At 43.9% G+C, this 144,179-nt stretch overlaps 1 pseudogene; it reads right to left on the bottom strand.

The window, feature by feature from the left end:
- Nucleotides 1–42,851: 42,851 nt before the first annotated feature.
- LOC142813968 (uncharacterized) lies at nucleotides 42,852–126,277 on the bottom strand (annotated as a pseudogene).
- Nucleotides 126,278–144,179: the final 17,902 nt, after the last annotated feature.

Here is a 144,179-nt window from a genome sequence, read left to right as displayed (position 1 = left end):
TATAATGCTATACCACATTTTCTTTTCGGGGTCCAATGCAACAATATTGCGATCGTAAATCAGTGCCTATCTTACGTTGGGTCAGCACAACAGAACGTGTCTCACTTGAGTTCCGTTCATTTCAGAATGATTGTGTGGAAGTCGTGCTACGACCAGTCATCAAGGCCAGAGATTTCAGCGTGGATTAGTCTTTTCTAAATATATCATTTTATTTTTTAGCATTAAAACGATAGATTAAGTTTTCTAACGTGATGAGAAGATGCGAACGTCACAGCCTAATACAATATACTATTAGTTTGTGTGGCACTGGAACATTCCGCAAACATATACTAACGACGAAAAAAGAGAAAGTGAAATCATTTTGAGTAATTTTAAGGACATGCCGTTCAGGAAATTTAATAACGCAATAGTTCTGCCGAACTATCCCGTTGGCAGTCAGGCGAGATCTTCTAATCGAAAAGATAGGGATGCCGTGTGTGTCCATGAGTTTTCAGAAGACACCACAGTTTTGGCCCCCTCCCAGCTTCCGTTCTCCAACCTTTCGTTTAATGCCTCGGTATCATTCGAGCTGACGACGAGAAAGTTGAGAAGTAACGAAGAATATCAAGCAATGGAAGCGTTTTATCGCTTCCGGAACTACCACCTTCAATAAGTTTCAGCAGTTCTGCACATGGTTTGGAGGCTAATGTTTTGAATGATTTGCTTAGATCTCGAGACAATTAGATCTATGTCTACGTAGGTAGGTTTTGATGCACATTACATATTTCGAGAAGGTTTTCAAGGTCCTTCACTATGGCATCTCTTATAATCATGTCGTAGTCCAGAGACGTTATATCTAGCAATTAGCAAGAATATATGCGTGAGCTTTCTGCTAATGAGCAACCTTTTAATGTTATATCTAATCCAAAATAATTATCACTCAGGCCTCACAACTGAAGAACAAGGTAGGTCACAAGTGGATCTAGGCTTGCGTACACATCCGTGCATCCATACAGTGTTGGTAAATCTAAATACGCAACCACTTTCACGTTTCACCTTCCATCAACATGTATTCGCTTCACTGCCTGCATTTAAGTCGTTCTCAATACTGCGTGACTCCAGCGTTTGGGTTCGTCTCCCAATGCGCTCTTATCTACGGCAGTGCTAAGACCATGTTCACCAAACATAATGTCCTCTCCCATTCCCCCTCACATCTCTCCTCCTCTTTACCACATCCATTTATCAGTTTGAAAGTTGGCCTTTTGTATTTTATCAGTTTCAACTGTGATATCCTTGACCCCCGTTTGCTTTCTGATTCACTCTGATATATTCCTGTCTATTAAAGCTACACCTACCAAATCATTTCCAGTACTCGTTGCGTCATTCCGAACTTAACTTGAACCCTCTTTGTGAGCGTCTATGTTTCTGGTCGATAGGTAAGCGTGGGTAAGATGCAGCTGTCATAAAGCTTCCCTGCGAGGATTAGAGGTAAACTACCACTCATGGTTTGTGAATGCTTGCCGATTGTGCTCCACGTGGCCCATCCTCATTTAAGAACTGGAAAGGAACATGGACCGCACCCTTAGTGCGTAGGCAGGATAACCGCTGGCCATTTCGCTTAACTGTCTGGATTCCCAGAGAAGGCAAGCAGGTGAGAGAGAGAGACAGAATGTCAGGAGAGCCGATGAGATTAGAAAGTTTGTGGATTCAACATGGTAGCAGAAAGCACGGGACCAGGTTTTTTGACAGAACAAACTCTTTAATTCTGCTGCATAAGATCGTTTACACCCCATCCGGTATTCAGGTACCTTTCTTTTTGTACCCCTTAATACACACGTCACTAGAAAAACCCCGAGACTGAACATTATTCCTTTCAGGACACATATTGACTGTTTTAAATTTTCGTTTTCTCCGTTCACTATTGAAACCAGGAACAACTTGGATGGTTCGCTTCGCGCATTGTCTCATGATGAGTTCATTGAGAAACTACGAATACCCATATTGATTTAATCTGTTTGCATTTTCTTAGCGGTTGTCTTTTTCTGTATTTCCATCAACATCTGTACTTGTAAGATTTTGTGGAACAGCTATGTAAGCACATCATATTTTCATCTGTTTGTATAATTTTAGGGTTTATTTCTTTTGTTGTTTGTACTAAAATATGTACCAACTCCTGCTATGTCTCGAAATCAAGACAGCAATATGTATAAATAAATAAATAATAATGAATAATTAAAGTAGGCCTCAGGCCGTCACTTTCAGACTTTTACAGACAGATACGTATCCTAATCTGAGCTGCCTACACGCCATTTATCCCGAGGTGTTTCCCAATGACGCTTAGCCTGCATGCGGGGATGTGTCCACGCTTCCACACATGCTCTAGGAATGTAAGGCGATGCACACGAAAACCCGATGCTACTTCAGCTAGGTGGGAGGCGGCCCTCCACAGCTCTTTCCTTTCCGACCAACTATGGGCCATCCAACAGGACCATGGAGTAGCTGTCTGGTATGACCTGGCAATTCCGATTTGGGAGTCACCGACTGCGCACTAAGGTGTGTCTTGCTGGACAACAATAAAGTTTTACACATACCAATCCACCCACTCTATGTTTATGCGCACTTGCATGGTGAAGTTGCTGGCTTCTGCTATGAGTATGGGATCAATCAACTTGCGATATAGCATTCACTGGTCTCTATTTTAGGAGCGAAGCTTCTTAGGGCGTTGATCTGTACATCCCATGGTGTTTGTTGTTCGTGACGTACGTAGCCACCAATGGCGGTACTTTTATATGAAACTAGATGGCGGTGCTTGTAGTTGATGATGCTTGTATGTGATAAAATTTATACATAGTACAAGAACGCACCGTTCATACTCAATTGATTGATTGATATTTGGTGTTTTAACGTCCCAAAACCACCATATGATTATGAGAGACGCCGTAGTGGAGGGCTCCGTAAATTTCGACCACCTGGGGTTCTTTAACGTGCACCCAAATCTGAGTACACGGGCCTTTAACACTTCCGCCTCCATCGAAAATGCAGCCGCCACAGCCGGGATTTGAACCCGCGACCTGCGGGTCAGCAGCCGAGTACCTTAGCCACTAGACCACCGTGGCGGGGCCACTGTTCATATTCGTTGGTGATTTCAACGTTGATATAGCAGACACGACCAATTATTCGCTCATCCAACACGTGGCTTCCATATATGCACTCAAATGTATATCATATGACCATATGAAACCAACCACGATCCGAGGAACGTGCATTGACCTAGTATATGCAAATTTTCTGCTGCACCATATACAGGAACCACTCACCCTTCACTTCGCGCACTATAAAGCCGTCATAATGAAGGGACATCGCAAGCCATCTATCGTCTCTAAGGACAAATAAAAGTTGAATTCTATATGTACACATATAGTGTTTTTCACGATGTTTGAGATCATGTATTACTGGGCTAATTACACACGGAAGATTCATGGTTTTACCGATGATTCTCTCCGGAGCTTTGCCCACTCGTCATCATTCACCCCGTGGATATGCTGTGATTTTTTTGTGCGTGTGCGTGCGTGTTCGCGAGTAATTGCATGTGTATATGTGCAGACGCAGAGGATAGAGGGAAATGAGAGAGATACCTAAGGTACATTGCTAACGTGTTCTACAAACAAACACGTGACTGAATATACTTGTGACATGAAAGCCGTCCTGTGCAAAGTAACTGGACGGTATATTAGTCCACTGTAATTAACTACACATACCGACGAATACCCATGATGCTAAATACATTTCTTAAAATCAATATCAGGTGTATTTATAGTGAAAATGCAGTTTCTACCTTGTTGTTTTATTAGAACATATTTCGCTCACCCACAGCTTAGGCAGCAGAAAACAAGTTGTAAGTATAATAATGAAGGGAAGGGAAAATTAAAAGCATGGTTTGCTGGTCGCCGATCTGAGTTATAGGGAACGAGGGGCATCACTGAGGGCTTTTGTTTTTATTTTTTTCTAGTTATTTTCAATCAATTGCATTCATAAGTGTACAAGTGTACTGAAAACGTGGCCCTTTAAGAATCACGTCACGTGAATCAGGTCGAACATGCTGCTCATTCGATGCAGCACTTTCTAAATTTTAAAATAAAGGAGTTTACAGAGAATGATTTTACTACGAATCCTCGCTGTTATGATAAACCTGAATTTCCGTATAATATTAGCCCACAGTGAGATGTATTGAATAAACGAAATTATTGTAATAGCATATTGCACGTCATAAATTTATTTTATGTGTCCTGCGTCATATGTCAACACTCGAATTTATCCGCACTGTATACATACAGGACTCATTCACCAATTGTGTGGTCATGCTTGTCAAACCTACCAGTGAAAAGTTCACCGCCACCGTCATAAGCTGTATAACGGTGAAGTGTTATAAGGTCTAATTTGTGCTATGTGATATCAATACTGTGGATGCCTAAGAACTTGGCTCAAATGAGAAGAGGAAGTTGGTGACCGATTTCGCACCGTACTACAATGCGTCCAGCAAGTTTGAGCTGGAGTTTATGTCGTTGACGCAGTGTTATCGCGCGTTCTGGGGCTAAAATAGCAGAGCTTTACATTATTTTAATAGCAAACGATCTGAGGACATTGTTCAGTACAAGAACATGAAAAACCGGTTTACGTTCAGTCGGAAACAATGCCACAAAGTTAAGACTCGTTTCACTCTCACTTTCAATCAGTCAACATTTATTTCGCATTGATCGATAGGGCGTAACGAAAAAAGTCGCAGTACTTCGGCTTCACAAAGCTCTGGCCCCCTACAAAGTCTTGCATCGAAAATTACTCTAGTATAAGCAATGATTGCACTAGAACACATTGCGTCTCTCATAATCATATAGTGGTTTTGGGACGTTAAACCCCACATATCAATCAATCAGAAATAGAACACATTTGAATGTACTATTACATGAAGTGGAAAAAAAGACAACAAAGGATCTTTGTTCATAGGTATCATTATACATAGTGATACACATTGACACGACTAATAAAAAAAGAGAGAGGAAGAAGTAAAGGTGCGTCGTAATTTAAAGTAGTGCAACGTACACAACATATGTTGATAATTAAGCCACCAAATAACTACGAATGCAAAAGAAACGGAGCAGACCAAAAACATGCTGTAATTGTAGGTGAGTTATATGAATGTGACATTCTTTTCATTGATATCTAAATATAGAAGAAGGGAACTGTACAAGTAGTGAACAGTTTTCTTAAAATGCGAATTTAGAAGCCTTGGTTTGTGTGAACCAGGATAAGAAGCGCTATAGGGGAGAAAGTTATTTTGAACGCATAACACAAGCATTCATATGAAACACAACCAGGCAATATTTGGTGAAATATTGAGCAAACCTAATGCAGACTTCGAAAAAAAAGGAGCAAAAATGAAAAAAAGCCATGTTTAAACCAATTAAGCATCTGCAAGCTTCTGCAACTGTTGATCAGAACTACGTATACTAGAGTGAAAGGAATTTTCAGCCCTTAATAATGAGCGAAAGGGGCATGTTCAAGCCGTCTAAGTGGGTATGCTATATTTGGTGTATTTATTTAAGAGTGCTGCTAGTTGAAACGATAACAATTTTTTAGTCCTGTTTCGCAATATTTACAATCCTTTGTCGAGATGTATTGAATTTGAAAAACGCTGTATTCGGCACCGAGAAAACAGGCGCCAACCCCCCTTAAAGAAAGAACGGCCAGTGCAGCGTCAGCGACTTGGCGGCGACAGCTCGAAGGCGAGCTGTGTGCCCATGTTATGATCTAACGCGCTGAAAAAGAAAAACTTACAGACCTGTTTTCAGTGCCGCCGAAATGGTGCTTCCAGCTGGCGCGTCAGCCCAGCCCGAGAAACTTCGTTGAATATCCTGGACCTGCTTCCTTCCTGCACCAAAAACAGATCACGTGATCAGCACTAATTTTTATTTCTTTAGATTGTGGCTCTTTTTCGTGCTAGCAACACATTTATACGCTCATATTAAACTGTGTCACATTGAAAACTATTACAAACGTTTGATATGGCCTTGCCAACAAATTTCTTTTCGTTCTTTCGAATCAACGAGTACAATTATTAAAAATGTCCCTGGAGAAGACAGCATTCAAGTTTCTTTGTTTGTTGCGGCGTCATAGTGGCGTCAGAAGATAATTCTTCCCATTCGCAATTCAGTGACGCAATCATCTCTTTCCAACTTCTTGCTAGACAAAGCAATTTCAATACTTTACAGGAGCTTCTTCCCTATAAAGCGTGAATTTCTTTTTAAACGATGGCTTCCATGTTCTTGGTTTTTCTTATAAATTTACTACGCATTACCTTATATTACCCGAAGCACGCACGAATGAATTTCCACTCGTTTTTTGTTTACGTTCGTGATGTGTTAAACGATGTGTTTCTTAATCTGCAATGTAGGGACGTATTATGTACTTGTGCTTCAAGTGTGCAATAACCAATTATTATTTTAATTTGTCAGAGTGCAGCTTTTGTATCAGTTTACCATTGAATAATGGCCGACTATGATTAACTACAGCTGCTAGGTCATGATGAGAGTTCTTCGCACGAAGTTTCCAACTTTAGATCTTGTGAAGAAGAACAAATATTAGTAAGGACCAGACAGTATCTGCTACAAAGTAACACCTTGTCTTGCTCATTTTTTGTCTCTTTAGTGCATTCCAGTGCAGTAAACATATGGTAAGTAATTGCTGAATATATAATCATGAAGAATCCTCTAGAAAAAAAAAACACAGGTCCATAGGAGTTCGGAGAAGCCATTCGCAGAAACACAAAAGTGAAATTTAGTTCAAGCACGTCAAAGTCTGTGTAACTCGCTAAACCTTTCCTCGGACTCGACTCAGCATCGTCAACCTTCTTGGTTCACTTGTATGCTCTCTGTCAATCAGGGCTTGTAAGCGTGAGCGCGCGCGCGCGCGAGAGGGAGAGAGAGAGAGAGCGAGAGAGAGAAATAATATAAGAAAGGCAGAACGGTTAACAAGACCTGGTCCAGTTTGCGGCCCAACAGGTGGGGAGAGGTAAATAAGGGAGTAAAAGAAAGAGTTGAAAATGGGCATTGCACAGAACTCAAACACCGGTGTCCTAACATCCGGGTCCTGCAAAGCATTTAAGGTCAAGTTGTTCGCACATGTTTGTCGTTACCTCGGTCGCAACAATTGCCGCTGCCAAAGACCACCAAATATGACGTACATAATTGCCGACACACTCCGGACGCATATTGGCCATAAATTCAGACTGTCTGACGACAACCTCGCTAGTCTGCCAATAGAGAGAGAGAGAAACATAAAGCGGGAATGCGGGGATGGCAGCAAGAAAATAAGCATCCTGTTTTCTTTTCTCCACTGCGGAAGGGGTAAGCCGACACAAAAAAGAAGATAGAGAGGGTGTTAAGTAGAAGTACACACAAACACACACCGAGGTGTCATGATTGTACAACAAGGCTAGTACAAACTTCAGCAGCGTGTTGGTCGTTTTCTGGCGTGAAGCTCAATTAGGCCGGCCTTCCGAAATGTATAGCTGAGAACGTGGTTGGTGGTCGAGGCCTGGAACTCTTTTGAGAGCGTTTAAAAAAAGCAGCAATTTATTTGGAACGTAATCGATGTTTCTTAAAAGCTAAACGGCATGATTAGATGAAAATAAAAACAAAACGAGCATTATAGAATAAGTTGCTTTGTTCGGAAGCTATAGCAGGGGAATCTCTTCGAGGGCTGTGGATTTTTTTATTATTGTGGCCTAAATTTCGAGGATAATCAGACAAAATATCCGACGAAAACCAATCAAATGCATTGAGATATCGGAGTCACAGGAGAACGGCAGGAAACGATTGCCGTAAATTGGGAGCCCCTTGTGGGTTTTCTGGACGTATTGTAATGGGTACGAGAGAAGAAACACCAAAAAAACTAGTTTATTATGGGCAAGCTTGTTCTCTGAAAATCATGTGCGAAAAATGGAAAAGTCCGCTAGAGCGTTCCAAAACAAAAACTGTTCATCCGCCAACAACCCTTCTTCTTCGCAGCTCCAACCCACACTTACTGGTGCCCGTGAGCAAGAGGCATGAGTCATGCGGCCACAAGCAGGAGTGCGCACAAGACTGAGGACGCTGATTCTTCATAATATCGAATAGTGTAATTAGTCTCTCTGGCAGTATTGCGTTGCGTTCAAGAGAGATAGAAGAGGAAGGCCGGGAGGACGTTGCGTTCAGCCATAACAAACTTGTTATCGCCCCACACGAGCAATCTAGTTCCACACATTACGACAGTTGTACAGCGACATCATCTCGAGGCGTGATAAACATTCTTTTCTTATACACATGCTAAGATTGATCACAACATGAATGAAACAGTCCAGTACAATATTTTCGCCAATGCATTGTCAGTTCACATTGTTCCACATGTAAGCTACGGGTTCCTAAATCTGCCAAGGCTTTATGTTTAATGCCATACAACGTTGGCGGGACCAGGTCCAACACCTCTCACAATCTTAACAACCTCATTCAAGTTTAGTGTGGCGACCAAAGATACATAGGCAGTTTTGCTACAGCTGAAACATATATTTATGGACGATGAAACTTTTCGACACTGACGCCCGTAGTGTGACGCCATCACTCGCCACACGGAGCCCAAGAAAATCGAGCTGTTAAAGTTGGGGTAAAGAAACACAATACAATGTAATTGTTGGGATTTAACCTCCGAAAACCACGATATGATTAATAAAGACGCTATAGTGGAGGGCTCCGGAAATTTCAACCACCTGGGGTTCTTTAACATTACCTAAACTTAGGCACACAGGCCTCAGGCCTTTTTGCCTCCATTTAAAATGCAGCAGCTGTGGCCGGGATCCGATCCACCGACCTGCGGGTAACCACCCGAGTGGCTTAGCTACTAGATCAGTTTGGCGGGTAATAAAACAGAAGAGTACACGGGCATGAGCTAGAATAAGTATCCAAGTAATTATGCTAAGCTTGCTTCAATTGTTTAATTGAGTTTTTCTTCTCGTTGCTTATTGTTCTATAGCCCCTCCACTTGTTATTCGTGCATTGCAGAAAGGCAGTTTTTTTGTCAGGCAGATGTAGCTGGAGTACGAAGGCGGGTACAATTGTGCTTTCTGACAGCACCACTTTGGTTGCGTTGGTTGCGACACTTTCAAAGAAGTTCATAGCAGTAGGTTTCAAATGGTGACGCAAACAGTCTTGTAAGGATAAGAAAATTAAGCATGGCGCCATTACAAGAATTCTTGAAGATCGGCAGGAAATGTTTCAAGTAAAGGGAAATTGTAGCTCAACAAATTGAAACCGTACATGGTGTGTTTAGAAAAAGTTAGCAATTTAGAGTACCTGCTACTCTACTATGGGAAAGCATAGAGCCGTCCCGTGTGCCTCACACTCGATAAGACCGTGTCGCCAAAAATTACGCCATGACCTGGAGCACGGTGAATGGCACCAAGGAGAAGGTCGACCAATTGACCATAGCGAAAAGAATTACCACGGCTGTCAATTGTGTCTTTAGAAAAGGTGTCTAACAATTTAGATTACTTGTTATTCTACTATTGGAGAGCAGAAAGCCATGCCGCCTGTTTAAATACTTCGTTGCCCACAGACAAATGATTTACTTTCGTTTGTGTTTAGAAAAAGTGTTTAACGCTTGAGAGCATTCGCACTCTACTGGAAGTGGTTAACTATTGAATTTAGCAGAATGGCGGGGATATCATGCTATGATACTGAATTAAGGGTAGGTACTAGTAAACCACTCATACGTGACCAAAAATTGAATCATGTATCGACTATTATTATTATTCCTACCAGCATGCCATCTCATATATACATATGGAAAAGATAAACTTTCTAAAAGGTCGAAATGTGGTCAAGACATGGTCATCACTTTCTTTTACTTTTGCTATGAATTAACAATGAATGTAGGCTCGAATTACAGTTTATTAAGTTCTCCATATTAAACACGAACATTTATGTTCTCTTTCTCTATTACAATGCTTCGAAATTCGCGAGAGCTTAAGAATATGCACAAATTGTTCTAAGGCAAATGGACAAACTGGCAACAAAAGACGCTTACTTAACGTACCAAACAGATATCCTTGGAGATTTAAGCTCTGTGTGGCTGTAACAGCCACAAAATACCCATCGCTGATATATTTAAAAAATAACTCTGCTGTGACATCTAATAAATTAGAAGTGGTTTCTATTCGACCTTATATTCTGCTTACTTTAACAGCTGTGAAATCTGCAAAAAATTGAAAACACCTGAAATCGCTTTCGCACAGCCGGTGACGGAAGTAAAATAAAATTTCGCTACTTATAGTGGTATAAGGTATATGATGATTCATTTCGTTTTGTCTTTGTTTTTATTAATTGATGAAAACGCTAACTTTAAATGTAACTGGTAGATATGAGGAGCACAGAATAAACACACACACACACGAAAGCAGGAAGTGATCGGTAAATTCCGAAATTTCTAAAACTGGGACATAATTCAGTGCTTGCAAGGCATTTGCGACGCTTTCTGTGAACGCCTTGTTTCGTGTTTACACGAGATCTACAGCAAGCGGAAACAGGAGTATCCATCTCCATCCAAGCGACATGTGGAGGTCACAAGCGCTAATGCAGCGTGTCGTTTTGCGACAACTTTTGCAACACACGGAGCTTCCGAGAGGACTGTATATCACACCTCTGTCTTCGAACCTTTGTTGTTACGTCATAAGAGGACGTTCTTGCTATTTAGATTATTCTACTTCTCATCCGCTTTGAAAACAGACATCATTTCCTGTGAACAGCGTCTGCTTGTATAGTAGACCAAACCGAATCTCGATTCGCTTGGCCGAGCATAATGCTGTATCTGTGGGCGTAAGACAGATATAATGTTTGGAACAGATCTCTCACTCACATGCTCTCTGTGTCGTGCCCATACCACCTAAATACAGACATGCTACGGTGAAAATCAAACGAACACCTCCATAGCAGCGCCCTCAAACACATGAAGCAGCAAAGATGAGGCGACAAAAAACGAAGTGCATCGCACGGAGTGGTGACAGTACGGCTGACAGATAATAAATCCCGCTGCCAGTTCATGCTGGAGCAGGATGTCGTTATTATACTTTAGTTACGTTTTTATGCTGCACACGGAGGGTAGGCGAGCAGTGAGCCTCGAACGCAAGGAAGTGGACATTTCTTTTGGGAGGATGAAGTGAGGCGATGAAGGAAGAGAGTTCATGGAGCTCAGAACGAAATCAGCCAGCAAGAGTGGGATTATAAGAATGACAGATGTATATAGAGAGACATAGAGAAAGTGCGATCGAGCATCTTGGCGATTCTGATTAGATTTACGGTCGTTGTCATCTTCGGGCGGCATCACACGTACGCCACATTCTCAACGTTTCTTGGGTTGCTTTTTTCTGGTGTTTTTTTATGTCTAGTTTTCTTTTTTAGCCTCCGAGTCTTGAATCTAGGACTGCCTTTTTTGTTGACGCTTGACATCTTTGTGCAGCACGCGTCGTGTATTCTATTCCTGCCCCCCCCCCCCTACCTTTTTAGGTACGAGCGTACAACGCTTGCCCGATTCTGCTGTACGATGAGATTACTTAATATCCTCATCAATACCTGCAAGATGTCCACCTTTTGCTACTTGAGCGGCGTTGTGCGAACGCCTTCAAATCGAAGCAAGGCGAAACCTACCAGTGTAAAATTGATTATATGTCACCACCGCAAGCAGTAGCTCGCCACCGACGACAGCTTCGTTCTCAGGTGTATAGACAGAAAGGAGAGTGACTCTTGCGCAAGATAGCAGAGAATTGCTAATACACGTTGCGGAAATTTTAGAGATAAGAGAGTTCCTTTGACGTTCAGCTCTCGGCAGTGCTTTTTAACGAAAACTTGGTGACAGCGTGAAGAGAAAAGCTGTAAGGCTGGAAATAAAAAGACTCTGTTTGTGATGGTCTCTATACTGTTGAGAGTACGTCCTATCAGTGCTATTGAGGCCTTTATGTGGTAAATACATGTGTCTCGCACCTCTCCAGCTGTTACGTCTATGGATCTGTTCGTTTATAATACCAGTGACAGACGCCGCATAAGGTTCACGGTCCCCGTGGCTGGGAATCGAACCCACATCATCGAGCTTATAATAACGGCATAACACGTAGTGTTCTCAGAAACCAATTGCGGGATATGTAGCCCTTGACGGAGTGACAAAAAGCTACATCGCTCTGTCACGGAGGTTGTCGGGGGTATTGACTGTGGCCTCCACAATAAAAGCCGACAACCGTACGCCATCTAGACGCGCCGTTTGCGGTGTTGAGGACGATAGCCTCTACACCCACCGCGTCACAGTAGATGACGCAGCTATGTAGTTTTTCGTCACTCCGCCACACGCTGCAGTCCCCGCACACTGTTGCGGCTGACAGCACAACACTGATTATTTAAGCCCTAAAAGAACAAGGTAGGTTGCTCACCTATTTTTTTAGGCTAGAGTGTCGGCAAAAACGGCCCTGTATTCGATGATGAGTTCTTTTAGTTGCATGCTCTGATCCGATTGGCTTACGTTAGTGTGTGACACGTTGCACAGCTAGTGTAAGCCGTACATTTCAAAGCAGTCCAACCAAGGAGTCTCGAGCCACTGGTGTCCTCGTAAATATGGCACGTTGGAGTTCAGGACTTAGCATGGAGAGACTCTGACTTAGTCTTGCAATACGCACGCAGGGACGATGCCGCAGGTCTACAAAACTACGTTTCAGTCACGGCAGTTCAAATATTTCCAGCTTGAAATGATGTGTACACTTCCTGAAGTGTTTCCTTAAGATCGAAGACACCTTGCCATTTTTGTCAAATTCCATACGCAAAGGTGCACCATGAATTTAGACTTCGACGATGATGAGTGTCTGGGTTTTTCGGACAGAACGTGGGTGTTCCTCATGTCGCTGTGAAGAGGGCGTGTCGACTTGCTGAAACTGGCTCACTTTTGCTTGGCACCACGACAAGCAGGCTGAATTCAGTCCGTCACGCCGCACTTGAAACACTTACCAGCGATATCTGAACAGCCATGAAAAATTCTTTTCACAGCTACAAAGATAACACTTCAAAGCGCTTCCTTTACGTCTAGCATTCGGAGATATATCTTTGAGAAGGATATCCTCGGATTATTTCACGTTCGCTTAGCGGCTCTTTCAGCTTCTTAAGAGCACATGTGTACTCAACTGTTTTTTTAAATTTCAGCTTTTATCTTTTCACAAGCTTTTATCTTACTCTTCAATGTCGGTACGAAGGAAGTTGCACACAAATCTGTCTCGAAGTGCTTCGTCCAGAAAGGTGTCGAATAAAAATTCTGGTTGTTTTTGCACTCCACCTAGTCGTTGTAGTATAATCTAAAATTAACTCCTAGTTCAGCGATCAAATAGAGCAGAAAGATTATCTCTGTTCTTAGGAACATGATTTAGCGTTTGCTAAGTGCCCCAACGTACTATAACTAAAAAATTCGTTAGTAGAACCAACGAAACTATATACAAAAGCTTGCTGGCGTTATCGCGTATTTGAAAGGAGCTCCGAAATACATTGAGTGTTCGTCCTCTTTCAGCTCAGTACAGTGCTTTGCAAGAAGAAAGTACTCAAAAGAACAGGCACCAAAATCGCTCATCTGAACAGTACCGTTTGAACAACTGCTTTTCATTATCGAAAAAGAAACGTAATTATCATAAAAGTACATAACACGAAATAATATTTTTATGTTTACGCAAAGCAGCAAGAGACGCAATTACAAAGCTCCATGGCAGCGTTTTAAAAGACATGAGTGATTAAACAATGTCCCTCAATATATGCTACCTTGGGCTGATGGCCCCATTTGATCTCTTGGTGGCAACCCTATGATGTACCATAATGCTACAAAGTAACGCAACAGCTGGTATTCACAACTCGTTCTATAATATTGTTGCGCATGCCTGGGAAGAAAACGAAGATAGGTGAACGAGCTGGCTGCCCCAAGCTGGAGGAAGAAGAAAGACGACGACACTGCAATCATCAACCTGTTGGCCGCTCTGGCGCTTCTGAATATTGAATTGAATATTTTTCAGATGAGTTATGACATGAATACACTCCCACAATCTTTTTGCAAAAGTCACACTGTGTTATTACCGAAAACAACTGACAAGGATAAACTTCGCTTCGTCGAGGGCTACAGACCAATATCGCTGTCAAACGTGGACTACAAAAGTTTCACAAAAGTATTAGCAAATAGGTTGTAATTTGCTATGTCGATCCTCATTGGGTCTTATCAGATATGTGGGATCAGAGGTCGATCCATACAAACCAATATACATGTCGCTCGAACAGTGCTTCAATACTGTCATGGTTCTCGAAAACATCTTGCAATGCTACATGTAGACCTTGCTAAAGCTTTTGATCGTGTTCGTCATTCCTTCCTTTTTTCTCTTCTCGAACAAGCTAATGTTGGCAAAGTTGTTCTTAAAGGCGTTAATTTATGCTATAATGAATGCTCAACTCGTCTGATAGTTAATGGTCAACTCTCCAAGCCAGTTTCTATTCGCTCTTCTGTAAAACAGGGATGCCCGATGTCACCTCTTTTATTTGCACTTTATCTAGAACCACTGTGCTTAAGCATAATACAGTCGAGTTGCATTCGTGGCTTCAGAATATTAGGCAGTGAGGTTAAAGTATTGGCTTATGCAGACGATGTCGCATTCTTTTGCACAGATAAACCAAGTGTCGAAAATGTGGTATATACTACTGAAAAGTTTGGCGTAGTATCAGGAGCTCGTTTAAATGCCTCTAAAAGTTTAGGACTGTGGTTTGGCTTGTGGTGTAGCACACCGAACTACTTTGCAGGGATTAATTGGACAAGAACTCTTCCAACATACCTCGGTGTACCATTGCATGCATATAGATTCAGTGCGAATTACTGGAAGGAACACGTCCCTAAGCTTGAACGACAGGCCCAGACATTTGTTCCCTATCGACTTTCGATATTTGGGAGAGCTGAAGCTTGCAATACTTTCTTAGCGACAAAGCTTTACTATGTATTGCAATTTGTTCATTGCGCAAGATTCTATATACAACGCTTTCATCGGATTTTCGCTACTTTCATATGATCTTCGCCTTTTGAGCCCATGCGTCGTGATAATATATTCAAGCCAGTTAGTGAGGGTGGGTTAGGACTAAAACACCTTTATCTATGGCAAATAGTGTCCCGATTCTTCTTTTTTCGAGACAATTCCCATCCTGTATTCCGTTCCTTCTTGCAGGTTACACTTGTTGATTCCTTACCAGATTTAATTGTTTCATCCAACTTCTCCGAACGCCCATGCTTGTGGGGATTCATGCAGGAAGTTTACCTCGCAGTTCAGTTCCTTAAAGCTCGCTTTTCTGTAGAATACCTGTACACAGTATCGCGCAAGGTGCTGTATAAGGACCTACTGAGTACACTCTTCCCACCTCCGTTGTGCCGTTCACTGTACTCCAATCTTCCAGGTCACAATGTGTTGAAGCGAGTGCGCAAAATGTACATTCCACCGAATTCAAAAACATTCTTCTATAAACTCCACTCTGAAACACTGGCGGTAAACACATGGTTAGAAAGAAAAGGTATTTTCATTCCGTCTGTTAACTGCCGTCTATGTGATGTGCCGGAAACGATTGAACATTGCTTTGTTAGCTGCAAAGATGCCATACTATTTTGGGATGTCCTTCAGCGAGCACTGAAAAAACGTTTCGTCATTAATTCTCACACAATACGTTATCTTCTACCAGCAACGCTTGATGAAGTACCATATGATATGTTTTTCCTCATGGGTTTGCACAGCTTGTGGAAGACACGAATGCAAGACCGCAATGCAGAGCCCACCACCTCTTCAAGCACACACTTCATTCAAATGGCTATCCACCTAAAAAACATTTACGACGAGCTAGACTTTTAGATCGGACTGGTACTCCGTCTTAGATAAATGTTTGACCTCACCCCTTTTTTGTTTGTATAACACGATGGGAAGAACTCTCCATGTGAGAAACTCGCGCGGTGTTAGCCATTTAGTGTTTATGAGTAACGCTTGAACGCTTACTTTCGCGATTTGATTGTACTTTTGTTCGCTTGATTTTGTCTTAATTGCCCAAGTACTTTAATAAATACTATGAAAAAAAAGCACTGGCATGGCTCAGTGGTAGAATAGTGGGCTGGCACTCAACGGACTCGAGTTCGAATCCCATTGTGTCTTTGGTGTTCTCAAATCACAGTTTTCTTTCTTGCAATACTGGTTACGGACACCGGCAGCGGGGGCGGTGGCGCCGGACAACTAAGTCGCCCCACGTGACTCGTGCTCTGATCTCACAGCTTTCGCTGTACAGCACCTATCCCCCCAAGGATTCTAGATCGCTGAAGGTTCTAGATAAAGATGGGCGCCGTCGATGTCCGGTTGCAGTTATGGTGGTCGCCCTTGCGGATTCTTGCCTTTTGCCTCTTGTTCTATGATTCATGGTTCATCCTGAACCACCGCCTCTATTACTCGCTCTCTCCCTTGATTTTTGTTTTTGTTTCGTAGCGTGGTGTCTTCCGGGAACTCCCTTTTCACTCACTCCTTGCATGCAGCTGACATGTGGGCGGCTTCCTACACTATACGTCTTCTAGAGAGGGATGGAATGAAAGGTCTGAACAGACAGAAGAATAATCGTTCTCGTTTGGAATCTTTCACGAGGGGATATATACCACTGTCAGCTCCATGATACGCCCTCGGCGGGTCGTGTTTGGTGGGCGTTGTTGCGCCCTTCTGTTAGGACGCTGACACTGTCAGTCTGCCTGACAGGGCGTGGTTACAAGTGTCAAGTGTTGGATCAGTAATGTTTCTCTCATGGTAAGTATTAGCTTTTGAGATGCTTCTTGCTCAGCGAACCTATTAATAGAATGGATGTAACCGGGTAATATTCGAATGTCTGAGAGTGTACTGGTCAACGACACGTACGTCGACTTTTCCACCTCTAGATGACGTACAGAACTTCATTAAGGGAGTTCAGAGACAGTTTAATAGTTGTCATATAGGAGATCGGGGCGAAGGCTTTAAAGAATATCATGTAATTTCTCGTAGTATTTGCATATTCTGTGCCAGTACTCTGGTCCATCTGAAATGTTGAGGAATCGGATTGGGAGTAATAAAACCATCCACCAACATTATCACTCCATATTTCTCAAAATATACAAAAAGACTCTGGAGTCGTGTCAGGCCTATGAGCAGAACGCCTACGCACAGTCGCGAAGCATAACCCTGCTAAATATCTACCCTCGTCTCACGTGAGTAATGAATACTGAATACACAGATGTAGATAGATTTAGAAAATTACGTGCTGTAAGAGTAGTTCAACGGATGCGCCACGGAAAGCTCAAGATATCAACCTCAGCGGAAGGAGAATCAATCGCACTAGTAATTACAAAGGAAAACCAAACACGTCTGATCACTATTGTACAACTAATTAAATGAATGTACAATGTATCTGTAAGCCAGACTATTACAGGTCGCTCTAATTACCTGCATCGACACAATAAGAGGCAGATGTGAAATGTCATATTCGCTTGAACGTAGAAAGGAAGGAAGGAAGGAAGAACAACAAGAGAGAACGCAAGGAGGTTAACAAGGTACATGATAGATTTGCTACTCTACGCTCGGGGCATGGGAAAAGGAGAGTTTAAAGATGTAGTGGGCCGGTACTACAAAGGACAGATTTGGTGGGAACAGAGAGAAGACGAGGAAGAAGAATAAGGAGATTGTGCTTTAGGTCTACGTCCGCTCGTCGTGGATTAATACATTGTCGCAGTCTGGCAGGATAGAAGCCTCTATTATGCGGATAACGCTTAGCGTATCAAGAAACACAAGCCACCAGTCATATTTTTCAGTGTGTGAAGTGGATGAAGACACTAAGTATTTTCTGCCTGCAAACATCACGACTCCCAAGCTTCACGAGTTCATCGCTCAGAAGGCAGGAAAGACGCTGCAGGAGATTGATGTTGAAGCGTCAGTAAAGATAAGTTTCAAGCATTCCGAATTTCAAGAGCATATCATGGCGTCGCTGGGGCAGCTGGAGTCAAGAACTTCATCGAGCCTAACCAGTTCTTCCTTGGACTCGGGCCTTCTATAAATGCTTTTCTTGCCACCGCAACACGCCGAGAGACAATAGCAACTCATGGAAATGATTCTAACCAGTTACTCAAGCCCATCCGCGACAAAACAAGCAGATGGTAAAGCCCGACATCTTCGACGGAGAGTTCTCAAGCACAGAGATTCGGATACAGTTCTATGAACTAACGTGTAAGGAAAACTTCTGGCATGATCCTTACGAGCGCATCAGAAACATGCGTCAGTTTCTCAACGGAATTGCCCGGAAGTGGTACGACATCCACTACGCTGGACATGCGAAAGATATTTGGAGTCAGTAGAGAGCGAGCTTTTTGGTGACCTTTGAGGAAATTCCGGCTGAAAGTTGGGACCAAGCTATTTTTTGTAAATATCTTTCAGGAAAGCCCCTAGAATACATTTACAAAAAAAGGCGACTTCTTCGCATGGCAAACGCTGAAATACCGGAATCTGCTGTATTTCCATTGATTATCTATGGTTTACCTAAAGAACTGCAGAGGCAGGTGCAAGTAATGTCCACAAAACCAGTGAGGAGCTATCGGGATGTTTCAGAAGCATCTGTACCAATTCTACACCACGAAATGTGTGTCGAAAATACGAGAGTTTCCTAAGACCACCATGGAGGTCTCCTGAGCACGAAAATCATCATGACTCGAATCGAGTAGACAATGTAATCTCCGATACCGGCATTTACGCGGAACGTGCCATTTCGCATCTAGAAGTGACACACACACACACAAAGAAAACGACTAAAAGAGGGTGTCCAGTCCCACCTGACGACGAAAATTGACTGTTTTTGTAACCGCCCAAACTCGTTTATATCAATCTCAATATCAATGGTAATTACGCTGATGCATTGGTTGATAGCGGTGCCTCTGTATCATTGATAAATCAGGCGCTTGTTAAAGATGAGGAAATAATCATAGGGAGACCAGTGCAGGTAAATAGTTTTGAAGGGACAAGACAAGTACACAATGAATGGGTGAAAGTAACCGTTTTTTACCAAGGCCATACAGCTAATATCGACGCCCTTGTCGTTGTGGGATGTGACTATAAATTCTTACTTTCAAGACTCGACATGAAGACACTGAATTTAAATCTTTATTGAAACGATAAAGTAACTGTGACACAAAAGGCATGCGCGTCGTTTCACAATGCGGACCACCTTGTTAGGTGTGGAAGAGACGTACGTGAAAAATTTCCTGAACTTATCTGTCTTGGCAACTATCCACCGGCCATAACGAAATTTACTGTTCCTTTTAAGCTGAGAGATATTACGCCAGTCGGAAGCATGTCCTGCGAAAAGAAACTTTGGTTGAAAGCTGAAATCCAAAATATGTTAGATGCTGGAATAATGCGGCCGTTGGTGTCTACGTTCGCCTCACCTATTACTTTGGCTCCAAAATAAGACGGATATTAGTGACTGTGCACTGATTACCGAATCTTAAATAATCAAACAGACAAATTTCCGTTTCTGATGCCCAGAATTGATGAAATATTTGAGGAAACCGTTGGTTGCAAAGTATTTTCTCGTATAGACCTCTGCAAAGGATTTGGGCAGATTCCGCTGGAAGAGAAGTACAAAATGTACACGGCTTTTGTCACACCATTTGACGTGTGCGGATATAACCGTTTACCATTCGGGTGGAAAAACAGTGCAGCATTTTTAATAAGCTGATGAATAGTATTCTAAAGTGATTCTTTCAATTATTCTGCATTGTATATGTCGACAATATTATAGTCTCTTCCAAGGATGAAACATCATCCGCAGAACACTTCACATCTGTTTTGATGACAGTAAGGGATGCCAAACAGAAAGTGAACCATAACAAAAGTGAATTTTTTTGACAGAAGATTACCGTTCTCGGACGCATTTTGGACAATTTGCAAAGAGTACGAAAGAAGAGTCCGTGCAACGTGTACGATCGATGAAGAAGCCAGACAATGTACACCCAGTCAGAGTGCGTTTTAGCCTCGAAGGTCATTTTAGATGCTACATAAAAGATTTCGCAGCACGAGCGAAGTCATTGAACAGCTTGCTTCGTAAAGACACAGATTTTCTCTGGATGCAAGAATGTGAGAGGGCGTACGAAGATTAGGTATTAGCTATATCTTCAGACACAGTATTCACACTACTGGACTTCACTGTTTCATTTGAACTCACAACGGACGCATCAAACTACGGCGCAGGTGCTGTGCTGTACCAACGAAGATACACAAGTGGAAGCGAAAGAGGAAGACGACAAGTAATAGGATGTTGCTCCTACACTTTTACAAAGCTGGAACGAAAACAGTACTACTGAAAAAGGGGCATTGGCGGATGAACTAGTGATTAGGTATTTTAGATCGTGCCTAGAAAGCACGAAATTCAAGCTGTCCACTAACCATCAGGCCCTTACCCATTGGCTAAATGGTTCTCATCCAAAAATCCGAGTCATATGGATAAGCGAAATTCAACAGTTTGATTATGAGGTTGCACACAGAAGCCGACAAGATTTGGCAGATGCTGACGCCCTTTCTAGGCCTCCTATTGATTATAACTGTATGGGAGACGAGAAGGTGAAGTCACTTCAAATATGGGAAGGCACCTAACAGCTGATGTGTATAGACGGAAAGTATCACGCACCGAATACTTTGAGAAAAATGACTTGACCTTTATCACGACAGTCCAGAGGCAGGAGGGCATGACGGCTTCTGGCGGGCATACTATAAAGTGAGGAAGAGATTTGTGTGGCCCGGAATGAAGAAATATATTGGTGATTACATTAACTCATGTAAGAATTGTCAACTGAACAAAGCAAAATATAAGCGAAAGACAGACAGCATGATTTTCCACTACTCAAAGTGTCCCGTTTGAAACCATTCATGTTGACTTTGCTGAACTGAAGAAGAAAAGCGAAGGAGGGAAGAAAACGCAATCCTTTTTAGTGTGCATTGATGAATGCTCACGGATGCTAGCTGCCAAGCCAGAAACAGAAAATGCCGCTACTATCATATCGCTCTTGAACAAAGACATGTTTAAAGCAGTGAAGTGTGTTGCGTCCGACAATGAATCCGCGTTCAAGAGCCAGACATTCTCAAAATGGCCAAAAGAAAGAAACATTACCCTGAAGTTTACAGCACCTTACCACTCATCAGCTAATGGACTTTCGGAGCGTGTCATCCGAGATGTCAAACAATATATAAGTGTGTACCCAGGATTTCCAGGAGGGTGGAAATGATGCCTCCAAGCGACTGTGTCACATCACAACAGGTCACATAAACGACTCTTGCGTGCAGGCCTCACTACGCCACCTTCGGGAAACCTGCTTATTTACCTGCGGATGACACGCATGGCCTAGGAGAGAAGGTTTGCTTGAAAGAAACGAAGAAAACTTTTGAACAGCAAAAGAAGCACAGAGAAGCTATGAAGAGAGCATTCGACAAAAGTCATAGCACAAACATTCCCGCGATAGCACTAAGTGATATAGCTCTGGTGCGGAAAAGTTAAGGTGGTACTAACACAAAACTTGTGGGTCCCTTTAGAGCGATGAAACTGGCCACGAAAGAAGGAGTTCTGAAGACCATCGGCTACATGACGATGTCATGTAGCCGAAGGTCTTCAGAACTCCTTCAGAAAACTCCTTCAGAACTCCTTCAGAAAAACGGTGCGATAGAAATATCAGCCATTTCCAACATCATTCCTTATTTGGAGTGGAAGCATTAAATAAAGGCCGGGAGAGTGCAGTGGGCCGGTACTACGAAGGACAGATTTGGCGGAAACAGGGAGAAGACGAGAAAGAAGAATAAAGAGTTTCGCTTTGGGTCTATGCCTGCTTGTCGCGGAATGTTACAAGGGAGAGGGGACAGAGAGGGAGAGAGATAAAGATGCAAGGAAAGGCAGGGAGGTTACCCAGACGCACATCCAGTTTGCTACCCTGCACTGGGGAAGGGATAGAAGGGAGAAAAGAGGTTGCAGAGAGATGAGAAGGTACACACAATCACGAGCACACTCGGGGAGCACATACAGTCTACAGGCGGTCGCTCAGGTTTGTTGACTTTAGGTAAAGTAGCAGTGCTTTAGTTGCTTTCTGCGCAACTGAGGCAGATGTCCAAGGTCCTAGTATCTTCTGCACACAAAATGGTCCGGGGTCAAGTTAGAGAGGGGACAGAGCGGAGACAATTGTCAGCACATGGGCTGACGCGTATGCAATGGTGATCCGAGGGCAAGAGGGCTTTGACCGCCTGGTGCTGAATAGAGAGCAAATTATTGCCGTTTTCGCATACTGACGTGCTAGCAGTATGCTATACTTTTTAGTTACTTAAACTATCGCGGTGTGTTCTTGCCCTGAGTATTGCCATTTGCTCTCAGAGAAGCACTTAAGAACCTATCTAGAGAAGGCACCGGTGCGACCCGTGCCCACTTGGTGATGTGTGAATCACAAGCTACGCAAAGAACCAGGCGTTTTTGTATTATTTCTGTTACCAAAAAAAAGAAAAGCTGTGCACTTTTATCCAGCCACTTTTTACCGCAGGCACGTTGTGCGTGAAAGCCTTTAAAGGAAATGCATTTAGCAACTACTATATTGAACTTCAATTGGCCATGAATTGGTGCATACCACCTTGTATCACGAGAGATTTTGTGGCAATCGCCGGTTTGTTTTTGATTAAATACATCCTGTAACAATGCACCGCAAAAAGTATCTTTTTGATACCATTAGACTTTCCCTTCTGCCGCAGCGTCTCATGGAAGCTCTTGCAGTTTCACGCAAAGGGCATCAAGCGTTCACACTTTCTTTTCGTTTTCAAGAGCCGTCATAAATTTGCAAACAGAAACACCGACAGGCTTGATGAATGACGAAGAAAACATGGAGGGTCGAACGATGTACAGGACATGACACCGGATGCAAAGAGTGCTAGTCTGCAGAGGTGGTTGCTGCCGCCTCATGATTTCTAGCTTGGCCAGAGGCAAACTGCTTGCGTTGAGGTTATTGAGAATACAAAAAAAAGTTTTCCTAAGAACAAACGAAAAAAAACAATCAGGGAAAAGACAAGTCAAGTTAAGTGGAACGTAAAAGGCACAAAGCGCTGCAAGTGAGAACAGCTCATGGTGAATGGACGGCCGTAGTTCATTGATTCGTGCCGGTCGGGGAAAAACAGTTAGAGGGCCAGGGGCGGTCGCTTTCTGAAGTTCAAAATGAACCTGAGTGAGGGTGACCAGGTTGTGGCTTGTCATTGCTCGGAGATCGTCTCTACCTGTCAGCCCACTTGAGTGCTTTCAACAGGCTTGAGCCTCCCCCCCCCCTTCCCACCGAAGGGGACGATGGCGGCTGGCCACAGTCTTGCCACGTGCTTGAGCCGTCCAGAGAGACTCCCCTTTGTGATGTCGCTTCTGCACTGACAACAACAGCTGAATGGCAGAGGCAATGTTCGCTATAAACAGCGGCCGGTATAAATTCTGTCGTTAGAGGCTCACAAGTTATGTACATCTAGCCAAAGGAGTAATGAACCGGTTTTACTTGACGAAAAGGAAGAGGACAGGTGTTTCTTTTACGTGAACTGAATACGAAAGCTCGGCTTCTTTTGAAGAGGCAACAGGGGCGCACGCGCATTGAGATTTTCGGCTAAAGCAAGGCTTGAGAAGATACGTGGCACTCTCTTATCACTGCTTCACCGTGCCAATAGCTTTTATTCTTAGTTACGTACTCCATTGCGCAGCGCTGTAGAAAAAAAAGGAAAAGAAAAATCTAGCGATACTGCAACGAGAAAGATAGCCTAAGTGGCTCTTCTGAACCTTTAACTAGGCGCACCCACATCGGCCACCCGCACTTCATCAATTCGTATTGCTCTTTATTTTTTCTTTGTGATTCTTTCGCGCAAACAAAAATGGCTTGCTCATGTTGATTTAGGAACTTCTTTGTATTAATTGCACTGGTCAGTTTCGAGGAAAAGAAAAGCCACGGTGCACCTTGGCAGTCACTGGCTTCGAAAGAAGATTGTGCTTTGCATCCAATACGGTAGACAAACGTTCATCGTCTGTCTTTTTAAATTCGCATGACGTGAACTACTTTGAGTTTAGAAAAAAAAGCAGCTTTGGCAAGAGGTGAGCGTAGTTGATTCGGCTTCTGTGCTTTTGCTTGCAGATGTTGCTGCACATGGTTGAGTTTGTTCATTAGATGACAGACATTTAAGATAAAGTGAAAATGCTGCTTGAGTGTAGCGATACAGGCTCGAAGGTACTCAAAGAAGCAAGTGCGGAGAATAAATTAGGTAGGTGTATTTCAACAAACAAAGCCAGAATAACAAAAAAGGGGGAACCTGTTAGCAGGTTCCACCTTCTTAAAGATCTAGTGTCGTGTTAAAAACACTTCTTCGTTTTCTTTAGCTCTTGAAACACAAAAAAGGAGGGTATTTGCAGGCCACGCAATGTGAAGATTATGTTCCTAAGAAGGAAAAAGTTCTTAGTTCGCACAGCGCGATTTACTACCTACGAAGCAAAAGGTTTGTGGTTAGTAAATTATGCTGTGCGAAACATCATACAATCAATGAAACAGAGAAAGTGGATGCTTGGGTGTGCAAGAAAACTCTTTTGCTTGATTATACATTTCTCCCAAGAGGTCAAGAGGGACATGCAAACGTTACGGTAAGGTGGGCGAACGCTATGAAATATCAGAAACGCAACACACAAGCCTACCAGAGGTCAGGTTTGCAGGAGCGCACAAGCGAACAAGCCAGCTACGAGAATTCTACGCCTTGTTTTCCCACAAAATCATCATGAGTGAGACAAAAAAAAACACAAGTGTGTTTTTCTCTACGAGAACTTTTATTCCCTTTAGTTTGTCACGAAGGTGTTTTCTGTCTGAAGAAATATCTTCCCTTCTACAAACATTGAAAGTGCGCCAAGGAAACAAGATAGGTTTCGAAATGTTAGAAAGTGTAGGAATTTCAGCCTGTTTGCTTTTTCGTCGACAATGTGCATGACGCAATCATGAGTGACATTACACACAACTTCTTCTTTTGGCTATTGAAGGTAGCGGTATGTGCTACCAGCTCAAGCATTTGCTTTATATTGTGTCACCTTCTCACTCTGTCGTGAGAAATGGTCGACCAGCTGTCAAAAGTTCCATTTGTAGTTCTCTAGGAATGATAATAATGCTTCATTGCAGTTTTGCGACAGTATGCCACTCGAATACCTGGCAGAGAGTTCGTACGTTTAAAGAAAAAAGTGCGATATTGAGGGGCGCGCTTGATGTATTTGACAGTTCCTTGAGCCAGTTCAACTGCTGACCAAGGCCAACCCAAATATTGTTTTCTTACCTGTTTGTGTAGTTATTGCCGTTGTCCTGTCACAATATTGCCTTTGAGCTCTAACAGACGCGATTCGAAACACACTTACGGGCAATAAATGTGCTTTCTCCCCTTGTCGTGAAGTTGAGTGCATGGAGTGTGCCGAAAAGGCACGCTCCATGCAAAAAGTGATTGTACCCTAGTGATGACCACCTCAAAGCTATGCGAGAATATAGACATGCGATCCTCACAAACATCCTTCGCAACCCAATTTATACCAACTGATGTGAGCTGTTATCCTGGTGAGTTCCAGCAACCACGGTAGAATATGAGAAATATACGGGATTGTGGGCTTAAGAGCCGCATCTTTAAGAACAAGTGGACAACTGTTTCTGCAAGGCAGGCAAGCTGAGTGTGATACAAGTTGAGTAATACAAATGTGCGCGACAGCAACTAGTCCTGTCAAGCCGTCATGTAGGATAATGTGAGCAATTACGAATTCAAGAGACACTACAATATCGTGTAGCGGATTCTTGCCTGTAGCTACTAGCATGCGCATCATCAAGTAGCCGAAATCGAATGAGTAGAATTACAGAGAGTGACAGCTAGAGTAGTCGTCGCCATCAATAACAAGAATGTTGCTGAAACGATTCCCGGAAACGGTATTCCTTTTGTCGCATTAGCACAATCGCGAAGTACTTATCTCTTCCTCTTATGCTAGTATGCCTGCTTGCTTCAGCCAGGTTTGCAAGGTTAGTGCGGAGACCCTTGAGACAAGTGGCCGGGAGGAAAGAGACGACAATGCTGTTTCGACACTCGCCAGCTCTCCAGAAAGTCCCCGCAAAGAGTGATGTCATTTCATCATCCGGGTACGATTGTTTTCCCGAATTAGTGGTCATTTGAAAAAAGGTGTTTTTGAGAGGGAAGCTGCATCTCTGGTAAGTGTTTCCCAGTAGCCTTTCGTAGAGCACTACCCCTGAATGTTTGCATCATCTGTGTTGTTTAGGGCATAGAAAGGCATGAAAGTGCACCGATAGCTTTTCAATGCCAAGTATGATTGGTCCAAGGGCCTGGTCTATGAGAATATATTGCGTAAGATTGGTAACTAACGTAGTCAACAAGATTCGTATTTCGAGGAGAAGCGTGTCAACTTTTATGCAAAGAATGTCAACAGATTCGTCCTGTTCTTGTACGCATAAAACTCTACGCTTTAACGCCCGAGAAATTATTGAAGGCACCACCATTTGAACAACAGGGAGCCGCTTACCGCACTCTACTGCAGAGGATGACACTGAACCAAAACATGCTTAAAGTAGATTTTTATCAATGTTAATGCTGTTCTTCCGCATAATGTTGTAGGCAATGGCAATGTATGTCTTTCGCTCTACTTTATAATATATGGTTTTCACATATTTTTAACTAACTTGGTGTTTCAATGAAACTTATTATTTTCAAGTTTACTTGTAGTCACGCAATAATCACTTATGCTATGAAACAATAGAGTTGCGCGTGGAATTGAAATTAAGGTTGCCCTTTTTTTTAAACATAGTTTGTTTTACTTCACATCAACAAACAAGAAATGCAACTTGCACCAACAACCATAAAGCCTTACGTGTGTGAACGAAAGCATGTGTCATTTCCGATGGAGGCAGAAATGTTGTAGGCCCGTGTGCTCAGATTTGGGTGCACGTTAAAGAACCCCAGGTGGTCTAAATTTCAGGAGCCTTCCACTACGGCGTCTCTCATAATCATATGATGGTTTTGAAACGTTAAACCCTACAAATCAATTAATCAACAAAAGCACGTGTCTTGTGACGACTGGATCATTTTAAATAGTAGTGCTTCATCCTGTGACATGAAGCGAGATGAAAGATTTATAAAATCCTTCAACTAGCAACGGTGCACACTGATAGATTGATGATTGCTAGGAGCGTTTCTTTCATTTCGAGGTGTTAAAAACTGGCATGATGCCTTAACTGTCTAAATGGATTAAGTCTATCTCGGTATAGGAAAAAAAAACACATATTCAGAGCTTAGTTCTCTGTTCTTGTTGGCAGAATGTCCTTATTCTTCTCACTATTTCTTTTCGTCCATTCTCTCTAGTTTTCTCCCACCAATTTTCTCATTGCCTCCTATTTCTAATGTGGACGTCTCTAGTTTTACATCGAGGTCCCTACCACTCTGTGCGTCATGTAGGCGCCATGCGCAAACGTACTCCTTGATGTATATCTCCACATGCTACCGAAACATGCTCCGACGTTCCTTCATTTCCCCCACAGACTGTGAATTGTTCTTCTTCTGCACTAAGTTTCGCTTTTTAACTAAGCACTCTAAGGGAAATTGGTCACGCTAGAAAAGGTCAAGTGCTTCTCCTTGAATTATCGTAAAGTTTCTCCCATCTAATATTGGTTTCGTTGCATCGGTAGTTACTCAGAGCTGATTTTTTCTCTGTCTCTGCCATCTGGTAAGTTCTCTCCGCCTCTCTGATTTTCGGCTTAACGCTCTTACACAAAGAAAAAAAATTGTGAGCTCCTTTTTCTGCTTAGAGCGATTCATATATTTCAACCTCAGTTTCTCTTCACTTGTCCGATATCGCACTGTATTTCTCATGTGGATTCTCCTCACATGTGTACTATCCCACAGTCTTTCTTTTTGCCAAAGTAACTATGCCCACTAAACTCCTTAATAAATGCCAGATTCTCGCTTACCTAGCCATCTTTCTTTAGGTCATGTGTAAAACATATATGGCGTTGGAAAGGTTATTCACAAATCTTCACATTCGTCACAGAATATCTACATATACATAGTAATCTCATCACCAAGTGTTACTGTTTAACCTAACAATTTATTTTATTGAACACTGTTGGTTTGTACTTATTGCTGGAACTAAGCAGTAGCCATTTTTAAACCATTTCGAAGCTCTCAGAGACGCCAATTTAAACAACCAGCGTTAGTCAAGTTTGCGGTATTGCGCACACAATACAGTTAACATGAATACGAAAAATATGAGTGAGGAACGCGCTGTATTTAAAGTAAGCTTGTGAAAGCTGTCTTAAATGACGTTCAATAAAAAGCCTGTGCTCCTATAAGCTTTACCGGCTGTTAACTTTCGTCTTATGTTAAGCAAGAAGAATGGAATGCGGCAGCCACATAGGTAACCGAAATTTTTGTTATAAGGTAGGATTTGTATCGTGAGGACTGCGACCTTCATGAGTAAAGGTTTGCGCTGGTCTTCATTTTTCTGTGTCAGTTGTCTAAAATATTTGCGCTGAGCAGTTTAATAATGGAACACTAACTTGCTTGGTCCCACACTTTTTCTTTGTTAGCCCCGCCGCGGTGGTCTAGTGGCTAATGTACTCGGCTGCTGACCCGCAGGTCGCGGGTTCAAATCCTGGCTGCGGCGGCTGCATTTCCGATGGAGGCGGAAATGTTGTAGGCCTGTGTGCTCAGATTTGGGTGCACGTTAAGGAACCCCAGGTGGTCAAAATTTCCGGAGCCCTCCACTACGGCGCCTCTCATAATCATATGGTGGTTTTGGGACGTTAAACCTCACATGTCAATCAATCAATCAATCAATCAACTTTTTCTTTGTTAAGCAATTTTTTTATACAGCCGTGTTGCTTAGTCTCTGATTCTCGTTTCTGAGAGCTCCTGTGTGCCAACAAGCCCAGACACTTACAATGCTTGCACAGGCGGTTTTGGAGCAGCTCAGAACAGGCTGCTGGCACTGGACGGATGCAGCTCAAAGCGGAAACTATCAAAATTCCACCACAGCGTACGCCGGTCATCAGAAGACTTTTCACGCTGGCATCCACAAATTTCGGGCGAGCGAAGCATTGTCGATTTATAAAGTAGCAGTGGAGAGAACAAGAGTTTATAATTTTTTTAATGGCTCGACCCAACAAACTGAAGAATTCGGAGCCGAAGGTGTTCTATTAGGCCTGCATAACGACCCCCAAAAAATGTCGTGATCTTACGTAAGCGTAAGCACAGGCTTGTAGTTGTTCTTTTACAACGACTGGAAACAAAACCCATCTCATTGTGCTGACAGCAATATGGCGGTTGTGTTATTTCTATCCTACCACTGAATTCGCACTCATATGAGCTCATCTTTGGGATATGTTTGTCGTGAATGTCATTACCCAAAGGCTAAATGATCCTGTGAATTTTCCGTGAATTCTCAGCTATAATTCAACCCTAATAGTTCATAAGGGGCCACTCTCTGAGCTGTCAAGTAAAAAACGGCTAGCAGCTCGATCTGTGTACGCACTTACCAAGCCAGCACGAGGTATGTTGCGTTAGAACTCAACGACACGCACAAGGTAATGTTTGAGGCTAGTTACGAGATTAAAAACTGATCGAAACAAGCGAGGCGCCAGAGGCTGCACGCGGTACCGAAAAGGCTGTGCGACAAAATTTAGGTTTCGCTTGATGGTGCGCGGGGCGCGGAGTTAAGCAGACGACAGTTTTTATCTACCGGAAGTCTTTCATATATATATATATATATATATATATATATATATATATATATATATATATATATATATATATATATATATATATATATATATATATATATATATATATATATATATATATATATATATATGAAAGACTGCCGGTAGACCAAGCGTATCTGATCCAAACTAAGCTCTTTATTTATGTAGACTCTTTGCAATGACCTTGTGCAACGTAGTATGACAGAAACAGATGACAAACGCCGACAAACCATTGAGAGTGAGATACGCCTCTGTCTGGAAAGACGGCGCCGGAAAGAACAGCAGCTTCACGCTCTGCTTGTAGCCTCTATGTGGCGCACATGACTGAAATATGGCAAAGTAGTTCATAGCCGTGCCCGCTTCCCCCCGGATGTGTTGTTTCAACAGGCCTAAAAGGCTCTTCATGATCCCTTTAATTTTTTGTTGTCCAGTGTGGACACAAGGATGGATGTTAAGGCTGGCAATGAAAATTGAAAATGGACGGACGGATGGATGGACGTACGGACGGACGGACGGACGGACGGACAGACGGACGGACGGATGGCTGGATGGATGGATGGATGGATGGATGGGTGGATGGATGGACGGATGGATGGATGGACGAACGGATGGACGGATGGACGGAAGGACGGATGGACGGACGGATGGATGGATGGATGGATGGATGGATGGATGGATGGATGGATGGATGGACGGACGGACGGACATATGAACGGATGGACGGCAGGACGGACAGATGAACGGATGGATGAATGGATGGGTGGATTGATTGATTGATTCATTGATTGATGGATGGATCGATTGATGAATAAATGGACAGACAGCGGGACAAACAGAGAGACTGAGAGAAAAAGGGATGGCTGGATACTTCATGAAGAGCCCTGAGAGATGCGAATGTCGCGAAATTGGCTTCTCGCCATGAGATGGGCAGGGTAATCGTAGCGCCGCATCGTTGGCTCTGTAGACTTCCCAAACCTGATCCCTTTTCAGAAGCTCGAAAAGGGATTAAGAAATAAATAACAAATAATCGGGCAGGCATACACTGCGCATATAAATATGATACGGCAGCTTGCAGGGGCTTAGATGAGTGTATTCGTGACTGCTTGGAAAGTATCACTGAGTTGAAAGTCCGAACACCAGTGATCATAAGAACAGCCACACGGACCTTACTCGAAGCCTAACACTGAAATTTCACTTATGAAGCCGGAAAAAGATGCAAGGGAGGGATGGAAGGAAGGATGATATAGATATAGTGAGTGGCTATCAGGCATAGAGGAACCCAGCTCGTCACTTGATAAACACGCCGACCTTTCCATCAAAAATATTTACAAAGTCTTTGTAAAACCACCGATCACGGTCGTGTTTTCATAGTCGCAAACAAGGCATGAATTCCATCATTTGTGTTTCTATACAAGCATAACGGTTATTCTTGTTTTAAGACCTAGCAAAATAAAAAAAAAAGTTGAAGTGAACATTACCCGCCAGGTTGCGAAATTAAGGCACCCATAAGCTACCGAAAATATTAAAACTTAGAAGGGAACCTGCGCTATCTTACGAGGAAGCAATGATGCCCGTAAAGATTCTGGTGGGATTTCATTATTGGGCTTTTTTTTAACCTTTCACTTGAAATTGTAGACATGCATGGTCAATATTTGAACTGCTTTACTTTCGCGCTTCAGCGGTCCCTTTCTAATGCCGTCTACGCCAAAAGAAATTGGATGTCGTATAGCTGTGTCGGTAGTAGAGGTGCTGCTCAAACTTAATTAAAACTGGTACTTTCAGTTTTTCCCCTCTGTATGCGTTTGTCTAATCACGCACTTAGGGACACTCAGAAATAATCTAGCAAGTATAAAAAAATGTCAGCAGTAGAGATAGTAAAAATAAATGTAGGTCGAGTGGTCCTTTTATTGAATGAGCACTCCCTTTGCCGATAATTCTGAGCAACGTGGTGGGGCTTTCTGACCTGCTGGGCCACGGCAAGATGGAACACTATCTAGAGCGTAGAACTGCATTTCTTAGCGTCTCCAAGCCAGTAAAAATGGGAAGCATTGTTAGATTTATTATAATATATAGTCTCCCATTAACCTCATCTATTGAACATTTTATTTACTCATTTGATTAGACGTAAGTACGCAGTGTTATCTACTTCTTGAAACATTACAGCTGAAACCGTCTATTGATGTTTTGTTAGAGTCAATGCGTATAGAACTGTGATTATTCAGTGTTTCTAAAAAAATGTGGCCTTATGATTTCAATTCCGGTTTTCATTTCCTGTTACCAACTTTCTTCTAGTCTGCCCTTCACTTCCTGCCTATGTTATCATTACGTTTGCGATATCAGGAGGCATCCTCAGCAATTTCGCCAATGCAAGTCATGTCATAGGCATCTAAGCAATGAATGAAAAATGAAGATATGAAGGAGCTTCAGTCTGGCGAGTCGGATCTGCTGGAAATTTTTTCTCAATGCGTTTCTGTCAGCCTAATGAGTCATATCGATCGTTTTGAACTCTAGTTCATGTACAAGTGTTTTCGTTATATTGGTCTCCAGCGCAAACAAGAGCTAAGACACTCATAGTTTAAGACTAACCCATGGTGTACCTTCAGCAGCTGTGCACGCTTGTAGCGAGTCGAGCGCTGCTGGCTAATATTTTGGATATGGGTGCAGGGTACGTTTGTCCAAGTGGGGTGCAGCCGCTCCTTTGCCTGTCAGGTGTCTTCGAGCCTTCGTTTCATGTGCGGAGCAGGGTGGGTGGCTGTTATCAAACGTGATTGATATTAATTACGTGGTTCGGCAACTTAAATAGCCTCATCCGTCTGTTCAGACTGGAGTGGGAGTTATGCGGGCTTTTATCTGCTTGAGAATGTCGCCAAAAAAGGAAACTTTTAGCTTCTTCAAGTGTGCAGTTATAGTCACCTTTCTTCGCACGTTTTCCCCACCTAGAAGTTCTTTTTTTTACGCATCCTGATTCAGTTTTAGTTGTTGTACTTTACCTCTTCGATTTCCATAATTTGTTGTTATTGTTAAATATTGTTGTTGTTGCCGCTCAAGTTGCTTGATTCATCTCATTCCCTCTACTTTAATTGTTGGGGTTTAGCTTTATAAAACCCCGATAATATTTGTTATGAAAGTTGCCATAGGCCAGCAATCTGGAAATTTTCAACGCCTGGGTTTCTTTAGGTGCAAATAAATTCGAGTACACAGACATCACCTTTTCTCACCTACATTGGAAGTAACTAGATGTATTGATGAAGCATGATGGTTTAATAAATCACAAAACGATATCAAACATTTTTAAGAGATTATGACAGCAATCTTATCATAAGCGCTTGCTTGTTACGACAGCGAAACAGAGTGCAGCTGCTTCGATGCCTGCTAAACAGGTGACCCGACTGTCTATTAAGCGATGTCACACATTATCCGCCTATTCAAAAGACGTTGCTAAATATCCTTAATCAAATGTTAGCTAAATAAATACTACTTGCGTTTAAAAGTGTGAACTTTTTATGTGAAAGCACGGTAATGCGAGAACAAAATTAAATATGCGATCGGAAGTTCAGACAACCTTATTTTAACAAAAAAAAAGGTGCTCAAAAGAACACGACGTTTAAAAAAAGCTATAAAAACGACATAAACGATAAATGTAAATCAACAGTCGCCTCAAAACAAAGAGAAAAATTATGTAAGAATAATTATAAGTGTTATAAAGCCGCCTTGTGAGAAATTTAGCTTAACTAAAAACAGAGCCGTAGAAGGCGCGGCAGGAAAGTAGAGTGCAGCCATGGAGAAAGCAGTTTCAACGATGCTTCACCACGTGAAAATGACCCCCTAGTAACGGCAGGCTTTGTGGGGAAAAAAGCATAAATTTCTCAGGCTTCTTTTCTCATCATAACAAATAATATAAGAAATAAATGACTATTTTACTATTTTTCTGTAGTCAGTGCCTGCAATGAATATTGCTGTTTCTCGATGAAAAGCAGAAAACCAGTTGCTTACTTTCCTATGTCAGTCGTTGGTCGAATCACATCAAATCACTCAGGACATTTTCCCGCTTTGTTTTCTTGTTATCACCATGCACAGTGATTCTCTTCTACCTGTTTCACAAGCAAGCCGCAATGCTATCCATGTTTCTCTTACGCCAACCTGATTCCACCACTGTTTACAACCTCAAGAAGAAACATTCCGAGTAAAACAATAATAAATGAAGTTTATTTCAAAGTTACGAAAGTGAGAGTAAAGTGAGGGCAGGGAAAGCCATGTTAACAGCATGAAATGTATGTGCAGCGATCGTCAGGTGTAACGGAGCCCATCTCAAAGGCAGGAGTAGCTGACCATAATTCCTAGAGTCACCGAACACCCACCGGTTTTCTAATTAAAAGCGAGGTAACCCCGACCAGACGCTCGGTGTTTTGGGTCCTCAAAGTCAGAACGTGGTCCTTCTCTCAACTTCCCTTCTATTGCACGCCTCTCCATCTCTCCGCCTACGTCTCCCCAACGTTCCGACATAATTTCCCATGGCCTTGGGTAACGGACTCCAATCGTAATTTTAACCAACTACTAATCATATTTGCATGAGGCATACAATACAAAACACATTCTCTAGCTGACGTCCTATAAACTCAAGTACTTCGTCACATCTGCTTGGCAAAGGTGTGCTTTGAATACCTCGCCACGACAATGAGCATTGATAACTCGCCTTTTAAAAATCTAGTCAGCACACACAGGCATAAAAATAGCCAGAGATGCGGACGAGAAGGATGACTACTACTGCGAGCGCTGTGCAGGGAATGAGGGATCGACTCGCATTCGTAGCAAGTTATTCGTTAATCTACCTGTGTTTCACTACCCCCCCCCCAACTCAGTAATACTGCAACTACAATAATGCCAAATTTACTTTCTTTTATGTTTTCAGCCTTTTAGGCCTTAGTTCTTCCCTCTCGTATTATTGTACCTATTGAGTATAATCGAGATCCTTGTATACTACTACAGTTCTCAATCATTGCTGCTTTACTGAACTTCTACTTAGCAAAAAGTCGACTACAATCCTGGACGAAGTGGCTCCTTCCTAACATGATTTAGTCTTGTGCTAGTTTAAGTGTATAGACTATTTTTTCTAAGGTACATGCATCACGATAGAGTGAAGTATTAAACAAAGGACACCTACAGACAGAAAAAGCACGTGTCCTGTTTGTGTCTGTACGCTGTTGATTATTTCTTATCCTGATGCATAAGCACTCAAATCACCAACTAGGTCGCATTTATTCGCTAGTTTTTCAAGCAAATCTTCAAATAGATAAAGTTGCCACAAACAAAGCAATGAGTTCTTGCCCCTCTTCAGTTTTCCTTTGTATAAATTGACGCTGATGAGTTGCCTCGTCAGTTTATACCTTTTTATTCATTTCACCAGCGCCAACGTTCTTTCAGTAGAAGAAATCAGACTAAAACACGTAGATAGTATTACCACAATCAATTATACCTCGTGCCAGAAACGCCTTGAGAATAAGGAAGTTTTCCATTGACTAGAAGGGATTGATTACAAGATAGAAGGAACCATACGGTAAATTTACGTCCAATCGCATCACCCTGAGCCTGTCTTTCATTTGTGCAGACGGTACAGTGTCACCTAGGAAGCTTCATTGTAATTGTTTCCTTTATTGAATTAAAAAATGAAGGTATTCTATCTTTTTGTTTGTGTATTTGTTTCATTGTTACAAATACATTGTGTGCTAGAATGACTTATCGAATAAGCAACGATTTGCATCCTAATTTATATGCTCACAAATCGAAGCGAACATCACTTTGTGCAGACAATAACATAGATAAAGCTCGTTAAAGGGCATAGAGTTACCTATAGAAAGCGAACCCTAATGTACGGCACACATGAAACGCTTATCTCCCTCCTCTATGTAGGCAGCACGGCAGCAAAAAAGAACTAACAGAAAAACTAGTCTCATCTACCACCTCATTAAGAATTGACGCAGCCACTGAGCATGATCAGTAGCCCCAAGGTTAACGAAAAGTCGAGCAGCAGAGGGTGAGTACGTCATGGCCATGGGCGGTTGAGCTTGAAAAATCTTTAATCTTCGTCCTCCTGAAGTCGTTTCAAGTTTGTTAGTTTTACAAAATGCACCTATGTAAAGCATCTTCATTCATTCATTCATTCATTCATTCATTCATTCATTATAAGTACAGAAGCAAATGCCGAAGTTACAAAGGTACCAGCGGAGGTAGATATGAGTAACTACCAACATAATACTTAACACTTAATTACATGCAACATTGCAGGGACGTCAATGGCACAAAAGGGAAATATATCAAATAGTCGGAACAAAAATGAATTGAATTATATTGTTACGAGAGTAATAATAATATTTCGAACATATACACTAAGCTACAAAAATTAAAATTTCTACATAACAAAAACGTAAACGACAATAAAAGAGTCACACAGAATAAAAAGTGGCACCTGTCTTCATTCTGAGCGAAAGCTTTCCTCTTGCTGTCCGTGGATGTTTTCCAATGTAGACATCGAAAAACCACGTCCATAATCTAGAAGTAAAAAGTATTTGGTAGTGGAGAAGTGTTATTTAAAAGGAGTACTGATTCTGGTGGAGCGCTGCTGAGAACAAAGTTTTGGTTTAGATGAACGCCGTTTAAATGATAGCGTAGGCAATTTCAAAAGTATAAAAACATGGCATAGAAAGTTTGTAATAAATTTTCGCAAGCAACCTGCCGCGCTGCGAAATTGTTTCTGATGTCGCTATTCCGTATGTTCTAATGGCACAAATATTCACATATTGTCCGTTCAGATCCCTGTGCCACGAGTCCACTATAGCCGTCAGAACGTGTTTTTTTCTTCCAGTCATTCGCTCCTGCACACTAGGTCATCTGACCATGATGTTGTTGGCATTAAAGATTTCACTTCATTACATACGCGTGCATATTGCGAAGGTGCACATCTGCTAAACGCTCCACCACTTTCTTTCTCTCATCTTAATTTCCGAATGTTCCCTTGATTATTCGTGCACGTACCGAGACACACACACACAAAAATAACATGGCATATTGATTTTCCAAACATGTGCTGCTGCTGTATTTGTCAACTCGATGGCGGTATCATGGGACTTAGTAATGAAACTTATGGTACAAACACGCGCGATATGTCAGATTTTCTTCTTGCTGATCTCTTTTCTACTTCTCTATACCTTTAATTTATTCTTCTATATGGTCGTTTTGTTTTTATAAGAGCTAGTTCAAGGATATTACATTCATAGCTGCCACTACTTTTACACAGAAAAAAAAGTAAAAAGCTGCACGAAATTTCGTTTTTCTTTGCGAGCAGATTTACGTCCGAAAGATAGCCCATGCCAATACCTGGCTTGTATTGAGGTAATTTCATTTTTACTCATTCTTTCGCATTTCTTTTCTTCAGATTCATCAAAATGCTGGAACATGACCAGCAGGAAATGCTTCAGGGATCGATTTCATTGCTGAGCTTATTGTTGCGATTTTTGGCTTAGGTTTCGCGATTCCTGTAACTTTCTTTTCGAACTCTTAACAAAAAAAAATGCGTGCAAGATTGGCCGTCGGTGGAAGTCGCCGTCGCACCGAATTGAACAGAATTACTGATGACTTCTTTTTCTACTCGATCCACGTTTCTCACTCGTTCCTTCGTCTTCATGCTTACTTATATGAGGAGGCTGCTGTAATTATGGAAATGCTATACAGACACTTATTCTGCAAGGATAAACAACGGTGAACTTCAGCGACCAAATCAGGCTGAACCTCACTACTGTGGATGGGTTTCTATAAGCTCAAAACTTCTAAAGCCATGCCGCTGAAGGCGAACATTTGGGCAATGAGGTGGTCTTAAAAACAAAGGGAAATACAAATCACTCAAAGATGCAGCGAAGAGAAGGAAATGAAGACGAACAAAGGCTGCATGATCATTATACAGTATGGTGAAGTATCGTGCTTTAAACGGGGATGTATGCTAGAAAAGAACACAGAAAGAGAACGGGAAAGCATTCGCTGCACTCTGAGTCGGCACGATTAAGTGTATGCTCAGTGCTTACCTTGCAATACACATGCATTCATAAGGGTACGTGGCAGGGAAGGCTTCTTGCAGAAGATTTACAAAGGAAAGAATTGAAGGAAAAGGGCAGCGACCTATTATAAATATAGAGTGGGAAACGACGAAGCTAGCATTTCATCCTCTTTGTGCCGGTGTTAATTATTCCCTAAAGGATCAAACGCTAAGCTGCCGCTGAGTTCTCTCGGCCTCTGCTGAAGGACGTAATTCTCGTCTCTGAACCGCTTTCCTGTTGCCGCAAGCCTCAGCATCGTATTTCTCTTCACTTTGCGTTTCCTCTTGCAATCGCTGGCTTTTTTGCCATGAAATATATTTATTGCTCAGGGCCCTTCTTCTAGCAGCATTCTGATATCACGATCGATTTTATTCGTTAGAAGACGAGCCGGCCTCTATGCCGTCTCGCCAGAAACAGGTCGCTGTAGTGGAGTGCCTGCGAATAAGTGGCACATTGAGAGAAAGATTGCTCTCAATGATTGTACAGATAGCTGTCTTATGACAGATGGTTCTTAAATGTGCGAACGTGTAAGTAAATTGGAAGCACATATATCATGGAGATATCATACAATTTTTATTTCAGTTAAAAAAAGCGTGGTGCCAGGATTTATGTCTGCTTTATTGCGATTCATTCCTTATTGAAATTATTATTCATTGACTTATTATTTCATTTTGTTACTTCCAAACTCGTTTCAAAATCAATTTAAAACGAGGCAGGGTGGGTATTAAAAATTTTACGCGTTTGTGAATAGCGCTTTTATTTGTTTTGTTGTTTTCTGTGGCCGCCGTCAGGATGTTCCTGTATCGAAGATACGCGTGGAGGATTGCATTGCCTTCAGAAACGTGCAATGTCTCTTGCGGTAACAACGACAAGGCTGAAAAACTCGCAAAGCTAATGATTTGCAAAAAAAATGTACAATCCGAAATCAGAAACCGAACAATTTTTTAATAAAGATGGGAAGTGGAAAGTGAATGAGTAACTGTCAAGATCAGCCTCCTTTTGCGCGGGTGTTAGTACAATCTGTTTGAAGAATGCTACTGTGGGTCGATAACAATGCGTTGTAGTATGAACGCCTCAGTGCATGACTAATCCTGTCCCGTTAATATTAAAGAGATACTACTTATTCATTTCACTGTTATCATGTATGTGGTGCACAAACTACCATCTGCCGTCCCCGTTTATGTTGTTGCGACAAATAGATGTTTTTCGTGCTCCTGTATTCGTTTACGTTGGTCCAATTTCAATCATCGTTGTGTGTGTACTTTCATTTGTCTGCAACGTGGCTTCTGCAACGCAGCATCACAACATTGCACACAGAATGAAAAGTGGCGGTGTCTCTTCACTGGAACAATCTGAGTTCATATGAGACTGATCTTTTTATTTGTCGACGGTATTTTACCCCTAGTTGTGTGACTGATGCTGAGACTGGAAACAAAAATGACCACTGCACGTGACAATCGGAACAAAGCAAGGAACGAACACCCGTTTAGAGATTTCACTGTTTTTTTCTTTCATCCAAGTTACCACAAAATAGTGAAAAACTTGGGTCCTCGGTATCGCAAACATGAAAACCCCTAAATGAGTTCGTGATGATTCGCTTTGAAGTGCATAAGTCGACTTTATCGAATGTCGTACATTTCATGCGAAAAGCTTGATCCCTGCTAGAATTACTGAAATGCAGCTGCTCTTTGATAATTAACAGTGTAACCTAGTAATCTGTGGAAATGTCGAAACATTGCTCCTGTGTCAACAGTGCTCCTTTGCCCGTGATTCTGGTTGGACATACTTTCCTGCTTGCTTTTATTACTGTCGTACAACGACAACATCACCGCTCCGACGAAAGTAAATAGTACAATAAATTTAGTTGTTCCAGGAAGCACTTATGAATGAAGGCTGCATTAGATTGATTTGAGATTAGGTACAACTTTTGCGGGAATAAAACAGCAGAAAGTCAGCTCATACTAGCTTTATCCTAGGAAAGCAACGTAAAAATAGCGGCAGAACAAACCAGGCAAACGAAAACCAAATTACTGATTGAAAATCAACATATCCAATGAATAAGTTCCTTTATATTTTATTTCATGATGAGCAAGAAGGCTGTGATGATTGCGAGTGTGTTTCGGTGGAGCTGTTCGGTATTGATTCTTAAATGGGGAGTACTCTAAGGATGACCTAGGGGTATTTTGAGCAAGTAGCGGCATTACCGACACAGAAATTCGTGAGAGCTTCCTTGAGTTTACCCTCAGCAGGCTTTTAAAGACGCCTTACTCATTTCAGGGAAGCTGTGTACACCATCCCCCAAAGATAAACAAGCAACGGTGAGAGGGCCATGTATTCTGAACTGTGCCTTGTGACAAGATGGTCCCCTTCTACAGAAGCTCAAGGAGAAAAAAAGATGGAAACAAGCGAGCTCGAAGGGATTTCAGATGAACGAAACGTCGTAGATGAGCAACAAAATATTGGCCACGACCCGTCAATGGCTTTTGCACAAGCTTTCGCTCGTCCTTCGTTTAATAAGAGAGCCTACAGCACCTTCTTCCACCTGCTCAGTTTTTTATGCTGATACTGCTTCAGGTGCGCACATCCTTGTCGAACTTAGTGTAAGCGACAGCGAAGGAAATGAAGAGACGTGGCCGACTCGCTTTTTGCTGTTCTCCTGGGAGACCATCACGTTCGAATGTCAGTGGCTGCTTTGGTGACCGTTGTTTCTAGGAATTAGGCATTAGTTGAAGGATGTTGAGGTGGAGGGTAAAATGTGTGACGCCTTTCGAAGGGATTCAAAGCGTTGTCAGGGGTTCTGTCTTTACGAGTTGTATGTGTGTATTCGCATACTTGCTCAGCATGAACGGAAGATTGGATTGCGTTCTGCGCATGTGTCCTGTGCGTCGCAGGCTTCTTGGGTACCCAAGCTCCCTGAGTACCCAAGCTCTTTGGGGCCCCTATTCTCAACTCTATTATACCCCTGTCACATGGGCACTTAAAAGTCTTTTAAGTAAGCGGTCTTTTTCCGAAAAGGAGTTCCTGACAGCAGACACACGGCACAGAGCGAACTTCTTTTCAGAAGCGGTCTTTTTCGTAAACGGCGTTCGTCGATCTCTTTTACGGCTCCGAATGAGTAGCCTCGAAACCAGTGGGCGCCAGCAATTTTCGAGTGGTGGGAAAAAAAGAGCGAATGCTTATTTTTCTGTCACCAAAACTCTTTGTTAAAACAAATTTCATATCCTGCCGAAGGTGTAATGAACTCTTTTAATGGTTATTTCCTTTTCTACTCTCGTAAGCAGCTACAACGCGTCGGCAATATCACGTGGTGACGCTCGGTCTTGCGCCACGCCATTTTGCACAAGCGAGGAAAGCGTGGCAGTCGTGTGTTTGCCCGTCATTCAAGTGGTCCGAGTCCGAGCGTCTATGGCCAACTCCGCAGATCAAGCAGCCGGCGCCCCACGGAAAAGGCAGCGTCTGCAATGGTCGGAAGCAGACACATGGAGCCTAATCAGACTCTGAGAAGCACAACGGCGAGGTGTACGCCAGCATCGTGGCTGCGCTCACAAGTGCGGGTGTCTGCCGCACGAAGGACCAAGTGCACACGAAAATAGAAAATCTGACACACTCCTACAGGTGAGGCAAATTATTTGAGTAAGCTTGACGCGTCTTAGCGGCCTGTAAGCGTGAGGAGGGAAGTGGGACGACAACAGTGATTATGGGAAAAAATGATTTTTTAAATTGTATTGCAGGTATATTATCGAATGCTTCCAGTAAGTGTACTGGCTATTTGAGCAGCAGAATTTTTTCTCGACCCGGTGAAGCGCATTTGGCGTGGGAAACGTCCGAACAATCTTTTCGAAACGACGCCCCACCGTAGGCAAAACGCTGAACGCCAAGTGAATGGCCACGTTTGGAAGCATGCTTATCGCGCGTTTTAGCCGCACACAAAATTTCTTTTCGGCGATTTGCAGTGGGATTGCTTTACAATGACGCGATGTTGCAGTTACACATGTTTAAGTACAAACGTCAAGCAACGCGTCTTTGTTGTTTGTTAAGCACGCAAACCTGTCATGTAACAAGAAGGAAACGCGCACTTGATGTGGCGCAGGTTTAACAATTCGCTTCTTTCTACTTTTCGCCGCGCGATTGTACATTTTGCATGTACCAGTGGTTTTCTCGGCGCGCAGTTGTCAGTCTTGTAACATCTCTTTATTTTCGTATTCTTCAGGAAATGCCTTAAAAAAGACAACGGGCTCATCCCCACCAAACTGGCCCTTTTTTGTAGAGATCCATAGGTTTCTTGGAAGCCTGCCCGTGAACGACCCCTCTTTAATGGAGGAGGCTGGGATCAGCTCGAGCCCAGCAAGCAGCAGTCCCTCAGTTGAGGAAGTAAGTAACTTCTAGTGGCAGCTACATTCTTTATTGCAAGCAAGTAGCAGCGTTAAGTGCAATGGCAGTGGCTTTTTGTTTTTTGAAGCTGTAACCCACTCTCTGTACCAGTGTAGCACAGTGTGCACCACGTTGGTGCTTCATGTTTGCCTTTAGCCATGTTCTCCGAGATATTGTCGCTGTAGTGTTTTAAATAAACCAACAAAGAAATATATTTTCAGAAAGCATTTTTTTTTTCGTTTAATCAGCCACATCACCACAATAAAGTACGATTTAACATGACATGGTGGCACAAACCAGAACAAATATAACAGAAACAGTCATAAGAGTACATTATGGGACAAATACTGCAGTGGCTGATAAATACATCTGCCCTCACATTGCCATTTCGGCATCACAGAGCTTTTGGAACCATTACACCAGTCCTTAGGGGAAACGTAATGGTTAAGCGATTCGTGTGGGGGTCATCATTGTAACACAAAAAGCACTCTTGTTGACATTTCCTTCGATGTGACATTTACATTGCTCAGACGTATAGCACACAGTTGTTAATGGCTATTTCACATGTGAAAATGTGAAATCACCGCATTTCTGTCATTTTCTTGAAATGCAGCTCATCTCTGGCATGGTGGCCGGATCGTCAAGTGACGATACGGAAGTAGATTGACCCGAATTCACACAGGCTTCATCAGCACCTCGGCAGCCAAGCAACATCCAAGACTGTGTCACCGGGCGCAGTAACAGCTCAAGCGACATTGGAGATGGCGCCCGCAGAAAACCGAGGAATTACACAGGTGCCGAAATAACGGAGAAAATGCTGAATGAGCAGTGGCTCTTGAGGGAGCAATTTGAAGCCGCCCATAAAGAGGAGATGGAAATTCGAACCAAAGCATTAAAGCTGCAGGAGAAACTTGTGGATCCAATGGTTGATTTTTTAAGTAAAATGTGATGCGATTTCCTGTACTCATTCCGGTGATTCTTGTGATTGTTGCGTTTTAGTTCACTTGACTGTAGTAGTCCACAAGCGCGGCCCTTATGTCTGCTGCGTTTCCAACTTGGGATTCTGTTGTGCATGACGGCTGCGAGAAGTCAACGTCTGACTGCTGCACCTCATTTAACCACTGTGGGTGGACATTGTCATTTAAGTGCTCACAAATGTTGCTTAGCACGCAGCATGCCCGTATTACTGAGCGAGCATTGCCTACATGGCACTCCATCTTTTTTGCAGTGAAGCGGAACCTGGCCTTAAGCCTTCCAAATGCATTCTCAACAATTCTCCTGGCTGAACTTAAATGATAGTTGAACTTTTTTTCACTTTAACTAATCTTCCCGCGCTGTCCAAACGGCTTCATCAGGCTGGGTGCCAATAAAATGCTTGGTCACACAGAATTAGTAGTGGTACTACTGTCCCGGCTATGGCGGCAAGTGGAGCTTTAAAAAGGGGACCCTTAATAGCATTGGAGATTTGCGAATACCCAAACACGTGCGAGTCATGGCAGCGTGCAGGTGCTCCAACGTTCATATACCTGAAGCGGTATCTGTGATCCACAAGTGCCAGCAAGATGATACTATACCTGCAAAAAACAAAGAGCGTGGCACGTAAGGTGAATGCAGCGAAGTGCAATGGACACCAAATGTGTGTGCGTGTGTTTTTGTAGTTGTTACAGTCGTGCAGCTACCTTAAAAAACTATCACAAAAGCATGTATATTTGTGTACAGCTAAGAATCTGCTGCTTTCTGTGGTCATTAATGGAGCCAGGGATGTTTTTTTTTCTTGCAGCCTTGTCATATATCTTCAATATAGTAGGTAATAGACATTAGGTTTTCTGCAGATGAGCTGCTGCTTTCTGCGGCCGTTATAAGCATGTCGGAATTATCATTGCAAATGCAATCTGGCATCTTCATGCTGTTGCATTAAAATGCTTACGTGAAAACTGCGTTGCTTGGCTTGCTCTAGTGCCTGTAAATGATGCGAGATGGTAGGAACCAAATTGTGCGTTGACTAAAGCACTTGGCATCGCTTTTTTTTTATTTATTGCGATGTGGACTTGCCCTTGTGGCAGAGCTAAAAGTGAACTATATAGCGTAACGAAAAGGCTGAATAGTGCTGTTTTCTAGGCACATTACAACACGGTATAAATCATGCTTCTTTTACATTAAGAAGTTGTATTAGGCCACTTACCAGCCTTTGTAGTTTTAGTAGTCTGTGGCATGCTCCTTAGGTGGCGAGATTGGAAAGTGGCATCCATCCAAGGCTCCGACGCCTTGGCGGAAACCGGTGACGGCCTCGAATTCCTGAATGTGCCTCGCCATTTCCTCTGCGGTCACCATTTTGATCCACTCGTGTTCCTGTACAGCGACAACAGCCTCGCAAAACTGCCTGTATAAGGTATTTACTGTCGAGCGTCCAACGCCGAAGAGGTTGGCCACAGTCCTATCTTCGGCTGACGAGCACAGCTTGTATAGGGCAATGCCGACTCGCTTCTCAGGAGTGATGGCTTCACGCATGCTGGTGCACTGTCTTTCGAGCTCACTGCGCAAGCTCTCCACAATGAAACGAAATGTGGACGGGTACACTCGAAAAGATTGCTTGAAGTTCTGCTCACCGATGTGAGGTAGAGCTCCCTCCAACCACCTCTCGTTTCGTCTGAAGGCCCAGATCGATCGATCGCAGGCCTTCTCCGACAGCTCCTGTGCGCACAGCAAGAAATTGCTGAACAGCAGTTGCTGCTTTATCCTCTCCTTGGCGGCTTTTGCAGCGTCTGCCTCGCTTTCCAGAGCGAGAAGGCAGGCCGTGAGGCTTGCGATCCTCGCTTTTTCTCCCGTACGGTCGCCCATAACGTGTCGAGAGCAGTCGAGAGCAGCGAAAAACAAATACGGTTAATAAAAGCCCAGTGGTGCCAGACGGACTTGTGCACGTCGCTAGTTATGGGAATGCTTCCTTATCTAGTGCAAAAAACTTTCACATTGGTGTTTCTTCATCTCTTATTCTTAAATTTATTTGAAAAAACGAGCAGTGCAACAAGTCTTTAATTTGTACATCGTGATACATAGTTTAATTTTCATTGCTACTATTTTGACTGCTAGCGCCACGCTTTCGCTAGCGTCTTCGAACGAAAACACTAAAAGGAGATCGTTGCTGCCGTGTGTCTGCGCCGCAAACACCTCTTTGTTAAAAGTCTTTCAACTTCGTAAAAGACCGCTTACTTGAAAGACTTTTTGCGCGCCCGTGTGACACAGACATTAGTTCACTGTCAGCGGGGGCTGTGTGCTTGGGATCGTAGTGACACTGCTGGCCATAAAAGTTTCGCTTGTTCATTTTTATTTTTTCTTAGAGCGGAGATAGCTGGCGATAAATGTTGATTATGTCTGGAAAAAAAATACCGAAAAAATTTAGAACACAAGCTTCGCTCCTACTTGTGTAAAAAGCATGCGAATCAACATTGAAACAAGCACTAATTTTATAGACGTCACATGTCTGTGTAAGTCTACCGCCAGTGCAAGGTCAAGAAAACTATCAGGGGTGCTATGTGGGGTAGCTCCAGCTTCTTGACGCCTGTGGTTGTTCGGAGTTCAACCCACTTGGTCATGACAGTCATACAGTGCTGAGAGCAAGAAAACAACATTTCTTAAAATGACGTCAAAAACGCATGTCACATCACAAACGCTTGTTCGGACTTTCAGACTGTTCACTCAGAAACACCTGCTGCAAACGCGTCGTTCCGTCATTGAGCACACACATCAACAGCGCAGGAACGCGAGCGTGGATGTTGCACCCTCTCTTTTGAAACTGAATGCCGCTCCTTTCATAGGCGGGCTCGCAGGTGTTTGTCCTCTTTCATGAAATTTCTTTTATTCCACCTGCCGCATAAGAATTCCCACCCACAAAGGCAACAAGCACGCACACGCAGCACTTGTGCAGCTCGTTTTGCTTCTAGCCAAGGTAAATAAATGAACAAGTTTATTTAGATTACACGTCTGAGGATTTTTCTGCACTTACGAATCGGTAGAATCAATGTCTCCACACATAAGTATATATATAGCAACATTTGCAGCAAAAAAAAAACCATTTGGGCTAGTTGGTAGTGGATCATTATGGAAGATAGAAGTGGGGCGCGGTGCATGACGTGAACTGAAAGAGAGAACAACAACACAAGCGCACAAGTGTGACGTACCGTGTCCCACTTATATCTTTCATTATAGTGACATTTATCGCCGCAAATGGACCAGGGGTGCTTATTTAATGTCGGTAAGTGGTACAGTAGCACCGGATGGGAAGATTATCGCTCGAGAGTCAACCACCCTAACGTCCCAGGGGCATTGCAGCATGTTTCTGAGCAGAGCAAATCAAAATTTCGTATTCCTCTTTCCCTCGTTGGCTAATCCAGGCCACAAAAATTGCCCACGGTATAAAGTCTACACCTTTTCTCTCTATTCTGAGCCATCCATGCGTTGCCATTCTTTATGAGCTTTTATCTCCGCTGGCGATTACAAAATAGCTGGGAACGATGTGGCAAAGCTTGGGGGGGGGGGGGGGGGCACTGCTTCATTTAAACAGCTTACTCAGACGGGAGTGATCGCACCTTAAGGACCAGCCGAAACAGCGAGTGAAGCTTGCATGGTACCCTGCAGCCCATCATCGAAAGAGTATTCTAGGACGCGGCGCATATGTAGTTCATGGCCGATGCTCGCGCCATAACCTACAAATCGTGCTTGACTGTACATCGTGAGTGAAGTGAAAGTGAATGCCAGACCCCGTAGACACGTGCTAATATCATTTTAGTTCTTCGTGCGTTTGTGTTTAGTTTGCGAGATTAAGCCTATTGATAAATAGCGCCGCTTGCAGGTCTTGCAGCGTGAGCATTGCTCGTCGGCAAGAGCAAACGTGGTGGGTGCTCCCGATGTATACGGCGGGCGTCTTTCAATCAAAGTGATTGGCGTGCGAACTCAGATACAAGCTCGTTGAATCTGAGAAGACGTGAGTTCAGCTTGTAAATAAATGTCATAATGCTAGTGTAGCCTTGAAGCGTTTCCTGCGCTGGACGCTAAGCGGCGGCTCCTTTGGATACGGCATTATTTGGTCAGCTTGCAATTCTTTACAAGGATAGGGCATTAGAGGAGCTCTGCCTTCGTCTGCTCGCACTTCATACCAATTAAGTTTGGTCTAAATTATGACGGCATAATTACGCATGTTCTAATTACCATGACATTGAATGGTGCTGTCATTATTGAAAACACTTTAACCAAAGCCTTTCCCCCTTCATAATTGCGTGGCTAATTAGGGCACCTAATTAGAATTCTTTAGCGATCAAGGTCATTACTACCTTGGTTTTAATGAACGCACTCCTAGTTATTGCCATACTTGATACTATATTTTAATTAGCTTTGCCTTGGCTCTACATGACTTTTATATTGTGGTATTAGCAAAATATGGCTTAATGAGCTTGGTCTTAGCATGACATGACTAAATAAGCTAAGTCATAGCATGTGCTGATTGAATTAGCTAGGTAAACCACACAGCAAATTAACTAATGAACCGTCAGCTGCTGACCCGCAGGTCGCGGGATCAAATCTCGGCTGCGGTGGCTGCATTTCCGATGGAGGTGGAAATGTTGTAGGCCAGTGTGCTCAGATTTGGGTGCACGTTAAAGAACACCAGGTGGTCAAAATTTCCGGAGCCCTCCACTACGGCATCTCTCATAATCATATAGTGATTTTGGGACGTTAAACCCACATATCAATCAATCAATAGTCAGCCGGGTGAAAGCTGAAGAAAGGAACGGAGGTGGCATGAGCTGGACGAGCAACGCGCTAGAATGCATGCAGGCCGACCATGACGAATATACACGGCGCTTCGACGAGTGTTGTAAGGCATTCGGCCAGAAGCAAGCTCGGAGGCCACAGTGCTGATTATTGAAACGCATACCTCGTGAACGTTCCATAGCTCTAAAAATTATCATTAGCAAACGTTCCTGACACTTTTCTTTAATGGGTACGTTTCTGCATTGAGTGGAAAGACAAGCAGATGAAAAAAGGGGTTTTCGGTTTAAACCCTTTATCGGCCACCATTTACATGATGTCACGTTCTATTCTAACCACTTTCTATGCTAACCACCGCGCACGCTAAAGAATGCATTTGACCTTTGCTTGTTGTTTGCTCGTTCAATTAAAGGTGTCGCCAGAGCTCGGAAAGAATCGCAGTTTCGCAAACTTGACTCATCCGGCTTGCACTCTGTTACGCCTGCAAGTCTACAGCGGACGTCCGTGCCTCTGAAAAAGGCAATCTGTGTCAAGGCCAGCCCGCCTGACGCGAACAACTCAACGGCGTAAACACGCGTGGCGCCTTTCTGGCGCGCACGTGCTTTGAGTCAGCGCAGCCAGCGAGCCCGTAAACAACCGGCGTCTTCCTGTCGGGGGGGGGGGGGGTGACGCAATGCGCGGCGACGTCACTCGTCCTTGGGTGCAGCCACCTGCAGCGCAGCCTCTCCAGATTCGATTAGAAAGAAGGACGCGGCCCAGCGGCGACCCCATTGGAGGAGTCTGGCCTCACGACCAGCGGCGCTTCTGGTTGGACATTTGGGTCGGACCCGGGACACATAAAAGAAGCCCTGCGGCGCGTCGAGAGAGACCCCTTTTTACAGCGGACCCATTTTAGAGCAGACCTATGTGTTAGAGAGGAGAGCTCGGCTCTTCGAGTCTCTGTCGGCCCCAGTGCCGAATTTGTAACGCCTCTGTATATATGTTGTACATAAACCTTGTTTAACTCACCGTCGTCTCGTCCGCTCGTCTATCAGCTCTGCGCAGAAGCAGTCGCGAGCTGAAAAACCTACGCTACCAAACGGCTGGTGACCTTTCCGGCGGAGTTCGAAGCAGTGGCACCTTCGGGACCGTGTTGGCGTCACCGTCTTTCGAAACAGTGGTTGCAGCGGTGAGATTCGTAGCGCCCTTCGTAACGTCGTCGGAGGTGCTCTTCGCAACAGTGGTTGGCAGCTGCGGGATCGGCCGGCGTCAGCGACATCGATGCGTGAGTGCCTGATGTTTTCCCCTTAGTTCACCAGACTACTGTAGCTCAGGTTGTAGTAGTTTAGAGAAGGGCTGTGTGAAGCATTGAAGTGAGGTTTGATCGTTTCAAGCAAAGTCGAAGTGCTTTGAAACCAAAGTTAATGCGGAGGGGGTAAACACGGGAGTGTGAAAAATTGCTTGCGCGTCTTGCTAGTTGAATTATAGTGGGTACGGCAAGTAAATTGTTAACAGGGGCAAACAGCAAGAGGCTAGTGTGAACGATGGAGAACCTTAAAGTGAAGGAACTCATCGAAATTTGTGAGGAACTCGGCATTACTTTGAGCCGTGCGAAACGAAAGCAAGCGATCCTTGAGATCATGAGAGATGAAGGAGTTTCGGCTGATGAAGTCGATGAGGCCTGGGTGGATATCAAAGCACGCCGCGAGGAGGCTGAAAGGCGAGAAGCTCACGAACGTGAAGAAGCTGAAAGGCGAGAAGCTCGCGAAGAAGCTGAAAGGCGAGAAGCTCGCGAACGGGAAGAAGCTGAAAGGCGCAAGCGTCGCGAGCGCGCGGAGGCCGAGAGACAGGAGCGCCTCGAGTTGAAACGAATAGAATTGGCAATCCTACAGTGTTCGCAGGCGCCTAGCGTAGCTTCTCCGACGATTCAGGTCAGTGGTTTTAGAATTCGGGACCAACTGCCACCGTTCGTAGTAGGCGAAGACATGGCGAAGTATCTCGTCAAGTTTGAACACGTGTGTGAGCGAAACGCTTTGGAGCAGTCTCTTTGGGCGCAGAACCTGTTAGCTCTTCTTCCCGGCGAAGTGTCCGACGCGATAACTTGCTTGCGAGGGAAGCGTTTGAGAGCTATGACGAGGTTAAGGAAGTGCTCTTGAGACGTTATAAGTTGTCGCCCGAGGCTTTCAGGCAAAGGTTCCGGTATGCTAAAAAGGGGAAAGAGTCACACGTTGACTTCGCGTTTCGTCTTAAAGCCGATTTAATTGAATGGCTCAAGGGCGAAGGTGTTTATGACGACCGCGATAAAGTGGTGGAATGCGTTGCATTGGAACAATTCTACCGCTGCATCGAGGAGGATGTCAAACTTTGGCTGCAGGACAAACTTGGTGAAGTACAGCTAAATAAGGCAGCAGAGTTAGCTGAGGAGTATTATACTCGCCGAAAGTTGCACAGCAGGGCAGTGCGCGTTGAAAAAGATGAAAGAAAAGAGGGCTTTTCAAAGAACCCTGATCAACGGAAACCCGCTCCGCACCATAATTTCAAGAAGGACCCGTCCCTTACGTAGGACAGTGTAGGGGAAGGGCAAACAGAAGCGGAGAAATCGAGTGAGGTTCCTGAACAACGCACTGATACCACACGGGCGTTTGAATCACGGAAGTCACTAATCTGCTACAACTGCAAAAAGGAAGGGCACATCGCGTTAAACTGTAAGCAAAAGTTTGCTTTCGCAACAATTCGAGAATCGGAAAAGGACATGCGGTTGTTAGAGCCATATCTCAGAGAAATTAGTGTGAACGGGAAAGCGTGTCCAGCACTTAGAGACTCCACGGCAACCATGGACGTTGTCCATCCTTCATTGGTGTCTCCGGATGACTTTACAGGAGAATGCGCGTGGATCAGGCAAGTCGCCGAGGAGCAGAGTGCTCGCTTACCAATCGCCACGGTTGTCATTGAAGGCCCGTTCGGTAAGCTTCGCACCGAAGCGGCTGTGTCTGCCGCGCTAAACGATCGTTTTCCTTATCTTTTCTCCAACAACTCAGAGCAGCTTCTCAAAGAGCAGGGTAAATTGTTCTTCCCCAACTTATCGTACATGGCCCTCACGCGATCGCAAGCGCGGATGCTTTCGCGGAAGCTTGATCTTGTTCAATGTGGTGAACTTTCAAGTGACATTGTCGGCGGGTCGACGGAACCCCAGAAAGGAAATTTTCCGCGTGAGTCATGTGAGCAGTCACGCGAGCGGCCCGTCGTCGAAGCGACCGGCGCGGTATGCGTAGGGGGAGACATGGCGCCATTGAGTCAGAGCGAGAGGGTTGCAACGCTCTCGCCTGTAGCGGAAAGTTGTAGCGAGCTGTCGAGGGTTGATAGAGAGACGCTCATTCAAGAGCAGCGTGAGGACTTCTCGATTAAAGCGCCAGAGGAAAGCCACATGAAAGCTTCACAAATGTTGTCGAAGGAGTACTACGACAAATCGGCAAAGAAGCGTGCTTTTGAAGTAGGAAGTCAGGTAATGCTGCTGCAGCCCTCCAAAAGGAACAAGCTTGAGGTTGATTGGGAAGGGCCTGCCAAAGTAATATCGAAGCTTTCCGATACGAATTATGAAGTGAAATTAGGAAGGCAGCCAAACAAATTTTATCACAGTAACTTGAAAGCAGTCGTAAATTTACTTTTAAGTGCTTCAGAGGAAGAGGGAGCGGAAATTTTGAGTTCTAGTGATGTAATCGAAAGGGGATCGGAGGTAACCTTGGAGCAGTTGAACCTAGAACCTAGGTTAAGTGAAGTCCAGAAGGAGGACCTGAGAGAGATTGTTTTGGGGTTTGAAGACGTGTTTTCGGACTGTCGAGGAAACACGACGGTGATCGAACACGATACCGAGCTAACTTGTGAGGAGCCAATCCGTAGCAAGCCGTGTCGTTGTTCCGCCGTGCAACGTCGCAAGTATGAGCAGCTCTTGGTACCACATAGGTATCGTCGCCTAAAAGTGGCCGGTTACTGAAGTGGAGGGCGATACTCCAACAGCTCAACTTGACGTTCGCTAAAGAAAAAAGGAAAGCTAAACGCTAATGCAGGTGCATTGAGCAGTGCGTTCTAGCTAGTACCTTCTCAACCTTTCGGTTTCTCGCTGGCGTTTCGGGGCAAAATTTTGACCTCATCACGACCTGAGCTGAGCGCTCTCGTCCAGAGTGAGCTCAAGGAGCCAACTTTGTTGTATTCTAATTCGTTACGTTGTTGTACGTGTAAAAAAAATTGAGTTCTCATTTTAAGAGACTTGTGTCCAACGTGTGCCTCTTGATGTAGAGGGAACGAAATTCCGATAGACGCGTAGCTAGGTATATGTTGTACTATACTTTGTCTGGTGTTCTGTCGGGTGAGCGAGGGCACTTGCTTGTGTCCTGTGTTTTCTGTTGTCGAACCGTTCTTCGCAAGTTGCAGAACCATCGACAAGTGCTGAAACCAAGGATCGTTAGAGACGAGCGAAGCTGGTCGTAAAGTTGTGGCGACAAGCCAGTGGAGCTGGGATCCGTCCTCAAGAATGGGATGTGTACCCGGAACGGAGTCTGGAGCTGCATTCTCCCCATGGCCATGGAGGCGAACCTGGAGGGACCTGGCGAACGAGCGCGCCTGTCATCCGAGTCACGTGGAAGCAGCTCGTCTTTTCTGCGCATTGTCTGGCGGCGGGGGTGCTGTTATGCCTGCGAGTCCACAGCGGACGTCCGTGCCTCTGAAAAAAGCAATCTGTGTCAAGGCCAGCCCGCCTGACGCGAACAACTCAACGGCGTAAACACGCGCGGCGCCTTTCTGGCGCGCACGTGCTGTGAGTCAGCGCAGCCAGCGAGCCCGTAAACAACCGGCGTCTTCCTGTCGGGGGGGGGGGGGGGGTGACGCAATGCGCGGCGACGTCACTCGTCCTTGCGTGCAGCCACCTGCAGCGCAGCCTCTCCAGATTCGATGAAAAAGAAGGACGCGGCCCAGCGGCGACCCCATTGGAGGAGTCTGGCCTCACGACCAGCGGCGCTTCTGGTTGGACATTTGGGTCGGACCCGGGGCACATAAAAGAAGCCCTGCGGCGCGTCGAGAGAGACCCCTTTTTACAGCGGACCCATTTTAGAGCAGACCTATGTGTTAGAGAGGAGAGCTCGGCTCTTCGAGTCTCTGTCGGCCCCAGTGCCGAATTTGTAACGCCTCTGTATATATGCTGTACATAAACCTTGTTTAACTCACCGTCGTCTCGTCCGCTCGTCTATCAGCTCTGCGCAGAAGCAGTCGCGAGCTGAAAAACCGACGCTACCAAACGGCTGGTGACCTTTCCGGCGGAGTTCGAAGCAGTGGCGCCTTCGGGACCGTGTTGGCGTCGCCGTCTTTCGAAACAGTGGTTGCAGCGGTGAGATTCGTAGCGCCCTTCGTAACGTCGTCAGAGGTGCGCTTCGCAACAACCCCTAGTCTCTATTTTTCAGGCCCTTTACGACGGAATGTCGTCCGCCTTGGTGGACCAGTGACTATGGGGTGCCCGGCTGCTGATCTAAAGGTGACGGGTTCGATCCTGGTGGTTTGATTGATTGATTGATTTGTGGGGTTTAACGTCCCAAAACCACTATTTGATTATGAGAGACGCCGTAGTGGAGGGCTCCGGCAATTTCGACGACCTGGGGTTCTTTAACGTGCACCCAAATCTGAGTACACGGGCCTACAACATTTCCGCCTCCATCGGAAATGCAGCCGCCACAGCCGGGATTTATTCCCGCGACCTGCGGGTCAGCATCCAAGTACCTTAGCCACTAGACCACTGTGGCGGGGCTCGATCCTGGTGGTGGTAGTGGATTTTGGATGGAGGTGAAATGGCAGAGGCCCGTGTGCTGTGCGGTGCCAGGGCACGTTAAAGAACACCAGCGGTCGAACTTTCCGGAGCCCCCCCCCCCTTTGGCATATCTCACAATCATATTTCTTTCCACTGTGGGGCAAAGGTCAGATAGTGAGGAAGAGAGAGCAAAAGAAACAGGGTAGTCCTGTCTTGAAGTAACGGAAAAGGTTCGAAGCGAAAGCTACAGCGCTCTCTTTGAACATCCAGTGTTGCAACAATTGTCGCGAAACATCACGCTCCTCGTTTAGCACTGGCGATTACCACATGCTGTCAGGATGAAGATGGATACGCTCGGTTCTGCTTGCTGTGGATCAGGGGTAAAACTGAAAGAAGACTGAAACAGAAATTGCAGGAAACGCCTTGAGTAGTCCAAACAGTAGGCGAGCTTTACGACATCAAGCGGGATTTCAGAATCATTTTTCTCTGCCCTCTTATCTCTGTATTTATTCTGTTTTTTTAGCTGAACCAGGTTAATACAAAGGTACTGCGCTCAGGCCACTTGATATAAACAAGAACAAAACAATGTACATGATAACACATTGCGATCAGCAGTCATTTCTTATTTGATTTAGACCAGTTTGCATGCTCGAGTTACATCAGGGTTTTCGGTTCACTACTGTCTTTAGAGCTGTGAAAATAAGTAGAACGTATATTTTGATAAAAAATGATCTGATTACCTAGATGTCGCACCAGGATTTAATGTAAAAGGTACCGGCGAGGAGTGTATTACACATTTAACAGTGTTGCAAAGCTTCGATTGTTGAAGACAACCGTTCGGTTTTATGTGATACATAAAGCCCCTCTTTTTTCTAGCCTCCAAAATGTCAGTTCCTCGCGAAGAACGAAGTAATCTTCTTGTGTTCACAGTTTGTTTCTTTGCCTAATGAGCGTGTGTTAATGATCTCAAGGCCAAGTTTTAGAGATTATGAAACATCGTATAAAAGAAAAAAAAACATTTGCTCAACATCAAAAGCTGGGTGCCGAACTAACAAGTGATATTCACTTACACGCCACTTTCCGCAGATCTTGTGAGTTGAATGTGAGCAAATAATAAACAGAACTAATTTGAAACTAAAGTGATAATATATACATACATTAATAAACCGCAAGGTTTCTCTTTTTTGTGACACTTTAAAAAAAAGTTAAAAGCACGTGCAGGTACCTCTCCAGCCTGGATGAAAGGCTTGCGCCCGTAGCTATATGTGAACTTTCACAGCGCAATATTAAAACCTACTTTGAGAGTGACCTGCAACCTGAAACGAAAGCTGTGAAATAGGACACAAGAGGAAAGGCTACGACTTCCTTGGACAATAGTTCCTCGCTCCCACATCAACTATGTTCTTCGCCCACGCTGACTGACTCATCGTAGTCATGCATTTTTTTAGTTAAACATGATCAATTCTTGAATGGAAGATATCTCCGGTTTTCCTGCCTGTTGGCGGCAGTAAAACCCAGTACTGGAAGCACTTGTATTTCTCCAAAAATTAAAACGGGTGTCACAAAACGGGTGCTAAAAAAGTGCGACAAAAATATTGCAGCAGCTCCAACGCATACTCTTGGAATCTACGTTGAGTCAAGCTTCTTCGGATCTTCGTTTTTATTCAATGTTTTGATGCGAAATACGGGGGGCACATTAACGAAATATTGGAGGACGACTTTTGGCCAAACTTGAAATCCTCAAATACTTTGTTTGATTCGGGGGGTTTAACTTCCCTAAACTACTATGTGATTACGAGAGACGCCGTAGTAAAGGGCTCCGGAAATTTCGACCACCTGGGGCTCTTTAACGTCTACCCAAATCAAAGCACACGGGCCTACAGCATTTTCGCCTCCATCGAAAATGCGGCCGCCGCAGCCTGGATTCGGTTCCGCAATCTGCGGGTCAGTTGTCGAGTACCTTAGCCACAAGACCACCACGGCGGGGCATCCTCAAATTATTTAGGACGTGTAGACAGCAAGACGGATAAGTAAAACTAGGAAAGAAAACCTAAAATGAAACTGTCACCTGAATTCAAGAACCGATTCAACAACGACATTGAAAACATGAACTGACTTCGACAGAACACGGAAAAATTGCCTATGCCAAGTCTTACTAGTAAACAAGGCACCCAATAAACCTGGCTACTTTGTGCCTACAGAGTATAGTAAATCAGACAAGGTTTGACATGCTTCAGGCAAAGCGCCTGCTAGCCAAGACATTATATAATAGTTTTGAGACACCAAGGAGAACTGTTCTAGCTTTTGCTTCTTCTTCAACAGATGCGTTTGAGCTGCCTGAAGAAAATACACCAGAAACATATACCATGCAGTCACATGAAGCGCCGACTTCCAACAGTTGCATGCTTAGGCTTCACTTAAGTGCGTATTCTACGTTGTTAACGTGTTCTCCTCGGTTAGTTCAAACGTCTCTACTCAATATATGAACTAAATACCTCAACATGTTATACTTCAGTTTTATTTTGCTCTGATGAATGATAACTCATACCATACGGCGTGACAATGATCTAGCACGCTGTTCAGAATTGCCGGCTAAGAGCACGCTTACTGAAAGAAAAAATTATCTCTCAATCATGCTTCGTTTCCACCAGGACTATCACTGGCATTTTTTTTTTTTTGCTGCTTCTACATCAGTTCTGGCTGTTCACTTAGTGCGAGACTGGAGAAACACAAGCGGACCGGGGAAAAAAAGAATTCAAAGTTTCAGTCCTAATTAAGTTTGAGCAGCACCTCGACAGACGGTACAGTAGAAAAGCTATAAAATCCAATTTCTTTCGGTGTAAAGGTTCTTTGAAAATGGTCCCTAGAGGATGAAAGGAAAGCAGTTCAAATATTGACCTTGAGTGTCTCAGCTTCGACAAAAAAAACTCAAGAATAAAGTTACCACCATTATTATTATGGTTAGCTTTTTCGTCTTAAGGCATTTTACAATTTCTTTTAGTGTTTTTGCTTATATTTGGGGAGTATATCACTGGCTTCAGTTCGCAGCCTCTCAGGTGATTTGTAATTATTTTTTTATTCCGCTGAGTGTCAAAAAAATCGGAATGCTCTTTTACAAGTTGAGAAGTTCATATTCATACCTTGTTCGCAACTGAAAAAAATTACTCGTATATGTGATTACGTGAATAAACTACAAAAATATTTTCTTCTGAAAACATCGGCATGTGTTGAATGTGTTAACAACAAATTGTTAGGATTTATTGTACCAAAACCACCGAAGGAACATGAAGAGACGTCGTAGTAGAGGATTCCGAAAAATTCGTCCACCTACAGTTCGTAAACGTGCACCTAAATCATGCACACGGGCCTCAAACATTTCCGCCTGCATCGAAATTGTGGCTGCCGCAAGCAGGATTCAATCCCACAACCTGCGAGTCAGCAGCCTAGTGCCTTACCTACTGGACAATCTTGGTGCGTATGTCTCGGATGTAAACAGTATGATGAATTGAAACCCTTCGTGTGATGACCAGCCATTATTACATTATTCGTTACCTATTAATTTTTTATTCACACTTCCGAAGTGCTATTTTAATGTTAAAGTCTTTACTTATAGTCGTAAAAGATGTCGTCACAATTCTTAGCAAGGAGACCTCCAATGCAGCGACAGTTGCCAAGCAATCGCGACTTCCGCCATCTTAACTACAACTAATCACCTCATCATGCGTGTTCGCTGCATATGTGAGTCCATTATGTCTGTAATTTACTTTCTTTTTCTAGAGGGCTTTTTTGGAACATCTACACTTACGATCATTTTGTACAAAAGAATTTAAAGAAATAAGAATAAACTTGGGAGTTGCAACGCTTTGCCTTCAATGGCATATAGAACGCCATAGCCTAATCAAACACCGTAAATTGACAGGGAGAGATAAAACAAGGGAGCTCTTTGCCCAAAAAATGCTCCACAAAAAAAAACAAAAAAAGCAAAGCCAGGCTACTCTTGCAACATTCCTTTCAATCCATAAGTAATTCTCGCAGATAAAACAAACGAAGAAAGTTTTTCTGAAACTCTTCTTGAAACACGGCATTCTTAGACCAGCTATCAATCAGGATCTGGTCTATGCATCAAGCAGTGGCTCGTGACAATGTTAGGTATACCACTTCTGCTCGTGGTTACTGTCGAGGCTTAAGTGTCACTACTTCAGTCAACTACTTGTAGCAGGGGCTTGCTTTTGGCCATGGATAGGTCACGATGAGGGACCATTTGAATACCTAAGCTCTTTATTTTGCATGGCCCATCATGTGTCCGTGCGCATCGTTATTCTTTTTTTTTTCAAGAATGTTTCTTTAGGTGTGACGGCAAATGTGGGAACAAGCTTCTACAAGGTCAAATAAAGCATTTTAAAGGACTCAGAGAAAATAGAAGCTTTAGATACTCTTTAAAAGGCATCTTGGTCCTAAGAAAGAAGGAAAACGTTCAAACAAACCTTTGGCTCGAATTCACCAAGTTATTTCGCCAATGCTCTTTGCAATTGGGTGGCCGCGTCTTCGCGAATAATATACAGAATGCCATAATGGACCGAAATGTTTTCTTCGGACTAGTTACAGCATTAGCATGTTTTTATGAACAGGGGCCTTCATCTAAATCTGGGCAAGGTAACTTGATCATTTCTGCAAAAGCTTTCACTACAGCAATAACATTAAGTCTGAAAGCACGCTGTTGTATTTGATTTTTTTTTGTGGAGAGCTGGTTATTCGATTTTGCTCCGCAGGGCCTAGGCAGGAAAACAATATACGTTCAAACGTAGAAAAACAATTATAACGTTGGTGGCAGCTTTAGCGAGATGATGAATCGTTACATTTCCCAAATGATGCCTTTAGAAATGGCTCCACGTTTTCTCATTATGATGTGCATACTGCAACGTTTCTTCTACGTGAATTCACATAAATGAAGAAAACAGAAAAAGATACAAGCTCTACAATTAATCTTACAACCAACTATGAACGACGACAGTCACCATCGTTTCTGCAGTGAACTTTAAAATTAGGTGTTTTGATGTTGTGTCTCCATTTACTTTTTGTCTGGCACCATTTTCGGGCGAGACTAAGTCTCTTCCTACCCCTCCCGGCTCTATTTGCCATTTGCGCTAACATAACCCTCACGATGAATTGAGGGAAAGTTCTCAGGACTTAAATAGCGGTGGCCAGTGAGCTAAATCCCAGCAGCGCGCCGAGATGGTGTTCGTGCCGTAAGATGGCTTCACAGCACAACAGTACTGCAGTTGCTACTGCGAGACGCATTGCGAACACCGACTAAATACCCTCGAAACTCACTCACGTAAACTTAGACAAAATATTTAAAACAGCAGCGATGCACTCAAGTATGCAGCAAAGAATATTGAAATCTGGTAGGAGGCATTAGGTTGGTGCGGCGGAATTTATGCGCAGCATGATCGACGCTCTGCTCTGCTTCGACCATGCACTGACCGTCCTAGTCAGACAAGTTTTTTCTTGTTTTCCACTTAAAAACATTATGTAAATACTCGCTTCGAGGAGATTTTACGGCACAGCGTGAACTGACAGCGGCGAATGTGGAACTGTCGGCTCAGCTTCGGGCATGGATATCGAAATGTGAGTGATGTTTTGGTGCACATCCGGTTCCCCGGAGAAGATCATCATGCTGAGGTCTTTTCTTTAGGATGTTTAGAACCTCTCTGCGAAGCTCACTACATCGTCTCAAACGAGACGTTCTATGCATAAGTGCGGAGCGGTTGAGGCAGGGGCTTTGCTATGAAAACTTTGTGGTCTACCCTTCTACAGTGTCCACGATGAGTTCCCGAAAAGTGCACCTGTTATACGAAACACGCCCGTCCTATACAGGTCAAAGTGAAATGTTGTCTATACACAGAAAATCAGAAAAAAATGCCCGGTTTTCTGGATACTTCCAGCATATTAGGCGGGGCCTAATTATAAAATTATAGGGTAGCTCCGAACACCATTTAGTTGATTGTGTGGCACCTTGACCAAATATAAAAGTCACAAATTTGTGGCATATCCACGAAGTCAATGATCATGAGCGCTTGAAGCGCCGTGATTGTTTGGAGTTACCGCGTAAATCATTCTAGTGAATGAATGACATAATGTTGTACAGTTGCATACAATGTTTAATGGTGGAATGTTGTATGCTGTGTTGAGTTGTGAATTTCGTTTTGTCTTCATTATTAGTGATTTATGCTATCTAATCTAGCCTAAAGTTGGCAAAGACGAAGCCTCTGCACGTTCTCTTGGTGCTTGAAGGTTTCTTCCAGTCGTACGAAATGTTTTGCAGAGCATATTGAGACAGCCACTGCACAAGCCAGTCGTTGTGATCATCATCATCTTCGCCATGATCCACGTTATCGTAATCGTGATGGCGTATATAGGGTACCTTGCATATGCTGTGCCCTGATGGCAGAAAGAAAATGTGTGGTCTGGAACGTGCTTGTGCTTCATTGTCATCAACATCATCGTAAGTGGCGGCTAGGGCGCAGAACGCCGACGTCAACGGACAAGCCGCGGCCATAAAAAGCTTCGCTCCTAAAATATGGTTGGTCTCTGCATTAGACAGATCGGTACAACACAAAAGTGAGAAAACGCCAGACCTGCGCGGAAGGCGCAGCACAGTCACAGCGAAAGCTAAAAGAGCGGCCTTTTAAAGCCTTTTCTAAACACTCACTGGGTAACTGCTGGAAGCATACTTGCTTGATGCCCACTACAGCATAAATAATAAACATTTTAGGGTAGTAGGCTGGCAATCGCTATGCTATTTTATCGTCATTCTTCTGAGAAGTGTGGTATGCGCTAAACTATTGCGAGGAATTTCGTGCGAATCGCTCATGCAGTCACTGACGATGATGAGGAACTATGCCTGAAGTGGGTATGCACCACAGTTTATACCTGAACAAAAATTTTTGTAATAGATTGGAGAATTACACGACCCACTCGTTACACTATTCGCATTACAGCGACGATGGCTTGTTCGTTCGCTGTTTTAAAACGCTTTATAAGTTGCATTAACGTGATTGCTTTCCCGACTTCAAGCCTGTCTAAGTCAAGTTCGTGACCTAGCTCCAAGCACCGGCGTGGCTAAGTGGTAAAATACTGTGCTGGCACCCAGCGGACCCAGGTTCAAGCCCCACTGTGCCATTGGTACTATATAGGTTTTAAATGCGAAGCATTTTCTAGCGAACTTCAGAGACATTGAGCGTATCTATCTATCTATCTATCTATCTATCTATCTATGTATCCGTTTACAACTTTTTGCTCTCCTGGCCATTTCGACAATGGTATCGATACCGAAATCGGTATGGTATAACATGATTGTATGATGAGCGTAATTGACTAGTCATAACATGAAAATTATGACATGTACGTCATGAATGTCATAATTTACATTTCATGGTCCTGCTGCTCTTGCGTTGGTTCCATTTACATCACATGTTGCCAAACTGGTATAGTATGACATGACTGCAAGGAAAGCATAAGCGACAGACTCTAACATGGAAATCATGACATGTAAGTCATGACTCATAAGACATGACTACATGCCACACTTATGATGCACTCTCGGCCATTTCGTGAGAGACACATATACCAAATTTGGTATTTCGTGATGCGAATAGACTACGAAGGTAAATAACATTTCAAAACATGATAACCACAACACGCGTGTCATGTAAACACATTACATGCCATACTCATGATGCGCTCGCGGCCATTTCTCTAGCTTCAAAGCTGCTGGTGAGGATCAGGTAACATCAGATCTGCTGAAAGATGGAAGACAGATTGCGTTGAAAAAACTAGCCACCCTGTTTACGAGGTGTCTCCTGATGGAAAAAGTACCAGAGTCTTGGAACGATGCTAACATTATATTAATACATGAGAAAGCAGATGACAAGAATTTGAAAAGTTACAGGCCGATCAGCTTGCTCTCCGTAGTATACAAGCTATTTACAAAGGTAATCGCTAACACAATTAAGACAACATTAGAATACTATCAACCAAAGGAACAAGCAGGCTTTCGAACAGGCTACTCAACAATCAACCACATTCATACTATCAATCAGGTAATAGAGAAATGATCAGAATACAGCCAACCACCATACATAGCCTTCATTGATTACGAGAAGGCGTTTGATTCAGTCGAAATATCACTAGTCGTGCGGACACTGAGAAATCAGGGCGTCGATGAAGCATATATACGCATCCTGGAAGAAATCTATCGGGGATCAGCTGCTACCGTAGTGGTTTATAAAGAAAGCAACATAATACCAATCAAGAAGGGTGTAAGGCAGGGGGATACAATCTCACCAATTCTATTTACCGCGTGCTTACAGGTTTTCAGAGGCCTAGAATGGGAACAGTTAGGAATAAGAGTTAATGGAGAGTACTTTAGTAACCTGGGCTTCGCCGATGACATTGCGTTGCTGAGTAACTCAGGGGACGAATTTCTACTCATGATTACGGAGTTAGACAAGCAGAGCAGAAAGGTGGGTCTTCAAATTACTCTACAGAAAACGACAGTAATGTACAATAACCTCGAAAGATGGCAGCGCTTCGAGATAGGCAATAGTGCACTTCAAGTTACAAAAGACTATGTCGACTTAGGGCAGGTAATAATCACGTTGCGCTTTCCGTTGGCGTGTGTTCCACGGCACCGAGGGCCTCCGTCGCGCTCAAGCTACTTGAGCAAGAGGCAGCACACCAGCCCAATCCCCCTCCCCCCCCCCCCCCCTCGACAATTTTGTTTTGTCGAAAAAATTCTGGTTACGTGCCACACTAGAGCACTCAAGGTCAGCGCTCGTTAGTTTCATGGTGCAGATATTTCAATTCTGTGATCCCCAATGGTGCCAGCACCCCAATCAGAGGGTGTGAGAAATGCAAGGCATGTTAGTAAGGTCGAATGCATGATCATTGGTAGCGCATTGGGTCGAGTGCACGGCACATGTCGTCGTGTAGTGAAATGCCATGGGTCTGACTACCAGGTCATCCAAATTAGGGAAATTTTGCTCTTGTCGTATCTGATTGTCATTTGTTCGTGCACGTTTTACACACATCAAATCCATGGGGCAAATGATGTCAATGAATATTTGGTGGACCGTGGCATAAAAGACTTTTGTGTTGAAGTAGCCACGCAATTTTCCTTACTCTCGCTTGATCTCCGATGCTAATTCGTACTGAAGGACAGCCAAAAAGCCGAGCATTATGAATACACAAATAATTTAAATCTCGTAAGTGACTCTAATAAACAGCACTTACGACAGTGGTGTCAGTGAGGGCGTGTCTCTTCTCCAGAAACAATAAAATATCACATGTTAGTAGTTATTTGACCTACATGTTGGTCGAACATCGCAAATAGGGTGTGTTAAAGTGGTTCAGCTTTTGTATAAGTGCAGGCATCTTTCACTCCGGAAGAACAGCACCTAATAGAAGAAGTATTGTGTGCGGCAAAGCGTCATAGGTCGAAGGCCCACCTACTTGCCAGTTTCTTGTTTCCTGCAACCTTTAGTTCTGCGCACCGAAATTGTCACTGACGGCGACTGCCTTTCATTTCATTGCACTTAATTTAACACAACAGCTTGTTGCGCATAAATTAGCTGTTAATGTCGGCATCAATGGTTCTGCACGAAAAATCATCTTTGCCTGTGAACAAAACACACTAAGTGCTCGTCTGAGTTTCTCTGTTCTTTATTTTTCATCCTAAGTAGCGACCAATAAATTTTGTTTAAGTTTGCTCTGTGTTTTTAGTTTCTTAGTGTCCACAAGTTTCACGTTAAATTGTTTACAATGAGGTGATTTTGATTTCATAAACTACCAATTCTTTTGCACTGAAAATATTCTCACAGATCTTCGCGGTATCTTCTAGTGATACCAATTTTTCCATCTTTATACCATCAAAATCATTTACGATGCCACTTGAAACTCTGCGCTACTTAATAGCTTAATTTGACCCAGCCAACGCGACTGGAGCGACCCTGGAAGAACACCCTAATCCCACTCAACTTCATGTGCCGGAAAAGTCTGTTTAACGGGAAAGCTGATGTTATGCGCAGGAAGAATATTTAAATGGGTCATGAAAAAAATATAAGTATAGCAAGAAGAAGAACATGACAGCGAATACAATGTGCGAAAATTTTGAAGTAGTTGTTTGGGGATTTCTGTTTGCCTAAGTGCTATTTGATTGGTGTTTTTTTTTAACCAGCATGGATTACTTTTTCTGCTTGGGTGCTGTGCGGCAGGAATTGCACCATGCTGCTGGCGTCAACATCGAATAGTTTCGCCGACCATAATTAGAGGTCTGTGCAAGAACCAAACTGCGTGTATATCTTTGGTCGCCACGGTGAACTTCAATCAGGTTGGCTGAGATTGTGAGAGTTACTCGACACGATGGAACAAGCATTATTTGGCTGTCGACATGGAGCAATGACCAGTTTAGGAAGTCAATTCTTACTACGAGACAAGGTTGTCTGAGAATGCGTTAGCAAATAGAATGTGCTGTACTGTTTCACACCATAATAAATATGGGTGTGATTATAGAACTGCTTGTTTGTTACACCGCTACCTATGTATCACGGTCGCTCAAAGTGATGAGTGGATAGCTTGCGCTGGGTGAGAGACGTTTTATTACGTATTCGACGCAGCGTAACGTATTATGAAAATATGACCCAGAGGTTCCAAATTTACGATAACCATCTCGTGCCGTTCTTGCGCGACTGCGATTACTCAATGCGTTTCATTGTTTTACGACGGTTATTTTGTCTGATAACACTGTAGAAATAACTACCTTTCTAATATTAACAGCATTCGCCACGATTCTAACGCTGGTTTTCGAACGAAAAAGTTAATCGCTCATGCTCATTTCGTATTCACTTTTAGCCATAATCACGTTTCACTTTTCACAAAAATTGTTCCTGTTTAAATTGCTGCTTTTATTGCGATATCAATTATATGAACAGTCTCGGCTGGTTCTTTTCCGTCGTCACCATTGCCGTCATTCACCTTATATGTGTGTTGCCCCGCCGCGGTGGTCTAGTGGCTAAGGTACTCGGCTGCTGACCCGCAGGTCGTGGGTTCAAATCCCGGCTGCGGCGGCTGCATTTCCGATGGAGGCGGAAATGTTGTAGGCCCGTGTGCTCAGATTTGGGTGCACTTTAGAGAACCCCAGGTGGTCAAAATTTCCGGAGCCCTCCACTACGGCGTCTCTCATAATCATATGGCGGTTTTGGGACGTTAAACCCCACAAATAAATCAATCAATCAATCACCGTATATAGATACGTATCTATATACATATATGAAAAATCAAGACAGACAAAAAAAAAACCGCCCCTGCTCGGTGCCCAGTTTGTCAAGAAGTGACAACGCGCGCTCATCTCCCAAGCGTACTTTGCGCCGTGAATTGGGGACGGGGGAGGTGGATTAGATGCTTGTGCACACGCACTTATTTTTTCGTATGGAGAATCGTGTGCCTTCGCCGTTCAGCGGAATGATTGAGTCAGTTGCCGAACCCGCTAAGGTCACTTCGCTCACTGTACCCCTTTGCAAAAAGAGCATGCTTTTCATCACAGCAAAGTGTAACAACTTGGACACTTTTTGGATTGCACTCATCTGCACTTGTGATTACGTTTCGTGCGTCGTTTTCGTTTAAACAGCACGTTAAGTGTTGAACGGTAAAAGTTGTTAGTTTGCTCTCTTTCCTGTGTATGTTCTTTTCATGCGCCATTTTCGCGCAGGCAGCGCGCGGTACGTTTTAATCTGCTTGCCATTTTCAGCGTTACATTGCAAGTTGTTGCTATCGCATTCATTGCTTCGCCCTTGCGGCGGAACTCTGGCTTTTTTTTTCTGCAGTTCCGCGCAAACTCTAGAGCATTCCAATGAATGGCCATTTTCTGAGCAATCAATTTTGAAACGCTGGAATTATCGATCTTCACGCCAGACAGCGACGAAGACTCTGTTAAGGCTTCTACTACTGACCCACCTTGTCGAAGAATTATGACACTCCTGTGTGTTTTTATGTGTCCTTGTACCTATACGTACCCGCCTCTTTCATTTTTATCTTCTTTAGTTCTTTTTCTCACCTTACCCCTTTTCCTGTACTGGGTCGCAAATCGAATGTTTATTTCGCGGCCTTTCATCATTACATTTCACTCTCTCTCTTTCCTTACGTTCTATATGACCCGCATCACTAGAAGAAGTCATGCACTAGATTTCAATAGAATGAACGAAGTGCAATACAAATAAGAAGGGCAATACAAAAGCTTGAGTGGTTATAACACTCACGTCTATTTCAGTACTGCAACAATGACCATTCACGTAATCTTCAACTATATTAGATTATTTATTTTTTGAGCAGAAAGAGTAAAAGAAAATTACTGAGGAAATGGGACAACATTGTTACCAAAACAACATTCCAAAGGTTGCTTCTAGACAAGAATAAAAAAATAAAACATAGAGAGATACAACCGAAGTACACGGAAAGTAAAGTAAGAACTGTCGTGGAAGCTCCCGCCATTCGGTAAACTTTCATCGCGCCTTTTTGTTTTACTTTCTCTTATGTTTTAAAAGCGGAACAATTCTTAGTCGCACGAGGTTACGCACCCGGCGATGGAGGCGCCGTCCACACCTCCACTGCGCATGCTGGAGTCTCTGGACTCGTGCCGCATGCTTACGTCTTGTGGCAACTGTAGCTCCCATGCCTTTGTGCTGACGTTGGCAGTGACTGCCAGTAAACAACTGACTGTTCGCGCAACTATTCACTGGCCACCCTGTATATGTATAGGAACTGGATACCACGGTCGAAATTCAGTAAAGCGCGTCTCTACTAGGCTTTCGATTGACTTGACGCTTTGCTTTACTTGAGTAGATGCTATGGAAACAAAAGTACCTTCAACCAGTAGTGGGGCACAACCCAACGTTAGTGTACGACCACTCGTTGAAGGCAACACTATAGCAACGCTTCTCCTTCATTCAATAAATAAGAAAAATGACGATGAAATAACATTTAAGTATTCCGAATCACACAACATTCACGTGATACCCTCACCCTTCTGCAACGCGCTTAATCGAGTTCTCTCGTGGGGGATTCGGGTATTTTTTTTTTTCAATCTTTGTTGTATACTGCGTAGCAGCAAGTTTCTGTTTACGCACTTGTGTCCGGAAGGAAGTTATGTGCTTTCGACGAAGTCATCCTGGTCACTTTGAGCCTCATTGCACTAAGCACTGAGAACGATAACCAAACAAATCAATGCAAAAGAAAACGAAACAAAAAAACAGCCAGAAACAAAAGCAAAAACGAGGGAGCACTGCAGAATTAACGGCACTGAAAGCCGAGTGAAGCACGTTTAAAGGAAAGAAATGAGGCCTAGTAATTGGTTTCGGGCTGCCAAGCACACGCACTCACGTTTACACGTCTTGACTGACAGCCAACGTATAAGAGAGCAAATGAAGGTGGCGGCGCAGTCAAGTACGCGAAAAGTTCTCATGAGATACGAGGGCTTCGTCGTGCTTTAACTAAACTTAACTTTCATGGCATAGCGAATGGCTTCGTCGAACTCCCATTGCCCAGCTTTTTTCCTAGGAGATTCTTCATAGTTCTGTATTGTACGATAACGATCAAGTTGTTCACTGCGTGAGTATGGTTAGAAAACAGAAGCGAAAATCGAGAAAAGAATTCAAGTTTGCCATGTTAGAAGCTGGCCTTCTGTCCTGGCAATTGTTTATTCTTCTTGACAAGAGCTATGGCGCGAAAATTTGGACAAAAAACTCTTGGTAAGACCTCAGCTAGCCCAAGCGCCACAGTTCTAAGTGGTCCTTCCTAATGCGATTGAGTTGCTTATGTATATTCGGTAATGAGATTCTAATCAGTTCACATTGTCGCAATGGTATATTTCAGGACATTGCCCTTGTTTTGCGGTTATATATGGCATCATAGAAAGTTCTCATGCTGCATGAGGACAGACACTCCTTTTAGGTAGCTAATAAAGAAGCTGAAGCCACATTGAATAAGAAATGAATTCATTCCCCCCCCCCCCCCAGAAAAAAAGAAACAAATGCGATTTGTAGAAAGCCTTGTCCTCTTCATGTAACGCTTGTTATTCCTCGCCATCCTTTCACCATTTACAAAGAAAGGTGTGTTTCAAGAAAGTGGTTAGCCATTTAGAGCACTTGGTAATCTACCACGGGAGAGCATAAAGCCGTTCCGTGAGCCTCACACTTAATGATTTCTTCTTTAAAAAAACATTACGCCATGAACGAGTTCACGACGACGTTTCTCCATGCCAGCCGAGTCAAGAAAATACGGGTAGGGTGAATAGGGTTTGGACGGCATCCGTTTTCTGCGCCGACCAAGCTTAGTAGCACTGGCAGGCAACAAAATCTGAGCAAGTATCTCGCTCAGTTTCAACACTTTTCTCCCTGTGACTCGCCAAATATTTCAAGCACACTTTAGTCTAAACTACATTTAACATTATAAGAATTATCCTTAACTTAAAGCGTCTTCTTTATAGCCGAAAGTCGAAACATATATTTCCTTACTTCATCACATCGAAACAAATGTTTCGGCATCGGTATTGAAGAGCGATGACTAAAGTGTCCGTAAGGTTCATGAGGAGCAATACGTACTGCTGCTATTGCAATCTTGACACCGCGAAATCGGTAGCGCTTCGAAACATACAAAGATATGTAGTTGTTGGGCCTTCTTACATAAAACCAATGTTTAGCTCACAAGCCACGACAGTTCTTGACAGTGACGGGAGTGCAAGAAAGCCTTCGAAGAGGTAAAGGTTCCACAATCCTGAAGCTACTCCGCTGCCCCGTAGCTTTTCATGCGTTAAAAAGAAAACCACGAACGTAAACTGTAGTGCTTAGTAACGCCGAGGTTAGAAAGGGGAGAAGAATTAGGCCACTAAACCGCAAATCGAAAGAAATGGGCACATTTAGACATCACAGCGACACAGCGGCAAACAAATAAAACTGGATACTGTATACGTCTTGGACCACTTTCCCATTTGTCCATGTTCCCGCGAATGACTGTCACAAAATGTTTTGCTGGGGGTATTCCTTAATCTTCCTCATAGTTTTCAATGTGACAGACTTTAATTGGTGCATATAGTTGTACTGCAACCACCGGAGACAGAGCCACAAAGTAAAAAATAAGGTTTATAGCGGATCAAATGTACAGTTATCGGTGCAGGGAGAAGAGTGTCAGGGATATTGAACGAAGTTTCCAGTGCCAGCTGCACACGCCAGCTGGACGCACCATTTCGACGGTCGCACATTTTTCTTTTTCGGCGTATTACATTGTGACATGAGCACACAGCTCGCCTTTCTGTTGTCGCCGGCGAGTCACTGACGCAGTGGCGGCGGTTTTTTATTATTAGCTGTGTTTTAAGGAGGGGCTGGCTTTTGTATTAGCGGCGCGGAGTACTGCGTCTTTGTTGTTTAATAAATGTCGACATAGCAGTGTAACCGTGGCAAGCGAGGACGTGAGCATAGAAAATGTAAAAAAACAACACACAATCCGGCTGATGCGACGCAATTTCGGGAATCTATGTAATGCGATGCAGCAAGTAAGCAGCAAGTCATGTATGAAAAATTCATGTCAAGATTTACATGTTAGGGCCTGTAAATTACGTTCATTATAGAGTCACGCTACAGCTATTCTTAGTTTGTTGAAGACTGAGCTAGCGTAACGGCCGCAAACGCACCATGAGCGCGGCATGTGAACCACGCTGAACATGACATGCATATCGTGATTTGCATGTTAACACCTGTCATTTGTGTTCACCATGCAGTCATGGCGCGCACTACTCAGTTTACTTAGCAAACAGGAAGTAAGCTCTCCGTTAGCATGGCATTAAATGGCGTTGTGCACGGCATGCATGGAATGAGTTTCATGTGTAGAAACTTGTGACCACGTCTTGTTCCACTGTCCTGACTCTGAACACGATCACCTGACTCGCCAGGGTGACTGGATAATCGTCGCTTTACTAGGAAGACCTTGGGTGCATGAACTTCACGTGCGTTAGCGGAGAAAATCACTAGAGCCTTTCTATAATTCTCGAAGGGAACATCGCTGAGGAAGCGCTGGTAAAACCCTGCACTGTGGGTTTGCTGTACAACATGCATCTCTTTTTGTCGCTCCATTACTGCTTTATTCCCCTTCCCCCACGTGTAGTCTAGCAAACTGCAAGCAGTCGAGTGAACCTTCCTACTTTTTATATCCTTTCTATCTCTCTCGAACCCTCTTATTCCTGTTCTCAGTGTATAGGGTAGCATACCAGTCAATCTAGACTGGTTAACATTCCTGTCTTTCCTTTGCTTCCTGTTCCTTCCTTCCTTTCTCTCTTTTTTACTACCTCTCATGTATGCTTGCCCTTCAGTCACGTCATGCAATATCAATTTCGGTGTATATTAAGCTAGGAAGACGACAAGGAGCACGCTATGAGAGTGGCATCCAAATATTGTTATACATGACGTCATGATTTTCCTATCACCACTTGACATTTACGTTTTTCTGACAGTCAGGTCATGAAGGGGATAGGGGGCCGTGCCAAACTTGTTGTATATCAACCTGGTGAAACGATTTAAAGTGCCCAATAAGAATGAGCCGTATAAATGATGTTGTAAATTAATTTATTTTACGTTCCCTCAATTGCGTTTGTCGTGCATACAAGTGATGCAATACAAAATGTAGTGCATAACAACCCAGAGATACGGTAGCTAGCATGCCACGAGTGTCACAAGCAAGTGATCTTGCGCATGACATGTGATAATATCCATATTACCACTTGAGATTTATGTTCGTCATATATACAGTCACGTCAAGCAATATTCAACATGTATATAAGGCTACCGAAACGGCTGTGAGCGCGCCATGAGCAAGGCATGCAAGTCACTTTTAACATGGCATGTCATGACTGTCAAATTACCACTTGTCATTTATGTTGATCATGCCGACACATGTTATTATACCAGTTTTAGACGATATTAAATGAAGGAAACAGCCGAAATATCAACATGCTCAAAGCGTGCAAGCCCTACCCTTTAAGACATGTTATTCATAATTTTCATGATGTGACCAGTCATTCTTGATCATCATACAGTAATGTTAAACCATACAATTTTTCGTATAAATCCCTTTAACAATACGGTCTCAAGAGTATAAAGTCTCAGACAGACAGACAGACAGACAGACAGACAGACAGACAGACAGACAGACAGACAGACAGACAGACAGACAGACAGACAGACAGACAGACAGACAGACACGATGTTCGATTAGACATGCTTCACATTTATTAGGGCCTGTCATTGTGATGCTGCTCTCCAAGTAAGCATGACCGTCAGTATTGAATTGTACTGAACATAACTCTGGGACCCTTAGCTACGGCACTAAAATCAACCCTTGATGATATGTGGGGGTTAACGTCCCAAATCCACCATATGATTATGAGAGACGCCGTAGCGGAGGGCTCCGGAAATTTCGACCACCTGGGGTTCTTTAACGTGCACCCAAATCTGAGCACACGGGCCTCAGCATTTTCGCCTCCATCGAAAATGCAGCCGCCGCCGCCGGGATTCAATCCCGCGACCTGCGAGTCAGCAGCCGAGTACTTTAGCCACTTGAACACGCGGCGGGGCCTAAAATCAACCCTAATATCATTAACCAAGTAACGCGCGATAGGATCGCAACGGCTGCCCGCAACGGTTCTGTAGTGGCTATGGTGCTCAACTGCTGTCCCGCAGGTCGTGGTATGAAAGACCTTCCACGGAGGCCTCTTTTTCGATGGAGGCGATACTGCTTGTGGGCCCGTGTATCGTCATTATTTGGAGAACGCTAATGAACCCCAGCTTGTCAAAATTTCAGGAGCTATCCACTACGCAGTCTCTCCTTATCATATCATGATTTTGGGATCTTAAACCACAACCATAATATCATTGGGTCGGTTACATCAACCAACACTTAGTGGACGCACTGAAACCCTGTGCAAATGGGGACATCAACCTTCTCGTCCCACCCTCCCTAACATTTGCTGCCAGTAGCAACAATCAAAACACATAACAAAATTAAAACCTTATTGTACTTAGGCTATATTCAGGAGATAAAGGCCCTGGTGAAAATTTGTCTCTTAGTTTCAACAAGCATTTTCGCAAAAGCTGTCAATAAATCTTGTACACACATCAGAATAATGGACGCGTTCGGATGCAACACAAGACACATGGAATAAATTAGTGTCTTTCAGTCTTCTAGTACAACAATATAGTTTTATGAACACGCCTCACAGCAATCTGACTGTAGGTGAAAATTCAGATGAAATGCAACAGCGAGGATTCAGAGTAAAACTATTCATATTCTTTACTATAGATTCCGTGTAAAACTCGTTGGCAGCTAAGTCGAGAGAGTGCTGCATCGACTCGGCAGCACGTTCGACCTGATTCTCCGAACGTGACTCTTCGAATATCACGTTCCGAGTACGCTCGGGAAGGCAATTGAATAAGAAGCATCGTATATATAAAACACAACAGTAGGAAGTTCATAGAAGATAAGAAAGTGCAACAAGGTGAAGTAATTCTCAGTCCTTCCACTAGCTAATGAAAATCACTGCTGTTTCCCCTAACTTTTTGTAGTCACGTGTAATTCTACTTGCGCGGGAAACTCAATTGCGACTCAGTGCCGAAATTAAATTTTCTCTTCTCTATTTTTGTCTTACTACAGGCCTCGTATGAGGTGGGGTGCGGCTGCTTCTTTTCAGTGTGATCGAGATTGAGAGATTCACACTTTTGCCTTTTGTGCGGGCTGTTCATACTGAATAAATTGGATGATGTGACCATGCCAGAATGATTCATGCACTGTCGTTGAAGGCACCTTATTTCGTAAAACTTCTGTAGCGTAAACAAACGCACACTAGAAGGCATACATGAGAAAAGGACAAGCGCTGACAATCAACTAAAAGTTTATTTGCAGAAAGGGAAATATATATGCGTGCGAACATCCTAAAAGCTAGCAGGTCTGACATGTACAACTACAACTAATGAGCCGAAGTCTTTAGAAATGGGACACAAGTGACTTTGCACCTGATGTCGGGCCTTATTGGTACCTTTAATGTGTTCTCGCCTCTGTGGGCGATCTCCCTTGAGATGTTACAACGCAGAGAATCCGGGCTTTAATGTATGGCTGTAGAAGCTCTCCTTGGATATTTGCTACCCCTCAGCGTAAGAAGCACTTCACAAAATTTACAGTATGCCGCGCCTAGAGCATTCTGGAAAAGTTAAAAGAAAGAAATACGGAATAAACTGTCGTTTGTAGAGGAGATCTCGTGAACACAGATTTTCGAAAGTGTAGCTGACTTTGGAAGGAGAAGTGCGATAGGGCAGGATGAAAAAAAAGGGTGGGTGGAGGGTGACTGATGCTTCGTGGACACTAGGGAACTATATTGCTCTATTGCAGCAACGACTGTAGAAAATAGAATCCCGAAGGGAAAAAAAGTAGACATGTGGGAAGATCCTGTTTGGAGAAGAACTTTAGGAATATGCTTGGTTATAGCATCGACTTTGAAATCTCACTTATACTCCAGCTCGCGCTGTTGAAATCCCATTTTAAATGCTTATCACGTTGATCCAAGTGCATAAAAGAATGCGATCTGGCTCAGTGCGCAAAGCATCTACCGTTTTTAAGAAATCGTATTACCTATAGTCTGATGCGAATACATCATGACGTCGACGCTTGCTGCGGGGCATTCGTAGCTCGCAGTTCATTCCTACTATTTATCATTCTAGTCGTTTTGCGCCCGGTAACTGAACTTTGTATTCATTAAACTAACAGCAATATTTTCAAGATACTTTATGATGTTTAATGTAAGCGCGTTAAAGAGCTCGTTTTGCAATAATACCGGTATCGGCGTCAGTGTCGATGCCAGCGTCGACGTGGGATTCGTTGATTGTGAGTGAAAAATCATCTCGTGCATCACAAAAATTGAGAAATATGCAAATCAAATAGATAAAATAAAAGTTTCCGGTTTCGAATAAGATGTGAACCCAAAGCTTTAGCGTTACAAGCAGGTGTTCCATCGAAAAGCCACCCGTCTGCTTAGAATTACAGTGAAATTATTTTCTCTGCTTGGAAATGCAGTGAAAATAGCACGTGCTCTACAAACAAACGCATCCTGAATACAGCCGTCACAATACCACGCGTAATATAGCAGTAATATTTTACGGTGCAAGCATACATTGTCATCCAGCGTCACAGTATGAGATTATCATAAAGACTTCATGGTTCTAGGCCGGCACCCCATTACAAAGGTACACGTGTTATTGTGTGTATTTTCTTAACACCATGTTGGGGGTGCCTAGAAAGCTAAAAAAAAATCGCACACGCATATTTACTTGATGTTTGAAGCATGCTACACATTACACAAAATACAGTCATGTGCGAAAGCTTCCCTGACACACGACACTTTCAACTTTATCTCTTACATTGCAGTAATCAAGAATCGCAACTTCGCAAGCATCATAGAGTGAAAAGTATGCACTATTTAAGCTGTGAAAGAAGGCACTAGTGACAGGATATTGCTATCGTGTTCCACTCTCAAAGAGAGTGGTTCAGGATCTCACATTTTTTATTCTAAGTTTCAAGATAAGTGCAAAACTTCTGCATTCACTCCCATTATGTCACTGCAGTATATACTTACATGGTAATTTAGGGGCATATAACTCAGTCTGACAATTAAAAGAAACGTTATAGATATACAATGGTCATTTAAGGCTTGTCGCGTCCTTATATGCGTGTCTGTGAACGTTATATTGAAAAGCGTGCTGTCTAATATTTGTCATAGTGTTTGCTGTATGTGCGTTTGGTTTGCTATCTGTTTTTTCTCTACTTGTTTTCTTTTTCTTTTGTTCATTGCTTCATTATTCATTTGGTGCTCATTCGCTTTCCTTGGACGATTTTTTTTTTGCGCTTAAGAAGCTATAAAAATGTGGTGGGGGGATGTAAAGATCAACCTCTTGACAACAAGCTAATTGGACTTGAACACAACAAAATTATGTAAAAAAACATACATCTAGCTAGTGCTGCTGACAATAGCTAGCACTCATTAGCAGTTTCTTGTCATTGATGTAGGGCCATGGGTACACGGAAGGTAAGCATGTCCCCCTTTTGCAGCGACTCAGACGGATCCTGTGTGCACATTTAAAGAGACGTGTTAGCACGTGAGTTATAAAAGAGTATACGTGTCCTAAGTACCATCTATTTTAGATTGAGCTAAACACTAGCAATCGTATACACCCGCCACGTTGCTTTGGTGACATGTTGCTTGACTGGCGACCCTAAGATCGCTATCTTCAATCGTGGTCCGAGTGGCCACAATCAAATGGATGTGGAATGCTGAATTACTGTGTGCTTAGATGCATGTGTACGTTAAAGAGTCGTAAGAAATCGAAGTTTCCGAAGCCCTCTGCTATGGTGCCTCTATTAGTCAGATTGCACTTGTCGGACGTAAAATCCTAAATAGGTGAGCTGACCCGACGTAAGACAGCCACCGATTAAATGACCGCAGTATTGTTACATTTGACTCCGATAAGGAAATGTATTGCCGCATTATATTTTATAGTGTATCGTGATTTTTGGGTTCTTCGACGTCTCCCTGAATTTCGTGACCTTCGTGTATTGCTCAAGATAGTGGCAAGACCGCTGCCCTTTTTGCACACCAGCTACTCCAAACGCGGAAAGGACGCAAACGAACAACAACCAATTTTACAAAGAACCGAAGCCTGGCGCCTTGTATCCGGCGCAATAATTTTGTCTGTTATAACAAGCTAGGACTTTGCTAGCGTAGTTACTGCCTCGAAACTAGTGATCATTTCATAAAATGAATATTGATTCGCCAATTCACTGTCCTTCGTTCTTCGTTGCGACACTTTATCGTTATCAGTAGGAACATCATCATATTACTTATTTCTACTGAAGGAAGAGTCCGTGGGACGTTCGCAATGTTTGTGACAACGTAGCTCACTGTAATCTAAGGAGTGGTTAGTGCAAAAAGAGGGGTCTCGTTTATCGTTGTGATGCGATGAACTGTTTCCCAATCTTGTTTGTTTCAATGGCTGACGTGCATGGGGAGCGTTCAATGCTTAGCCTACGCCGTAACTAATGTATTGTGCCGAACTGAAAGCCGGGCCGTACTGGTACATTGAAGTCAAAAGCAAACCAATCGTGGCATTCTTCAGTATAGCCGCAGTGGACGTACTGTGAGCATCTTTACGCGCAAATGACAGGATCTTTTTTGTCCTAGATAATGGCGCTATAGACTACCGTTGTATATACAAGATGGCATTTCAAAATAATTCATGTTCAGTCATGTTCACGGTTGCTGTTATAGTGAATGAAAGTGAACGTGGCCTTGTTTGGAACTCGAAAATGATGCAGTTAAAAAGAAAGATTTAACAAGCACAAAAGCAATCTAATCTTATACGGTCGTGAAACAAACAGCAGCAGAAAGACGCTAGCGACAAAAATGATTGCACCTGTCGCGTGCATTTTTTTCTTGATGCGTTTGTAAATGAGGCACAAGTTGGAGTTTCGCGCGCTTATTACAAGACAATTTGAAGCTACACTGACTTAAACAACGGCAAAAGCTATTAAGATAGGTTTGCTAAATGATTAGCTAGAAAATGCCTGACTTCTCACATATTCATCTAGATGATATTGACATTAAGTTCCCCATTTATGTTGCGAATAACATGGCCATGGCTCCAGCTATTTCACGCGGTAAACGGTTGTGGAATGCGTATTCACACTATATTTTAAGTAGCTCTGAAACATTTTTTATCACCTCGCCTTGTTTTTGCTTGGGAATAACGAGAAAAGCCACACTTTCGTTTAAAAACTTTCGTCTCATTTACACGTAGGCATGCTGTTTCAAAAGCGAGTGTTTTGCGTCTGTGCAGGAGAAAAAAACTTGTGAGAGCTAACATAGTTTCAAACAGTGTAAAGAGAACAGCAGGTTAACGTAGGGGTAGAAATTATCGTTTTGCTGCTAGGGCAAGTCACTAAATGCAAAAGCAACACATTAAAATGTTATAAGAAGTGAAGCGAGAAGATAACTGCTTTTTTTAATATGATTTTGCGAAATTCTACTTATTGTTGTGCAAGAAAATGCAGCCTTGCCCCACCGCGGGTGTCTAGTGGCTAAGGTACTCGGCTGCTGACCCGCAGGTCGCGGGTTTGAATCCCGGCTGCGGCGGCTGCATTTACGATGGAGGCGGAAATGTTGTAGGCCCGTGTGCTCAGATTTGGGTGCACGTTAAAGTACCCCAGGTGGTCGAAATTTCCGGAACCCTCCGCTACGGCGTCTCTCATAATCATATGGTGGTTTTGGGACGTTAACCCCACATATCAATAAAGCAAATGCAGCCACCAAGCTCTTTCTGTGCTAGACAGCACTGAAAGAGCTGCGAAAGGTGTCTCAACGCGAAGGAAATAGGTGAAGCATAGTAAGTACACGGGTCAGTCTACTGATGTGCGTAGGCATAGCAGACGTGGCATTACACGCGACCACAGCTTTATCACAAAAGTTCGCAGTTGCTGCTTGAGAAAAAATTGGCCCCGTATCTGTGTGTAATCTGCAAGCGTCGTTGAAAGACGATAGTCTTGCGTGTTGAGAGAGTGAACAAAGCATTTATTTGATGTTCTGCGCAAGAAAATCGGTGAACGGTATTCCGGAGGCGCTGCGTTACAGTGCCTCGAGCGTGCAGCGGAGGCATACGAGCGCATCAAGTCACGTGACACATGAGACATGAGCGCCATCTGGCAGTTTTTTTTTTTTGAAGGGGAGAAACAAAGCGCGTGGCCCTGAGAGGGGCGTTCGCGCCCGTCTCAGAGGTGGTAAGGTGTGGAACGCAAGGCGACGGGTAGGGGCCACCACCGTGTCTTCTTAGCAAAGAGTTGGAAACACTCGCCTTTCCGTGCAAGCGTTGTATGGTCAGCACAGCGTGATAACCGCTAAGGTTCTTAGAATTACTAATGTATGCCTTTTCAAGTAAAAGACGAACATGCAGATTATAAACGTGTTGTTATGGTGCCTCAGATATGCGCAATAATTGCTTTTTAATTGACAATCGCACACGTATGAACGCTGATTTTTGAGCAACATTAGTGGGCGCTGCGGATGGGGTCGGCCGTTCGGGAGGTCGGCTGGTGCTGTTTAAGGTACTCGATTCGCGGTAGTGGTGGACAAACAGACAAATATACAGACAGACAAACCAAAGTTTTTGCGTCGAAGGTCCCCAAGAAAGACTATCGTGTTTAAAACACGCTGCGATTCCAACTCCCACTATCACCCTTGAATCTACAACCGGGTGCGTTCTCTCTGCTCGAGGAGCTGTCGACGGTAGGTATCGCAGCGGGCGCTTTTGTCGCATGCGCCCTTCGTGCAGTAGAGATAGCCGGTGAAATTATTTTTTGCTTAAGTCACTTTTGGTATCAGCGCTCGCTTGCATTTACTTGTGCGTGGAACATACGGGGCGTGGAGGGAATTTATCGATTAGAACACTATACGGAACGTATCGGTGACGGTGACAACAGAAACTAACTGAGGGTGCCCACAGAGCTACTGTTGTCAGAGTAAAAGAACATAGCATAGAACTCTCTCTGGAAAACAGCCATATAATTGTTATATAAACAAGGCCATTGATGCGCTTCTGCACTCGTGAATGTGTTCTTTATTCTTTATTCGAAGTATACCTGCAGCGCCCGAAGGCGTTATAGCAGGGGGTTACAGATTCGAAAGAAACAAATTTTCATTTACAGCAGACACTTGTACACTTGTGAGCCCATTCCACTCATGTATTGTTCTGACAAAAAAAGAATTTGCAAAAACTCCAGTCCTGGGACGGTATTCTCTCAGTTTAAAAGGATGATCAATTCGATTTGACAAATAATACGGCATCTGTAAATACATATCCTTATTGATTCCAGTTTTATTATTAAATATTAGATATTAAAGTTTTAATCGCAATTTCCTTCTACGCGATGAAAGCAGCTCCCAATTCAATTCTTGTTTCATAGCAGTAGAGCTTTTCCGCCATTGATACCGTCCCAGGACGAACCTTGCCACCCTGTTCTGTATTTTTTCTATCTTATCACTAAGATATACTTGCGCCGGATCCCACACAGCACAGGCGTACTCTAAGACTGGTCGTACACACGTCAAATACGCACATTCTTTAAGTCGCTGATGCGAAGATCGTAAGTTACGCTGAATAAAATTTAACACCCTCGCAGTTTTCGCGACAACATAATCAACATGTACATTCCATGAACAGTCAGAAGAAAAGAACACACCCAGGTATTTGTAAGTTGTCTTCGTGTTAAGCTGCATGCCCTTGTGGCTGCACGTTGTGTTCTTGATGGTGAAGCCTAAGGTGATGTAAATCCTTAGTCCAGTTTTAAATAAACTATGTGAATTTTTCAGCAATTATTTTCTGTCCGCAGTGTAGCATATTATCAACTAAATGGAGAATGTACCGAAGCGTACTTGGTCGAAGCCATGAATAGCAAAGCTTTCTCGCTCGATCAGACAAATCGAAAGAATTCAGGCGCATGGTTAAATGAACCGAGGTGATTGCAAGATTGCTTCACGCTCAGAAAACACCAGCAGCCTGCATTAGGGCTAATGCTTTTTCCACTCTCTTTAAATTCTATTTGATATTGGATAAACAAAAACATTGAGTATTATATACGAGAGGAATTACATAGAAAAGACAGAAGTGCCAGTGGAAACACCCGAAGAGATTTCCTTGCGCAGAAGTATTGGCAATTCTGGGCACCCGAGATTTGTCAGGAACGAAGAGCAAACACAAATATAGCTCAGGACGCTTGGCAAGTACCAAAATTAGAATTAGAAAACAAAGTTTAAACAAGCAAAGAGTTTACCTTAACACAGTAAAGCGCAAATAGCACCACAAGAGGAATTGGTCGGAAGACAATCTGCAAGACCACCTCCTACCAATATCCGTATTTTACAGAGGGAACTCACGGCCGAGAAGTGTTGAGAGAGCGCACAAAATCGACTGGAGAGAGCAAAAAAGGAGGAGGAAAAAAACGTAATTTAACGGCTCCGCGACTTCCAACGACGCCAATACGAAAGTACAGAAATGGCTAAAAAAAGAAAGAAACTTTGAATTCACTCTCGTCCTCGGCTCTAAAGCGGTGTCTTGAGGGTTCATGTTCTTTAGCGAACCAATCGCACACAAAGAGGTTCACGGCACCGAAAGTGAGTATGCCAGGTATCCAAGCTGCGAAATGTGAGTGCATTATTTTGCCAATAGCCCCTCGGGCGCTTAAAAAATGTTACAGGCCCTCTCACATTTGCCGCTTCTTTTAATTATGCGTTCCGGAAGGAGCACATGTTGTGAGATGAGAAAGTTTGAGAGCGCGCTTGTCTATTCGCGGCATTCTCGAAGACAAAAAGAAAGAGTTAATCGAGACGTTGCCAGGTGCGACTTCATCATTACAATATCACGACGATATCAAGCAGTACGGCACCTGTGCTGTCTTTGTGTAACAAGCTGCTGCAAAGTACGAGTTCCTGCACACAAGAAGGTTGATTGATGAGCGTGAACGTGTCACTATGCTGAACATCACTTTCAATTGCTTTCCCAAAATGACATACGCGAGCCTGCCTTCTCTTATGCTCTGCATCCTCGAATTATGATTCTCCGCCAAATGGCGCCTCGAAGTAAATGCAGCAGGCAGGACAAATCACTTGATACTTCGTACATTTATATATACAATGTGCACGCGATATCGCTGGCTCTGCACTTTTGGACATTGACACACGCATATCGAACACGTGTGCTTACATGAGGTTGTCTCAAAGGCGAACTATGAAAAAGGCATTCCAGTCGAAGAGAGTGAATTGATGAGGCAGGTATCGATAGTTCCTGGCTGGATGGTCGTTATCTGAGGAGCTCCGAGTCAGGAGAACCAATGGATCACACTAAATAGTAAACGCATGTTAATGCATATGGGCACTATAGTTACAAGGGATGACGTTTTTGCTCAAAACATGAGGCACAGCACACAGCACCACCTCGTTAACTTGAGCATCTGGTGAACGCTTTCCTACACCAATAAGTTTGCTCCCCTAAAACTGATGTGTTCACAGGTGGCCAGTTATACGCAGTATGTTTGCCTGGTCAAACAGCATCGATGAATGCGCGCGCTGGAGACATACCAATGATTGCATGCTTGCAAGCACCGAGCTCCATAAACTGTATGTTATAAAGGTGATTCTATTGAAATAATGGAAATACGTATACATGTAACGAGGATATGCCTGTATTATGACGTCAAAAATATTTTGACTGCATTGGATTGTCATGTGAGGAATTCAACTGGGCTGTTATCATCATCATCATCATCATCATCATCAGCCCGACTACGTCCACTGCAGGACAAAGGCCTCTCCCATGTTCCGCCAGTTAACCCGGTCCTGTGCTTGCTGCTGCCAATTTATACCCGCAAACTTCTTAATCTCATCTGCCCACCTAACCTTCTGTCTCCCCCTAACCCGCTTCCCTTCTCTGGGAATCCAGTCAGTTACCCTTAATGACCAGCGGTTATCCTGTCTACGCGCTACATGCCCTGCCCATGTCCATTTCTTCTTCTTGATTTCAGCTATGATATCCTTAACCCCCGTTTGTTCCCTAATCCACTCTGATCTCTTCTTGTCTCTTAAGGTTACACCTACCATTTTTCTTTCCATTGCTCGCTGCGTCGTCCTCAATTTAAGCTGAACCCTCTTTGTAAGTCTCCAGGTTTCTGCTCCGTAGCTAAGTACCGGCAAGATACAGCTGTTATATACCTTCCTCTTGAGGGATAGTGGCAATCTACCTGTCATAATTTGAGAGTGCTTGCCGAATGTGCTCCACCCCATTCTTATTCTTCTAGTTACTTCAATCTCGTGGTTCGGCTCTGCGGTTATTACCTGCCCTAAGAAGACATAGTCTTTTACAACTTCAAGTGCACTATTACCTATCTCGAAGCGCTGCTCCTTGCCGAGGTTGCTGTACATTACTTTCGTTTTCTGCAGATTAATTTTAAGACCCACCTTTCTGCTCTCCTTGTCTAACTCCGTAATCATGAGTTGCAATTCGTCCCCCGAGTTACTCAGCAATGCAATGTCATCGGCGAAGCGCAGGTTACTAAGGTGTTCTCCATTGACTCTTATCCCTAACTCTTCCCATTCTAGGCTTCTGAAAACCTCCTGTAAGCACGCGGTAAATAGCATTGGGGAAATTGTGTCCCCCTGCCTTACACCCTTCTTGATTGGTATTCTGTCGCTTTCTTTATGCAGCACTATGGTAGCAGTTGATCCCCTGTAGATTTCTTCCAGAATGTTTATATATACTTCATCTACGCCCTGATTCCGCAGTGTTTGCATGACGGCTGATATTTCTACTGAATCAAACGCCTTCTCGTAATCTATGAAGGCTATGTATAGGGGTTGGTTATACTCTGAGCATTTCTCCATTACCTGATTGATAGTATGAATGTGGTCAATTGTTGAGTAGCCTGTTCGAAATCCTGCTTGTTCCTTTGGTTGATTGAATTCTAATGTTTTCTTTACTCTGTTAGCAATTACCTTTGTAAATAGCTTGTATACTACAGAGAGCAAGCTGATCGGCCTGTAATTCTTCAAGTCCTTGTCATCTCCTTTCTTATGTATTAAGATGATGTTAGCGTTCTTCCAAGACTCTGGTACTCTTCCCGTCAGGAGACACCTCGTAAACAGGGTGGCTAGTTTTTCTAAACCAATCTGTCCTCCATCTCTCAGCAGATCTGATGTTACCTGATCCTCACCAGCAGCTTTGCCCCTTTGCATGCTCTCCAAAGCTTTTCTGACTTCTTCTATCATTACTGGTGGGGTGTAATCTGGGTTACTGCTAGTTCTTATAGTATTAAGGTCGTGGTTGTCTCGGCTACTGTACAGATCTCTGTAAAACTCCTCCGCTATTTTAACTATCCTATTCATATTGGTAGTTATTTTGCCTTCCTTGTCCCTTAGTGCATACATCCGACTTTTGCCTATCCCAAGTTTCCTCTTCACTGCTTTGAAGCTTCCTCCGTTTTTCAGAGCGTGTTCAATTCTCTCCATGTTATACCTTCTTACATCGCATACTTTACGTCTATTAATCAACTTCGAAAGCTCTGCCAGTTCTATTTTGTCTGTTGTACTTGACACTTTTCTGATTTGACGCTTCTTAATTAGGTTCTTCGTTTCCTGGGAAAGCTTGCCAGTGTCCTGTCTAACTACCCTGCCTCCAACTTCCACTGCACACTCCGTAATGATACTCGTCAGATTATCATTCATTGTATCTACGCTAAGGTTGGTTTCCTCACTAAGAGCCGAGTACCTGTTCTGCAGCGACACTCTGAATTCCTGTACTTTCCCTCTCAGTGCTAGCTGATTGATTGGCTTCTTGCGTATCAGTTTCTGTCGTTCCTTCTTCAAGTCTAGGCGAATTCGAGACCGTACCATTCTATGGTCACTGCATCGTACCTTGCCAATCACTTCCACATCCTGCACGATTCCAGGGTGTGCACTCATTATAAAGTCTATTTCGTTCTTATTTTCGCCATTAGGGCTCCTCCATGTCCACTTGCGGTTTTCTCGTTTTCGGTAGAAGGTATTCAAAATCCGTAAATTATTGCGTTCTGCGAATTCTACTAGTAGCTCTCCTCTGGCGTTTCTAGTACCGATGCCATAATCTCCTACTGCCTGGTCTCCAGCCTGCTTCTTCCCTACCTTTGCATTAAAGTCGCCCATCACTATAGTATACTGTGTTTTTACCTTACTCATTGCCGATTCCACGTCTTTATAGAAGCTTTCAACTGAAGCGTCATCATGGCTGGATGTAGGCGCGTAAGCCTGTACTACCTTCATCTTGTATCTTTTATTCAGTTTAATTACGATACCTACCACCCTTTCATTAATGCTATAGTATTCCTCTATGTTGCCAGCTATGTTTCTGTGAATTAGGAACCCCACTCCCAGTTCTCTTCTGTCTGCCAAGCCCCTGTAGCAAAGGACGTGCCCATTCTGTAGCACCGTATAGGCCTCATCTGTCCTCCTAACCTCAGTGAGCCCTATTATATCCCATTTAACACCCTCTAGCTCCTCGAATAGTACAGCTAGACTTCCCTCACTAGATAAGGTTCTAGCATTAAACGTTGCCAAGTTCAGGTTCCAATGGCGGCCTGTCCGGATCCAGAGATTCTTAGCACCCTCTGCTGCGTTGCAGATCTGACCGCCGCCGTGGTCAGTTGCTTCGCAGCTGCTGGGGACTGAGGGCCGTGAGTTATTTGACGTAAGCATGTGGGAGGTAGCGGCCAGATACTGCACCAGGGTGGCCAATCCTTCTCTGGTGAGGGAGTGCGTTCTCGGCGGTGTTTGCCGGTGAGGCCGCACCCCAGGCCTCTTAATGCAGTTCCATCAACACGCGGATTTTTTTTTTAATCCGGTTGGGAACTGCGCGGTACCGGGATTTGAACCACGGACCTCTTGCATGCGAGGCGGATGTTCTAACCACTACGCCATCGCCGCTACGGGCTGTTATAGCGTGCTCTAAAGGAAATGTATCCGCACACTATTTTTGGGCATGGATATGAAGTGAAAAATCAACGACTGCTTGAAAGGAGGTTTTATTATCGTAAACATCGCGGGTAACCGTATCCGTGATGTACATATACTCCTTCATTTTACTTTTAAGCCCTTTTCCAATGAATCCTCGGCGATCCGCTGTCTTTTGCATTTCTGCAGTATACATAAAATATAAGAGAAAGGACCACCCAGTGACTTACGCGTAATTGATTACTTCTTGGTATTTTATTACAAGGTATTTATTGCGTACTATTACACTCCATCATGGCCCTGCTATTTTGTATTCTTCCGTCACAATGATATGCTGAAGACGAGTCTCCGAAAGAATCGAGTGAGGCTTTTATATATGCCTGAAGGTGCCTTATACATCTCCGATGTTATCTTTTTCTATGTGTCAACCTGTCCAAATTTTAATAATCTGGCTCTTTTCAGCTTTACACGCGAAAAAAACACATTGTTCAAAAAGTTTCACAATTTAAGTGCATGTTTTCTTGTGAATACTTCGAAGAATACTGGAGTTTTTGTTTGGGTGATGGTTTTTTGGGTGATTAACGTCCCTTAATAATTAAGCTATCATGTTCCACTTCTTCAGCGCGCCTCCAAACGTCCATCAGTCAGCACACTGACGGCTGTAACAAAATCAAGCTTTGTACTTTCTTGGTCAGGCTCTTTTACGTCCTTTTACGCTTCACATATTTTCTTTACATGGCAGCAATACAATGCGATAAAACCAAATGAAAGAAGAACTTTTCAATTCACGTATGAAGCCTCATGAATACATAATATTGAACTAAAACTCAGAGCGCACTGGCACGGTTTTTGTTTTCTCGTAGTGCAGTTCAAATTCTACATTTAACCAAATTTGACAGGAAGTTGATCCTGCCTTTTTTCATTTCTGTCTTTCATCTATTTGTGCTCAGTCAACGTGTGCTAAAAAGTACTTAATTTTATCAAACTTTAATTCGCTGGATTCATTGAGAATTACTCGAGATAGCTCAATTAGGAGAAATGATGTGTGACGAGAAAATGAAAATATGTCGTCAAATTTTCTGTTTGGAATCACATTACCTTTCCCAAAAGCGGTAAAGATGGTTCCCAATTAGTTATTGAAAGCAGAGACATTGCGGCTGTGCCTGACGATTAGCTTTTAAAAGGAGGTTCACTAACAGGTTGAGTAACCAAAAAATCATGAATGCTTACATTGATGCGGCCTAGATCTCGAACAGTAACTTTACGAAACAAATATGGCAGATGTAATAGAGTATCTTTATGATTGTACGAGTGAGAGGCAGTATTAGCTTGCTGAACGCTCTTGAACTGCATCACCGCTGCTACAGGAATTACGGAATATGGTTGGATCGTCTTCGAACGTTGGTTGGCCTGATGCATAGTCGTCTTGTCGAAAAACAATAACGTCCTCAAGTGTTTAGAAAGATCACAATATACCTTTTTGTATAATATACTTGCTTTAATGAAAATGTAGTAGAGGTGAGTCTTAATAAAAGATTCTCAAAAATTCTTTTCCTCAGTGCTTCATTACCAACGCAGACACACAGGAGCGGTCAATAAAGTTAATTCAAATAACATTGAAAGTTGGGCGAGTTGGTGGCAGATCATGTTTACTTATGTTCATATTTACTCTCACATTAAAAAGTGTATTGCTTAGATTGTGGCTGCGCTCTGCTAATCCTTGAGACTAAAATACTTTTAAGTCACAGAAGTCAGGTGAGCAGGGAAGTTATAGAGGCATTCAACATCGCTAAAAAAGATGATTGCATTAGCCAGGCATCGGTCAGCCTGATCGATTGCGAAATCTCGTTTTTCAAAAATATGCTGTAACTTGAACGTCATTGTAACACGTGGTACACTATCACGTTGTATATTAACCTTGTTTTTCTGCGAAATAGACTACTTGCGAATACAACGGTGTTCCTTCCTTTTGTACCTAGTCTCAGTGCGCTGCTTCATAAGTAAACATGAAGTTAGGACTACCTCAATGCTTTATTTATGTGTCTATACGTTTATATAATACTAAAAACTGGCAGCAACGTTTAAAGTAAAAAGTATTGCAGAAAAACATGCACCCTTGTTGTTGCGAGAAAAACAATCGCCACTGCCAAGAAAAAGGACAGTGTGCTAGTACAACGCTGGCGCTGTGAAGCAGGACATCTAACTTTACCCTTGGCTGTTTGTTTCACGTGTAGGTGCTTTTATCTTGCTACTTGGTCTCGCTTTGACGTCTGCCTAATAAGTGTTGCGGCCAGTTACGTTCTAGAAGTGCCTGGCTGTCACGGGTCCCGTTAATTAGGGAGGCGATCACCGGGCTAATTCCAAGGGCCGAAGTATCGGCCCCCCGAACCGCACTACTAAGGCGTGGACAATTTAGAAGTGGTCCTATTTGGCGCGCCAGCGGACGCCGGCTGTGGCCCAAAGAAGAAGTCAGAGCCGAGAGTTAATAAACAAAACAAAACTATATTCTCAGTTATGGCAGAACAAAACAATACACAAGTATGCACACTCGACAATAGTTGAATACAATATGTCACCAATCAAACAATGTACTACACAGTACAATCAGCCACGCTCGAAACAACGAACACAGACCACAATATGCGCTACAATGCAGTCGCATGCATCGAACAACCAAGAAACTTAAAGACTCAAGAGTTAGAAAATTTATTGAGTACAAAGTCCTTGGAAGAAAAGACTGAATGATACTCTTCCGAGAATCACTCACTCAAAGTCCAGCGATGTTGTCGTTCCGCTGCCCCCGAAGTTTCTCTTCCAGAAAACCTCGCGTCTTCACTTGGCCGCTCTCCAAGCTTCAAACTTCTTCGCCGGAAACACGTCGGCTTCCCACGCGCAGCTGTTGCCACGCGTCTTCGCTCGATAGCGGTAGACACACACTCTTTCCTGTAGCTCGAGTCTTCACCCACAAGTGGAAATTCTCTTCTTCTCCTTCTTTGTCACGGAAGACAAAAGGCTTCGCCCCCAAGGCGGAATGCCCTACGCACTCTGGCGCATACGTTCTTCTTCTCTTACTTTGTCACTAAGGAAAAAACCTTCACCGACAGACGCGGCGGAATACCCCACGCACACTGGCGCTAACTTCCTTCTTCTCTTGATCTACCATATCAGCTGCTTGGTTAAATACCTTCCGCGCGAGATTCCAGAAAGTTCTCGTCATTTAGTCGGCGCGATACGCAGCGAAGGCTGGGGAGAGGGCGAGACGGTTCGAAGGTCGTCCGCGACGGATGACGCAACCCGGCATCACCCCGCCCCTTTCCATCGAGAACGTTCCAGGGCTTGCTCGGCCGCCGATGAGAGGAGATTTCGTCGGCAAAACCACGCTTCCGAGGGGAGAGGGACGCGCGCCCGAGGAGTCTTTGGATGCTTTTTTCTTTTTTTTTATCGTTGACCTCGAGGCATCTATACGGCGCCTTGTCGCGATAAATTGGTGGCGCGCCCTTTTTTGAGCACTCGTTTTGTGACACTGCCCCCCACTTTAAGAATATTATCTCATAATATTCAAAACCACACAAACGAGCGCGAACAGTCCCCACACTCTCAAAGACTGTAACGTAGTCCGTCGCTCATGATACTTCACATTCACAATAGATCACTCAATACAATTGTATATTGCAATTCAATCTCACAACACATAGAATATAACCATAGGTACATGAGTACAACACTCCATCACATATTCGAAGCAATACATATGTACAAGGTTCTCTCATTACAACAATTGTACAATACTATACATCACATCACCGTAACAAAAATTTTGACTCACTCGACATACACTTGTGACACAGGATAACAACCACATTAACTTAACATATTGCACTCAGCACTGTGAAACACGTTCCGATTCGACCTCAACACCTATCCCGTGTACTTCGAGCGGCTCTTGCGCCCTTTCTTGCGGTGCTCGCTCGATCTCTTCTTGTTTTTCCTCGTTCTTTTTCGTCGAGCCCTTTCCAACGACGGTATCTGAGGCGGCGTCTCAGCCATCGTTGTCACTTCCGACATTGTTAACGGGTCATGACGCTCAACCGATCCTGCCCGGTTATTCACCCGCTTGTTCATGTCACGACATTTGGCCTGGCTGGCTGACTCCGTCACTGTCGGTCGGTCGAGGTCGTGCCGACGTAAGTCCAGCTGCCCAGCACGTGAACTCATTCAACACGATCATCTTCTCATTCACTGTCTCTTGCATCGCGGCTTCACCTTGGGCTCGAGTGAGATCCGTCATGGGATGCTCCTCCACTGTATCTCGCGGTCGCTGGGTTGGCGAGGGCTCTATCTTAGGGTCTTCTCCCGAACACTCCGGATCATTCGGTCCTCGCGCCCCGTCGATGTTTCCGATGACAAGGTCGTACAGGGGGGTCGTCATGCACAGAGCCGTAACCTTCCCGCTGAAGTACGGGGTTTCGACCTCAATCTCTGCTTCGGGGAGCATCCGAACCATACTGTCACGGGGTCGTGACAGTATGGTTCGAGAGGTACGGGGATCGTTACCCCGCACCTCCACCAGATGTCACGGGGTCGTGACGTGGCCAAAGACAGGAAACTTCGTGTTGGGATTTAACTGTTTATTTGGGCGAACCTGTGCCCGGTAAAGGGAAAGTCTAATTACAGCAGCAGTCTTGCACAGATAGCAGTCTCGGACTGATAGCGGCGAACGCAGCGTCGGCCTTCGATCAACAACTGACAAGCGGCGAAGCGCGTCGGCATTTATACCCTTGCCGTCGAATGTTCTAGGGTTATCGCTGGCGGGGGCGTAGGTTCCAGAACAATCTGTACCGTTCGCACAGTGGGCGTGATCTTATCGAAATGATCTACTACAGTCCGGAACCTTCTCGAAACCTGCAGGCGCGGTTTGCGCCGAGAATCGTGTGGTGTTTCGGAACGATAACAAAAACTTGTGAAATGGAACGTGGCATTACTGTCAATTAGGCAAACTGGTTTCGTTTCACGTGTTAACTCACTTTCCCGTACCAAATTTCTTCGCACGATAACAGTGGAGCTACCAGTATCTCTTAACACCGTAACCTTTTTGCCCGCAACTTTTACAGGCAGCGTTGGCATTCCCTTCGTAACACCGGTTGGCTGTTTTGTCATTACAGCACCCACAATAGGAAGTTTCTCCCCATTTTTCAACTCTACGAATCCGTTGGTGACGGCATCACCATCGGATTTTGGTGCTGCTAGCACATAGGATACCTGGTGAGTTTGACTCACTCCATTACGACAAGCGTCTGCTTTGTGCCCAGTCTGACCACACTTGAAACATTTTACGACCGTGGGATTCATAAAGTTAGTACGACAGTTGTTCGCGTGATGACCCACTCGGTTACACAGAAAACATCGCGGAACACTCTCCTGTGCACGCTTCTTTTGTTCGGGTGCCGAAATTTTCGAATCTTCGGGACACTCCTTCTTGACCTTGGCCAAATTAGTTCCACCTTGCGCTTCCAAGAATTGATCAGCCAATTCAAGCATGCCTTCAAGTGACTCAGCCTTCCTCTTTTTCAAGTACAGTGACAGGCTTGGGTGGCGACTAGTAAGAAATTGCTCTCTAATGAGGAGCTCTCTAAGCTCATCGTACTCCTGCGCTGTCCCTGAAAGTTCAATCCATCTGTCGAAATAATGGCAAAGTCGGGCGGCATACTGCGTAGCAGTCTCGCCATCAGCTGGCTTTCCTGTCCGAAATCTGTCCCGGAATCCTTTCACAGTAAATCTAAATCGCTTCAGCAAAGCAGCTTTCACCTTTGCATAGTTGGCTGCATCAGTCGGCGTCAGCCTACCGTACACACTGAGCGCTTCACCACTCAAGCAAGTACTCAAAGCAGTTGCCCATTGATGTTCCGGCCAATTCTGGCTCCTTGCAATCGTCTCAAATCTGTGAAGGTACGCGTCAAGGTCGTCCTTCCTTTCATTAAATGCTACGAGCAGCTTGCTTGGGTTCAAGCGGAAGGCGTGGTCCTCCCGTTCGCTGCTTTCAACTCTAGCTTGGACCGGAGTTTTACTTCGCTGCTGCAAACGGAGCCGCTGGAGTTCCATCTCGTGCTGCCGCTGCCGTTCTCTTTCAGCCATCTCCGCTTCTCTTTCATCTTTCAGTTGTCCCTCCTTTGCCTCTCTTCTTTCAGCTGTCGCTCCTTTGCTTCTCTCTCTTCTTTCAGCTGTCACTCCTTTGCTTCTCTTTCTTCTCTCGCCCTTTCAGCTGCCAACTTTTCTCTCTCCAGCTCCAACTTCAATTGCTGCTCTCTTTCTTCTTTCGCTCTCTCAGCTGCCAACCTCTCTCTCTCCAACTCAGCTGCTTTTTCTTCCTTGGCTCTCTCAGCTGCCAACCTCTCTCTCTCCAACTCAGCTTCTTTTACCGCTGTGACTCTTTCGACCGCCAACCTTTCTTTTTCCAGCTCAGCTGCCTTTTCTTCTTTGGCCCTCTCTTTTTCTTCTTTTTCCTTCTGGGTGACCCACTTCCGTAGTTCGGCGCCAGAAAGACCCATCTTCTCACCAAGAGCTACTAACTTTTCGAGATTTATTGTGTCTCGCAAATAAAACCTTGCCGCGTGCAAAAAATATCTGCCTAAATCAGTATACCGGAACACTCTCCTGCACTCGTTAACGAGAACACTGATCAGCACACAAAATCGTTCCGATAGCACTATCAACAACTCGAGGCTCTTTCTCACTACTTTGGACACACTGTGCACCAAAAGGTCCTGTCGCGGACGCCAGGATAATTGTCACGGGTCCCGTTAATTAGGAAGGCGATTGCCGGTCTAATTCCAAGGGCCGAAGTATCGGCCCCCCGAACCGCACCACGAAAGCGTAGACAATTTAGAAGTGGTCCTATTTGGCGCGCCAGCGGACACCGGCTGTGGCCCAAAGAACAAGTCAGAGCCGAGAGTTGATAAACAAAACAAAATTATATTCTCAGTTATGGCAGAACAAAACGATACACAAGTATGCACACTCGACAATAGTTGAATACAATATGTCACCAATCATACAATGTACTACACAGTACAATCAGCCACGCTCGAAACAACGAACACAGACAACAATATGCGCTACAATGCAGTCGCTTGCATCGAACAACCAAGAAACTTAAAGACTAAAGAGTTAGAAAACTTATTGAGTCCAAAGTCCTTGGAACAAAAGACTGAATGATACTCTTCCGAGAATCACTCACTCAAAGTCCAGCGATGTTGTCGTTCCACTGCTCCCGAAGTTTCTCTTCGAGGAAACCTCGCGTCTTCACTTGGCCTTCTCCAAGCTTCAAACTTCTTCGCCGGAAACACGTCCGCTTTCCACGCGCAGCTGTTGCCACGCGTCTTCGCTCGATAGCGGTAGACACACACTCTTGCCTGTAGCTCGAGTCTTCACCCCTCAGGTGGAAATCCTCTTCTTCTCCTCCTTTGTCACGGAAGACAAAAAGCTTCGCCCACAAGGCAGAATACCCTACGCACTCTGGCGCATACTTTCTTCTTCTCTTGCTTTGTCACTAAGGACAAAACCTTCACCGACAGACGCGGCGGAATACCCCACGCACACTGGCGCTAACTTCCTTCTCCTCCTGATCTCCCATCTCTGCTGCTCGGTTAAATACCTTCCGCGCGAGATTCCAGAAAGTTCTCGTCATTTAGTCGGCGCGATACGCAGCGAAGGCTGGGGAGAGGGTGAGACGGTTCGAAGGCCGTCCGCGACGGATGACGCAACCCGGCATCACCCCGCCCCTTTCCATCGAGAACGTTCCAGGGCTTGCTCGGCCGCCGATGAGAGGAGGTTTCGTCGGCAAAACCACGCTTCCGAGGGGAGAGGGACGCGCGCCCGAGGAGTCTTTGGATGCTTTTTTCTTTTTTTTATCGTTGACCTCGAGGCATCTATACGGCGCCTTGTCGCGATAATTTGGCGGCGCGCCCTTTTTTGAGCGCTCGTTTTGTGACACTGGCAACAACAACAACAAAAAAAAATTCGACAGATCCCACGTACCTGGGAATTCACGTTATGCGAAGCATGCGGAAGAATGGTGACTGTGTTGCATTTTTTTTAGGGGCGAAGCTCCTTAGGGCGTGGGCTGTGCGTCCCCTGTAGCCTGTATGTAGCCACCTCTAGTTTAGTTCTTGCAGTGTTCACTAGATGGCGGTACCGTCCCCTGTATGTAGCCACCTCTAGTTTAGTTCTTGCAGTGTTCACTAGATGGCGGTACCGTCTCCTGTATGTAGCCACCTCTCGTTTAGTTCTTGTAGTGTTTACTAGATGGTGGTACTTGTAGCTGATGATGAAAAGATGCAAGATGTTATAAACTAGAAAGCGGTACTTGTAGTTGATGAAGACGCGAGATCTTATAAAATAGGAATGATGTCACATATGGCGCGTGTCATTGCTTGAAGGCAATCGTTCGATTTAGTGCGGCGACGTACGCTAGGGGGAGCGATGTAATAAAATCGAGTGGGCAAAATGTACAGAGGATTCATGGTTTACCAGGTTTACCTCCGGAGCTTCGCCCACTCATCATCATTCACTTCGTGGATATGGCGGAATTTTTATTGAGCGACACGTCATGAAATGACGCTAAATTAATGTACAAATGTCGCACACGCAGACATATGTTGAAGAGTGGCAGATGTTTATATAACCAGTAGTTTGCACTTGCGCAACGATGCCAACTGGAACATGCGCATTAGCATCACCAGAAGCTGATATGAAGCGCTGATGCTTGCTAGGATACTGGAAAGGACACTGCTACATAAATCACCATCCGCACATGGCAACTAACGTCAACTGACGTTGTATCAAAATAGTACATAAGTATTGTTTATAAAATTGGATAGGCAGCACTGAAACCGCTATTACCGTTTCACGAAGATTAGCGTCTGTTTGAAGAGTAGTTCCGAGATCTATCGTAGCTCTGTGGTAAAATGCTTCATTGGCACCCAGAATGCTTGGGTTCGATTCCAGCTTGGACTCGTCGGGTCGAGGCTGCCTACGTCGGGTATTTCTTAACATTCATGCGTTAAAATTGACCATGTGTGTTCTCGTAGTTCCTGAGCAAATATCAAGTGTCAATCACCTGTGTGGCACATACCCACATATCAGCGACACATACCCATAGGCGGGTATGTGCCACTATCTGGCGGGAAGTGTTTGACTACGTACGCAACGGGGTTGCGATAATATTCATGTCTTGACAAGCGCGTCGTATTCGTCAAACCATCTTACCCTTTAATGGTAATTTTGGTTCAAGCCAAGGAATTGGGGTGACCACGAGAGCACCCAAACGTAAGCGGCTAGATAGATAGATAGACAGATAGATAGATAGATAGATAGATAGATACGCTCAAAGTCACCAAAGTTCGCTAATAAATGGTTCGCATTTAAAATACCTTTCAAAGCAATACCTTTCAAAGATGGTCTAAGAATTATGGTCTAAATATGGTCTAAATATATCTAAATAAGATGGTCTAAATACCTTTCAAAGATGGTCTAAGAATTAAGTATTGATTCAGCAGTCAATCTAAAGAGTGCCCTCACCCATCCGTTTTTCTCTCTCGGAATGACAACGAAGCATTTCTCTGTCGGCCGAAGAACGCTGTTAAATCTTGACCCATGTATGTGGTTACTATCCATAAAGTTGTTTCAGGGAAATGCGGCAGTTTTTTCATTGCATGAATATTAAGAAGTGTGTTCTTGACAGTGCTTCATAGGCTTGAGGGAATGCATGAAAAAAGCTCTTAATACGGCGATAAATAACACTTAATAATAATACTCTTAATATGCCGATAAAGTTAGAGACAGACAAAAAAAGACAAAAAAGACGAATGTGGTGGTTGTAGAACACAAAATTGACCATGTGAATCTAGTTTAACTATAGGATATCAGCTTTAGCTTTTCAGTGGTGGCTCTGGCTGGCATCAATCGATAATATTCGTTATGTTGACAACGTATTCGACCACCTACAGTGATAGCTACAGTTTACGCATGCATATATCTCCAGCGTTTTAGAACCTGAACAGGTTTGTGTATTTATTTATTGTCATTGTATTGATTGATTGATATGTGGGGTTTAACGTCCCAAAACCACCATATGGTTATGAGAGACGCCGTAGTGGAGGGCTCCGGAAATTTCGAGCACCTGGGGTTCTTTAACGTGCACCCAAATCTGAGCACACGGGCCTACACCATTTCCGCCTCCATCGGAAATGCAGCCGCCGCAGCCAGGATTTGAAAGTCATTGTATTAGAAACCCTCCAAATTCATGTCACATTCATATTTGTTCTTGTATTGCAATTTAGTTACTAAAGCTACATGATGTCACTGTTAGATTCGTTAAAAATTACTGGGAACATCTGTGGAGCACGCATTCAAGCGAAAAGTTATCTGCGTCGAATAACCGCGAAAAATGCCTGTGTTATGACGCTAATGACTTACTTATTACGCCTTTGATAACCAGATTTCGCTTTTTTGTTTTCCTTGAGAAGCCAGATAAGCTTCATTAATGGCGCAGTGATTATTAGCCAGCTATGCCACTCAGGATGTATTTATTTCCTGGCTGATATCGGCTTTGAAGGTGATGCTCTGCAATAAGTGAGGATGTGATATCACTATAATTACTCATAGCTTTTTTTATAGGGACTAAAATTTTGTGTCTGTAACAGCCTATAAGTGTTATTTGTTGATTAAAATAACCAGCACCAAAGAATGCTGTTTTTTCTTTGATCTACAGAGTACGGTACGGTATCGCAAAGTGTTTTTGACATGATACTGTGTGGTATCAAAGAGAGCCGATACGATGCTGTCAATGTTGACATATTTGACCAGGTAAAGCTTGTTTTCTTTTCTGCTCGAAGGAAACCAGACACTCTATATGAATCACGTAATTGAATGTGCTATGGCCTTCAGAAAAACTATGATTCGCATATTTTTTTTTCATTTCCCCAAGATGCACACTAGTCAATGGACACATGAATCAAAATTAGGCCAGAATATTGCGTATATTGCTATGCAATTGTCTGCAAAGCATAAACTGGTTGCTTGTTCAGACACATGTATTTTATTAAGACTTTGGACACTAATATTGTGGAGCCAGCCAGGGAACAGTTTCAGTAAGAGAAAAAAAAAACTTTTGTTGCAGCGTTCACTCTCGGGTGATAAAAGCAACATCAAACGGATATAACCACACTATTAAGAAGACTCAGAGTGGCGAAACAATGTTTTTGCAGGCTCCAGAAAGCAATACCCAAAAGTGGCTAGTTTAAGCGTGATCTAAACGCAAGACTGAATGAACAATGAGCCTCAGTTAATGAAGGAAACCTTGACTGTTCCGCGTGTAATGGCTACTGAGACTTGCCGAATACCGAGGCACAGCGTCCAGGCGCACGAAATGTGTACGGGAAGCCGGTGCTATTTTCTACGGGACATGGCGACACCGCAGGAACCATTTATCTTTGTCACCGAGAAAAAAAGTAAGGCGCGGAATTGAGGCATGCAAGCGGGCGTGAAGACAAGGGCATGCAAAAGCAGGCTCAGCGTAAGCTGAATACCTTTCGAGCGTTGGGGCAGCTCATAAATCTGCCCCGTTCTTTTGGCAGGAACGCTTTCCTGCACTGCTGCTGCTCGCATACTGACTGTGCCGTGTATGCATGGTTGAGCTCGGAAACAAGGAAAACTGAATAAAATAATAATGGTAGATTGTGAAAATTCGTTTCCTTTGAGTGGCTCAGGAAAACTACGAGTGTTTTGGAGGCAAATGTTTCTGAAAGAACTGATTTTTCTTGACAAGCGTTTTCTGTAAAGAGTTTAGGTGATAAATAAATAGCCATCTTTGTTGACAGAAAAAGGGCGCAAAAAAAAAGCCTCTCGCTGACCACTTCTAGCGATTTTTTGCCTTCTACGGTCAAGTTTAACTATGCTGAACCAAAGATTATGAGTTCATGCCAAATCTACATGGTTAGAACTTACAATAATTTTCACCGATTGAGAAGTGCTTAATTGCATGTTTTAAATATTTGCTTCGTAATGCTAGAATTCCTGCTTATACTACGAATGCCATAAATATACCATCAGAATCTATGATTTAGGAGCACGAATGGCCACATTATCACTTGGACATGTTTGTAAATTGTTCTAGTGTGTCAAAGTTCTTCGTTTCTTTGCTTTCTCCATTGAAAAAGTGCAATTTTTCTGCTGCGGGTCACGAATTGGCGCTATTTTATTGAAAAGCACCTTTAATTCCCGTCAATATTTATCTGGATTATACATTGTAGTAATCAAGCTCACTTTTTCATGCGTTTCAGACGCGTGCGATAGGGTTCGCAAATGTCATTGATCACAGCTTTCTTTGCTACTTGGACTTCTCACATGAATGGTTTATCGGGCGCTTGCTGGGAGGCCTCTTTCTTGGGCCTTTATGTATTTTACCACGGAGCATGCCTGCAACGTTTTTCTATGAAACGTACCGATGAGTCAGAGTGGTTACTTATTTTAGGGACAGATAAACATTCGGTCAACCTTTTCTATCAAATTATTGCTTCTACCCTGTCAAGCATAGCCAGAGATTAGTAGTCTCAGCTGAAGTAATGAAACAAAATAACCGTATCACGCCACACACAACTGCGAGTGAGAAAATGCTCAACAATAAAGGTGGTCACGTATGCAGACTAATGATGGTGGCAGAAGTTGCCGAGAAAACACGTTTTATTCTCGCTTAGCGTTCGACCTCCACGTACCTAATCACACACGCCTTCGTACACTTTGACCGGAACGGTCTGATTATTCCGGTGGTATGAAACGATTCCTTAATATCTACACTTCTATGTATTTGTGCGTCGCACACGATGTAGATACACAAGTAAAGCTTATCTACTAGACGATTATTGCCCTCTCCCAAGAGCTAGCATGCTTTATCTTGCTTGTTTTTTTTTCTGGCTTTCCTTCAGTTTATCAGTCTGAGTTACTAGCATTGTCTCTTTTCTCCTCTTATTTGAGCGTCACCATTTTTCTGTCTGCGACGCAGATACCGATATGACCATCCGGGCTGCAGCGGCTGCATTTCCGATGGAGGCGTGAATGTTGTAGGCCCGTGGGCTCATATTTGGGTGCACGTTTAAGAACCCCAGGTGGTCGAACTTTCCGGAGCCCTCCACAAAGGCGTCTCTCATAATCATATGGTGGTTTCGGGACGTTAAACCCCACTTATCAATCAATCCGATATGAGCATGCGTTAATGACAGGAAACACTGGTGGGGCAGCTACGAAATATCCGCTACTGGGAGGCTGTTTATATTTCGTAGATTCATACATGTTCTGCTTCTTAGGTTTACAACTGATCATGCGGAGCATTTAGAACAAAGTTGGTGTGGTGTTTGGGCATTGAATAATACAGAGAAATAAATTTGATGAATATGCGACAAAATAAAGAATGACACAGCCTCCAATAGAGGATCATCGAAAATGAAAAAAAAAATGTCATCCATTCATTAGGAGCAGGAAGTATTAGCGGGTGTATTTGCGGTCGATGCTGCACAAGAAATAAAGCGTTTTTTAGACAAAAAGCTTCGCAGTTAACAATAAAATTCGTCTCGGACGGCTACTAAAGCATTCGAACGAAGCTGTTAATGATCGTCTGGAGTACAGTTGAAATTAAGTTGCTTTTTGCCTTTTAATCTAGGTTCATTACAAACTCCGTATCCCCTAAATTATATTTCCTTGGTCGGGTCAAGCACAACCTACCTATAATATATTCGTATGCACGGCAGCACAAGTGTCACGTATATTTCCTGTTAAAAATACTTTTGAACCACTGGTGTTTTGAAATTTTAGAAGGAAACATCAGAAATTTAAGAAAATTTTTCTTTAGTCGACATTGAGATGCAGCTTACACCAGGCGGTGCTATAATAAAAAATAAGCTTTATTTTTCAGTCGAAAGTAAGTAAATAGTTCTTTTTTTTTGTATGCCATGGAGGTTCTTATTACAATGTTCGTTTTGAGGATGAAAAAAAGTTTTTAAATTTCTCTTTGACGGCCACCTCTTTAATTGGTCATACGGCAGCTTCGTCGTTGAAGCTCCCTATTGCCATCATGTTATTGTTTATTCATAGCTACGACTTGATCAGAAGTAGTCTCTTAAGTAAGACTTATGCACACAACAGCCATTCAGAAAATCAAACCAATGCACGAGAAAAATACTCGCAGCAAGAACGCGAGCCCATCGAAAAAAACACCGCACCCTCCCCCCAAGACTAACGGTGGATCGCCACGGAACAAACTGACTGTCCTAATTAGTGGCTGTGGTGGCGTGCAGTGGTACTGCATTAGTTACTACAGCGCCTTTTTTGCGGACTTTTAAAAACAGCTTGCTCTCCGTAATTAGGAAACACTACGTATTAATTCAGGCCGGCGTGGTAGAGATGAGAGTGCATGTTGCGGAAAGGGGATAATAATCGGAACCTCGAGAGAGAAGATCAACCTAGTTTCTAGGATAAGCAGCTCGGTGGGAATGAATATCTGCTCCCACGATGAAGAAGCCATCGAAAAAAAATAACCAATTGCAAGAAAGAGTCAAAACGGCGTCTTTAGTAGAATGATTGTTTGGTACTGTCACTTGGCCTTTAGCATATATGAAGCGTTTCTTTATCTGCTGATTCTAACCATTCTGATCACTGTGTTTATGACCGCTACATAGAGTTATCTATAGATGCAGCCACGGTATTGTCTTTGAGGGCACATTACTCATGCCCGAGCTCCAACATTGCACGACGCTCCTCTGCCATTTACTACGGAATGATAGGCTGCTTAGAGCGGAGTATAGAGTGCATCTTGCGATAACAATTACTATCGTGAATATATTGATAGTCTTGGTCAGGAAAGAACTGTAGTTGGGATGGCAGTGTCTGAACATCGGTTTAATGACGATCTCTTATTTAGTTTTACAAATTCATCCCAAAAGTCACTCTTTGCAAGTTTGGTCAACTTCTATTTATTATGCTAGAGTATTTATTCAACTGCACACGGTTTCCTGCTACCTAGCGCGCAGAACTACTCGTGAGAGCTGCAGATTACTACTAATGGTCGATATGTGTAGTTGCAGAAATTCTGTGATTTTTGAAATATTCTTCAGGCAAGTTTTCATCCGATTGCTAGCAAAACCAGATTGAGCCTTGTTGAGAATATGTTGGCGATTGAAGGTGACGAAGGCGGTGCTCAAATTCTTGAAGGCAACAGACGTGCACCGGCGATTATAAACTTCATCTGCTATGATGTCTGCGAAGTGTGACTTTGTCTGCGTGCTCTCTGCTCTCTCTCTTTCTTTTTCTCCAATTTTAAACCCCCACCTCTTTTCCCTGAGAAGGGTAGCGTTCCAGTCCTCTTATGATGATTAACGTCCCTGCAGTCCTCCCTCCATTGCGGATCCATTGCGTTGGTACTCGTTTAGCACGCAAAATCAGAAAATTTGAAGGCAGAGCAGCTATGAATGGCTAAAAAGACAATGCGCTCCAATAAATGAAATATACTGCTATCGATAAATGAAGGAGTGGTAGAGCGTAAGGGCATGATGTTGCTCGGAAAATCGGCATTGACTTTGGTGTTATACAATAAATCAGAGGATTAAAAGTTTGCTAGAATGGCAGTTTTGGACTCATGCGTATCAGATTCTCCGTATGGAATCCGAAGGAACAGGGCGTTTTAGCTCAGAAAGCATGGCACATCCACAACTTGTTCTTTTTTGCAATAGACAACATAAAAGTGGCACTCAATGTACAAAAAGAAGATATAAATGTTAGTGCGATTCGAATACATATAGTTACGAGGAGAAAGTTGAAACCATCTCATTTATTTGACACGCACTATCATAGCGGCTAATAAAACTTTCGAGCTTGAAATACAAGAAATAAGCGGAAAGAAAGTTTCTCGGAACCAAGTTATACGTGAATTGTTCGTCGCTATGATGACGCGTAGCTATTTATTATGTGGCTCGCACTGGCATACTTTGTACTGTATCTAATGAGCTAACGCGCAGATAAGGCATTGTTATTTAAAAGCAATACTATAAATAAGTTGTGACATAGAGAGATTTAACACATATATATATATACCGAGTTATAGAATCAACGAAAAAAAATAAAGTCTATGAGTACAGTGACTAGGTGTACAAAAAACGTGAAGCTGTATACCTCTACCCCAATGGTTTCGTCCCTGTGAACAGAAACGACGTAGTGTACAATGTACAGCTCTATATTTGATTCAATATAAAAAAATCTGAAAGCAAGCATCAAAACGGTGTTACGCAGCAAACGCGAGTTCACGCCCTCCTTTCAGGACCTTTCCTGTGAACCGTGCTATGCGCGGTTGTTGTAGTAGAGTAGTAGTACAGACAAAAACATCAGTAGTAGTTTAATGAAGTAACTAAGCATAGGCGAATCTGTCTTAGGAATATAGCGTTTGGCTCAAGACAGTCGCCATACTAGATGTGTCCCATAGTGTTTTTAGTCTCTGCGAGATCTCTCGCCAACTTCAACAAAGTCAGATTTTTTGAAGAAGAGTAAGGGGCGAAGACTGCGAGAGAGAAAAAGAGAGGTGGTGGTGCAATACGTCGGGTGCCTAACAATATTGTCACGTAAGAGTGAGGGTAGCCCGAAGACAGGAGACCGAGAGGTTAGTAGAAATAGAAGGAGATTTGTTTATTTGGCGGACTTGCGCCCACTAAAGGAAAACAGACGCCCCGGCTTAGCGGGTGGCGAACAGCGCGTTCGACGGCCGTCGGGGAACAGAATGTCCCACTGGAACGCAAGGCGCGTTCACCATCCGAGATACAGTCGCCGTAGCGTCTGGCGCTACGGCGACTCCTCGCGGCATTGCTCCCCTCCTCAACGTAAGCATCGACCCGATGCTTTGTTTAAAATAAAACCAAAACAAAAGGACAGCCTGTGCGAAAGTAAATGGCAAATAAGCACGAATCACGCACACATAAACAAAACAAGATATGCAAACAGGGAGCCTCCTTTAGCGCGCATGATAGGGCTTCAAACGGGCGACGTGTACCACTTCTTGTCGTGCGCGGCGTCGTTGGGATGAGCTAGCCCCATCAGGGACCACTTCATAGTCCACTTCACCCACTTGACGGATGACTTTGTATGGGCCGAAATAACGGCGCATGAGTTTTTCGCTTAATCCTCGGCGGCGAACGGGCGTCCAAACCCAGACTTTGTCACCTGGCCTGTATGTTAAATCGCGTCTCCGCAGGTTGTAGCGTCTTGCGTCGTTTCGCTGTTGGTCTTTTATGCGCAGACGAGCAAGCTGCCGGGCTTCTTCTGCGCGCTGAAGGTAGGCGGCCACGTTTAGGTTGTTTTCATCGGTGACATTAGGCAGCATGGCGTCCAGGGTAGTGACGGCATCCCTCCCATAGACGAGATTAAATGGTGTCATTTTAGTGGTCTCCTGCACCGCGGTGTTGTAGGCGAAGACCACGTAAGGCAGAATTAAGTCCCAGGTCTTGTGTTCTGTGTCCACGTACATAGCGAGCATATCGGCAATGGTCTTGTTCAAGCGTTCCTTGAGACCATTTGTCTTCGGATGGTACGCAGTTGTTCTTCGGTGATCTGTATGACTGTAATGTAAGATTGCCTGAGTAAGATCAGCCGTAAACGCCGTTCCCCTGTATGTTATTAGTACCTCAGGTGCGCCATGACGGAGGAGAATTGATTCGACAAAAAAATTGGCACCTTCCACGGCTGTGCCGTTCGGAAGGGCCCTAGCTTCAGCAAATTGGGTAAGGTAATCAGTGGCCACTATGATCCACTTGTTACCGGATGTTGACGTGGGGAAGGTCCAATCAGGTCCATACCAATCTGTTGGAATGGTCTCGACGGGGGTTCAATTGGCTTGAGAAATCCAGCTGGTTTGGTTGGAGGTCTCTTCCGGCGCTGACATTCACGGCAACTTTGGACGTACCGCGCAACATCTGAAGAGAGGCGGAGCCAGTAGTATCGTTCTTGAATTCTGTGGAGTGCGCGTGTAAAACCGAGGTGGCCTGCAGTGGGTTCGTCATGTAACGCTTGTAAAATTTCTTTTCTGAGGCTGCTTGGGACGACAAGAAGGTAAGCTGCCTTATTCGGTGCGAAGTTCTTTTTAACTACCACCTCGTTTTGCACACAGAAGGAGGATATCCCACGCTTGATCAGTGCAGGCGGTATGGAGGCCTTTCCTTCGATGTAGTTGATCAACTGTTGTAGGATCGGGTCTGAGCGCTGCTGTGATGCAAAGGTGCTGCTGCTGATAGGCCCAAGACAGGCATCGTTGTCTTCATGGCTTGGTGGTGCGCCGACAGGGGCTCTTGAGAGGCAGTCTGCGTTGGAGTGCTTACGACCATATGTGTAGACTACCTTCACGTCAAACTCCTGAAGCCGTAGGCTCCATCGAGCGAGGCGGCCAGAAGGGTTTTTCAAACTGGCCAATCAGCACAACGCATGATGGTCCGTTACGACCTTGAAGGGTCTGCCATACAAGTATGGGCGGAATTTTGAGGTGGCCCATACTATCGCAAGACACTCCTTCTCAGACGTGGAATAGTTCACTTCCGCTTTCGAGAGTGAGCGGCTTGCATACGCGATGACGCGCTCGCAGCCCTTGTGCTTCTGAACGAGAACGGCACCTAAGCCGATGCTGCTGGCGTCTGTATGTATCTCAGTTTCGGCATTTTCATCAAAGTGACCCAGCACAGGCGGCGACTGTAAACGTTGTTGAAGTTCTTTGAATGCCTCGCGTTGCTCAGCTTTCCATTCGAAAGGGGCGTCCGACTTGGTGAGCTGCGTCAAAGAGTCAGCAATGTGTGAGAAGTTCTTGACGAAGTGCCGGTAATAGGCGCACAGTCCTAAGAATCGGCGCACTGCTCTCTTATCTTGCGGCTGAGGAAACTGTGCGATAGCGGCTGTCTTCTCGGGGTCTGGTCTTATGCCATCTTTGCTTTTATCATGGACAAGGAACTGTAGTTCTTTATAGGCAAAATGGCATTTTTGTTGCTTCAGTGTCAGCCCTGATGACTTAATTGCGTCCAGCACCGTCCGGAGCCTTTTCAGGTGGTCGCTAAAGTTGGAGGCGAAGACGACCACATCGTGCAGGTATACGAGACATATTTGCCACTCGAGACCTGCCAGTACTGTGTCCATTAGACGCTGGAAGGTTGCTGGAGCGGAACAAAGTCCAAATGGCATCACTTTGAACTCATACAATCCATCCGGCGTGATGAAGGCGGTCTTTTCTCAGCCTCTTTCATCAACCTGAATTTGCCAATACCGTGTCTTCAGATCAATGGACGAGAAGTACCTTGCATCACTAAGACGATCTAGGGTATCGTCGATCCTTGGTAAAGGGTACACGTCCTTCTTGGTTACACTATTTAACCGTCGGTAATCGACGCAAAACCGAAGACTTCCGTCTTTTTTTGACAAGGACGACTGGTGCCACCCATGGGCTTTTCGATGGCTGAATTACATCGTTGTGTAACATTTCCTCCACTCGCTCTCGGATGGCCTGACGTTCACGTGCCGACACACGATAAGGGCTTTGACGGAGAGGGCGGATGTCTTCTTGGGTTATGATTCGATGCTTTGCCAGAGAAGTGTATCGGACCTGTGAAGAAGTGGCGAAACAGTCGTCATAACGTCGAAGAAAGTTCTGGAGCAGTTGCTGCTTGCATTGAGGCAAGGAAGGGTTAATGTCGAATGACAGCTGCGAGTTGTGGGTCTGTGGGGTGATGGTCGCTGGATTCGAAAGGGCGAGGGTGTCACTGACTTCCGCGATTTCATCGAGAAAGGCAATGGTCGTGCCTTTGTCCAGGTGACGGTGTTCTTGGCTGAAATTTCTTAGCAGCACTGGGCCCTGTCCATTCCGGAAGTCCGCAATGCCTCTTGCGATTGCGATATCACGGCCAAGCAAAAGCTGTATGTTACCTTCGACGATGCCATGAGCATTTTCGGCAATACCAGTGGTTACGGAGATTAGGGTCGTTGATCGGGGTGGGACGCTCACGTTATTCTCGAGCACACGGAGGGCTGCGCGATTATGTGGTGCCGAGTATGAATTTATGGGTTCATGCGAGGAGAGTTTGATGGATCTGGACGCCAGGTCAATAACTGCGTGATGTTGAGTCAAGAAGTCCATGCCGAGAATGACGTCACGGGAGCACTGTGGGAGCACCAAGAAAGTGGCAAGGTATGTGTGACCATCGAATGTCACCCTTGCAGTACATTGCCCCGATGGGGTGAGGAGGTGGCCTCCCGCTGTGCGGATCTGCGGGCCGTCCCAAGCCGTCTTAACCTTCTTCAGTTGTGCTGTCAATGGCCCGCTGATGACCGAGTAGTCAGCTCCTGTGTCAATCAAGGCAGTTACCGGGTGGCCGTCGATAGATACTTCAAAATCGGTGGCACGTGGGCTGGAGTTGCGGGTTGGTTTTGGGTTCGGGTCACGGCTTCGTCTTGTTGCTTCGTTTTGCTTCGTCTCGCGGCTTGGGTTGTTGTGCGTCGTCGTCGTCGTAGATGATGTGCTGTCGTCATATATGGTCGTCGGTGGAGGGTCTTCGGCTTTTCCTCTTGAAGCAACCTCACCTCCAAAGGTTGCTGGTTTTAGTTTCCCCTACGGGGGCTTGGGGACCTTCTTCGTTCGTTGTTGCTGCGGTTCGGTGACGTGAAGCGTGGGGATGGCGGTGATGAAGAACGGCTGGACAAGTACTCTGTATGGCGCAAGTAGTCTTCGATTGCCGGAGGTCGTTGTCCAGGGCGTGGCCGTGGTGCCTGAGATGAGAAGCCATGCAGTCCCATCCGCCTGTAGGGGCAGTGTCGAAGAATGTGGCCGGCCTCACCGCAGTGAAAGCATAGGGGACGGTCGTCGGGAGTTCTCCAGGTGTCGCATTTTCTTTGGCTCGGGCGTCTCTCGTATGTAGGGTGGGCGGGTAAGGGCGGACGGCTACTTGGGGCTGCAGCGTACCGTCGAGGACTGGGCTCGTTTCGTCGGGGTGGCCTAGTGTTCACTGAAGCGGCGTAAGTCATTGCTTCGGCCTCTGTTCGAGTCGTCGCTGATGAAGAGCCAAGCGCCTGCTGGACTTCATCACGCACTATGTCCAAGAGAGATGCTCCTTGGGGGGGCTGGGGGGTAGGAGGTAGCAATCGGCGTAGTTCTTCTTTAACCACTTCTCGAATAGCTTCCCGCAGATCGTTGGTGGTTAGCGCACCTCGAATTGGTTCCGAGTAGAGCGAGCTGAGCTGAAACGGGCGGTTTTATTGCCGAGTCCGGGCGTCCAGGGTCCTTTCTATGGTGTGCGCTTCTTCAGTAAATTCGGCGACTGTTTTAGGAGGGTTCCTTATGAGACCGGCGAAAAGCGACTCCTTCACCCCTCGCATTAGGTATCCGACCTTTTTGTCTTCGGCCAGATGTCACGTAAGAGCGAGGGTAGCCCGAAGACAGGAGACCGGAAGGTTAGTAGAAATAGAAGGAGATTTGTTTATTTGGCGGACTTGCGCCCACTAAAGGAAAACAGACGCGCCGGCTTAGCGGGTGGCGAACAGCGTGTTCGACGGCCGTCGGGGAACAGAATGTCCCACTGGAACGCAAGGCGCGTTCACCATCCGAGATACAGTCGCCGTAGCGTCTGGCGCTACGGCAACTCCTCGCGGCATTATGTATGTTTGTTGTTGAGAAGAAAGTTTAAGCGGAAAGACAGGGAGGTTAGCCAGTTCTTAGACCGGCTGGCTACCCTGTGCTGAGGAAAGGGGTGAGGGGAATCAAAGATGTTAAAAAGAAATGTTGCGAAGAGAGGGAGAACTTACGAAAAATTGCGACAGAGGAAAGGCAATATCAAGGAGTATAAGACACTAAAGTCTGTCTCTGAGGCCAGTTGTCCGCAAAAAGCGTAGCAAAGCTTTCAAAGCCTTCTGGGCTGAGGATGGGCTCGGCCAATCACCCAGAATCCTTTGTTCCGACAAAGGCCGATCGTTTAGTCTATTCAGAGCTGCAGTGAGTTCTTGTCTTTGCGCGTTGAAATGGGTGCACTCACACAGAAGGTGCGCGATGGTTTCTTCGCAACTGCAGTAAGTGCATGTAGGAGAGCTGGCCATCCCAATGAGATAAGAGTATGCGTTCGTGAAGGCCACTCCAAGCCACAGGCGGCATAGAAGGTTCTCCTCAGCTCGAGATATTCTTGGGGGAAGACGAAGCTGCAGATCGGGATCCAAGTTATGCAGGCGCGCGTTTGTGAAGTCTGTTGAGTTCCACTGCACCAGTGTGAGGTCACGTGCAAGCGAACGAAGTCTTGTAGCTGCGTCGGTTCTTGAGAACGGGATGGCTGTGTATTGGGTACCATCGTGTGCAGATCTAGCGGCCTCATCTGCGCGGTCATTGCCATATATACAGCAATGACCTGGTACCCACTGATACACTATGCTGTGCTGTTTTTCGGTTGCTTGGTGACGAAGAAGGCTTATTTCAGCTACTAACTGTTCATTAGGTCCATGGCAAAAGGGTGATATAAGACATTGAAGAGATGCCTTCGAGTCCGAGAAGATCGACCTAATTCCCAAAGGTTCTTTCACTATAAACTCCAGAGCTGCATGAATGGCTGCAAGCTCTGCAGCTGTCGACGACGTCAAATGCGATGTCATGAATTCAATTGTGATGTGCCTCGCGGGAATAACCACCACCCCTGCAGAGCTTACTGAAGACACCGAGCCATCCGTGTAAATGTGAAGGCGTCCGTTGTGCTTCTCTTGCAGAAAAAGTAATGTGGCCTGTTTCAGGGCTAGATGCGACGACTTTTTCTTATTTTGGATGCCAGGAATTGTAAGAAGGGCTTTAAATGGGTGTAGGCAACATAATGGTATCGGCGGATGTGCTGCATGCGTGAAGTGCAATGGAAGCACTGCGCAATGCTGAGCTACAGTTGCGCTGAACGCTGAGTGGGGTCTGGAAGTTCGAAGTGAGGCGATGTGATGAGATGGAAAGTGAGGCGAGGTGATGATATGGAAGCCGAGCGAAATGTCTAATGTGCATTCTCAAAGCGTCTACGCGGATGTATGTGTTGACTGGATAATCACGCGCAATTATGACTGTCGCTGCTGTAGACGCGCCTCTCGGGAGACCAAGGCATATTCTCAGGGCTTGGTCTTGGGTCGACTGGAGGACGCGCAAGTTTGTTCTTCGGATTCCGCAAAGCACGGGTAAGCTGTATCGCATATACCCGAAGAACAGAACAGTGTAGAGTTGGAGCATTGCTCGTACCGATGCACCCCACGTTTTTCCAGCAAGAAACCTCAGTACGTGGGTGATCATGGTGAGTTTAGTTTTCATGTGGGCGATGTGAGGGCTCCAGGAGAGGTCACGATCAACTATGACTCCGAGGAATCGGTGGGTCTTCACGTAGTTGATCGTGTGTCCGTTGATTTTAATAACCTATGGGCTCATAGCCTTATGCGTGAATGCTATAAGCGAGCATTTCTCTGATGACAGCTCTAGTCCCGGTTCTTCCAGGTACATTGTCGCTATTGTAGCCGCTCTCTGAAGCCGGGCACGCAAATGAAGGCGTGTTACGCCTGACGCCCAGATGCAGATGTCATCTGCATATATTGATAGATGGACAGATTCTGGAAGCGCGTCAACCAGGCCGAGTAGCGCTAGATTGAAAAGTGTGGGGCTAAGAACACCGCCTTGAAGCACACCTCGACGGTTGCAATGGTGCGTTGTTGTGCCATTCTCCGTCTGTACAAAGAAAGTTATGCTTTTCAGATAGCTGTGGGTCCATTGGTAAACCCGACCCTCTAATCCAACATTTTCCATGACATCCAGAATGGCTTCATATGATACGTTATCGTATGCACCTTTCACGTCCAAGAACAACGCCGCAGATAAACGTTTCAGTCTTTTTTGATGCTGAACAGATGAGACCAGGTCTATAACGTTATCAATTGCGGACCGCCCACGCCGAAAGCCCGTCATAGCATGAGGGTATACCTCGTGGCGCTCCAGGTACCACTCTAGGCGAGTCAAAATCATCCTCTCCATCACTTTCCCGAAACAGCTGGTAAGTGCGATGGGGCGATAAGAGGTCAAGTGCAGAGGAGATTTACCTGGTTTAAGCACAGGGACGAGGCGGCTGGATTTCCATGAATGAGGGATAAACCCGCTGCTCCACGAGTCATTGTACACGGATAGAAGGGCCCGTCGAGCTGCTTCTCCGAGGTTGCAAAGAGCCATGTACGTGATCCCATCCGGACCAGGCGATGAAGATCGTTTGCATGCCGTCAAGGCCGCTTGTAGTTTCTCTAGAGAGAAAAAGGGGTCCATTCTCGAATCTCTGGAAACTGGAGCGTTTTCTAGGTGGCGCGTGGTGCACGCGGACGCACGACAGGCAACTTTCATGCAGAAATCTTCCGCTACTTCAATTTCGGTGCGTCTTTGGTGGAGAGAAAGACACTTGCAGGGGCGATGTTCGTAGGCCACGGACAATCCTCCATGTCTGCGTCAAAGGCTTTTGTGGATCCAAAGATTCACGCAGATATTTCCAGCGAAAGGATTGAAGTGAAATGATTCGCCGCTGAATTTTTTTCTGTTGGCGCCTTGCCTCCCTCAAGTCGTGAATGGACTTGGTGCGCCTATATCTTCTTTCTGCGCGACGACGGATCGCTCTGAGCCGTTCCAATTCCGCTTGATGTTGACAATAATCTGGAGAATGTTGATTATGATAGGTCGCTTCTTGAGTAGCACCTCTAATCATATCCTCGAGGGTGTCAAGAGGAGGCGTTTTATTTTCTTGACACCTTTTTTCCGTCAGTGACCTGAACTTTGTCCAGTCGATGCGAGTCGAAGTGTCGTAGTTTGGCGATTTTTCCAGGCCCTTGATCTTCAAATAAGTTGGTATGTGGTCGCTTCCATGAGTGTCATAGTCTGCGAACCACTTGACCTTTCCATTTAGGCTTCGTGACACAAATGTCAAGTCAAGGCAGCTGCTGTATGTCGTTCCCCGTAGAAACGTTGGGCTTCCGTCGTTTACACAAAGCAGCTGCTGCTCCAGAGCAACGGAGAATACTTGCCTTCCGCGACTGTCTGTCTTCTGACTTCCTCATAGTGGGTGGTAAGCGTTAAAATCTCCGGTGATGATCCATGGTCCAGGCGTGGCTGTTAACAGTGCACGTAGTCTTTCAGGTTCAAAACGGTTTGAAGGTGATATATATGCGCCTACAAGCGTGAAATTGAGGTCTCTAGGTTTAACTGTCAAGCAGACATACTGGTTGTCATCGTGAGGTGCTACACGGTGCTCAATATAGGTAAGGTCGCATCTGATATATACAATGACTTTACTCTGTTCGTTGCAGGTAGCGGACTCGCAGGCTTCGTACCTGGATCGTCGTATTGCATTGTGTAGCCTTGGCTCACAGATAACAATAATTGGAAACTGGTTTTTAAATACAAATTGTCTGATATCAGAAATGCGGGGCTGGAGGCCTCGGGCATTCCACTGAAATATCGAAGCTCCTTTGACCTCTTTACGAAAGGCTTGCAGAGGCGGAGCCATGGTGCCTTTCCAGACCTGATAGCACCGACTTCAGCGCATCCACTAACTGAAGTGCACTCTTTGCAGCCGGACTGTCAATGCTAGTGAGGAACATACGAATGGTATTTATAAGGGCCTTTACCATGGCTACGATTTCTTTGTCGCGACTATCACCGCATTCTCGTTCCGAAGTGATTGTAGACGAGCGATGTGGTGGCTCAAACGGTGGGTCTATCGTTGGCAGCGCTGGCCATGCTTCAGGCGAGCCGGTGATGCTCTTGTCTTGCTTGGAGGATTTGTTGTCGGCGTGTCTGGACGCTTGAGGTGGTTTGCCAGCGGTCGTTTGGTGAGGTTCAATCCTTGCTTCAGCACTGGGTCTCCTCAGGGGCCTCCGGCGACGAGACCGCCGGCATCGTACTTGGGCAGCGGCCTCCCTGTGAGTTGAGCCATCCCGGACCATTTGCCTCAACACTTGCATTTCCTTTTGATGATTGGGCAATCTTTTGACGATGCTTCGTGAGGGCCATGACAGTTTCGACATTTTCGAAGTTCTGCCTGGCAAGCGTCTGCGCTATGTGATTCTGAGCATAGCGAGCACACAGCCAGGTTTGTACAAACAGCACTGACATTGTCGTTGAAGAATAGCTTGCGCTATATGATTGTATCATCACAAACGGGTAGCTCTTCTGATGTTGCAATGTCTTCAAATTGAGTAATTTAAAGCTTTTGAATTGTATCCGTAGAATCGAGAAGTGTTCTCGTCAAATTCACTCGAGAAGAAAGTTTCTCAACTAAGTAATAATTGCGCAATGAATGCACGGCTTGTGCATGACAGTCTCAAGACAGAGTTGTCTACTGAGACGACTGAAAGTTTGTACTGAGCCTGGAAGCGCCTTTATTTAGCAATATCTGTTGCAAATCTACTTTGGCATTTTCCCCGTTATTATTTGCGCAATAAGATGTCACAACTCCGCCAAATGTTACCAGGACGGGACTGTTTGTAGCAGCGGATGATCACGAGAGAACCTATTGTATCAAAGGTGTTCGCTAAATATTAGAAAGCTTAATATTATATTTACCTAGACGTTCGACTAAAGATGAATGCCTATAAATACACATTTTCTATTGCGTAGAAATATATTATATGATATGTAAAGATGACAGCGCCACGGGCCCATACTCGGCTAGAGTATGCTCAGAGTGTAGGTTAGAGTGCATGCTAGAGGGCAGGCTGAAAGTCGCTAACGTGGTACTCCGTTCTGGTGGTTTTGGTTGTTAAGGATCGGGTAGCTTGATATCTTCTGAGTCTATTCGCATCTGTTATCTTATGTTAGTTTACTTTCAGGGATCATCAAGGGATCGCAGCAATGTCCAGAAATTCTCCTGGGCAAGGCAGCTCGGCATAGACAGACTGTCATCGATCAGATGCGATTACCCTCGATCTCTTTATACGCAACGGCGTTAGCAGCATTCCCGTTGCACTGGTGCCCTTGGGTAATGGATCGATCCGGTTGAACAACCCTAAGGCGATTCAGGAGCAGCTTCGGGCAATAACCTCTGAGTACGAAAGCGTCACCGAGGTACGACAGTTTAGCCGTGGAGGTATCGTGTGCCGATCACCAGAAAAAGATTGTGTAGCGGATCTTCTGAAATGCTCATCATTCGCCTCTATCCCGGTGCTGCATATATCCCACACCATCTTGCATGCACCAAAGGCGTTGTGCGTGGAGTTGACTCACAACTAAGCCCATCTAAGACACTTGAGAAACTCTCCTTGGCCGTGGTAATAGCTATCTACCGGTGCAATCGAGTAGTAGACAAGGTGAATGTAGCCACCGAGTCAGTCATCGCAGCTTTCGCCGGAACATCGTGCCCATCTGAAATAAAAGCTTGGCCACTGATCTTCAGAGTGGAACCATTAGCATCACGTCCCCTACAATGTAAAATTGTTGGCGTTTTGGCCGTAGTGCTGGTGGGTGTAAATCTGGAATACGGTGTTGCATTTATGGTGAGGGTCACTCATACGCTGATAGCAAGGTTCAAGTTGAGAAGTGCTGCCACTGTGAGGGTGCTCATAAAGCAGATTATTCCAGTTGTGCCACTCTCTTTCAAGAGAAGCAACTGTTGGAAGTTATGGCCAGGCGACGATGCTCATGGAGAGAAGCAATGACAGTTATCAAGGAAAGGACACGAGGGTATGCTGGGACTGCCAACCGACAAAATGCAATGGCAAATGCTAGCTTTGCTCAAACAATTGAGGCTGCAGTAGAAAAGGCAGTATCAAAAGCAATGAACAGGTTATTTACCAGCCTCTCAGAATGTCTGTATGAGATAATGAGCGCTCAGTTAACTCAGCTGATAAATAACTCAGCAGCTTCTCCTCAAACAAGTTCTACGCTGACATCTCAGCAGGAGGCAGGATGCAGCAAGAGAGACGATAGGCTGCTTCCAGAAGACACTCGGGTGGTTAATAGGCATACAGAGAGAGAAGGTAACCTGCCTACTATAGATCTGAGTGTAAACACTGATGTTGAGATCAATTAGCGTGCCCAGAAACGTAGCTGATTTTCCTTAAAACCTTCTTCCGTGTCGTTAGAGCAAAAGCAAAAAATGGTCCACCTAGCAAGGTCGTAAAGGCCAGCGTACTAGAGAAAGTTGTTTCGACTGTTGGTATACCCTACCATTGAGCCGTTAAAAGTCTTACAGAAGAATTGTCGTTCTATTTTATAGCTTCCACAGATTTATCTTGTCTCATTGTTGAAAAAAACGGATATAATACTGTTACAAGAAACTTAGTTCCAGATCAGTATTTCTATTATAAAATTAAAGATCATTTCGCTTAGATTTATTGTCAAAAGGGGCGGGTTACTTACTTTAGTCTCTACCAGATTTTGCCGCAAGGCAAAAATAGCACTCCAGCTTCTGTCACCGGAGTAGAAAATTTTAGTAATTTCTTTGAGTCTTCCTTCATGTAGAGCATTTCACACAGCAAATATATATTGTCTGTCAGGAGTTCATGACACAAATTCTTTGGATAGTGCAATTTATATTAGCATAATAATGTCCTATTTGCGGGAGGCTTCAACTCCCAACACATAACTTAGGGCTCATGGACAGACTCGTGTGGTACTCGATTATGGAACTGGTTTCAGGGTACTAGTCTCACTTCTCATAACTCAGGTATCCCCAATTTTCTCAGAGGAATGTCATCCTCATCTTTAGACTTAACTTTTTTTGGGATCAGGCCTTGGCACCTCAGCCTGGTCGACTGTTGACACTACGACTAATAGCGATCACATTCCGCTTACATTTGAGATTGTATACCCACTGATATCTGTTCCTGCAGGAAGACTTACGTGCTTAAATTACAGTATTTTTAAAAGGAGCATGCAAGGCTTCATGGAGTCTCTGTCTTAAGCAACAGTAAAGCAAAAAGCATTGAGCATTTGTTCAGTTATATGGGAGTCGCGTAGCAAAGGGAAATGTGAGGTTCAATCAGTTGAGCAAAAACCTGTGTCGCGATGGTGAAATTATAACTGTACTCGGGATTTCAGGCGTAGAAAAGCTGCCTGGAAGAATCTATTGCACAATCTGTGTACAAAAAAAACTGGTCAGATTATAAATTCATTGCAGATATTTTTAAACGCACGGTGGCTAAAGCAAAGACAGAGTATGATAAAAAGCACTTTGAATTTTTTTCGAAATCAAATAACAAAAGAGCTCTATTTGGATATCTGAGACAAAAGAAACTAATTTCTCAAGCAGTAAATCCTGAATCTATAGTTATATTGCCTCAGGAATTCAAGCAATCATTGGAAAGCATAGCTCAAGGTTTGGAAAAGCGATTTTTGAATATGCTTATCCCCCTTCACTAATCTCACAATAAAGCGACAGTTTCACCAAAATATCAATAGAGCAAGTGGCAGAGGTTATAATAAAACTTCCGATGGCAGCTCCAGGCCCGGATGTAGTCACTTCAGCAATGCTAAAAGTTTTATTGAAAGAGTCACAGGAGGATGTACTTAATGTAATAAGTTATTCGATAAGAGAGGATTGGTTTCCATCTGAATGGAAAATCGCGAAAATCATACCTGTTCTGAAAACCTGTGTGAAGGTTACGTTTTAGACAATATCAGGCCAATTGCGCTAACGTCCAATTTTGTCAAAGCAATAGAGAAAGTAGTTCATGTTCGCATAATAAAATTTGTCGATAGAAAAAGAGTTCTTCGCCCACTTCAATTAGGATTCAGGGAGAGATGTTTCATATGGCAAGCGCATATTGACCTAGAGAGTCGAATACATCTGGCGCGGCGTCAAGGGAACACGCAGCTCTAGTTACCCTGGACATAATAAAAGCGTATGATAGCATCGAGCATAGTGTACTAGTTTGATTGATTTGTGGCGTTTAACGCCCCAAAACCATTATATGATTGTGAGAGACGCCGTAGTGGGGGCTCTGGAAATTTCAACCACCTGGAGTTCTTTAACGTGCACCAAATTTGAGCACACAGGCCTACAACGTTTCCACCTCCATCGTAAATGCAGCCGCCACAGCCGGGATTCGATCCCGCGACCTGCGGGTCAGCAGTCGAGTACCTTAGCCACTAGACCACCACGACGGGGCATAGTGTACTAGTCAGTCGTCTGAGAGAAATCAATTTGCAAGAATATTTAAAAGCGTGGATAAAGGAGTATTAGGAAATAGAACATTTTACTGTTCGCGAGATGGTGTTTCGTCAAGTACTTATAAACATGAAAAGGGAGTACCTCAGGACGTGTGTTCTGTCTCTGGTACTTTTCAATATTTTTATAAGCTCGATCCCATGCAATCAGATTGTTCCGACGCATGTAAATGCTGATGACATCGCGTTCTTTTCGTCAGCTCATGACACTCACGCTCTCTATTAAAACTTTCATATGTGCTTATCTGAAATAGAGCACTAGATCGACGTTATTAATCTATGTCTCAACGTGAACAAGTGTGCATTAATATTATTTGCGATAAAAGACCCAGTACACATGTTTTTCTGATACAAAACTGATACCATTCCACAAGGACGAATCATAAAATATCTAGGAGTGATAAACGACAGCTCTCTAGTATGGCAAAACCACATCGAATGTATTGCTTCAAAGGGAGTTCGGGCAGTCGGCTTATTACGAAGGATAAGCAATAGGAGATCAGGAATGCGCGGAGCCACGTTATTATCAATATACCGCATGCAAGTGAGGCCGGTTCTAAAATTTGGATGTGTTTTATACTCCGGGGCCCCTGCCTATAAGCTACGTCATCTTGTTCTTCTAGAGAAACAGGCACTGCGCATGTGCATAGGGCTAGCTAAATTTGTAGCGAATAAAGTTTTACATATGGAAGCTATAATTCGCTCACTCGTCACCGGATTCAGAATATTGACTGTACAAACGTACCTAAGGGCCTTTGAATCTGCTTTGAGGCGTAAAGAAACAGTTTTCATAGCGCAACCTGCTTTATTTTTAATTGTGATTGGCCTAGCTTTTACACACCTCAAGTAAAGTTTGCAGAGTCTCTTCTCGACCCACTGTCCACGCAAATTAGGGAAGTTCTGTCAATTTGCAGCTCGACAAGTTCCCTACAAATGTACTTTGATGACATTTTCTCTAATAGTGCCAAACACCTGCCGAGTAATTTGTTAGGAGCTATTTTACTGGACTACTTGCTTGGAATGCAAGCGCATGTCATCATTGCGACGGACGCTTCACAGCGAAATGAAAATAGTGGCATCGGTATATTCTGCCCTGATTTAGACTGGTTTTCCCTCCAAATTCCAGATTTCACACCTATTTTTATTGCAGAATTTTCAGCCGTCGTATTGGCTCTTTGAAAACTGCCAACATCGGTGAATTTCGCCGTAGTAATAACAGACTCCTTGTCGGTCTGCAGTGCGCTCACGACATCCGGTGATTTGAAAGCATTAGGCGAATTTAACTCCCTAGTAGCGAATCAATTAACCCAGATGCGATTAGTATGGGTGCCGGGGCATACAGGCATAACTCTAAATGAAACAGCTGATGCACTAGTGAAAGCGGCGTGAGACGGAGCAGCTATCAATATCACCCCCACAACAGCTTTTATAGTAGCTTCTAGATTTTGGAGGCAAATGATGGTGCAAGAATTTTCTACACCATAATAAAAAATTCTGAGGATTTCTATAATCTGATGACGCCCTGGAAAACTATCTCATGCTGTAGCCGATGCCTGGACGTTTTAATCTCTCGATTACGCTATCGTATTCCTCCATTAAACTTTGATTTGTTTAGAGCAGGCTTGACTTCCTACCCACTTTGTTCTTTTCGTGGAGAAGAGTGGAGTACTTTTACTTGGAGTACTTTTACTTGGAGTGGAGTACTTTACTGTGGAGCAATAGTTGATGTCTTGTAGAAAGTTTTCATTATTAAAAAAGGTATCACTAGAAATACCGTTACGAATCCTTGGCTTAGCTCTGACAACGTCAAATTTACTATGCCTAGGTGCACATACTCTAGTGCACAGCAACGGGAAAGTGTGCGCGGCCATGCAAGATTTCATTCCACAGTCTAAGAGATTTACTTAATAACCTGAATACCAAAAGGTTTTCAGTTAACTCATGTAGGCTATAGAAAAGTTTTCTTTGATATCAATCATTTATTGCTCATTCAGTAAAAACTAATTCATCAGATTTTTTTCTCAAGAATAATTTACAAAAAAGCAACATTCGCTCTTTTTTGCTAATCTGCCCGATAATTGGCTGATCCTCCAGGGTGGGTGTGAGCGACAAGTTTAGAATCTACATCTACATCTACTAGAGCCGGCCCCCACCGAGGGTGCTGTCCATTATTTCTCTATTTGCACGACCATGAAGTCATGCAGATAGAAGAAATAAGAGACATGTATTGTACCTTTATATTGCCTTATGGTTGTCCCTTGGCGTGTCAGTCGTTTTTTTATGAATAGAGGGGGGCAGTGCGTTATGACGCAGCATGGGTGTGTAATGTATTGAGAGTAGTGGGAAAATCGCTTTCGAAATATCAAACAGATTGGTAAACCAATAGACGAGGTTCCTAAGAGCTGGGAAACTATGACCACCATAAAAACCAGTATAGAGAAATAACGGGGTTCCAGCTGTGGCTTCAGCATGCTGTAAGAGAAGCATATTATCCACTGCATGCTTACGAACAATCTTAGATGTCTAGCGGACGAAAAAAAAAGTGAAACGAATTGTGAGAACAATATAAGACGACACAAAAGAAATCAACCACTAAAGAAAGGGATGGTCATGTAAAACAACAGCCAAAGGGAAGGCCGGACATTTTATGTATATGGGAGGCTTCGATCTATCGTTCTGGTGCTGATTTTGAAAGCGGCACATTAACGTTTGTGGCGTCTTGCACACTCTACACCCAGTTATTTCAGTCTTCTTTCCTTCTTCTTTACTAGCCCTGTTCTGCTCACGCTGCGCCGCATGAAGACGCGACAACAGCATTCTGGTGAACATTATTCGTTTGTTCGTTTCATTCCTGCTTTGTTTTCTGCTCCTGAGAAGATACAAAGGATGCTGCGTTAGCTCTGACTTTAGAACGACCTCAACAGTCGCGTCCAGTAGCCCAACAGAGAAATGCATCGAACTTCCCAACAGAACAGACCCTACAAGACCGGTTTGGCTCGGAAAGGGGCGTTTCGGGAATTCGTGTGCTCGTAAGAAATACCTGTCACATCGGCTGACATTTTCATTTATTAGTATGTTCAAATGCTCAAACAGATTTCAGAAATCGAAAGATAGACAGAACGAGTTTTCAATGATTGTTCTTTTTCATTGGCCAGCTGTCTTCGATGATATCATTACTGACTTACACCATTAATAATAATAATGTGATTATTAACGTATATAAGTAATACCTAATATTCTGGTTGCTAACGATTTTTAGACGTTCAGCGAACAGCGGCTTCGATAGATGCTCGCAAACGCAAATTGGCGCTGTCGGTACTACGTAAGTCGATACGAAGTTGAGCAGCGCATCTGCGAATTGTTTGCCCATGTGGAGTAGAAATAGCTGCTGCTTCTAAGCAAAGAAAACAAAAACATACAAGAAAGAAATCGCATGGTTGTCTACACCTGTGTGTCAACTGCCCTTTAACTTTGTGAACCACCCCCGAAAAGGTACTGCGTGCATTTTGCGCAATTCAGTGGGCTTGAGGTGCGACCGGCAAGCCTTTCGGACTGCGGTCGCTGAGGGCTATCAGGGCTGCGTTTGAGCTCACCGTGCATCAGCACTCGCATCAGCCGCCGGAAACGGGTCTCCCCGACGACGACTTGGAAACCGGCTTTTGTTCGCAAATCTCCGTCTTCCCTTTACCACAATCTCATTCTGCAGAGGCACGTGCGGATTGCACACATTCCACTTTTACCCTCACCCGCTTCGTTCTAAACTTTACTTCCACTTTTGTCATTACACTTTTTTTTTTCGGGCTCACTCGCGACTTGTGCTGATGCCGGCAGCGTAACAAGAATTACGCGGGTATTGATTTTGTAATCACGTTGCAATGCGTAAGTTGCAGCGGGCGAAAGTGTTCGCATATTACAAAGCTGACTTAAAAAAGAAGTATGAACTGTAATTGACGCAAGCGTGTGCGATTGGCTGTTCTGTTCAACTTTTTTAAGTGAAAACCACCCTTTAAAGACCAAAATCCTCTGGAGCAAAATGCTACGAAGTTGTTTAAAAAAATAAGCGCTTATTCATCCAGACATTCTCACAGAAGCGAGGGCTACCCAAGAAAGAAAAAAGTAGTTACAATGTCGGCAAAATCGCGACTGAGTCATGGCGTATTGTGTTCACACTGTAGTGCCAGTAAGAACCAACACTTAAGGCGAGACTAACGTGCTGAAGTAAGGAAAGTACAACTAATAAAAACATTAGATTCTCCCAATCGTTCTCTGTTCATGCTTCGGATATATTTTTTTCGGGTTTCAATCGTGTCGCATGCCCAGTCTGGTCTAATAATTGTTTACTAACAGGACGTGTTACAACGAGAGCCTTTTAGCCTTCATCTTAATGTTAATATTAAAAGGAAGCAAGAATGTGATGTCTGAAGATGCACATGTCGAGAAGAGTTCCTCTCTAAGCATAGCCTCGACATAGGGAATCGGTGTTACTAGACGGTGTGACGGTTCAGCAAACGTTTTAGCACATTTTTATAAAGCTAAAGGCTGTATGATGGTAGCGCTGTGTGTTGTATGGTTGTTTTTGTCTGTACACGTTCAGTCGCGCTGTTTAGCCCTTATTTTTCTTGTTTTATTTGACTTATTTTGTCATTGCTGTAGGCCACTGACTAACTATATCATTTTAATTTTTTATCAGGCTCAAATATATTAGTGAGTAATTTAATGTGTCCGAATAAACGGCTCTTATCTGTAGTACCTTTATTTCCATTTTTCAATGGCTACGCTATTACAATATTTGTTCGGTTGCCACCTGAGTGCTGATTCCGTGACCATAAGTGGACCATGATTAATAAATAGATTCAATTAGGCATTTATCAGGAGTCCTTTTTTTGTACAACTCTGCCTATTGCTGCCAATATTCTGTCACCTACCTAAGCATGGTTGCAATTGGAATGTTTCCTAATTTCAATTGCTGATAGTAAAAGCCTCTAGCACTTTGCCCAAAGCGTCGCGAGTGTCCTTTATCGGCATTTAGACTAGACTTTCTCATACTAGGTGAGATTCTGCATGGTTATTAGTACAAATTTTAGAAAATTGTGGTACCCTTAATAATCGACAACATAAGCTTCTAAAGAAGTTCCCATACAAACTGCAGAAAAGAACCAAGCTGCATACAAAGGCGTCAACAGGCTTGCTGTTGATTGCGAGGTTCTGGCATCGTACGCAAAATAAATGATCCGTGCTTGAGCGGTCATTTTTAGACGATATCCCTTCGAAGACCTATAGCGAGAAACGCTTTTCTTGTCAGATTCAATTGTTCAGTCGTGTATTGAGGTGTAATTATTAAGACGTGGCAATAAAATGCCATTAAGTTTGTGGAGTTTGGCTTTCAACAGCTCAGACAAGGGAAATACACAGTGCAGCTGCAAACGGCAGTATGTTCGGTATGCACCTGCCTCCTTAATTTGCAATATGGTCCGCCTTGGTGGATCAGTGGCTACTGTGCTCGAGTGGAGACCGGAAGATCTCCGGGTCGATCCCGGCCATGGTGGCCCCATTTCGATGAATGCGTACAGTGCCATGTTGGGGCGCGTGAAAAACACCAGATGGTGAAAATTATTGGAGCCCTCTACTACGGTGCCCCTCAAAATCGTATTCCTGTTTTGGGACCTAAAACCTCACACAGTGATAAAATTCGCTATGTGGTAATAGCACCACATGTCTGTCTCGATCTATTCCTATCTTATTTTGTGTGTTTGCGTACACGTCTCAAATCTTACTTGTGCCACTCTGTTACGTCTCGCGCATGTTCTAGCGTCTGTTCCACCAGTTTTAAAGGCAAACAATGCTCGCTTGTAGCCGGAAAGGCCATGCCTACTGCGTTAGGTCAAGCGTAAAAAGAAGCGCTAAGCTATTACTACGATACGCGGATGTACAACAAGACTTTTGGAAAAAAACGTATTAGTGCTTGCTAACACATTGCATAGGAAAAAGTAATGTACATAATAATTGATACACTGCTGAACAACAATAGCAACATTTTTATCCGTTTGTACCAGTGAACCCTCTCTCTTCATTCTTATTCCCTCATTCCTGATTCTGCGCAAGTTGACACTAGCTTTTGTTTTAAGGTAATTCGCAGGTGGTGCTTGTAATAGCCGCCTAGAAATATGGACAGCGCCAACAAAAAGCAGCAATAGTAATCAGATAAAGAACGACGAAATAAACAATCTGCTTCCAATATCAGAAGCGACTATAGAGAAGACGATGCAGGAAGAAGAAATGGGATGGTTGGCATCGCGGAGTAGGATTAATTGATGCTTGTTTCCGAAAGAGCAAACAGCCTTGATATGTGCGTACATCTTTTAGTGCATATGTGAGGTTCTCAGATCGATCCCTTAGTCTGCGATGACCGCAAGTAGCTCATTGACAGAGGAAATCAAGTCTGAGAGATCTAAACAAGATATCACCGAAATCTCCCCAACTATACACTCATTCAAGCCCATACAAAGGACAGATAATTATGTATATGGTTCAGCGAGTTCATTAAGCGGCCGTAATTATGAAGATGGCATTGCGTCTCACTGCTTCAAGGTTACTCGATGTAATTGCAGGCGGTCATGACTCCGTTAGAGAAATCGATGGATTATCGGTGCCAGTGATGCGTAGAAAATACCTTAGGGATGCTGACTGTAAGCGCGTGCATTAGCTTTATTAAGCACTTCTATCCCAGCTGATTTTGTGGTATTTATTCATAGCATCCTGAAAAGGATACGTGTTAAGGATGATTTGGCATTTTCTCCCACGATCATCAAGTTCTCTCATTAACTTTATGTAGAAGACGTAGAGGCTAGAAACGTATTTTGGTTGTGTTAGTTTGCTGTAAACAAGAAGTAAAACATAAGAAAGATGAAATTAATGGTGCCAATTGGCGGCAGTTGTTTTGGATATCGTGTTAGTGAGCCTTCAGGAGCAACCAATGATGCTAGTATACTTCAAGATAATATTGAAAATGTGCTACAAGGCAGAGCTTCTGAGGGATAAGTTGGCTTAATATCAATATTTCGAAAGTATTAAACCGAGAAAGTCGTTGAATTCAGTATTCGGACAAGATAGTACGTTTTCTAGAGACCAGCAAGTGCCCTGCGTAGTTGGCCTGAAACCAGCAACTGCCCTGACAAAGACAAGTCTTTAATTTTTTTTACGGTGGGGGCAGCAACGTGCAATGATCTAACAAATTCCCATGAAGCTATTATTTCGAAAACCTCTCAGACATATGTTATTCTGAAATTTTATATGCAGAAATCTAGTTTGTACACAGAAAATTTTACTCTACTCTCTTTTTGTATACGTTGAGTATATATTATTTCCAGTTGATCAGCCACTCGGTTAGGACCAGATTCGAATAGTAACACACGTCAGTTGTGATGACCATCTTTCAAACAGTGATATATCTTTTTTTTGCTTTGGAGCAGCGTCGAACACCAATAACTACCTGACCTCCAACATGAAGCAGTCGTATTATTGCCCAGCACAATGATGCGGCTAAATTTGAGAGCGCCTTAAGTTAAAATATATAAATATAAGAAACCACCGCTCCCTAGTCATCAATATTTAATGAAGCTGCTATAATGGTCATGAACATACGCATCAAGGGCGAGAACATAATCTTCAATGGCACGGCTTGCTTCTTTTATGCGTCGAAGAACACGTGCCCAGTCATCGCAAGGTACCACACTCCTTTCCAAGCTGTGTAAATGGTGACGTAGCGTGATGAGCCCGACCTGAGAGGAACCGCTGCTTTTACAGCTCCCCGAACTCCCGTTTCCGCTATGTGTTCATAAAGAGTCGACGGTCCGGAGAAGCTCTCTAACCTGTACGCACCAGAGGTTGTGAAATTGAGCGAGGCAGGATGATGGGTGCGTGGCGAGCTCGCCATACCCGAGCAAAGAAAGCATGCTACGCTGCTGTGAGCACTTTGACTACATCTTCGGCACGTGCACGACTGTCTTGCATAACTTGCATGTATGCCAGAATTGACTCTAGAAAGGAAGATACTGTTTTCTGGAGTTTTCGGGAGCCAGAATGGCACAGTGCTTTGTTGAAGAGAAGGTAAGAATTAATACTATTGTTAAGACGTTGCTCAGAGTAAAAGACAGACAGACAGACAGACAGACAGACAGACAGACAGACAGACAGACAGACAGACAGACAGACAGACAGACAGACAGACAGACAGACAGACAGATAGATAGATAGATAGATAGATAGATAGATAGATAGATAGATAGATAGATAGATAGATAGATAGATAGATAGATAGATAGATAGATAGATAGATAGATAGATAGATAGATAGATAGATAGATAGATAGATAGATAGATAGACAGACAGACAGACAGATAGATAGATAGATAGATAGATAGATAGATAGATAGATAGATAGATAGATAGATAGATAGATAGATATTCATCAAATTGAGTGAGTTTGAGAAAGGACAAAGTACACCCATAAGCAACTATCTTGTCTCTCAGACGAACAAAATATAGCCTGCAATCGAGGACGTGATAACAGGCCGTATGCATTTTTGATAACGCTGTTTACAGAATCAGGACATAGCAGAACCACGGTGCTGCTTGTGCAGTGCCAATAGCGTTGTCAGTGGCGAAGCAGCCAACGAGCGCGAGCATCCGAAATGGCTGCTTGAGAGATGTTTTCGTGCCTCATGCCCACCAGAAAATTTCGCAAAATATCTTCGAGACGGCGTTAGCAAATAATGTCTCGTTATATTGAAACACCACCTAATATAATGAAGCGTATGGTTTGCGCAATATAATCGAATGTGTGTGATTGAACCGCAGCTTCAGTTCATTGGAACACAGAGTAACTCAGCGCTAAAATCGGGGAAGAGTTGCGGTCACATTATTTATTTAGGAATACTGCTGTATTCGTTATATGAACATAGCCCAATAACAAAATAATTAGTCTTTAGGCAGTTTGAAGATATCGCAATGTAGATTTCCGGAGCCGTTACTCAGTTGAGAGGCGTCACCGTCAATGGCACACCCTAACGAGGTCGTATGTGCCGCAGGAATTCGGCAAATATCACTAGCGTGTACACCAGGTGCATGTGTCGAAAATTGTGTCAAATGAAAGCGAACACATGTAACGAGTGCAAAGAGAAAAGATATCATTCACAAAAACCCCCTTTCTTATTCCATGCTCCCTTATTTCTTGCGCAATTTTTGCCATCGGTCGTTATCGAACTCTTCTTCAAGTAAGAATGCAGTTTAATGGTGTCCAATGATAACGATGCCCAGAGACGACGACGACGACTAGAAGGCACTGCTTCTTCATAAATAGCATAAGATAGCTTTATTTATATTGTTCGTAAATATCATTGCACTCTACCCGCCACCTGATACTGCTCAAGTACAAAAGCACTCAATACGATTTTCTCAAAAAAGTCCTAAGAACCGATTTCTCGCTGTGAGTTTCAACGAGTACCTCTCACAATTAAGGCTCGCAAATAAAAGGAAATAAAGATCTACGCAGACACACATCTTATTATATACGTATCCAGAAAAAGTAGCGCTTAACTTCAAAAAGACAAAATAGGGGACCTGCGCAGAAGAGAAGTACACCAGAAAACTCGTTCTTCTCATTAGTTCTGCGCGGGAGCTCAGTTCCTAGGGATATAGAACCAATGGTAAGGCGCTTTTCAGTGAGATGGTGTGATGAATTTGGGTAGATGGCGGAGTGAAGTATTGCGGAAATAAGATATATGTTCATAAAGAGTATAAAAAGTATCATATATTACGCCGAAACGCAGCGTTGTTTAATTAGAACCCGATATGCAGACATTACGCGGGAACGTTTTCTTTTCCCTTTTTGTTGTTGTTTCGGTTGTCCGCATCACCACGTTAATTAAGGACTACATAACGGCGAGGAGGTAAATATATAACAGAGCATTGGGTTTTGCAAGGGTGTAAATGAGAAGAAAAAAGCAAGCGTTCACACAAGCTTGTTGCTTTTTTATAACGTGTGCTAAAATATTCACTCACTTGCACGCACTCCTTCATCACCCTGCTAGATCACCTTTCAGTGAAAGAAAAATTACGTCATTTCGCGATAAAGGGCACCATGTGTGGATGAGAAGCAGCAGGCGCTAACGCTTACACTTGTGGTGGCGTTGGCACTGCCGCTCATCGTGGCGTTGGACAGGAGACAAATCTGTGTGGGTGCAAAGCACGCATTGATTGACCGATGTTTTCTACTAGAAGATGACAGTAGTTTCTAAAGGGTATTGAGAGACAGAAAACTCCGACTGGGCACATAGATCCACAGTCTGCCTTTAGTTAACACGCACGCTGCGAATTTTCATTGTTCGAAAACACACAGGAGAAATCTCCCATGGGTAAGAGGCACTAGATCTCGACCTTGGAGGTCAAGACCTAGTGCCTATATTTATGGTGTGGCCAGTGAATGGCTGCGCAGTGCAAGCAGTCGGTTTTTTTTTTTTATCAGTCAAGAAACTCGCAAGCAGAGACTGCCTGCGTCGGCGGGGACGCACATGCGCAGTAGGTGATAGGCACAGCAGGACAAGAGACACAAGCCCCTGGTATAAGATGGTTCGCATCTAAAATATTAGTAAAATGTTGTCATATGCAATCGCTTAAAAAGGTCAAAGGTCAAAGTCTTCTTTTTTTCAGTCGTTGTATTGTTCTATGGAATTAGTTGTACTGTTCTATTGGGTCCGTTCTGAATGCTATTGGGTCCGTTCTGAATGTTCCTGTACACCAACTTGATGTTGCGTAATTTGGGGCCATGGTTCAAGAACGTGCCACTTATAGCGCGGTGGCACCATCGGCTGGATAGGTGGAACAAGTTCAGTACAGGCGGTCGTTCACCATCAGCTCACTGCATCTGGGCTTCAGGATCACTACAGTGACTTACAGTCGGCCACACGAATTTAACTCTTAACCTCCTTCATTCTTGCCTTTCAACGACAATGACAACACTGGTGCGGGTGTTTCTATGCAGTTGTTCGATAGGGCTTGATTACAGCTGAGTTATCTGAGGATTGAGAAGGAAGACGAAGTGTCTCTCTGACAGGACGGCGAGTCCCTCAGTTTTTCTATTTTTTGTGGATATCATTGTTTTCACCAGTCAAGTGCGGGTTCCTGCTGGCGTGCGATGGAGATCGAGTCGCACACGCGTCCACCAGACCCCCCAAATCCCGCGGAAGCCGCCTCCAGGAAGCGCAACGGCACCGAGAGCGACACTGACAGTGACGATACCATGAACTATTAGGTCAGCAGCAAAGAGTCCGGTCACGACACCTTCGAGCTGGTAAGGAGCCGAAAGGTGAAGAGACGGTTTCTGAGCACGCCATTCGAGTGTGTCCACCATAAGACCTTCACGTAGTATCGAGGCATTCACCGTCCTGTTCATGCCAGTTCTCGCCACGGACAATATGAGGCGCCTCAACAGGCAAGCCATGTCTGCACAATTGAAGGCACTGGTGCCAAACGAAATCAAAAACGTCAGAGTGAACGCGCGCAAGAATGTTCTAGCCATTGACGTTAACCACGCGGCTGCGCTGGACATATTGCGCAAAGTTACAGAGCTCAATGGCATGGCAGTCGGCTCTCACATACCGCTCAGCAAAGAAGTCATCGCTGGAGTAATTTATGAAGTTGACGAGACCAATGTCAACCCAGACTTGCTAATCCTGATTAAGCCCGCTATAGAAGGCACAATCATAACAAGTGTTTTTCGTCTCGGCACGTCACCTTGCGTGAAGATCATATTCAGCGGTGAAACCGTCACACGTGAAGGTGGGACACTTTCGGCACGCTGTTCGTCCCTTCGTACCGAGGCCACTTCAGTGGAGAAAATCTACGAAGTTAGGTCACGTGAGCAGCGTGTGCAAGAACACCACCATTTGTGCCAGACGCACTGAACCTCACGCCACTAGCGCATGCCGATTCAATACTCGGAAATGTTCGAATTGTGACGGGCCTCACGATGCACCTTCGAAGGATTGTCCGATTATTCGAAGGGAAATGGCAGTGCTGAATGAATGGTTCGGGATCACTCGTCTCACCGGGAAGCAGCCGCATCTATTAGACGACGACTATCGCGTCATCGACGGTGCTCCAAGACATCCAAGACACTGTTGTCTCGTGAACCGCGCTCAAAGTCGCCTCCACCTCTGTCTACCAGAACAAGCGCAGTCGGGTCGAAGGATAAAGAAGCCGCCAACAGCTACACAGCTGACGCCTGGCCGGAACTCCCTCGACTACACTCCACTCGAGAGGGGCATCAGACTTCAGCAGTGAAGCACTCCTCGTCCGAGTTCGCTAAACCAACAGAGAAGGATAAACAAATAGTCGCCATGGTCAGCTCCCTTGTGAGTACCATTCGTGTGTTCGTGAATAGGGTGCAAACACCAATAGCACGAAGCGCATCGCAGCTGCTGGATACTATCAGCCTGGTTCTAGCAAGCCTTCAGAAGTCGATTGTTCAAGAAGATTAGCAGCAGAACCATGGCTTATCAACGGAAACAGCCATCGTTTGCAGATGATATTCGAAAAGCCTTCATATTTCAATGAAATGTGAGAGGCCTGAAGTCCCGGATATCAGGCTTCCAGCACTTCGTGATTAAAAACCGCTTCCGGATAATGGTAATCTGTGAGCCGAATTCATCGACTATAATAATATCAGGATACGAGTCTTTCACCTCAACCACGAATGGAAGTTGCAGCAAAGTTATTGTTTACATTCGCAAGGACCTTACTTATTTCGCCCATGCTATACCGCCACATGACGACAACCGGTACGTGTACATTACTCTGAAGAAGAAGCGGTTGTCTTTCACACTTATTGGCGTATATATATCTCCCGCAAGTTTATTTGATTGTAAGAGACTAACAGACATTATGGCAGATATTCAAGGTCCTTGCATTATAACAGGTGATTTTAATGCACATCATCCAATATGGGGAAGCTTGAGGTCAAACTCAAAGGGGCGCTCACTGATATCGTTTGTATCAGACCACAACCTGCGTCTTCTGAGTGATGGTAGCCCGACATACCTACGAGGAACGACGTACAGCAGCTGCCTCGACCTGACACTGGTGTCGTGTAGCCTAAGTTCAAACGTGCGGTGGTTTCCAGACATCGAAACCCATGGCAGCGACCACATTTCGACTTACGTCAGCATTGATGGCCAAGATACTGCGTTCTCGCCGGTCAATCGGTATATAGACTGGACACTTTATGAAGATCAAGTGGAGCACACTTGCAGAAATGATTCCTCGTGTGGCTTAGAAGAGGTAATTGCAGATGCAATGAAAAATTGTACGTGCCGCTTCACACGCTCACAGAAGCGCACGGAGCTTGATATCGAATTAGAAAGGCTTCAGGCGTTACGTAGACGTGCTGAGAGAAGATACAGGCGTACCAAGTTGATTCTTGATCTCAGAGTAGCAAGGCGTAAGCAGAAAAAAATACAGCGCCGAATAGACCAGCTGCAGAATCAAAGATGGAAAAGCTTTTGTGAGTCATTAGACCCACGCAAGCCATTGTGTCATGTATGGAGAACTCTACAGGGTCTTCGCTCAGGCGCCATGCAACGTCACCCCTTCAAGGCTCTTGCACTTCGTCTCAACCGCCGCGAAATTGACGTTGCAGAGGATTTTTGCGCGAACATCACCGGCGGGACAGTCCCATTCTCCGATGTGCTTTTAAGCGATATATCCGGTCCACGAGATATAAGTATGGATGCTCCATTTTCTATGGAAGAGCCAGAAGCTGCACTAACACTGTGTAGGCGTTCTTTTTCACCAGGGCCCGACGGGATAACGTATACGGCTCTGCGTCTATTAAGCCAAGCAGCTAGACGACAACTGCTAAATTTATTCAATCGGTCATGGGAGAATGACATAGTACCTAGAATGGAAACGGAGCTGTTTTGTGCCACTTCTAAAGGCAGGGAAGTCCGCTCTGGTGCTGACATCATACCGGCCTGTAGCTCTCGCCAGCTGCGTTGGGAAACTTATGGAGCACATGATTCTCACGCACCTAGAATGGTTCCTTGAACGACAGAACATTTACCCCGACTCCATGGCGGGATTTTGACGAGGCCGTTCATTGATCGACAACGTCATCGATTTGGTGTCATCAGTAGAACAGCAGAAATTTAGGAAACGACTAGCACTTGCGCTCTTTCTCGATGTGAAAGGTGCATATGACAACGTTACCCATCAAGCTATACTAGACACACTGCTGTTAATTGAACTGGGAGGGCGAATGTTTCGATGGATTCGAACCTCCCTGACAAGAAGATTCTTTTTTGTATATACTGAAGATGGCCCGACCTCAGACCAGTACACGTGCCGTGGCGTCCCGCAAGGTGGTGTTTTAAGCCCACTTCTTTTCAATCTTGCCTTGCTTGGCCTGGCGGAAGCTCTTCCTGAAACAGTCAGTGTTTCAAATATACGCTGATGACATCTGTGTCTGGGCATCTGCATTGACAGGCCTACAAGTTCGAGCAAAGATACAGAGGGCAGCGTCGCAAGCATCTGACTATCTTTGCACGCAAGGCCTAACAGTCTCAACAGAAAAATGTGCACTGGTGGCCTTCACGCGCAAGGCGATCACAAGTTACCCGATAAGCATTAATGGCCAGCCCATCTCTTACAAGCGTAGCCATCGTTTTCTAGGTGTCATTGTTGACCGCGACCTCTCCTGAAGCCTTCATGTGACTAGCTTGAAAGCAAAACTGGTATCTCCTACGTCCTGAAAGTCATCACTGGAAAAAGATGGGGTCCGTCATTGAGTTCCATGCTACAGCTTTACCGAGCACTCTTTATTGGTGTACTGCACTGCAGTTCTGCCCTGCTTTCTAAAACTTGCAAGACAAACATTCAAACACTTCAGAGCGTGCAAGGACAGGCACTACGTGTAGGGTGTTTGTCTCGGCCTACCACGAACTACCTCAACCGCTGGAACAGTGATATTCGCTCGGGATCATCCGGTTATGACTTACGTCACAACGGACGTGCTGAGAGCACAAATTCGGCACATTTCACGGATGGTATCGAGCCACTTGACATTTCTGCCAGATCAACGGCCGCAGGCGTCGTTCTCTAAGGTCGTCTGCTCTCACCGCGCTTTGCTACCATCCGGTTTTATACCCTTGACGCGTTCACCGTCCGCCTTCTTGAAGCCTACGACAACCGACGTGCGCCTTTCCGTCCCAGGAATAAGATATAGAAAAGTCCTTTCTGCCTTGGCCTTGAAGCAAGCGACTCTGGACTGCTTACACACTTTGTACGCTGACAGAATTCACGTATACACGGACGGATCTACCACCCAGACTAGCTCCACAGGCGCCACCGTCATTCCATCGCGACACATCAACATCACTTACAAACTTTTTCACGTGAGCACATTGACTGGTTCGGAAATTGTTGCCCTGCGAGACGCCATCGATTATATGAAGCAACAACCGGCTAATCGATGGGCAGTATTCTGTGACTCCAAGGCGGCTCTACAATGTCTTTCGTCGGCACTTCGTCGCGGGTCCTACGAACAACTGGTATGGGAGATCAGGGAAATGCTGCACTATGCGACCGAACAAGGACACAACGTTGTGTTCAGTGAATACCAAGTGATTGCGGTATGTCCGGCAATGACCTCGTCGATGAAGCAGCCAGAAATGCACACATATAAACAAACCCTGTGTCCCTACCTTAATCTAGGATTGACTTGGCTAGATACCTAATTAAGCTGACACAGGACATGGCACTTCAGAAGTGGCAGTCATCACGAATCGCACATAATCGACTATATTCTCTCGACCCATCTCTACGACTGCGGCTACCCTCTGGTCTTTCTAGGGAGGAAGGTACATTGTTGTGCCATCTGCGTCTGCGCGTCGCCTTCACAAATGCCTACTCATTTAGGATAGGGATGGCCAACAGAGCGGAGTGCAACGACTGTGCCGTAGATGAGACTATTGAAGACATCTTATGTTACTGCCCGGCGTACACAAACGAGCGGCTCCAACTGTGCAGTGTTTTAAATCAACTAGACAAAAGTAATTTCACTGTCGAGAAAGTATTGGGACCATGGCACTGCCCATCCAATTTCTGAAAGGCAACGAAAGCACTGTTGCATTTTCTCAAAGACACCGGCCTGTTTCATCGTTTGTGATGGTGAAACTATTACGCGTCGGCTCAGTCAGTGACCTTTTATCTCCTCCTCTATAACTTTCCTTCCCCTCTCCCGTGCCCCAGTGTAGGGTAGCCTACCGGGGCTCAGCCCTGGTTAACATCCCTACCTTTCTCCTTGTGTTCTCTCTCTCTCTTGATTACAGCTGCTCTGTTTTCCGGCCTGCTGGATGAACAGCCTGCTGCGTTCACTATCTAGAGCTTGCTGTGAGACAAACAATGACAGTTTTTTTTACGAAACCTATTTTACAGCCTAGTAAGATTAAGTTGCCTATTTTGGTTTGTGCCTCTATGAGCACCAGTTTAGCGTCACAGGCTGATTTTTTGTCCTTCCTCCCTTAATATTTTTACTTCAGTTCACTTTTACCCCAGAAGGTATTCTCGCTCGATTATTTTATGTCCGGGATTTGTGGTAGTGCTTGTGGGTATTACAAACTAGCACGCACCACAGACATTCCGTGAATCCTACTGCATGCTGACCACTGACCCAAAAAAAAGTGAAGGCAACTGCTACCCCAACAAACGGGTACGTGCCACAAAAATCTGTGCGCCCTGTCAGAAAACTATCATCATGACAAATTAGTATGTCCCACAGAGATGGAGTAAACCTGACGACGCACAAACGTCCACTAAAACGGTAAAGAGGCAATGACAAATGGTGTGTGCATTACCATCAAAGTGATTTTAAAAAAAAACGTCAGGCCTGCGTGGAATCATTGGTTAACATGATCACACTAACGTCACGTGATAAATTGTGGGTATAAGGTAATGCCCGTGAGAGGATTCCAAAGTTTAAAGTTTCACGAAGAGTGTTTTATAAGGAAGAGTCATGCAACATATCGGACCATCTTAAGCGAAGGCTTCTTTTTAAACCTCTCTGTGTGTGTGGAAAGCTGTAGCTTCAATAAAACGATAGTATCAATTCAAAGCTGTGCAAAAAGTGTTCAGCAATGTACAGTGTTATAACATCGCTGGAATCTTGAAATCCACTGAAGGACATTTGCCTGACAAAGGAAACGCCATCAACTTTGGCGGTTCATCGGTATCGGCGAAACGGAGCTGACCGAGGTACTTCTTTTTAACCCTTTACTTTCAGTGCTTTCAATTTTTCATAGCTTAATTTCTTTTCCATCAAAAGCGAACTTATGGGAAAGGCAAACCAAACTGATTTGATTGATTGATATCTGAGGTTTAACGTCCAAAACTACCATATGATTATGAGAGACGCCGTAGTGCAGGGCTCTGGAAATTTCGGCTTCTTGGGGTTCTTCAACATGCACCCAAATCTGAGCACACGGGCCTACAACATTTACGTCTCCATAAACCAAACTGCACATAAGTCGTTTCGATGAATTGGATCCACAAACTGCAGGAATTGCAAGAAATTCTCACTCTGTTAAATAATTGCGTACCGGATCTGGAGACACGTCTTAGGATCACGTGCGGAAAATATTTAGGCCGGTAATTTGCATGTTCTTTTTTCCTTTCCTACTCCCTCTGGGACGGAGACATGTTCTCGCTATTTTTTACTTGAAATGTACGTCGTCTTCAGAGCAGTTTTTCTCATCTGGTAAAAAATGCCAGTACTGTGAGCCACTCTACATAATTTAAATAGATAAATAAAAATGAAATAAAATATTACTGTGCCATCTTTTATCATATTTGGTGATAATGTTCGTATAGAGTTTTTGTTACTTATTAAGCTTGCGTACATCGAAGCTTGACCTGATCTTGTAGACGGGTGTTGTTCACTGCAGGAAAAGTACTGTCACAGAAATACAAATAAACTGTTCACACCAGCGTCGTAGCAAAAAAATTGCCGACGCTTTCCCCTAATAAGAAACATAACTTTCGTAAATCCTTCACACTTGATGCTTTCTTTTTTTTGCAAAAAAAAAGCTCTACGGCTACGTTCTCTAAAGCCTTGCTCTACATACGAGCATGAAGACGGCTTACTCGCGCATGTATGCTACTCTTTTCATCTTGTTTGAAAAGAAAGCATCTACGTTGTATTGAATAATTATTTGGAATTCTTCTATTTCAGCTTACTTTTTGTCTCTGCAGGTTGCCATTCCCTCGAGGTATGCTTTGTTTTAACAAATTGTCTATGTAGTTTTGTATATTGGTGTTTTGCTAAGGTTAGCACATTTTCTCTTTCCTTCCTCTATTTATTTCCCTTTCTCTCTATCCTTTCCTATATATTCCTTCCACTGTTTATTTGTATTCACTTATTTTTCTCTTTTTTTATTGCGCTTTCTATCTGTGTTCCTCTTTAATCCATCTGCTTCGTTTCATCTACTTCTCGCTTGCTTACTCCTTTAAATCCTATTCTCTTCCGCTTCACGTTTTTTTTTTTCACCACGCCACCCCATAACTTGGCCATACCCCTGGAGTGGGTATGTGGCACATTCCTTAGTTTAAAAAAAAACATCAAAGAAAAGCATGCAGGTTCGTGGTGATGGATTGTGGAATAATTTTACGTTTTTGTTTTTGATTCTGACTGTGTTCCGTCCTCTTTTTTGTTGCACAGTCTTTATTTCTTTTCATGATAGACATGGCCAATACCCCTTTTGGGTACGAGCCAGTTTCTCCTAGGCGTCAAAACGACACAAAAAATAATTATTTCGGCGAGCTTAGAAAGCTTCGCTGTGCAACAAATAACCAGCTTTCGCTGTTTTTCGCTGTAGGCGACACAGCAAGACAATAAGGGCCGGCGGCAAAAAACTGAAAAATACAAACTCTAAACGACTGTTACACCAAATTAAAATACTGCGGATTAAATTCTAAGTTGTGTTTGTGGAGTTTCCTTTTTTTAGAAGCATTATTGTCGTATAATCTGTGTATCCGAACACATTTTCGCCGTAAACGCCTCCTATATTTCACAGCCGTCTCTTACCACACACACACACAAAGACGGTGTACTTCTCAACTAAGTCAAATACCCTGTCATTAAAGTTTATACCCCCATTTTCATTCTTTATTTTTGAAATTCTCGAAAGACAAAGCAGCCGAGGTTTGACAACAAGATTGCCACACCAATGAAAAAAAAAAGAACTTGCGTCTTCTTTAAGTCAATATAAAGTTTTCATCATCTCCAAAGACTTGAACTGTCTATGGCTCAGCGAAGCAATGGGAAATGTCCAACAACAACTAATAGCATAGAGACAAGATCAGAAGATTCTGTGATACGCCCGCGTATACTAAAATACCAATTTCGAAAAGACGAGAAATGAAAATTTAGGCTTCAACACATTATTAGATTACATTTATGTTTCTATAAAACAGTGCCGTTGGCTTTGGTTTAAAACCATGGAGCGTCGAGAATTTTTGACCACTATTCAAAGTGCAGTGATCCGTACAGAGGAGCGTTGACAGCGGAACAAACAATGTTGCCACAGTGGCTCGAACTGCTACCATCCTGACGACAGAAAATAGCACAAAAAAACGGGGACACAAGACGAGGACACACGGCACAGGCGTGTCCTCGTCTTGTGTCCCCGTTTCTTTGCGCTATTTTCTGTCGTCACAATGCACCAACAAGCCCAAATTTCGACAGTGTTGCTACCATCCTCTTCTTCCTGCAGCACAGCAGCTCTTGAAGTGAATGCATGGGTGAATCTGTGGCGGCGACGCTCAAGATCAAGTCACCGTGGAAGAAGGGAAGCGAGCAGTCCCCACAGAGCGTCGCGAGTTGGACGGGGAAGCAAAAAACACGCAAGCGGCAGTTTTTACGCATCGCTTGCTTTGGTAATCGATATAGGCCGCCTTATTATGCTCATCTCTGGCTTATGATTCTTGAAGCAGTCTGACAGGACGCGACTTTCATAATGAGGACTAATTATTTGGCTCGCCGGATCACTGACGTCTACACTGTCGTCTGCTTACTACTCGGATTTTGTTGTTTGTGTGTTTCTTCATACAAAGTCTGTGACGGAATAAAAGCAGACTCATGCGTAGGCCATGGTCGATTAAAGTGTTTCGTGGTGAGCCTGCTGACAAAAGGGGGAGTGGTGAAGTGCTTGTCAGGATTTTAAAAGCAGAGGGGTCTTGTGAGAAGAAAAAAAGTGCTGAAACCTCTGCTTTGGCAACGCTACACTTTTGCACATTTACTTATGTACTCTTAACTCTTTCAAAGTCTCAGACAGATGAAGCATTTTATCATGAACCTCTGCGTGCTCCAGCATTTAGTGACGTTTCCAAAAAAAATAAGCGTGAAACAATTGTGCTTGGGATTCAGCGTTTTGTATTGGGGGCGAAGAGCTACGGATTCATACTTAATCGTGTGCGCCCTTTTTGTGTCCTTGGTATGAGTTGCTTGGTGTAGCGCTTGGTATAGGTCTTGAGTGCTTGTCATAGCTTTTGCAGTCAATTTTCTACCAAAAAGTTTTTTACGGAAGCCCTCCTGGGCATTTATTTCGTATACTTTCGAAGCGATGACAATTTTTACAGTCAAATTACCAATCATGAAAAAAAAGAAAGCGCACCAGCGCTACCTGTTAGCAGAATATATGCAGTGAGGGAACATAGCACGTGGTCACCCCGATAAGACATCCCTAGACATGTATTCTTGCGTGAAAGGCCAGCTTTAAGGAAGGCGTTCAATGTGGCACAATTGCATTGGTCTTTCTTTATAAATATTTAGGCAATCCAGAATCCAGCCTCAGTTGAGCGATCATGCAGCCACAGCATCAATGATCATTTGAAACTGGATACAAAAGTAATCATCATTGCACGGACGCATCAAGTATCTTAAAAATTTTCAAAAAAACTTGAAGATGGGTACCTATGACATCTTGAGTGCGCCGTTAATAATTCTTAGACATTTTATTTTCCTTATTAGTCAATTGGCTCTACACTGTACGCGTATTGCTCTGCTGAGCGAGTGATTTCCCGCTTTTTTTTCTCGTAAAATCTAGTTCATTCATTGGTTGAGGTTTAGGCAAGTATGTGCTAATATCGTTCCTTTTTTTTTTGCATAGCGGCTTCTACTTCTCCTGATCTAGCGCATCTGCCAGCATCTATGGCATCAAAATGTCCACAGACCAAATCTTAAGACGTACCATACGATTTGCGACTGGTGTTAGAGGGAAAAAAAGACTACGAGGCGAAACCAGGGACATGTGCAACGTGATTATGAACAAATATTGAACCATTTTTGCTGAACTAGTATTTCAAACAACAACAGCAGGCTCGGATCTGCTTCTACACAGAATCACAGTGTAAAAAAGAACTTGTTGCACAAAGTATCTGCACACCAGATAAAAGCCAGGAGAACAGGTCTGAATGTAATCTTTTCGTCATTTGACAAGTTATCCAGCAGTTAGATTGTAAATGTCGTGCCTCTAAAGAAAGGTGAGGAGACTTTCCCCCAATAATGCATTCAATGTCGTCTTAAAATAGGTTTCATATTAGCAAACTTTAATTTGGGAACGAATCAACATGACATTGGGGCCTGAATATAGGTGGGCAACTCATAGTTCAGCTTGAGACTTTATTAGGTGACCAGCATGCGCGAGTGCACATGCTGTCTCGGCGAGAGCGTCCTGCTAGTTAGCAAACATCTAAGCTCCACGATGAGGCGGAAATATTCCTGGTGTAAATTCTCGATGCACGCACGCGTTGTAGCCGATGGGCGTGCGCCATTTATAAACTCAATACCAAAACTTCACGTAGCTTCTTACTCCGAACACACGTGTGAAGGCTGACTGACGTCTTGCCCTGAGGCACAGAGTCCTAGCCTACTATGTAAGATAACTTCAAAGACCGCCATTGCCTATATTACTGTGCTTTCCAGAGTTGTCAAGCACACTGTCGAAGCGGGCAACTTCATCGAATCGCAATCGCGCCCCAGCGAGCATTCTAAAATGTATTTTTCAGCACGTGTAGCCGCGCCCCAAGCCGAGGGGGTGCCACTGATTCTTCCAAGCACATCACGCTGAACGTGGTGCCGTCTTTTTCATAAATGGGCTTTGCTCCGGGAATTCATGCGGGACTTCCACATCTTATAAAGACATGAAAGCATAGAAACTTCGTACATGACACAACTTATCTCGAACAGATATGTTTTTCTCCTAATCGCACTTATTATGTCTTTATTTGTATTGGGACAGTCTGAATTCTTTCTAGAGTCCTTGCAGAATGCCCAAATAAAAGAAAGAACATTGCTCATGTTTTTTTTTGTTATCAGTGATTCCGAAATGTCGCATATGCACCCGAAAGCTCTCTAAAACACTATTTGTCAGGCAACAAAAAGGCAACCTTAGGCCGATGAACATTACCTTAATTTAATAGTTCACTACCTGGGTTACTGCAGTATAAAAATGCAAGTGAACTAGAAAGTGTAAAATTGTGGTCCTTGGAGTCCTATAAAAGCAATATAAGGCAGGTGCCTTTTTTAATCTATGCTGCAGTGTCTCTCCAGCTTGAAAAGCTTTAGGAGTGTGGTTTTAGTATGTATCTTGTGTACCAACATTTTGCTTATTTTTGTATGCATTGCTAAATATGTGGCACAATAAACATTTTTCGTCCAAATGTTATAAACTAATTCAGATGTATATTAAATCTTATACATTTTTTCATATGAAGAGTACACTACTTTGTTGGAATGTCTTCAATTGGGCAGTTGGCGCCTGTTAAACACAAGGCACTACTTGTATAAAATTGTAATTGCATGAGATTGGAAAGACTAGAATTAAAACATGTGGGCTAAGTGATCAACCAGCATGACTACCATCATACATGTATGCGGACTAATTAACATAACTGTGGTGGTTATAAAGATCAACTGGACAAGTTTGTGGACGTTAATGACTGGAGAAGCTAGTCAACCAGCAGATATTTGGCATGTGTTTAACCGTCCCATAATGCGTACTGATGCAACTGCGATACAAACCTGCACGGAATATCGACTCAAATACTCAATTTCAGGCTTTTGGTTCTCTTAAGCGCTTAGCTTGAGGCTGAACTCTGTTAGCGAGCACGTTGATTGAAGTTTATGAATACTTACACCTCGTTGGTCGAATTAACACTGAGGCCAGACAAGAAAAGCCTTTTGCTTTAGCCATCATCCAGACACTGCGGAATTAGGGCGTCGATGAAGTATATATAAACATCCTGGAAGAAATCTACAGCGGATCAACTGCTATCATAGTGCTTCATAAAGAAAGTAACAGAATACCAATCAGGAAGGGTGTAAGGCAAGGGGACACAATCTCCCCAATGCTTTTTACCGCGTGCTTACAGGAGGTTTTCAGAAGCCTAGAATGGGAACAGTTAGCGATATGAGTTAATGGAGAGTACCTTAGTAACCTGCGCTTTGCCGATGACATTGCATTGCTGAGTAACTCAGGGGACGAATCGCAACTCATGATTACGGAGTTAGACAAGGAAAGCAGCAAGGTGGGTCTTAAAATTAATCTGCAGAAAACGAAAGATATGTGCAACAACCTCGGAAAAGAGCAGTGCTTCGAGATAGGTAACAGTGCACTTCAAGTTGTAAAAGACTATGCCTACTTAGGGCAGGTAATAACCGCGGAGCCAAACCACGATATTGAAGTAACTAGAAGAATAAGAATGGGGTGGAGCACATTTGGCAAGAACTCAAATTATGACAGGTAGATTGCCACTATCCCTCAAGAGGAAGGTATATAACAGCTGTATCTTGCCCGTGCTTAGCTACGGAGCAGAAACCTAGAGACTTACAAAGAGGGTTCAGCTCAAATTGAGGACGACGCAGCGAGCAATGGAAAGAAAAATGGTAAGTGTAACTTTAAGAGACAAGACGAGAGCAGAGTGGATTAGGGAACAAATGGGGGTTAAGGATATCATAGTTGAAATCAGGAAGAGGAAATGGACATGGGCTGGGCATGTAGCGCGTATACAGGATAACCGCTGGTCATTAAGGGTAACTGACTGGATTCCCAGAGAAGGCAAGCGGGTTAGGGATAGGCAGAAGGTTAGGTGGGCAGATGAGATTAAGAAGTTTGTGGGTATAAATTGGCAGCAGCAAGCACAGGACCGGGTTAACTGGTGGAACAAGGGAGAGGCCTTTGTGCTGCAGTGGACGTAGTCAGGCTGATGATGATGATGATGATGAGGACGTATTTCTGATGATTTCAGTGGAAATTGTGAATCCATGCGAGAGATCACAACCTTGCTGTTCCCACCCTGGCTCTCTGCTTTCACATCATGTGCGCGATTTCACTGGAAATCTACGTTTTGATATACGTTGACTCTTACATTTTTGCATATATCAAGTCAGAGCTAAGGCCTTATCTGCCTGTGTAGATCACTTTTTTTCTACACCTGTAAATATGCTGAATCCCAAAAGAAGACATAAAAAAAACAAAAAAGACATTTCCAAGACACGAACCATATGACGAATGCACTCCTGGTTGCTGTTCCGCGCTCAGAAGAAAGAGTTAAAGAGTGCGAAGAATGCAAAAATATATTGGCAAAAATGAATTACCTGAACCGGTCGTAAAGTCCCTATAACATACATATATGTTCTGTGAGGATTTCACAAGACCATGCAACGTGTCACAAATCCGCTGAGAAATGCAACGATCGCATGTATATTAGCACGCTGTCACGCAGATCAGTGTGTTTTAAGTACCTCACCAATGTCTATAAAGAGATTTGCATTCATATCAAGTTTAATAAATGTTCCGAAAACCCCAACACACAGACACGAAGCAGATAAGACGATACGCTACTAGCAAGTCACGTTTCAATAAAAAACGTGGAAAGATATACATAGATACTAAAAACCGAAGAGATTGGAAATAAAGCAACTTTACAATGAGAACGAATAAAAAAAAGTGCCAAGGATATTTAGGATCCAGATTAAGTTTCATCAAAGTATTTTACCTCGCGGCATGATAGCACTGCCGAAGCACAGCTTGCGCATGGAAACCAGCTTTAGTGATATGGGCGGCTTAAACAATTTCTTTACTATTCTGATCTGAGTTTCAAAACACAGTATATGTTCCTGTTAACATACGGTGGCACCAACAGGCCCATAATCTCGGTTACTCCATTTTCTCAATTACTATGATCCCGGTTTGAAACCGATATCACAGAATTCTTCAAATTGTTCAAGCTGCCTATATCACTAGAGGGAGGATAACGCTAGAGCATATTACAGTTTTAATATTGTATCCTATTTGTTTATCTAGAGATTGTAGCTGGAGGTTTTGGTGTAAAAACGAGCACTTTTCACATAAAAAATTATCGTTTCGTACATTTCCAAAGCATTGCTGCATATAGTTATGAAAATAGGTCCTTCATGTTCACTTGTGTGTTCCTCTAAACAATATATTCAGAATTGTGGAACTTTATATTTATGACCCTTTTCTTACTTCAGCTATTCTTAATTCCTTTATATTGCTGTACATGTATACCGTATCACTTAATTTACAGTCCGCGGCACCGGTCTTCTGGTGCTCAGCGACTGAACGAAAGTTGCCAGTTCAGTCCCGGCTTCAGAGGTCACATTTCGATTGAGGCAAAATATGAGAGTCCCATAACTTTGCAACGTCAGTGCACGTTAAAAGCTCTAGATGGTTTATATATCTGCGGCCCGACACTTCAGCGTGCTTATCACTTTATTTATAATTGAAATAAACAACTTCTTTCCTAATATGACTAAGCTATCTGTGAGCTCCCGCAAACATCTTCATCATTATTTTTTGTCCATGGATCAGTTATTATAACACCTGCTTTAAAGCCTTCACAGTTTGCCGAATGACCATCTTGCTCTGTTGTGTACTTTAAGGCTCGTTACGCTCTCGTCAGTCGAACGCATTGTGTTCTGTGCCGACACACCTATTCGCCATCTCACTTGAACTTCCGCTGATAAGAACCTTTCTCTTACACACAGCATGTTCAGAACAAATCGAACAAACATCACAGAAAGAACGCAAACATACATAGTAAATAATCCTGCATTGCTTAATCAATCCGAATGCTTATGATTACAGGTACATCAATATGAAAGGGTAGCGCCTTTCGGTTCGAGAGATAGCACTTCTAAAGTTTTCAGGATGCGAGGCAATCAGCCCGTAGATATGCAAGTGCTCACGCTTGGGATCATCTTCCTGAAAAAACGCGTGGGAAGGCCATTTTATTGCAAGCGGCGCCATCATATTCACATCACTGGTTCGCAGAAAGGATGATTTGCCCACTGGCCTCTTTCCTAGGAACGACAAAAAATAAAAATAAATGCTACGCGAAGGTGGCATAACACTATGTAACCAGTATTTCCTAGGTACAAGCAAGTGGTGTGCTTTTTGCCTTTCGGTCCTTCAGTAAATTGCACAAACTTACCTTAACTGTCCCAAGAACCTGACACCAAGGCTAGGGTAGTCAAGCACATTATGGGATAACTGAGGTGCCAATAACATCAAAATAGAAGACCGGCTTTCGGTATGGCTGTTAAAAACATCGGAATGCCTTCATCTTGCCTGCGTTCTTCGTCTAGCGTCATCGTTATGATCCTCTCTTTCTTTTTGCACCAGCAACGCCCTCAGTAATACACAGTGAATATATTACTACCTCGTCCTTCAATATTCATTCAATAGTGCGTCTCTTTAGCTCATTGATTGTGAAGCTTGTTTGAATGTGTTTTACATATAATGTGGCTCTTAAAGTACGCCTTCACATGTATATTAGTCATATCAGTTCATGGGTAGTCCATTATTTATTGCTCCTGGTAGCTCCTACTGTGTTCACTTCCTAGCTAGCAAGAATGGTGCTACAGGTCATGGATAATTAGGCTAGCATGGTAAGTCCAGAAACTCGACAGCATTCAAAATCATTAAAAATATATTCGCATGCTTTCATGTTGCAGTAGCATTCTTTTTAAACTTTACTAGTCAGACAGCAACGTTTCAATCCTCATTTTCTAATTTAATGAAAATACTGTTTTTAAACCTGAAAGCTCAAAGATCCTCTCTTTTGTTTTTTGATCTGCTGTTTACTTCACTGTATACGCCGTTTCGTTTCGTTTTTCTATCTATCTATCTATCTATCTATCTATCTATCTATCTATCTATCTATCTATCTATCTATCTATCTATCTATCTATCTATCTATCTATCTATCTATCTATCTATCTATCTATCTATTCGTCCGCCCGTCTGTCCGTCCGTCCGTCCGTCCGTCCGTCCGTCCGTCTGCCCGTCTGTCCGTCCGTCCGTCCGTCCGTCCGTCCGTCTATCTATCTATCTATCTATCTATCTATCTATCTATCTCTCTATCTATCTATCTATCTATCTATCTATCTATCTATCTATCTATCTATCTATCTATCTATCTATCTATCTATCTATCTATCTTACGTCTGGGTGCTCTCGTGATCACTGGCTTAAATTGGCGTAAGACAAAATTAGTTTGGGAGGCTAACATGGTTGTACGAATACGACTCGGGGGTCATTACACGAATTATGTCACATTACCTTCGCGCACGTCGTAAAGCACTTTTCGCCAGACAGTGGCACATACCCGCCCGTGGGTATGTGCCACTAGTGAAGAGTCAGTGACACAGGTGATTGGCACTTTATATCAACCCAGGAACGGCGAGAACACACATGGAAAATTTGGAGTTATAGTTTGAATGTCTATATCCCGAAGCACATACTTGCTAAAATACTGCTTTTTAGGGGAAGTATGTAAAAACTTAGCTGTATCTTAGTTTTCAAGAGAAACATGGCTGCTTACTACAGCTAGTAAAAAGTTGAATGAAGAATCATAGTTAACTTGGATGGCTGAGAGCAACAAGTATCACGTAGTTTTTGGTTATCCTGGCCACAAATTGCATAAGTTTTGCAAAGTGCGCACTTTCGTCATTATCCAGTCATTCTTAGAAAGAAAGGGTCACGTACATAATCAATTTGTAGACGCAGTTAGTGTGTTTCACTTATTGGTTATTTGTAAAGCCTCATATATATAGAGAGAATTTTGTCTTTATTGGAAGCGATGTTAAATTTCTCAGAAGCAGTGTATGTATGCAGAATTTTTTTTATGTCGAAAGGGAGCACCTTCGGCAAGCATTTTGATGAGACTACAGCAGCAGAAAAACGAAAATCCATTACTCGGGTATTACTTCCCCAACATAACTTTCCGTAGTGCCTTCTCACAAGCACCATTGCAAACACACGGCGTTCGAAACGTGCCGTTCAAACAGTAGTTAAACATAGAAGCCTAAAATAAGTAAAAACTTATTGACCAAAGTCTGTGAAAGTCTGTCAGCCAGCAAGCTCTTTCAGAGCAACGCGTTTATAGAAGCAAGTGAATAAATGATGTTTCAGCACATTTGTTGGAAGTGCAACCCACTTCCAGAACAATGCCGCTATTATGGTATTACGTCAAAATATTCGCCTCTTGCATGACAAGTGGACGTCATCTTTCACGACATTCCGTTATAGGGCACCAATTCTCTCAGGCTCACGTTACATCGGGTCTCTGAAACACAGTGTGGTCCGGTACTGCCATCTGAATCCTCAGACCAACCACTGGTGCATTGTTCCCTTCGAGCTCTGTGACAGTTTCGATCTCTGTGAGCCAGACACGTACGATAACAAGTGTGTTGTCATGGGTGTGCCATCATTTGTTCGTATCGTTCAATTCGTCACATTTTACTGTCTACATAAAGTAACAGATGATCACCGAGCTTGCAGCTTGTTTTATTCATTTAGCCGTTCTTTCATTTCTGCTGACACCATATGACCTGCTATCCCAATTTTTCCCTTTTTAAAGGCGTCGAAAAGGAAATAGACCAAGCTCTAATAACTAATTAGAAATGCATGGATTCTGACGGTTTCTTTTTTACGCGTCATAATTACGTTTTACGCCTATACCCAGTGTCACTTATAAAAGTGTGCCCTTGCGTAAGGGTTCCCAATAACCGTTGTTCTTCAATAGATACCGTCTGTAAATACTATTTGGCTAAAGGCAGAGCTGCAAAATTGATCAACTCCGCACGATGACTTTGTACATTGCCTATAGGGGCAGATTCGCATAAAAAGCTTACAAACTGGTAAGTTTCTAAGCGGAAATACCCCTTATAAAGTGGCTGTTGATTTTCCATTGTCTGACTATGATCGAATGATTGACTC

This window comes from Rhipicephalus microplus, chromosome 4, assembly GCF_043290135.1.
Source record: "Rhipicephalus microplus isolate Deutch F79 chromosome 4, USDA_Rmic, whole genome shotgun sequence".
Classification (NCBI taxonomy): Eukaryota; Metazoa; Arthropoda; class Arachnida; order Ixodida; family Ixodidae; genus Rhipicephalus; species Rhipicephalus microplus.
Note: the sequence above shows the minus strand (reverse complement) of the source record. Positions and strands in the feature narration are given on the sequence as shown.